Source organism: Gopherus flavomarginatus, chromosome 1 (genome assembly GCF_025201925.1).
Source record: "Gopherus flavomarginatus isolate rGopFla2 chromosome 1, rGopFla2.mat.asm, whole genome shotgun sequence".
In the NCBI taxonomy this organism is placed as follows: domain Eukaryota; kingdom Metazoa; phylum Chordata; order Testudines; family Testudinidae; genus Gopherus; species Gopherus flavomarginatus.
This window is the reverse complement of record NC_066617.1, coordinates 173,663,307-173,807,485: the sequence shown is the minus strand read 5'-3', so window position 1 is coordinate 173,807,485 and position 144,179 is coordinate 173,663,307. Positions and strand designations below refer to the sequence as shown.

General features: G+C 44.1%; 1 protein-coding gene across 3 annotated transcripts; it reads right to left on the bottom strand.

Annotated features, from left to right (window-relative positions):
• Window positions 1-58,398: 58,398 nt before the first annotated feature.
• On the bottom strand, window positions 58,399-113,794 carry LOC127055031 (OX-2 membrane glycoprotein-like). Of its 3 annotated transcripts, none has more exons than XR_007775386.1 (8): window positions 113,719-113,794; window positions 108,502-108,657; window positions 95,320-95,389; window positions 94,005-94,331; window positions 93,079-93,355; window positions 90,943-91,053; window positions 65,367-67,848; window positions 58,399-58,511 (listed from the first exon to the last, which is right to left on the bottom strand). XR_007775386.1 is itself a non-coding variant. In XM_050961595.1 (7 exons), exons 3-7 carry the CDS (start codon window positions 95,375-95,377, stop codon window positions 67,832-67,834), a joined length of 786 nt encoding a protein of 261 aa, XP_050817552.1. In that variant the 5' UTR covers window positions 95,378-95,389; window positions 108,502-108,657; window positions 113,719-113,794; the 3' UTR covers window positions 64,993-67,831. The 3 variants fall into 3 exon arrangements, 1 of the variants encoding a protein (XP_050817552.1); XR_007775385.1 differs by having other exon boundaries at window positions 93,083-93,355; XM_050961595.1 differs by lacking the exon at window positions 58,399-58,511 and having other exon boundaries at window positions 64,993-67,848; window positions 93,083-93,355.
• Window positions 113,795-144,179: the final 30,385 nt, after the last annotated feature.

The window sequence follows — 144,179 nt, the reverse complement described above, 5'->3', positions numbered from 1 at the left end:
ATTTTTTCCACTGTGAACGGAATAGATAAGGGAGAAGAAGGGATGGAGAACCGGGAACTGTGGAACAAGGCTGCGTAGTGGGTCTGTGCACAGTTAGCGCCATTGTGCTGCCCAGCTCCCCAGTTCTGCCCCCCAACAGTCCTGCCCACACTGATTCCATTAGTCAAATCTCCAGTCTCTGCCCCTCAGGATGTGGGGAGGGTGTGCAAGAGACTACAGTGGCAGTAAGACTTTAGGGGAGGGAAGAGGGAGTGAGCAGAAGGGGGTCACAGGGAAGATGCTTTGAAATGGGGATGCAAGAATGTAGAGGGCAGCAAGGTGGACCACCAGGCATGAGCAGAAACACAGGTGGGAAGAGTCACAGAATTCGGGCAGGGGCTTGCAGGTTGAAGACGTCCCTTAATTGATTTTTAAATAGCAGCAAAATTCCTCCACAAAAACACTACATTAATTTAGTGTTAAACTTGCTCAAGTGCGTTTCCTGCCAACACACTAAATAAACAAACCAACCAATCAAAAAAAAAATAAATCAAGGACAGTACTAATTAAGGCAACATTAACATCCCCACCAACTTGATTTCACGTTTCTTACCCCAACACCAGACCCTCAGCTTTATCAACTGCACAACAAACTCCCTTTCAGTTTCATCACACAGCCAGCCACAATGCACACTCCCAGTTCCTCACAACTGCACGCAAAGGCAAAACCTGAACTCTGACCTCATACTTTTCCCATCAACAAACATGTCACTGGAGAGGCATACAGGGGATCTCTCTAACTGAGACTGGCATTCTGGCTGCACATTTGAGTGTGATTGCAAAGAAGTGGATGCATGCACTGTGGGTAGTTATATGTTAACATTAAAATAGTTTGTTGTAGAGTTGAGTGTCTGGGTACTCTGACATTTTACTTTAAGTCCTATTAGCTGAAGCTGGTATGCATGTTTACGTTGGCTTTAGTGGTGGTTTCCTTGATTTTTAGTAATTGCGTCAATAGAATTAAGTCTGATCAAGTGTATTTCCTAAGTTAATGGTGCAAGATATATGAAATAAAACTAGACTTAACTAAGATCTTTGAGCTCTGCTGTTAGATATTTCTCACCAACTCAGTGATAAACTTTGCTGCTTTTCACATTACCCTATATACGTATGGTGCTTCAGCTAGTTTTAAATCCATATGACAGTGTTCATAACTAAGCCAACAGGAATGATCCCTTCAAGTAAGATTGTGTGAGGTATGTATCAGGTCAACCCAGACACATATTTGTAGTCATTGTGTGGTTGCACATGACATTCTTTTAACCGAGCTCAAAACTTGTGCTGTTTTCTTTGCAGCAGCTTTTGCTTCCTTCTGCTGATTTTTTTCAGAAATATAAAACCTTACACCTGACAATGAATCACAGATAAATTTCCACACTACAGCTGTAAAAAAAAGAGAGAGAGAGACACCTTGAGGAAAACATTACTACAGAGCACATGCATCATTGGGATATGTAAAAGGAATATTATGATGCTGTGGTCAGGAGCTAATTGCAGCAGTAAATTGCAGTAAACACTCACTGATGCATCCCAGCTGTACACTGCTTAGAAAGGCTGTGGTCGAGTGGCCCAAGAACAAGAATAATTCTTAAATTCCAATCCATGCTGGACACCAAGTGTCCTTGTGGCCATCTGCAAGTTACTTAGGCCCAGATCCTCAAAGGTAGTTAGGTGCCTAACTCTCATTTATCTTAATGGGAACCCATTTATCTCAGGGTTCCCTCCCCACTCTAAACTCTAGGGTACAGATGTGGGGACCTGCATGAAAGATCCCCTAAGCATATTTTTACCAGCTTAGGTTAAAAACTTCCCCAAGGCACAAATTCTTCCCAGATCTTGGATGGTATGCTGCCACCACCAAGTGAGTTAGACAAAGATTCAGGAAAAGGACCACCTGGAGTTCCTGTTTCCCCATAATATTCCCCCAAGCCCCTATACCCCCTTTCCTGGAGAGGCTTGAAAATAATATCCTAACCAATTGGTTACAAAATCAGCCCAGATTAACCCTCCTGGGTCTTTAGGACACTGAAAAACAATCAGATTCTTAAAAGAAGTTTGTTTAAAAAAAGATAAAAGAATCACCTCTGTAAAATCAGGATGGAAGATAACTTTACAGGGTAACGAAAAGATTCAAAACACAGAGGATTTCCCCTCTAGGCAAAACTTTAAGGTTACAAAAACAGGGATAACCCTCCCTCTTAGCAGGGGGAAAATTCACAAGCTACAACAAAAGATAATCAAACGTATTTCCGTCCTATTGTTTACAATTTGTAATTTAAGAGGCCTTTAGTTCAGATATGGCTGGGGAAATGTATTTTTCCTGGCCTGATTCCTCACCGATGGGGAAAGAACACAAAGGAACACAAAACAAAAATCTTCCCCCACAGATTTGAAAGTATCTTCTCCCCTCATTGGCTCTTTTGTTCAGGTGCCAACCAGGTTACTTGAGCTTCTTAACCCTTTAAAGGTAAAGGAGGGATTTTATGCTACCCTTAGCTGTATGTTTATGACAGGAATCTAAATACTTTTGAGGATATGGGCCTTAGCCTCAGTTTTCTCATCTCAAAATGTGGATACTATTACTTGCTGTGCAGGACTTGCTTACTAGTGGGATAGTATTAGTTAATGCACACAGAGTACCTTGAAAATGCTAAGTCTTGTTGTTAGAACTCTCATAATTTATACAACATTTTGTCCACAAAGCCATCCCTATGGACATGTTTATTCTGATCCAAACCTGGGATTTTTGTCATTGTATTTTACAAAGTCTTTGAATGTTCAGTCACCATTCATTAAGGGCCAGATCCTCAGCTGACGTAAATGGGTGTAGCTCTACTGAAGTCAATGGAGCTAGTCTATTTCACATTAGCTGATGACATGACTCTAGATGTTTCAATTCTATTGAAAAATATTGTTTTAATATCATTTCCCATAGATTGGTACAGGCGAGTCTCATCTTACGTGCATTTAACATGCTCTAATTCAGCTTTCTGTGGTTGACAAAAAACAAAAACAAAAAAAAAAGAGAGAGAGAAAAATAACAATTTAAATACTGTACCTTTAGTGCGGGCAATTCCGCCCGCCATTACACTCAATGTAATTTTGACTATACGCGGTTTTCACTTTACATGCTGACAGAGGAATATAATCCCAGCGTAAGATGAGACTCGCCTGTATTTGTGGTCTCATAGTTCAAGTGGGCTCATTTCCTTCCTTTCTTGCAGGTCCCTTCTGGTGCTCTGCAACATTGTTTCTCTTGGTCTGATAAGTCAAGTCTTCACTGCAGAATTAGCTGAGGTGTTGCCCTAAACTGTCCCTTCCATCCACACAGAAAAACCACTAATGCAGGTTTGGAAGCGCTTTGAGTCTGTGTTAGCAGTCATGGCTGAGTTCAGGCTTTGCTTCAACCCAGGCTGGTGACCCACCTACTTTGCCATGAGAATGCAGGCTAATCAAGTCCAGGTGCTGTTAGTCCTACAAGACTGTGCCACAATTCCATCTGCATTGTAATTTCTTGTCTAGCTCCTCCCTTATCACCTACAGTGGCTCTCTACTTCTGCTGCACTTCCACAGCATTTCATCCAAGAAATCCTCCTCCTATGCTGCCAGTTGGCCAAACATTGACACCAGCCTTCTTGTAAAGCTGTGATGTGATATCAGTAAGACCCATAATTTGGGGAAATGAACCCTTAATGTCATTATTATGTTAAGTGGACATGAAAAAACAGAGAGTCCCAGCAGTCAGTCAGGTGCACTACAAATCATGCTGTGGTTTGCAGATTGAATTCCTTAACAACATTCTCATTTAAAGTTCCTGCTGCCAAATGTTGCGCTTTTGCCTTTGGAACTGTCTGTGTTTAATAAGGAGTAGCTCTACTTGGAAATTCATAGAATACCAGGGTTGGAAGGGACCTCAGGAGATCATCTAGTCTAACCCCCAGGCAGATTTTTACCCCACTTCCCTAAATGGCCCCCTCAAGGAGTGAGCTCATAACCTTGGGTTTAGCAGACTAATGCTCAGACCACCAAGCTATCCCTGCCCCACTTAGTCACATGGAGCATGGTTCTCCTGTCACTCTCACAGACAGCAGCTCCGTGCTAGGCAACAGACAGTGAGAGTACCCTGCTACTGAATTCCAGAGGAACCCAGTTTAGTGCACCACTACAGACCATGGACATCCCACCAGAAATCCATGCCAGCACAGGTTAGGACAGAACCATTGTGGATGCAGTTACACAGGTCTGGCGTGGCAAAGGCTTTTTAGTGGAGATGTGCTGCCCAGGCTAACTCTGTAGTGAAGACATCAGAGATGGGATTTATTGACCCTCAGAGTATGCTACAAGCCTTATCTATTTTCTAGGATTTTAAAAGGCTGGTTAAAGTAGTGTCATTTTTACTGTACTATTGCAATGTACAGCTTTTTTTCAATCTGCTCATGAATAAGCCAAGTCATTTGTACTGGGGTGTTACCCTTAGTAAAGATGTTTAAATAAGTCTGCTCTAGACCCTAAAGCCTTTTGAGACATACTTTCAATACAGGCGAATGTATTTTTAGTGCCTGCCTTGGTCATTGCTATCAGTGGTTGTTGTCTGGAAGAAGTGGTTGACTACAGCAGAACCATGAGTTTTCTTGAGGAAGCCAGACTTTTTAGGTTAACTGTAGTGACAACCTCGGTCATAAAAGGAAAGTAAAATGTGAAGTTACCTTATGTAACTGTGGTTATGGTGATGATATCTAGCCTCAGCCCACGGCCTTATGAAGGGCATGCAATTGTTTGTTATCTAATGCATGTGGCTGTAAAATCCTTGCTGTCACCTAGCAATTTCCTCTTCTCCACGGTCAAGAAGGGTTAGACTTTTACTAATGAAGTGACAGTGGTTCTTTATGCCTCCCCATCACCTCTCACCCCTAGCTCATCACACTTCTCTGCAAGGTTGGCTATGCCCACAGCTTCCCATTTTAACCATTAACCTTTTATTAACATTAGAGACCATGACAAGAGGGAGAGCTGTGAGGCTGCAAATGGGGGAAGGAAACAGTTGACAGATGGGAGGTTTAATTTTAGAAAGCCACTGGCACATGGTAGAAAGAAGGCTGAGCAGAATGGTTTCCACCTCTCCCTTCAGCCCCCTAGTCTCTCACCCACCAGCATGGTTTCCACTCTCTCCGCACAGCTCTATCTTTTAAATCTGAGCATAAAGGAAAGCTGAGTCACAAATGTTAAAATACTGCAGCTCCCCCATTTATGAGATAGAGATTGAGAGTGGAGAACCACACTCCACACCCTCAACCCCACAAACCCAGTGACACCAGGAGCCTGGCTGGCAAGATACTGACAACCACCTGCTGCTCTTTTTAATACCACATTGTGAGGAGCAGCAGCTATTGAGAGAAGCCTCTGCCAGAATGCAGAATACCACAAATCTGGATGACCTGATGAAGAGAGAGTGAGAGAGAAAATTTAAATTATTAAAATTATAGGCTGAGAAGGGACCTCAAGAGGTCATCTAGCCCCTGCTCCTTGTTCCCGGACCACCCCCATCCAACCCCCCCATCTCTGTCCCCTGACTGCCCCGACCACTATCCACACCCCTGTCCCCTGACAGCCCCCTCTCCAGGACTCACACCCCCTATCCAATCACCCTCTGTTCCTTGTGTCCGACCACCCACTTCCAGGACCCCCCCCGCTCCTAACTGCCTCCTGGAATCCCACTCCCTTATCCAGCGCCCCCTGCTCCCTGTCCCCTGACTGATCTCCCAACCCCTATCCATATCTCCAGCCCCTGACAAGCCCCTCCAGGACTCCAGCTCCCAACCCTCCCTGCTCCCCATCCCTTGACCATCCTGCCAGAACCTCCCCCCCATGCAACCACCCCCTCCTCTCTAACTGCCCCCCAGGACTCCTCGCTCCCTTACCCAACCCCCCTGGTGCCTGCCCCCTTACCAGCAGCAGGAGCTCACAGCTGTGACACCCAGCCAGAGCCAGCTGCACATCCCATGTTGCCAGTAGGAGCGGCGGGCTAGAGCTTGGCCCACGCAGGGGCGTGGCTGCAGAGGAGGGGTGACAGTGGGGGAGGGACTGGGAAGTAGGCTCCCCAGCTGGGAGCTCAAAGGCCAGGCAGGACGGTCCTGCAGGCACCGTAGTTTGCCCTCATCTGATCTAGACCATCCCTGACAGGTGTTTGTCCAACCTGCTCTTAAAAATCTCCAATGATGGAGATTCCACAACCTCCCTAGGCAATTTATTCCAGTGCTTAACCACCCTGACTGTTAGGAAGTTTTTCCCAATGTCCAACCTAATCCTTCTTTGCTACAATTTAAGTCCATTGTTCCTTGTCCTATCCTCAGAGGTTAAGAACAATTCTTCTCCCTCCTCCTTGTGTAACAACCTTCTGTGTACTTTTAAACTGTTATCATGTCCCCTTCAGTCTTCTCTTTTCCAGACTAAACAAACTCAGTTTTTTCAATCTTCCCTCCTAGGTCATGTTTTCTAGACCTTTAATCATTTTTGTTGATCTTCTCTGGACTTTCTCCAATTTGTCCACATCTTTCCTGAAATGTGGTACCCAGAACTGGACACAATACTCCAGTTGAGGCCTAATCAGTGCAGAGTAGAGTGGAAGAGTTACTCCTCAGGTCTTGCTTGCAACACTCCTGCTAATACATCCCAGAATGATGTTTTTGCATCAGTGTTACACTGTTGGCTCATATTTAGCTTATGGTCCACAATGACCCTCAGATTCCTTTTCGCAGTACTCCTTCCTAGGCAGTCATTTCCTATTTTGTATGTGTGCAACAGATTGCTCCTTCCTAAATGAAGCACTTTGCATTTGTCCTTGTTGAATTTCATCCTATTTGCTTCAGATCATTTCTCAAGTTTGTCCAGATCATTTTGAATTTTAATCCTATTCTCTAAAGCACTTGCAACTCCTTCCAGATTGCTGCTTATAAAGTTTGTGGATGATACCAAAGAGTCCTGTGGCACCTTCTAGACTAACAGACATATTGGAGCATGAGCTTTCGTGGGTGAATACCCACTTCATCAGTTGCATGTCATGAAACCAATGAAAGCTCATGCTCCAATACGTCTGTTAGTCTAGAAAGTGCCACAGGACTCTTTGCTGCTTTTACAGATCCAGACTAACTCGGCTACTCCTCTGATACTTGAAACTTTGTAAGTACTCTCTATGCCGTTATATAAATCATTGATGAAGATATAGAACAGAACCAGACCCAGAATTGATCCCTGTGGGACCCTACTCATTATACCCTTCCAGCATGACTGTGAACCACTGATAACTACTCTCTGGTTTTCCAACCAGTTTTGCACCCACCTTATAGTAGTTCCATCTAGGTTGCATTTCCCTAGTTTGTTTATGAGAAGGTCATGCAAGACATTATCAAAAACTTTATTAGAGTCAAGATATACCACGTCTACCACTTTCCCCATCCACAAGGTTTGTTACCCAGTCATAGAATCATAGAATCATAAAGCTATTGGGTTGGTTTGACACGATTTGTTCTTGACAAATCCATGCTGACTGTTACTTATCACCTTATTATCTTCTAGATGTTTGCAAATCGATTGCTTAATTATTTGCTCCATTATCTTTTTGGGTACAAAAGTTAAGCTGACTCGTCTGTAATTCCTGAGGTTGTCCTTATTTCCCTTTATATAGATGGGTACTATATTTGCCGTTTTCCAGTCCTCTGGAATCTCTCCTATCTTCCACGACTTTTTAAAGATAATCGCTAATGACTCAGATATCTCCTCAGTCAGCTCCTTGAGTATTCTAAGATGTATTTCGCCAGGCCTCGGTGACTTGAAGACAACTAACTTGTTTGAGTAATTTTTAACTTGTTCTTTTCCTCTTTTAGCCTCTGATCCTACCTCATTTTCATTGACATTCACCACATTAGACGTCCAATCACCACCAACCTTCTTGGTGAAAAGTAAAACACATAAATCATTAAGCATCTCTGCCATTTCCACATTTTCTGTTATTATTTCCCTTCCTGCATTGAGTAACAGGCCTGTCCTTGGTCTTCCTCTGGCTTCGAATGTATTTGTAGAATGTTTTCTTGTTACCCTTTATGTCTCTAGCTAGTTTGATCTCATTTTGTGCCTTGGTCTTTCTAATTCCCACCCACACACACACCATACTTGTGTTATTTGTTTATGGGGGATGAGGGGCTTGATTTAGTACTCTCTCTCAGATGGGTTTTTCTGCTGGGTCTTCATTCTGGAAGAGTATTCCTGTCACCAGGGCTACCAGTACTCCACCTTTCAATAGCACAAAATTCACTGAAATTTTCCCCAATACACTAAATTTTTTTTATTAATAAATAATAATATAAATATAGACATTATGAAATATATCATTACTCCAATGTTACAGATGAGGAACCTGAAGCACAGACCTTCTTTAAGAGCAAGTACATGGCAGGCATAGAACTCTGGTCTTCTGGCTCCCATTTCTGTGTGTTAATCACTAGACTGCAGTGCCTTCTTAAAAGCTGTACATGTCAGCTGTAAAGCCAAATATATGTAGTTTGCAGGTGTTTTGGTTTGGCCCATCTGTGCAATAAAAAACCCATTTACTGTGGCATTACAAGGTGTTAAGGGCATCATATCAAAAGAGCAGTTGTTCTATAAAACAGATGTTCACAGCTTGAAAATCTGTTCCTGAACTGGATACATTTATTCAAGCACCATATGCATCAGCCTTGGACCTGACTCAGCTGGTAACACCTGCTGTAAAGACTGTGGAAAGAAAAGAGGAACTGATACCACCCCCCAAAATCCCCTATTGCCATACAATGAGATGTGTAAACACTCTGTCAGTTCAGGAACAAGCTGTAAGTATATCAGTCCGTTGCCTTACTGCAGGGGATGTACAGACACAAATTACTGGTGTAATTTAATTCCTTGGTGTGTGATGGAGTGCTGCAGAACTGTGCATTTCAGTTTTCAGGAATTCCTGCAAACCTCAAACCTGAGTTCAGATCATGCAGCAGCTCTTGTTTCTGAGTTGCGCTAATACTGTGTTTGAACAAACTCAGAAACTCCATGGACACCGCCAAGTGGAAACAAATGATCCCAGCACTACTGGAAACTTGCCTACTTTCACTGTAGCCTCTGAACCTTCTTGCAAATCTGACCCTATGAAACATGATAGCCCAACTCAAATGCATAGCTACTGTCAGGCTACTGTGTCAACAAGTGGGACTTTGAGCTACACGGACAGACAAGCCACCACGCAGGTTGGGTTTCAGCTTAATTTCCTTGATATACTAGAAAGCATATTTACTCTATACAACACACAGGCATCTAGTGGCTGAATAATATACCTCAAGTGCACTTATCATTGCAGACAAGTGCTCACTTACCCTTTCTCCCCACAACTGCTAAAGCTACCCACTGAACTGGTTGAAGGCATGATCAGAGGGAAACAGGCCCTGTTTTCTGCTGAGACCACTAGAGAAAGAGGAACTCATCATCTTCACAAGAGGACTCATATGGGATGTTATCCTGCCTAAGCATCCCTGCAGAGAATGAGAGGCAACAGGGAGGACAGCATCTAACCTATCAGAACAACTTGCTGCCAGCCAGCGAACCCCATTTCCAGTCACTGCATACCACTTCCCATCTATGTATTGGATAGCAATAGACTTTCCTGTTATTTTAGTTAGAGGTAGTTAGGTTGACAGCTAGTGGATATTACAGCAACATCTCCACTCTAAACAGAAAGACCCTATGCAAGTCAGATTACTCATTATGTGCTGCATCAGCACAATGTAGAGACTAAGGCCCCCAAATGAGAAGTTATTACTATTTAAAAACTGCCCAAGTATCAAGGCTTTTTGGATAGATAGAACAGAGGGCTAAGAGAATAAAAACCCAGTGTCTGACGGTTAGATTTCTTCAACAGTCTGAGAAAAACTCAGTTACTACAGACTTTTACAAGAGTGTGCTTCTTGTACAGCTAAAGAGACTTCCGCTTTTTCCCTTTCTGTGAATGACTTAAATTTTTAAAAAATATTTTAAATTGATATCAAGCATGGATATTATGTGATGTACCCCATATAGTAGTAAAACTGGGAAATTGATTGAATCTAATATTTTAAATAAAATGTGCATAAAGTGAAGTCAGCTATAAAGGATATAGCTTTGCGCAAAATATTGTAAACTTTAACAACAAGATTTATCTCGTGGACAATCCTGTTAGAAAAGAAAGAGGGTGCATTCATATTGATTTATTTCAGGTTAAATGAAGAAGTAAGGATAATGTGCTGTGTTGAAAGAGGCAGTAAATAGAAGGAACTGAAACCAAGTACTGTGTTTATAAGGACACTTGACCAATGAGTGGAATAAAAAGAAATGTAACTATTCGGTTAATAAGTCAGAGACCAAGCTCAGCTATACATACTAAGGTCCCACCATTATTGTTAAAGCCAGGGGAATAGAAATGGAAGGTTTAAACAGCTGCCTGGGTCTGCTAGAGAACAACAGTGCTTGAAGTGACTTTGCATTCTACAATGGACCATTAAAAAGAAGTTTAAAGAGAACCAAAGAATATGGAGGGGCTTGCTGTAAATTATATGAACTTTAAATCGGACATTTCAGCAGCAAGCAGAGTTGATGGAGAAACTGCAACTTGAGCAGGCACAGCTGTAAGGATGGCCAAGAGATGCACCGCAAAGGGGCTCAGGCACAGTGACGTGCAGAGGTAATTTGCTAACCACAGCAAAGCAGCCTGTGTTAAAGGTATGTCTCAAGATGGTTGGGCCTAACTTGCCTAACACAAACTGGTGTGACAAGATGTGTTACACAAAGAGACTGGAAAATTCCAGTCCCAGCCACAAGAACTCCAAATCTGATGTCTCATTCCCTGATTGAATGGTGAGAAAGCACGACTGGATGGATATTTAGCAACGCTGGAAGAGATAACTAATTGGCACAAGTGAGGCCCTGTTCTGAGGGACTCAGTCAAAACTCTAAATAAAATCACCTTCCCAAGATAGAAAATGAGCACAAGTGTTATTTTCTATTGTGGTTACGTGATTTGATTCTGAAAACCTGAATGGCTAAATTGTCCAGTTTTCTAATTTATGTTAGTCAAATAATACTCCAATGCTTTTCTGGGGGCTTTCAGATTAGTTGCTGCTGTTAAGGATATTTAATAAAACTAAATTCAGCTCCTCAGTCCATTTCTTTAGTTAAGTCATCAAAGTTAAAAGAACCCTAAGAAATGTGCTACAGGTAATCATTTACGTAGTTGCTTAACTAAGGTTTTATACCCCATGTCTCTCAGTGTTAGATATCACTTGTCATTTTGCTCCAGGCACTGGTATCTTTTGACAGGCAGTTTGGGGAGTTCCCATTGCCACGCATGTACGGTCCCCTCTAATTACCTGCTGCTATTGCTGGTCACTTTGGTTCACATTAAACTTATTCAGAAAAGTGACATTCTCAGGTTTGATTACAAAGCACAGCTAATTCAGTGTCCATCATGGCTAAGGTAAGGAGTGCCAGAATTGTAGACCAGGCTCTTTTATTTCATTTTCCTCAAGCTCAGCACTTTTGAGTAAGTGTCTAGCAGTGGGCTCTCAAGCCATTTTATTCATTTAGGAATGGTCCTCACAGTGTGAGGGGTAAACAATGATGTGTAACATTTCCAATATTTCTCCAGTATAGACAAAGCCAAAATAAGTTGCCTGGAGACTGACCGAGCTGAAGATGCTACAAGTGGAGCCATGAATCATTGTCTGATAAGCCTAGCAGCTTGGGTGACAGCAGAGAGGCAAGCAGACATTCAGGTGTAGGAGTTCTAACCTTACTCAGTTAAGAAACAGTAAGTTGCAGCATTTATCCTAACCAGTATTTTTCATAGCATATTTAATTCTTGTTGAATTCTGTTTCCTATGTCATATAACTCTTGCTTTATTTAAGTCCAGTGGTACTGGTGGTAGTTACTAGAGGACAATCACTTGGGGCATTCCTGAGAAAAAAGCTAAAGCAACATTAGAAGGGGTTAAGTGGGGAGAAAAGTACCAGCTTCAGTACTTTAAGACAAGAGCCAGTAAGGGGGGGGCATCACATATAGCAGACCTCAGGTAACAATAAGCAAGGGAATATTATTTTCTCACCTGACCACAGCCTTTAAATATGACTGAGGCATGCAACAGAAATTACATGTTTTGTGTAATGGGTTTTGCCCAGCTCTAGAATCAGTGAAAGGTTGGCTTTTCTGCTGCACCCACCAGGTGGCAGGAAAGAGCATACATTCAGAGCTCAGGGACAAGCTCTAGTTTCTACACTAAGGCCATGGCTACACTTACAGTTCTGCAGCGCTGGTAGTTACAGCTGTGTTTGTACAGCTGTGTAGGGCCAGCGCTGCAGTGTGGCCACACTGACAGCTACCAGCGCTGCAGTGTGGCCACATTTGCAGCATTTGCAGCGCTGTTGGGAGTGGTGCATTGTGGGCAGCTATCCCAGCATTCAAGTGGCTGCAACGTGCTTTTCAAAAGAGGGGGGTGGGGTGGAATGTGACAGGGAACGTGAGGGAGACAGATTTTTGGAGCTGACACTGTTCTCAGCTCCCTGCCTTGCAAGTTCTACCTTCAATCATTTTAAAAGTTCTGACCCCTTCCCCCACCCCTCTCTCATTCACTAAATGCAAATTATGCACTCCTAAATAGCCATCAGACCAAATAAGCATCTGCTCAACATGGACTTCCCCCTCCCCCTCTGCCGTGTGAGCGTGCTGTTTCTCTCTTCAAGCAAACAGCTGTGAACATTCCAAAGTAATTCCCCTGCCTGCCTCCGCTCGCTCAGCAAACAGGAGCTGTGTTTGTTTTTTAAATAAGCAGTTTGGCTGAACTCCGAGCTCTCCCTTTCTTCCGGTTTGCTGTGGACAGGAATTCTGGGATACCTCCTTATACCCCGGAGGTCAATAAAAGCTCTGCTGGGGTCCACACTTGCTGACCAGCGCTGAATCACCAGTGCTGGAATCGCTACACTCGAGGCTCGACCGGGTGTACAGCCAGCGCTGCAACCAGGGAGTTGCAGCGCTGGCCGTGCTTTGCAAGTGTGGCCACATCCTAAGTTGCAGCGCTGTAACCCCCTCACCAGTGCTGCAACTCTCTAGTGTAGCCATGGCCTAAGGGCCCTGCTCCAGCAGAGGAATTCACAGTCAGACCCTTACACCTGAACAGAGGTTTGGTGAATTCAGTGAGACTCTGCAAAGGCATAGTGGGGAACCTGCCTGGACCTGTTTGCAGCAGTAGGATCTAAAATTAAATCCAAGTCATAATGACCCCTAAGGCTTATTTAATGAAAACAAGTTCCCCTTTCTGTGATAAGATTTTTTACTACTGTTATTTTAAAAAATATTTAACCTATTAATGTGTTATTGCACTGTAGGGCAATGCCTTTGAGTGCACAGATGCAAAATGCAACTGACAAATGGTTTCCTTTCTGAGAAACATAGACGTTTTTCAGCAGTTCTTTAGAAAAAGAAAAGGATGTGCTGCATTTGGCCATGTGATCAGCTGGAAGCCCCTTTAGTATGTGTTCCAGTTACAGGGAGTTGACTGTTTCTGAGTTGCGGCGGGAGGGAGGGGAACAAATAAGAGCTCAGATACTAGGAATCTTTTTTTTTTAGGGCTGTCAAGCGATTAAAAAAAGTACTTGCAATTAATCACATGATTAATCACAGTGTTAAACAATAATAGAATACTAGATACATTTTTGTGGATGTTTTCTACATTTTCAAATATATTGATTTCAGTGACAACAAAGAATACAAAGTGAACAGTGCTCATTTTATATTTATTTCTTATTACAAATATTTGCACTGTAAAAACAAAAGAAATAGTATTTTTCAATTCCCACATTACAAGTACTGTAGTGCAATCTCTTTATCATGAATGTTGAACTTACAAATGTATAATTATGTACAAAAATAGCTGCATTCAAAAACAAAACAATGTAAAACTTTAGAGCCTATATGTCCACTCAGTCCTACTTCTTGTTCAGCCAATCGCTCAGACAAACAAGTGTATTCACATTTGCAGGAGATAATGTTGCCCACTTCCTGTTTACAATGTCACCTGAAAGTCAGAACAGGCGTTCACATGGCATTGTTGTAGCCAGCATCGCAAGATATTTACGTGCCAAATGCGCTAAAGATTCATATATCCCTTCATACTTCAACCATCATTCCAGATGACATGCATCCATGCTGATGATGGGTTCTGCTCGATAACAGTCCAAAGCAGTGCAGACCAGTCACATGTTCATTTTCATCATCTGAGTCAGATGACACCAGCAGATGGTTGATTTTCTTTTTTGGTGGTTTGGGTTCTGCCGTTTCTGAATTGGAGCGTTGGTCTTTTCAGACTTCTGAAAGCATGCTCCACACCTCATTCCCATCAGATTTTGGACGGCACTTCAGATTCTTAAACCTTGGGTCAAGTGCTGTATCTTTAGAAATTTCACATTGGTAACTTCTTTGTGTTTTGTGAAATCTGCAGTGAAAGTGTTCTTAAAATGAAGAACATGTGCTAAGGGTATGTCTACACTATGGGATTATTCCGATTTTACAGAAACCATTTTTTTAAAACAGATTGTATAAAGTTGAGTGCACACGGCCACACTAAACACATTAATTCGGCAGTGCACGTCCATGTACCGACAGTAGTGTCGATTTCCGGAGCGTTGCACTGTGGGTAGCTATCCCGTAGCTATCCCATAGTTCCCACAGTCTCCCCCACCCCTTGGAATTCTGGGTTGAGATCCCAGTGCCTGATGGGGCAAAAAACATTGTCGCGGGTGGTTCTGAGTACAGCCTCACCCCTCCCACCTTGAAAGCAGCAGACAACCATTTTGCGCCTTTCTTCCTGGGTGAACTGTGGAAACGCCATAGCACAGAAAGCATGGACCCTGCTCAGCTCAAGACCGCAATCGTGGTATTGTAAACACCCCGTGCATTCTCGTGCAGTCTATGCTGAACCGGAACCTGCAAAGCCAGGCGAGGAGGAGGCGGCTACAGCAGAGCGGCAACGAGAGTGATGAGGACAAGGACACAGAATTCTCTCAAACTGCGGGCCCCTGCGCTTTGGAGATCCTGCTGGTAATGGGGCAGGTTCTAGCCATTGAACGCCGATTTTGGGCCCGGGAAACAAGCACAGACTGGTGGGACCGCATAGTTTTGCAGGTTTGGAACGATTCCCAGTGGCTGCGAAACTTTCACATGCGTAAGGGCACTTTCATGGAAATTTGTGACTTGCTTTCCCCTGCCCTGAAACGCCAGAATACCAAGATGAGAGCAACCCTCACAACTGAGAAGCGAGTGGCAATAGCCCTCTGGAAGCTTGCAACGCCAGACCACTACCAGTCAGTCAGGAATCAATTTGGAGTGGGCAAATCTACTGTGGGGGCTGCTATGATGCAAGTAGCCAAAGCAATCATTAAGCTGCTGCTACGAAAGGTAGTGACTCTGGGAAATGTGCAGGTTATAGTGGATGGCTTTGCTGCAATTAGGATTCCCTAACTGTGTGGGGGCGATAGATGGAACCCATTTCCCTATCTTGGCACCGGAGCACCAGGGCACCCAGTACATAAACTGCAAGACGTACTTTTCAATGGTGCTGCAAGCACTGGTGGATCACAAGGGACGTTTCACCAACATCCACATGGGATGGCCGGGAAGGGTTCATGACACTTGCGTCTTCAGGAACACTACTCTGTTTAAATGGCTCCAGCAAGGGAATTACTTCCCAGACCAGAAAATAACAGTTGGGGATGTGGAAATGCCTGTAGTTATCCTGGGGGGACCCAGCCTACTCCTTGATGCCATGGCTCATGAAGCCATACACAGGCAGCCTGGACAGTAGTCAGGAGTTGTTCGACTACAGGCTGAGCAAGTGCAGAATGGTGGTAGAATGTGCATTTGCCATTTAAAGGCGCTCTGGTGCACATTACTGACTCGTTCTGACCTCAGCCACATCAATGTCCCCATTGTTATTGCTGCTTGCTGTGTGCTCCACAATCTCTGTGAGATAAGGGGGAGATCTTTATGGCGGGGTGGGAGGCTGAGACAAATCACCTGGCTGCTGATTATGCGCAGCCAGACCCAAGGGCAATTAGAAGAGCACACCAGGAAGTGGTGCGCATCAGAGAAGTTTTGAAAATGAGTTTCATCAAGGGCCAGAGTACGGTCTGACTGCTGTGTTTGTTTTCCCTTGATGAACTCCCCCCCTTGATTGACTCATTCCCTGTAAGCAACCCACCTTCCCACTTCGATTCCAGCTTGCTTTCTAAGGAAATAAAGTCACTATCGTTTAAAAATCATGTATTCTTTATTAATTCATTATAAAAAGAGGGAGAGAACTGACAAGGTAGCCCGGGTGTGGTTTGGGAGGAGGATAGGAGGGAAGGAAAAGACCACTAAAAAAATTTCAGAGTAATGACAGCCTTTTGGTTGGGCTGTCCACAGGGGTGGAGTGAGCGGGTGCACGAAGCCTTCCCCAACGCGTTCTTACACATCTGGGTGAGGAAGATATGGAACATGGTCAGGGGTGAGGGTGGTTACACAGGGGCTGCAGCGGCACTCTGTGATCCTGCTTCTGTTCCTGATGCTCCACCAGACGTCGGAGGATGTCAGTTTGATCATGCAGCAGCCCCAGAGTTGCATCCCGCCACCGCTGATCTTCCTGCCTACATCTCTGATCTTCCTGCCGTCACCTCTCATTTCAAGTGTCCCTCCTCTCCTCACATTGGTCCCTTCTGTCCTCACGTTCACTGGCATCTTTCCTGTAATTTGATACCACGTCCTTCCACTCATTCAGATGAGCTCTTTCATTGCGGGTCACTTCCATGATTTCCGAGAACATTTCGTCTCGCATTTTTTTTTCCGCCGCCTTATCTGAGATAGCCTTTGAGACAGAGTAAGGAGGCTTGAAAAATTTGCAGCTGCATGAGGGAGGGAAAAAAGGGAGAGAAGTATTTAAAAAGATGCATTTTGCAGAACAATGCTTATACTCTTTCACGGTAAACAACACTATTCACCTTACATAGCACATGTGATTTCACTACAAGGTTGCATTTTGCATCTTAATATTGAGTGCCTGCAGCTCTGGTGTTACAGATCTCACAGATGCAGGTCCGGGCATCAGAATTCAGCTTGCATACATCCATGGTAAGGCATTGTCTTTTCGCTTCTGCAGCCTTCATATACAGAGTGCCCTCCTTTCCCAAATACCAAGCAGATCCCGTTCAGTGCTGCTTCTTTCCTGTTAACATGCAGCAGCAGAAACCACCCGCCATCCAATTCTCTGGGATGATCGCTTTACCCCTCCCCCCACCATGTGGCTGGTATCATGGAAGATCCTTGCTAGTCAAACGCGAAAAAGCTCAGCACCAATCCCCACTCCCTCCCCCTGCTTGGCTACCTGCAAGGAAGGATTTCTTTTAAGCAACAGGCAAACAGCCCAGTAGGAATGGCCATGTCTGTCCCCTTAGTTAAATTCCTGAATTTCAACCAGATTACCATGAATGATATCACTCTCCTGAGGATAACACAGTGAGATAAAGAATGGATGTTGCTTGAATGCCAGCAATCACCGGGACCATACACAGCTAGGCTTTGTCATGCAATAATACCAGATTACTTGCTGCTTGCATGGCGTGGTCAAGTGTCCTACCATGGAGGATGGAGTAAGGCTGCCCTTCCCAGAAACCTTCTGCAAAGGCTTTTGGAGTACCTCCAGGAGAGCTTCATGGAGATGTCCCTGGAGGATTTCTGCTCCATCCCCAGACATGTGAACAGACTTTTCCAATAACTGTACTGGCCGCGAATTCATCCAAAGTCCTCAGGGCAAATTAATCTTTAAAAAACGCTTGCTTTTAAACCATGTTTTATATTTACAAAGGTGCACTCACCAGAGGTCCTTTCCATGGCTTCACTGTCTGGGCTAGTGGTTTGGGAGGCCTGGGAGGGTAATTCCATTTGGGTGAGAAAAAGCTCCTGGCTGTTGGGGCTAACGGAGTGCTGTGTGCTCTCTGCAAGCTCGTCCTCCTCTTCCTCCTCCTCATCTTCCCCATTCGTAGAATCCTCAGCCATGACTGAGATTACCACTCCCACCTCGGAATCCACAGACAGGGGTGGGGTAGTGGTGGCGCAGCTCCCTAAAATTGCATGCAGCTCAGCGTAGAAGTGGAATGTTTTCGGCCCTGCCCCGGACCTTCCGTTTGCTTCTTTGGTTTTCTGGTAGGCTTGTCTGAGCTCCTTAACTTTCTGGTAGGCTTGTCTGAGCTCCTTAATTGTTACACGGCACTGTACTTTGTCCCTGGTGTGGCCTCTCTGCATCATGGCCTTGGAAATTTTTTCAAATGTTTTTTCATTTCATCTTTTGCAACGGAGTTCTGTTAGCACGGAATCCTCTCCTCATATAGAGATCAGATCCAATACCTTCCGTGCGGTCCATGCTGGAGCTCTTTTTCGATTCTCAGGGGACTGCATTGTTACCTGTGCTGATGAGCTCTGCGTGGTCACCTGTGCTGGTGAGCTCTCCACGCTGGCCAAACAGAGAATGAAATTCAAAAGTTCGTGGGGCTTTTCCTGTCTACTTGGCCAGTGCATCCGAGTTCAGATGGCTTTCCAGAGCGGTCACAATGGTGCACTGTGGGATACCGCCTGGAGGCCAATACCGTCGATTTGCGGCCACACTAACTCTAATCCGACATGGCAATACCGATTTCAGCGCTACTCCTCTCGCCGGGGAGGAGTACAGAAACCGGTTTAAAGAGCCCTTTATATCGATATCGTTGTGTGGATGGGTGCAGGGTTAAATCGGTTTAACGCTGCTAAAATTGGTTTAAACGAGTAGTGTAGACCAGGCCTTAGTCATCATCCAAGACTGCTATAACATAAAATATATGTCAGAATGTGGGTAGAACAGAGCAGGGGATACACAATTCTCCCCCAAGGAGTTCAGTCACAAATTTAACTAACTTGTTTTTTTTAACGAGCATCATCAGCATGGAAGAATGACCTCTGGAATGGTGGCTGAAGCATGAAGGAGCATACGAATATTTAGCATATGTGACACATAAATACCTTGAAATGCCAGCTACAACAGTGCCATGTGAACACCTGCTCTCAGTTTCAGATGACATTGTAAATAAGAAGCAGGCAGCATTATCTCCCTTAAATATAAACAAACTTGCTTGTCTTAGCAGTTGGCTAAATGAGAAGTAGGACTGAGTGGACTTGTAGGCTCTAAAGATTTACATTTGTTTTAGCAGCAAAGAGTCCTGTGGCACCTTATAGACTAACAGACTTTTTGGAGTGTGAGCTTTTGTGGGTGAATACCCACTTCGTCGGATGCATGTAGTGGAAATTTCCCGGGGCAGGTATATATTTGCAAGCAAGAAGCAGGCTAGAGATAATGAGGTTAGTTCAATCAGGGAGGATGAGGCCCTCTTCTAGCAGCTTAGGTGTGAAAACCAAGGGAGGAGAAACTGGTTTTATAGTTGGCAAGCCATTCTCAGTCTTTGTTTAATCCTGAGCTGATGGTGTCAAATTTACAGCTGAACTGAAGCTCAGCAGTTTCTCTTTGAAGTCTGGTCCTGAAGTTTTTTTGCTGCAGCATGGCCACCTTAATATTTGTTATGGTGTGGCCAGGGAGGTTGAAGTGTTCTCCTACAGGTTTTTGTATATTGCTATTCCTAATATCTGATTTTTGTCCATTTATCTTTTTCCGTAGAGACTGTCCAGTTTGGCCGATGTACGTAGCAGAGGGACATTGTTGGCATATGATGGCATACATTACATTGGTGGACGTGCAGGTGAATGAACCAATAATGGTGGTATATATTGGTGTAAACCAATATGGTGTAGATCCTGGTGTAAACCAGATGGTGGCTGATCTGGTTAGGTCCTGTGATGGTGTCGCTGGTGTAGATATGTGGGCAGAGTTGGCATTGAGGTTTGTTGCATGGATTGGTTCCTCAGTTAGAGTTACTATGGTGCGGTGTGAAATGACTGGTGAGAATATGCTTCAGGTTGGTAGGTTGTCTGTGGGTGAGGACTGGCCTGCCACCCAAGGCCTGTGAAAGTGTGGGATCATTGTCCAGGATGGGTTGTAGATCCCTGATGATGCGTTGGAGAGGTTTTAGCTGAGGACTGTATGTAATGGCCAGTGGAGTCCTGTTGGTTTCTTTCTTGGGTTTCTCTTTCAGTAGGAGGCTTCTGGGTACACGTCTGGCTCTGTTGATCCGTTTCCTTATTTCCTCATGCGGGTATTGTATTTTTGAGAATGCTTGGTGGAGATTTTGTAGATGTTGGTCTCTGTCTGAGGGGTTAGAGCAGATGCGGTTGTACCTCGGTGCTTGGCTGTAGACAATAGATCGTCTGGTGTGCCCGGGATGGAAGCTTGAGGCATGAAGGTAGGCATAGTGGTCAGTAGGTTTTCGGTATAGGGTGGTATTAATGTGACCATCACTTATTTGCACCGTGGTGTCTAGGAAGTGGACCTCCCGTGTAGATTGGTCTAGGCTGAGGTTGATGGTGGGGTGGAAGCTGTTGAAATTGTGGTGGAATTTTTCCAAGTCTCCTTCCCATGGGTCCAGATGATGAAGATGTCATCAATGTAGCGTAGGTAGAGAAGGGGCGTGAGTGGACGAGAGCTGAGGAAGCATTGTTCCAAGTCAACCATAAAAATGTTGGCATATTGTGGGGCCATGCTGGTGCCCATAGTAGTGCCACAGGTCTGGAGGTATATTTTGTCCTCAAATTTGAAATAGTTGTGTGTGAAGATAAAGGCACAGAGCTCAGCAACCAGTTGTGCTGTGGATCATCATGGATACTGTTCCAGACAGGTTGTATTCCATCTGTGTGTGGGATGTTTGTGTAGAGAGCCTCTACATCCATGGTGGTGAGGATGGTGTTTTCTGGAAGGTCACCAATGCATTGTAGTTTTCTCAAGAAATCAGTGGTGTCACGGAGATAGCTGGGAGTGCTGGTGGCATACGGTCTGAGCAAAGAGTCCACATATCCAGACAGTCCTTCAGTGAGAGTGCCAATGCCTGAGATGATAGAAAAGATCCAATTTGTATTATTTTAGATAGCCAAGAAGTTCTTAGGACCCAGCCTGGTTTCCTTTTACCTTCCAGAGAGTGATTGCTTTAGCCTTTTCTCAAAGCCCCATCTTTCTTCTGTATGCCAATTATCATATTATTCCTTGGTTGTTACTGTTTTTTGTTACAGGTCATAGGTATAAACCCTTCCTTTGCCTGAGACTGGCTTTTCGAAGTTGGCCAGCCTCAGACCCTGCTCAGACCCTATGCCACCAGCACTCCCAGCTATCTCCATGACACCACTGATTTCCTGAGGAAACTACAATGCATTGGTGACCAATGCCCCTCTGCTATGTAAATCGGCCAAACTGGACAGTCTCTAAGGAAAAGGATAAATGGACAAAAATCAGATATTAGGAATGGCAATATACAAAAACCTGTAGGAGAACACTTCAACCTCCCTGGCCACACCATAGCAGATCTTAAAGTGGCCATGCTGCAGCAAAAAAACTTCAGGACCAGACTTCAAAGAGAAACTGCTGAGCTTCAGTTCATCTCCAAATTTGACACCATCAGCTCAGGATTAAACAAAGACTGTGAATGACCTGCCAACTATAAAACCAGTTTCTCCTCCCTTGGTTTTCACACCTAAGCTGCTAGAAGAGGGCCTCATCCTCCCTGATTGAACTAACCTTGTTATCGCTAGCCTGCTTCTTGCTTGCAAATATATACCTGCCCCTGAAAATTTCCATCACGTGCATCCGACAAAGTGGGTATTCACCCACGAAAGCTCATGCTCCAAAATGTCTGTTAGTCTATAAGGTGCCACAGGACTCTTTGCTGCTTTTACAGATCCAGACTAACACGGCTACCCCTCTGATACATTTGTTTTATTTTGTTTTAGATTGCAGTTATGTAAGAAAAAAAAATCTACATTTGTAAGTTGCACTTTCATGATAAAGAGAATCACTACAGTACTTACATGAGGTGAATTGAAAAATACTATTTCTTTTATCATTTTTATAGTGCAAACATTTGCAATGAAAAATATAAAATGGGCACTGTACACTTTGTATTCTGTGCTGTAGTTGAAATCAATATATTTGAAAATGTAGAAAAACATCCAAAAATATTTAATACATTTCAATTAGTATTCTGTTTAACAGTGCGATTAAAGTAGTGATTAATTTTTTAATCACAATTAATTTTTGAGTTAACCGCATGAGTTAACTGCAATTATTCAACAGTCTATTTTTTTTTTAAAATGGTGCTTAAAGAACTGCTTTCCTTCAGTTATATGAAAAGTCACACTCGCTCACCTCCCTCACTGCTTTGTCCTTCAGGGCTGTGTTTCCAGAGATATGTGCTCCAGAGAGAAGCAAATGTGTAAGAATCCAGGTTATTTGGATCCTTTTAACAAGCAGTTTTCAAATGTTGCAAAGACATTTTTAAAGCCTGCAATTTTCACTTGGGGTTTTATTGGTTTACACAGGAATCCCCACACATAGCACACTTGGTTAATTCTGCCAAGTGCGTTCGGTTTAGAAATCTTCTCTCATTTTCTGAATTTTGAAGTGATTTTAGGGTTAGTGGAAGGTGCCAGCCTAGCAGACTGAATAGCCTTTGTTTTAGCCAAGGAAGAGATACAGCATAGGCAGAAGCACTGGGAATCCCCTTACGCTGCTCCCCTCCCCACATGCCTCATTCCTCACTTAGGGGGACTCCCTTCAAAGCTCCATTCTACAGCATGTTCTATCCTTGCCCTCGCTGCTGAGAGCAAGTTACGCTGTGGACCCTGCATCCCTAAGAACCAATTACCAACCTGAGGTAATGGATATATTTTGGTTAGGTCATTCAATAGCTCTCAGACGATGACAGCTTTCAGTCACTACTGTCTACTGATATGGCCATATTCAAAACACATTATTTCTATACTCAAGACTTTACTTTCAGTTAACTGATTGTCAGTTAACTTGAGGTAATTAATGTTTTTGTAAAGGCTAGTCTGGACACTCGTGAAATGGTGGTAGTTTATCAGCTAGGGTAAACTGCAGATAGCTGTAGCCCTGCAAAAGCATTTAGGCTATTCCCTGCCAAAAATCGTGTTTTTTTTCCCCTATTCATGCACATAACTATTTCAGGTTAGTTATCTTACTGTATAACCCTAGTGCAGATGAGGCATGGGTAATTTTTTACTGCTGTAGCTAGGTGAAGTTGATGCTATAACCCCTATCCATGGTTGAGCTTGCCTAGCTACACCATGAAGGTGACTACAGTGACTTATATTCACTAAGATTTTACGGCGAGATTGCCCATATGCATGAGTTATGTTGCTATAAAAATACCCTTTTTTGGGCAGTGAACGCGCAGCCTTAGGACTAGTCTACACTTGAAAAGTTTATTAGGATTAAGGTTTGGTACTGTAGCAACCTGCATGGAACCTGGAGGGAGAAGCACAGGTTGCAAGAGGGAAGAGTAAGGAGAAAGCATCAGGAAGCCAGATGGTGTGCACAGGGCTTAATAAAGTTGCAGAATCTCTGTAAATAGTTCTGTTAATAAAGAGCCAATTGAATTTTACAACCATGCAGTGGGAGCTCCAATTCTTGTGCTTTCTAGCTGCAGAGCATCCACCACGCTGGTGGGTAGGGCTGGGGAGTGGCACTTAAAGGTGGTTCAACCTGGGAATGCTGAAGCTAGGACCAGGCAGGTGCCAGAGCCATCAGAAGCCCGAGCTGGGGAGAGGGGCAGTCCTCACAGCGGACCCCCTAGCAGGGAGGAGATGGAACAGCGGACATACAGTGGGCAAAAGGAAGACCCTCATGGGCCTGATCTGGCTTTCAGGGGACTCTTTTGCTGCCTCAGAGCCCCCTGCAATTGTTTGGGTTATAGGTGCCTAACGCCGCCACTACAAGCATGGAGTCCTTGCATGTTATTACTCAGCATGCAGTACATGAAACAGATGTATACATTTAAAGCATAATAGTTACGCTTGAATAATTCCAAGTTTGAACACTTTTATGCTGGAATAGGAGTGCCTCATCCTGTTCAACTTGAACCAAAGAACTAAACAGGAACCAGGCACTCCTATTCCAGAATAAGAGTGTTCACATTTGGAATTATTCAGGAATATCTGTTCCTCAACAGCTATTCCTAAATAGCTCCATATGTTAACAAGTCCTTAGAGAGTGTCCAGACTAGCCTATACAAATATCAGCTATTTCAAAGTAACTTGTCATTAATTATCTTGAGATTAAAAAAGAACTGTGAAGATGAAAGACCATTCACAATTCCTAGCTACTCCATCCTAACATGTTCAAGTTTCCAATGAAAAACACATGAAGACTTTTTAAAAGCAAATGTTTGTGATTTGAAAGAAAGTGCAAATTCTGTCCCAAAGATCCTCTCAATAAGTCACCTGCTAGGGAAAGTCTATTGACTACTTTGTCTCTTTGCTGTCTGTGCCTCTCCTCCTCATCCTCTGTGGACACTTTATTTTTGATTCCTTTCTAAACTTGGACAGTTTTAACTGTAGATTTTCTCATGAGATAAGTAGAACTGTGTGTCTTTCTCCTATCAGGATTCAGACTTCTCTGATCCAGAATAACTTGTAAGAAACAAAGCCAAGTATTTCAGCACTGATGTCTCTTTCCTCCAAGTTTCTGTTTTGTTTAATTTATTTTTAACCTAAGGACAGAAGTGGGAGAATATCAAATTCTTAAAAAAAAAGTCAACCATCCAGAACTCAATCCCTTGCATATGGGCATAACCAAAGAAGGTAAAGACATAACATGGATACAGCAATAACATTCTTAATTATACCAGTAAAAAGTCCAGATTGTTTAACTCTCATATTTATTGCATTTTACAAACTACCACTAAAGTGAACGTATAATAATGGGTGCCCTGGTGATACCTGAGACCAACTCTAAGGGTATGTCTACGCTACGGGATTAGTCCGATTTTACATAAACTGGTTTTGTAAAACAGATTGTATAAAGTCGAGTGCACGTGGCCACACTAAGCAGATTAATTCGGTAGTGTGCATCCATGGTCCGAGGCTAGCGTCGATTTCTGGAGCGTAGCACTGTGGGTAGCTATTCCGTAGCTATCCCATAGTTCCTGCAGTCTCCTCCGCCCCTTGGAATTCTGGGTTGAGATCCCAGTGCCTGATGGGGCTAAAATAATTGTTGCGGGTGATTCTGGGTAAATGTCATCACTCATTCCTTCCTCCGGCAAAACAACGGCAGACAATCATTTCGAGCCGTTTTTCCCTGGATTGCCCTGGCAGACGCCATAGCATGGCAACCATGGAGACCGTTAAGCTTTTTTTTTACTGTCACTGTATGTGTACTGGATGCCGCTGACAGAGACGTTACTGCAGCGCTACTCAGCGGCATTCGTTTGCTTTTGCATAATAGCAGAGATGGTTATCAGTTGTTCTGTACCGTCTGCTGCCATTGTAAATTGGCACTAAGATGATGATTATCTGTCGTTCTGTACTATCTGCTACTATCATGAGTGCCCCTGGCTGAGGTTGGCCGGGGGCGCAAAGGCAAAAATGGGAATGACTCCCTGAGTCAATCCCTCCTTTATAGTATCTAAAAATAGAGTCAGTCCTGCCTAGAATATGGGGCAAGTGTACTAGAGAACCAGTGTATCAGAGAGCACAGCTGCTCCATGTCAGATCCCTCAGAAATGACGAGCTGCATGCCGTTCACGGGGGATACCCCTGCAACAACTCCACCCGTTGCTTCTCTCCTCCCCAACCATCCTGGGCTACTGTGGCAGTGTCCACCCCATTTGTGTCATGAAGTTATAAAGAATGCAGGAATAAGAAACAGTGACTTGTTAGTGAGATAAAATGAGGGGGAGGCAGCCTCCCCGTGCTATGACAGTCCAGGCAGGACATTAAGCGGTGCGGAGGAGAGGAGCCCAGCATCCCGCTGCTATGATAGTCCAGGCAGTACAGAATCTTTTCTTTACACAGGAAAGGGAGGGGGCTGATGGAGCTCAGCCCCCAGTTGCTATGATGAGGACAGTTACCAACCGTTCTGTCCCATCTACTGGGAATGACCAGGAATCATTCCTATTTTTACTCAGGTACCTGCGGCCAGCCTCACCTGAGGCCAGCCAAGAGCACTCACGGGCTGATGGTGACGACAGATAGCAGTCATATTGTACCATCTGCCACTGGGAAGGGGAGAAGAGCGGATACTGCTCTTCACTGCCGCAGCATCGCGTCTACCACCAGCATTCAGTAGACATAGGGTGACATTGAAAAAAGTCAAGAAATGATTTCTTTCCCTTTTCTTTCACGTGGTGGGGGGAGGGAGTAAATTGATGAGCTATACCCTGAACCATGCTGGACAATGTGTCTGAACCTACAGGTACGGGGACCTCAGCCAAGAATGCAAATACTTTTCGGAGACTGCTGTGGACTGTGGGATAGCTGGAGTTCTCAGTACCCCCTCCCTCCCTCCATAAGCGTCCATTTGATTCTTTGGCTTTCCGTTACACTTGTCATGCAGCACTGTGTAGCCTGAAGACTTTTTTCAAACGCTTTGGCATTTCGTCTTCTGTAATGGAGCTCTGATAGAACAGATTTGTCTCCCCATACAGCGATCAGATCCAGTATCTCCTGTACGGTCCATGCTGGAGCTCTTTTTGGATTTGGGACTGCATCGCCACCCGTGCTGGTCAGAGCTCCACGCTGGGCAAACAGGAAATGAAATTCAAAAGTTCGCAGAGCTTTTCCTGTTTACCTGGCCACTGCATCCGAGTTGAGATTGCTGTCCAGAGCGGTCACAGTGGTGCACTGTGGGATACCGCCCGGAGGCCAATACTGTCGATTTGTGGCCACACTAACCCTAATTCGACATGGTAATACCAATTTTAGCGCTACTCCTCTCTTTGGGGAGGAGTACAGAAACCTATTTAAAGAGCCCTTTATATCGATATAAAGTGCATCGTACTGTGGACAGGTGCGCAGTTAAATCGTTTTAACGCTGCTAAAATCAGTTTAAACGCGTAGTGTAGACCAGGAGCCTTTCCCTGAGAGTAAGCTATGCTCTAGCTGCTGGGTTGCTCAGCCCCTTTTCCCAATGTGTCCCTCCTTGAGCATCTGTCTTAGTTCAATCTGGTCAACCTTTTTATAAAAGTGTAAATCACTTCTCTACATGTTTTTGAGCCTTGATGCTCTTTTTATGGTGTTTCATTCTCCTTCTAGGTCTAGAATTGCATTCTATCTGTTTGTGTAGTACTCTAAAAATCTTAGAGATGGTGAGAAAGTAGTGGGGTTCCCTTGATCCCAAACCATCTGCTGCAGCCCTCGGCTATAGCTGATCTCTCACAGGCACATCCAAGTCTTCTACTATCTCATTCCTGAAAGATCTACACCTCCATCTTCATTCTCCCTGGGATCAATATTTTTCTCCCTGAAGGCCTGGGGAACAATACCCTAACAGCTGCAATCTGGATGCCTCAAGCTTATTGTCCCCACATGACATTTCAGCATCTCCTTTTTCTAGGATCACTCTTGCCCCTTCAAACAGTTATGACCCACTCTCCCATTTTCCATATTACTACTGCAATTTCCACAGCTCTTACTGCCCTCTATGGCCTCAGTGCCCCATCTGATTTAATAAGTGAAAGTCTTTCCTTTACAAATCTCTAGGAAAAGCTTTCCTCAAATAGCTTGAGTCCTGGTGCAGACTTGCTTCTACCCTAGGAAGTGGCAGAGGCTGCAGCACCCTTCCTGTTCCTGAGGCTGCAGTATTCTTGCCTCCCTGTCTCACTCTATAGTGGGAGCAGGAACAGAAAAGTTCTCTTCAGCAGAGCATAGAATAGCCTCCCATGGGAAAGCATGGAAAGTAAGAGTAAGCAGAAGAAAGGGAAGAGGAAAAAGGAGGCAGGAAAGAGTGAGTCTTTTTTTTTTAAGTGGGAGGAGAAAATGAAATGGTCGGGCCATTATAACTAACTTAAGTAGAGCCTTGCCAGTAAGAAATCCTGCCCTATTCCTATGACATCCAGACTTCCAGTGCTCAGATGGTTCATAGCAAGGTTACTAGTGGTTTAACCAAGGAGAAGCATGCTTTTGCCTCAACTAGTATGCCTGCTTTTTAGGGACCACCAAAGTCCCAGTCCAGCTATAGTAATATGTCAGGCGCACATACACCTGGCTAAATTCAGGCAGGCATCAGAGAGTGATGCAATGCTGGTGTTTGTTGACCTGAACCTGCTTTACACAGGTCTGAATTTGGTCCAGTGAGTCCAGACTCAGAGTGGAAGACCTCTCTAACTGGTTAAGTCATTCTAGTTTGTGGCCATCAGTTCACAGATGCTCTGCAGTTAATTGGTTTACAGTAACACTACCCATGGTAGTCTAACAAGGGAATGGAAAAACTTGTATTATAAATCCCTCTTAAGAAGTCAGAGACATTCCCTCTTGTGATTTACAAAGGAAGAGGGTTATTGTAGGGGTGAAGGGACAGGCAATTATGATGTATGAGTAACATGGTCTTTATTTTCAAAGAGGCAGCAAGAGTGGAGGAAGGGGGAGGATCAGGGCAAAATTTAAGATGCATCATGCAAAACAATATTTCTTGACTCCAGCCCTTAGCCCCCACCCCCAGAACATTTTTAGGAGAGATTGTGCAACCTGACTAGACATGGGAAATTCCTTGGTAACACAACACTGGTAATTGTCTGATACAATAGCTTGCACAGCAGGTCAGAGCTTGCAAGGAAGCACAGTTGCAGAAAGACGTTAAATTGCAGTCTTATCTCTGACAGTCAGAAAGAGTAAAACAAAATATAAGTAATTAAATAAAACCATAACAGTACATATCAGTACATCCTTTAAAAAGGGACTTTCCAAACATTTCTCTTTCTACTTCCCCAATATTTGAGATAACAACCTGCTGTAAAAGCTGCCAGACTTACGGGGGCCAAGGAATTGGAGCTGGGGAGTCAAAAAGCCAAAATAAAATCATATTTGTTGTCAGTTTTAAAAAAGTAAGTTCCCCCCCCCCAAAAAAAATAATCACAGTACACTCCAGGGAATTGCTGGCACTTGCTCTCTGTCTGAAAGCAGCAGATGATGTTTCTCTTCAGACTGCTAGGGCTCCAATCAACTTAATTCTGATCGTAAGAAAGAAAAAGTTACCTCCTGACTGGGTCACGAGGGAGTTTACACCCTAAGGGCCAAACTCTGCCATGATTTACAGTCAGTACAAGCCTATCACAGTAATTGGGGTTGCACATGAGAATCTCTGGCAGAATTTGGCCCAATTAGTGTAAGGAATAAAAGTGAGTGTAAGGAGTATGGTAACTAAGAGTCTTCTTCCCAGCTCTACATGCCTCTCCTAATTAAAGAAAGAGTCAGTGGAAGAACCCCTGTGAGGGAATACTACTACTTAGCTCTTATAGAGCACTTTTCATCAAGAGACCGCAAAGTGCTTTATAAAGGCGGTCAGTATCATTCTCCCCATTTTACATATGGGAAAACTGAGGTCTAGAGAATAGCCATACTGGGTCAAGCCAAAAGGTCATCTTGCCCAATATTCTGTCTTCTTACAGTGGCCAACACCAGGTACTTCAGAGGGAATGAACAGGGACATTCAGAGGGAATGTTAATTCTGCCATTAGGTGAATTAGATTAGGCCTGCTTATTTAAAAATGTTTTTCTAAGCCCACCTAGCCTTCTTTTTCCATGGATCCTCAGCAGCATAATCCATTTAAACCAAGAGAGCGAGATTGGCCAAGCTGGCATAAATTGGTGCAGCTCCACTGAAGACAAAAGGAGTGATGCTAATTTACATCAGCTAGGGAACTTGGTTAAGAGTCTATGGTCTGTAAACCCAGAAACCCTGAAGGAAAGAAGAAACCAGATAGGATGGGGAAAGCTTGAATCAGAACTCATCGAAATGACAGCTATTGCAATGAAAGCCTTCTCTTAGCCTAGTCTTTGAGGTGCCTCATTCTCAAGTTGTTTGGCTCTCCGATTTCTTCCTTCCTGTGGTGATTTTTGTGTGTGCCAGTTTTCCAGCTGGCATGCCTTTATGAGTCAGCACCACCATTTCTAGCATCAGATTTCCCATGTTTAGTAATCAGTCTTGGCTGGATGGAAGACGTTCACCTACAAAACCAGAGGATGCTAGAAATAGTGGTGTTGACTCACAAAGGCAGGCTTTTGCCTCTCATACAGTGTGAAACGATGGCCTCTCATGGTATAAAGGCAGTGGTTTTCATACTTGCTCATAGCATGCAGCACATTTTAATGCCTTTAGGATTGAGGATGCCTTGACTGACCCAGAGTCCTTCCCTCTCATTCATGATCATGTAACATCCTTGTGGTAATTACAGCAACTGCTTACATGGAAAGCATTTAATCTTTTAGTACAGTTTAGCACCATGTGAATAAGCCTGCTCCCCGAGGACCAAGGATTAGAGTTTGGGAACACAGATGGTCCAAAAATTTCTATTCCACAATACATTCCTATTTTAACATTTGTTTTCCATCTCAAATTGGGATGAAAAGCTGAACTATTGACATTTTTTGCAGGATGGAGAATTAAAAAAAAATGTTGATTTGGAAATGTTGATACACAACAGTTTGGGTTGGTTCAACATTTATCTATGTTTGCTTGCAATGCTGTGGGTGCTCCCCCCCATCTCCCATTTTCCTCTATTGGCACAAGGAAGCCAAATTAAGATTGCACAGGCATGCTTAATTCTGCCATTTCCTAACTTCAGAGTGCTTGACTTTGCAATCTTAATAATGTTCTTCTAATGTAGTTTTTGTGTATGTGATACATGCTAAACAAATCATTGATTTATTTTTTAATACCTCCTTCTGTTTTCCCTCTCTGCAGTCACCACATGTTCTTGATGCTCTTGATCTTATGGCAAGAGCACAGAGAAAAGCACCACAGTCAAAATGAGGCATAGACTCCATACAGGATCAGGTGATTCAGAGGAACACTACAGTAGGCAGACATGGGATAATCTGACACCATTAAGGTCTCATCCTAAACTACAATAGAGATTGGTTTTAACCCTGAAGCAGGGCCGGCTCCAGGCACCAGCATTCCAAGCTAGTGCTTGGGGCGGCATTCTGCAAGGGGTGGCAGCCCCTGTTGTTTTGCCCCCAGGCAGCGCTCCGAATTGCCACCCCAGGTGGCGGGGGCAGTCCGTGTGCCGTTAGGACGGCACAAGCGTTTCCGCGGTGGCGGCAATTCGGCAGCAGCTTCTATGTTTAGCTGTCCGCGGTGGCTTCAGCTAAACATAGAAGCTGCCGCTGAATTGCAGCTGCCGCGGAAACGTGCCTGCTGCCCTAAGGGCACACGGACTGCCCCCGCCGCCTGGGGCAGCAATTCGGTGCGCTGCTTGGGGTGGAGAAAACTGTAGAGCCGGCCCTGCCCTGAAGCATGAAGTTTTTTCTCCATTCCACAATTATTTGTTAGCATGCACTATAACAGCTCTGGCTATTGTCATTATCTATATAAATGTCATATTCCTCTTTCAGTCTTACTGCATTCTTGGTCTCAATATTATCATGTTGCAATGTGTTCCACAGTCAAATTATGTGTTGTCTGAAAAAGTCTCTCTCGATCAGTTTTGAATTTATCACACTTTATTTTCATGTAACATCCCTTGGCTAATAATACACAGATAATAGAATCTACTATTTACCTTCGTTAGACCATTTATTAATTTATATATATTTTATCATGCCCCCTCTTCGGTGAACAATCCCAATCTTTTCAATCTCTCTTCATATCAGAGTCTTTTCATACCTCTAATTATTTTCAATTCCCTTCAATTCTGCAATGTCCTTTTTGAGATGGGGTGACCAGTGCTGCACATGAGGCAATACCATTGATTCCCATTCCTTGCATCTCCTAACACCTTGGGGTTTTTTTGTTTGTTTGTTTGTTTTTTACTTCAGTTGCACATTGACCAGAGGTCTTTATTGAGTTGATACAGTTAATGTAGTACACTGCAATATGTACGAGTAGTTTAAATTTTTTCTTCCAATCTGCATTATTTGACATTTATCAACATTGAACTTCATCTATCATATTGTCCATTCATGTGAGTCCCTCTGAAGTTCTTCACAATCTTCTCTGCACTGAATCTAAATAATTTTGTGTCTACATTGTCTATTATAAACTCTACCTTCAGACAGTATCAGAGGGGTAGCCGTGTTAGTCTGGATCTGTAAAAGCAGCAAAGAGTCCTGTGGCACCTTATAGACTAACAGACATATTGGAGCATGAGCTTTCGTGGGTGAATACCCACTTCGTCGGATGCATGTAGTTGAAATTTCCTGGGGCAGGTATATATGCAAGCAAGAAGCTAGCCTAAGGTGCCACAGGACTTTTTGCTACCTTCAGATATAAGGTCTCCAACTCCCTGTTATATGGTTTGTTAAATATGCCAGCCCAGAAGTCTCAAGACCTGGATGTCTAAATTTAGGGTCCTGAATCTGTATTTAGACACCTAAATGAAGGTGGCCTGATTGTCAAAGGTACTTAGCATCTGCAAATTCCACTGAAGTCAATGAGAACTCAAAATTCTCTGTAACTGAAAACCAAGGCCTAAATTTAGATGCCTAAAAACAGATTTGGATGCCTAAATTTAGGCACTACAGTTTAGATATTTTGGGTAAAAATTTCAAAAGCATCTCAGTGACATGGGATCCTAAGTCCTATTTTCAAAAGCACCTCAGTTGCTTTTGAAAGTATTACCTTTAATCCTTAAGCTATAAGAAAGTTGGATCCTGGAATGCATAGAGAAGAAATAGTACAAAGGCTAGAGGGCTGTTAAAAACTGTGTACCAAAGTGCTGTGAAATGCATTTGTGTTACTACAATATTTAAGAAAGTCATAATATAAAGAATACTCTAATATCTCCTTTCTCCCACCTTTTGTTGGTTTGGTCTACTGAGGATGTAAGTTCTTCAGGGCAAGGATTTTCTCTTCCTATGTGCTTGTACAGCACCTAGGTGCTACTGTTAGACAAATAAAATAGTAATCTGCATGGTACCGAACTGAATCTAAGATCTTGGCTATCAACATGACCATATGAGAACCGGAATTTTACTCTTTTCATAAAGACCTTATGCTAACATCATATGCAAGGTATTTTAATACAGTAAGTGTCCTATTTATGGAGAGATTTATAGCGAACAAGTAGGAAAATTCTTATTCTTTATTATCACTTTAATTGAGCAAGACATACAATAGATACATCTTTTTTGCTTATGATTTTGCATTCATGCATACTTATCTGAATGTGGAAACATGCTTCATTTGACCTCTGTACCCTGATAAACAATTTTTCCCCTTGTAATTTTTAATATGTTTTTACTCTAAAATAATCTCTGCAGATTCCCGTGACTGCTAGCCAAATCTTGCCTAACCCATTGGATGAGAAGCCTGTTTTATGGGAAAAAGTGACTTAGTCCAAATCTTTGAAGGGTTACTTTTTAAAATAAATTCTTTGTAACAGGCCCCATGACTTCTATTCTTAGTGTCAAAATTAATCACTATTTTTGGTACTTTGTTACAGTTAGAGAGAATCCACATTTAGAAAAAAACATTTAAACAACTTTCAGTTTGAGCAGCAAAACATAACATACAGTAAAGAAAAATTGAGTGCAATAATTTTTGCCTGGATACTAAATGGAAAGGAGCCAAATAAGTACCACAGAGTCAAACCCTTTTGAACTTTGTGGGATGTTTAACCTTCAGAATCTGTATGCAAGCCTTCCCACTACAGTTTTGGTTGTGACTGTATCGATTTTTTGGTGACAACTCATCTGACAGAGATCTCAAACAGCTGTTCCATCAAGATTTCAGCTAAATTAAAACCTATTCACCTGAATGTATCTCAGGGGTTTTTGCCATTCAGGATCAAAATTAAATTACAGCACCTTCCAATCCAGGTCAAACCTGAACCGTAACCCACCCCACTACAGCCAAATTAAAATATTCCCCTGAGCAAAGCATTCCTCTGTCAACCACTGAACCCGTCAGTGTGTGACACAAGCACTTGAAATGTGTGAAAATGAGACGTGGAACATCTGTGAGTGTTCTGTATGCCCCTCTATTTACAGATTATATTTACCTATAAAACCTGTTTTCAATTATATTTTCTTACTGTGTGAATTAAATAAACTAGTTCTATAATGTGCAGCCATAAGCCCCACCCCAACATGGGTCATCAACAAGGTCATAGACCTTAAACACAGGCCTGTACACTTGAGCTAAGGATTAATTTATCTTCTCTGGACACTGGGCGTGAGAGGGGGATGATACACACACTTTGCTTGTGGGTTACACAGCTATTTGTTAAACATCAGTAGAACATTGGGGGTTAGGAGCCCACAAGCCTGAGTCAGCTAATGTGTGTAATGTCCTGCAAAATTCACTAGATTTGAGAGATCTGGATCCTGGCTATGAGAACAGGCTGATGAGCTCCTGCTGACAAAGTTCAATGAAGTATAGCGAGAAAAATTACTGTACCTTGAGTAAACCACAAGGACTTCTGTAAGGTTCTGTGAAAATAAAGCAGCAACAGGAAGTCACAGGGGCTCCTCTGGAAATAAAATACAATAGCATAAGCAACGTTAACATTAAATAGGCTAACAGCTATCGTACTGGGGGGTGGGGGGGCAAGGTGGCAGTTCTTGGGAGTGAGAAGACACAATCTAGTGAAGACATTTACCTCTCTCTACAATATAGTTCATTAGAAGTAGCCAGCACTCTGAATAGCCCCATGCCACTTGCTTCCCTTCTGGACTTGTGGCACCATAGCACCATGCTGTTTAGAGTACTCCCCACTCAGAAGATGCTCTGGCTCCCAGAGCTAGCTCCACAGAGAAGTGGTGTGTGTGTGTGTAGGAGGGAAGGAGTAGGACTTAAGGGATATGAGAAAACATCTGCCTTAAAAAGGGCTGGATTTCCAGTTAAGCACATAGGCACGTGCTTAGGGGCACCAGCATTCTAGGGGTGCCTAAAAGTTAAAAGGGGATTAAAAGTTTAATTTTTTACAGAATACATGAAGGTCAGCTGTAGGCGGGGGGTGGTGGAGGGGAGGCAGTAGGGTGTGTAGGATTTCTCAGACCCTAAGGACAGTTCGTGGCATCACAGTCGACGGTACTCCAAGTGCCACAGGTATAAACAGCACAACTGTAGAAGTTATAATAAAAAAAACAGAGTAAGAATAGAAAGCTGGTTCCTGTCCAGTGTGGCAATAGGCTATGGATTTACTAAGACCCCCTGTTTCTCATAAAGCAGATCAGTTTTATATTATGGAAGATTTATATGAATATATCTTCCCTAAAATGGCAGAAAGGAAGCTGAGGAAGAGGAGGCATTCACCCCAAAGGAAAAGCTCAGGCTTTTCAGTCTCTCTTTTGAAGTAGATTTTTATGACCGCAAATGCCTCTCCGTTGCTACTGCTCTGAAGACTCCAGCCAGAGGGACCCTCAGAACAGTACTCATAGCCTCTGCCCCAAAAGCAGGGAGTGGAGGCTGAAGATGGGATTTGTTTCATTTTTTTTCTTTAAAAAAATGAAAGTCTGCATTACTTTATTAAACAAGGATTTCACATGTAGGATTCCACAAACTCACCATTGCTTGTTTATTCTAGATGAGTAGTGCAACAGCTAATTTATTTCTAGTGGGGCTCTTTGCTTAAGCAATCTCTTAGGTTTTCACAGCTCCTTTCCATCCAGGCACATCCTGAAATATCTTACAAACTATCACAGGACATGCTCACTTTCTTTCTCTCTCTCCCTCCAATGGTACAATGAATCCAATCCTAAATAAGGCACCTAGTTGTCCTCCTTGCAAGATATAGAAGTCCAAACCAAAGTTTTCCCTTTTATGGGCAAATAGATCCCATGATAAAAACCAGCATGCTTTATGGTCCAAGCACAATGTGGTGACAAAGACCTGTCTTCCTTTGATTCTAATCTTTCCCCAAGAACTAGCCACTTCCTTCCTCTTTCTCCTTTTATGCATGTCACCTGGGCCTCAGAAGAAAATGAGTTCCAGCTGCATTTTCCCCAAGCTACTTAACCTCACCTGATTCCAGGCCTGATAGAATTAAAGGTGTTTTGGTCTTGCCTCCAGCTATGGGACCACTGTTCAAGACCAAGAGCAGTGGGTGCTGTCCAGGATTCTCTGCTCAGTGTCCCCTTCAGGTTTCCTTGTTTTGACCCTTTGACCATCACACCTGCCTTTGTTATATTTCTGTTGTCCCTCATAATCATAGACTGGGGGAGGGTCCTTTAGCTATGGGCCAGCTTGTGCCTGTCCACCTCCCCGGAACCCAGTAGGACCAAGATGGGTGGTAAAACCTATCACACAAACTACAGGACAAATCCTCTATCAATACCAATGACTTCAATAGAGTTGTACTGTTGTAACTGAGAGGAGAATTTGGTAGTTGATACTCTGTCCTCAGGAAACATATCACTACTACCGCATCTTTATGAGAATTAACGGATCTTTTTCTAACATGGCTTTTTTTTTTTAAAGAGAGAAAATACATGAAATGTTTTTGATTAGATCATACTGAAAGTGAATTTTCTCACAGAACTTTCCTCTACTAATCTCACATCAGTTGGATCTCTCTCTCTGTTAGGAAAAGATATATGTGTCTACATATATCATATCATATCAAAAACACACTGGAAAAATGGAGCTGTCTCAGCAGGAAAAAAACAGCTATTAAGCTGAAAACTCATTTGTATATTTTATAACAAAAAAGAATTTCCCCGGTTCTTTTAATTACTCTTTCCACAGTTGTTATCTAGTAAGAGTTACCCTGTTTTTCTTGGCGACAGAATATGAGTCACTCAGATAAGACTTACTAGTGAAATGTCACTGATGGCGCATTCTTCAACCATTTCCTTTGTAGCCATCTTTTGATCATGTTTAGGGCACGGCTCCCTGAAAAATGCTTTCACTGCTTTCTGTACACGTCCCTTCTGGTTTCAAAAAAAATCAATATTTTTACCTAATTTATGTAAACCTCACCTGAAGGATCTGTTGGCCACCTAAACACATATGCACTTCAAGGTCCATCCCTTTGCACCAGGTTTGTCCTCTGCTGACCATGACCTGTATGATGACTCCCCTGTGGGCATTCTCCCCACTCCTAGCAAGTGTTCCCATAGATAAATACATCCACATGAAAGTCAGATCCCATACATTTCTGTGAATGGTGACGAGTCCCATGGCAGCTCTGTTGCATTGCCATTAGATATGCAGTAAGCTGGTAAACCCAACCTGGGCTAGCATCTGTGAGCACTGAATTGTGGTGGGATACAGGGGCTGAGGGAAGTGGAGAGACAAAGGACAGACAGAATATGAGAGAAAAGAGCGACTATGCGTGGGGAGAGTGAACAGGGAGATAAGAATGGGAAGCCAAGGCGATAAGAAGATATGCGGAGAAGACTAAAATCTGGAGGAATTAAAGAAATGAACAAAAAATAAAGTGAGATAAAGGAAAAAGAGATAGAAGCACAGAAATATAAAGAAGGAGTGGGGACTCTTTTTCCCCCTTCCCCACATCTATCAAAATCCTTCTATGCTCATCTCCCTGCCCTTACCCAGCACCGTTCAATACAATCTCCCCTCACCCTCACTAGCAAAAGTGTCCTGTTTTTTCACTAATCATGTTTTCTGATCTAAAATCCCAACCTGATGTTATTGTTCCTTCTTGGTGATCCTCACACACACCCTGACCTGAGAGGTAATGGGCCACATAATGAGAACAACTCTATGCCTAGTATGGGCACACTCCAAACCCCCTCCCCACAAAGACCTGTCTTCAGGAAATTAAATCACACCATAAAGGAAACCAGCTCACAGCGGTGCTCTAACACATACAGCATGGAGTATTTCCACCATTGTCTTGAACCTAGTTGGCTGGATCACATGGTCAAAAAAAAAAAGAATAGCTCACCGGGAGCAACAAGACTGTAGTCTAGTGTCTGACCTCTTCCTGTGTGATAATTTGGGAAGGAATGAGCTAGAGCGTGGAGAGAGAACAGCATAGACTTTCTCATAGGCTTTATTGGGGTATGACTAAAAGGGCAGTGGTTGATTGGAGTACTTCCTTCAGGGTTAAGGAACAGAAGGAAATCAGGATTCCTGACTTGAACACAATTGGAAATGTTCCACTAAGTTGTGTTTGTTGGCAATGGTTATGGAGGCTATTCTTTGCTTGTCCACTACACTAAACATAAGATTCTATATATGCATGCCAAAGAGAGAGGTGAAGCAAGGTCTCCATGTTATCCACCCTTCCAGGATATCTGGCCAAGTTGAGGGAGTTTGCTTGCCATCTCATCATTCTGTACAAGTACATCCTTCGCAACTTGTCTCCCTCTTCTTAGTCGGAGCCCCCTCTCCCTCTGTAATTAGGGGAGTGGCAGTACCTTTGGATTTTTACCATCTGCAGGCTGAAATCCATACTACATCTGGGATGTGCTACTGAGAGATGGGGTAGTGGTGGGGAGTAAGGAGACTTTTTATGGCAGTGATGCTGGTTCCTTTGTTCCTGGAAGACAATGCTGTGCCAGTGTTGTACACGTAGATCTTGATGTGGTCTGTCAGTTAGATGTCAGCATGTTTATATATATATATAATAAATGGGACGTGCAGATGAGAAATAGTTTGTGTGTTAGTTAAAAAAATGGTGATATGATGGAGTTCATCAAGATAATATTCAGATAATCAACAAATGTGCAAAACCACACTGGTTGTAGTACAGAACATTAGTGTACCCATTGATAACCTTTTGCCAGGCTGAAAATGTACCACTCATTCCTACTCTTAATTTTCCTATTTCTTAGCCAGTTTTTGATCCACTCTTGCACTCTCTTATCCTATTGTTACCAAATTTCTTTAATAGTCCCTTGTAGGGGACTTTGTCAACAGCTTTTTGAAAGGCCACATTGGTTGTCAGACATGTTCTCTTTTTTCTCTGTTCTACTGAGATGTTTAAAGAATTCTAATAGGTTAGAGAAGTATGATTTTTCTTTATCCCTATCGGTTCCTGTTCATCTAGTTCTATTTAATTATCATTTCTACCACATTACCTGGTATGAAATTAAAATTTACTTGTCAGTAATACCCAGGAAGATCACCACGAACTCATTTAGTAAAGATAGGAACAACTTCTGCCATTCTCTCGTGCAGTAATTGATTTTACTGATAAAAATGCATATTTTTGTCAGCAACTCACCTATTTCTGTCTTGAATTCTTTCAGAATTCTTGGATGTACATCATCTGGCTGAAGTAATACATTGCTCTTTAATGTGTCACTTTCTTCTAGCATCTTTTGACATAGAAGCACAGAGGTGTAGGACTGGAAGGGACCTCAAAAAGTTTTCTAAGCCAGTCCCTTGCACTCAAGGCAGGACTAAAAATTATCTAGACCATCCCTGACAGGTGTTTGTCTAATGTACTCTCAGTCTCTAACAGTATCTTAATCTGTATCACCCAAAAAGGAGTAGGTAATCTAAGAGCGATACAAAGATATCATTCAGCATCTCTGCAATAACCTTAGTTTCCTTTATTGCTCTTTTATTTGCTTTAATAGTCTCACCAACAAACTGATTCTCTCACAGGTTTTCTTCTTTTGATATACTGAAATAATTTATTGTTTGTGTTTATATTGCAACCAGCCAACATGCTATGGGTCGCATGTTAATTCCATCGCTGTATAATACAGAAAAAGAGACATTTTTGCATAATAGATGCAACTACATTAACTATGTGAGAATTATATGGAAACAATCCCCATAACATGATAACCAGTGTGGGTGATTCTCAAGAGGTTGAGTTTAGGTATTCAGCAGCCAGAAACTTTTTTGGAAGTTAAGCATCCAGATGCTGATCTGAACCTGCCAGAGTCTGCAAAATTAGGCTAGAAATTTCACAACATGCAATATTACTGCTTCCAGTCAGGCTGGAACAACAAACAAACAAACTGAGCACTTCTGTCATGGTATTTCAGCATTTCCATTTCTGGCGGGAATCAAGAGACAGCAGGCATCCTTATGAGAGCAACAAAATCAATGATAGAAGCTTGAAAAAGCAGCAAAAAAGTACTGCACTATTCTCAGGTTTGCAAAATAGCCACACCACAAAGTGGACAAACATTATATGCCTTCTTTATATGCACCACTGGCACAGTCCCTGGGTCACCTGGAAGAGCAGCATGGAGCTCTTATCCGTATGCCAAGAAGAGAACCTAGAACACTTCAGTTAGGTCAGTATTAGCTCCCATAAACATTGCACACATTTCTTCCCTCAACCCCTACCATACTTGGATACAGTGCTTGCTTCTCACTGCCTTATTTTATATTCACACACACATCTGCCTAAGCCACAGAATCTGGGTCTTGATGTAAACTTCTTCAAAGTTCAGGGGTGTTCAGATCACGGAGCTAGCTCAGGCTCAGTTCTAGACAAAGTGATGCTATATCTTTTGTGAGCTAGAGATTTTATTTACATTTTCATATAAAACCCCTTTCAGAATATTGATAAGAAAGGACCCATAGCACCTATGAGAAATACTAGCTGTTCTCTCAGGGTACAAGAGCTAGCCTGGCTCAGGGTTGTGAAAAGAAACAGTATCTTTCACAGACCTGTAATAATACATGTTAATGAATTGAAGAAGAGCTCCATGTGAGCTCCAAAGTTTGTCTCTCTCACCAACAGAACTTGGTCCAATAAAAATTTTTACTCCACCCACCTTGTCTCTTTAAAACTGACAGGCATTTATATGACCCCTTCAGTCCACAGATTCCAAAGTGCTCTGTAACCTGTTTTACCAGTTATACATAGAGGTGGGATTTGTTCCATCTTTATTAAAAATGCTAGTGTTCTACAGTAGAAGTGTTACTACGGGATTTTAGACTATCTTCAATCTGCATTGCGTGTTGGCCATAGAACAGATATCCTGTTCTTTCTGATGGGTTTCAGAGTGGTAGTCATGTTAGTCTGTATCAGCAAAACCAACAAGGAATCCTTGTGGCACCTCATAGACTAATACATTTATCTGAGTATTAAATAAATTTGTTAGTCTCTAAGGTGCCACAAGGACTCCTTGTTGTTTTACCTCTTCTTTCTGCTGTTGAAAATGAGGAAGGAGAAAGAGTTCCTTGATCTCAGTATAGCTTTCAATACAATGGATGACTCAGTCCTGTAGGCCCATCTCCACAGACATATAGGCATGTCTAGTTCCCTTCTATTTTCTGCTCCTGTTTATGAAGCTGTATTTTCTTTCACTCTGGCCCTTGGATTCTGCCTCTCCTTCTCTGCATTTCTAACTCCCATAAAGTTTCCTTCCCCGTCCTTGCTATTTCTCTCCTCTTTTCTTGAGGAAAACAAGTACAGAAGGAGTGTGGGGGAGGGGAGAGGTAGGGACAGAGAGAAGGAGAAACCTTCTAATGAATAAGAATACAGTGTGCACACTGTGAACATGTCTGTGTCAGTTTAGCGTCTGACCTTTTTTGTTCTATTGTCAGAACACAGGACAGTCTTCTGTTTAGCTAGACAAAGTTTTGTTTTGTTTTGTTTTTTTTAAAGAATCACTTATTTTCAGAGAAAACCATCAATGATTTCAGTGACAGGTAAAAAATTTGTGAACTCAAGCCACCATGTAGTTTCAGGCTGGGTTGTTCCCACGCTTAATTTAATCTCTTCGCTTCAGTTAACTTACAGAGTTGCCAAGTTGGAACCAAAATATGTCAAGATTTGTGTGTGTGTGTGTTTTTAAAGACACCCACTTTTTAACTGGTAACCCTTTGACCACAAAATAAAAGGTAAAATAAAACATTACAGAACAGTTTTAGGTGGTTTTATATCATAATTGGGTCTGATATTAGTGATTTTATGTCAAATGATATAACAGGCAGATCACAAAACAATCCAAACAATCTAGTTTTTCTTTTTCCAATTCAGTAAATGGGAGAAAGCTAGGTGGTTTAGCTATATGCCCAGTGTCATGGTATAATTCCCCACTCTGAACCTTAGCATCCAAAAGATGGGGTACCACCATGAATTCCTCTAAGCTTAATTACCAGCTTAGAACCTGTAGCGCTGCCACCAACCAGGAATTCCAGTGCCTGGTACACTCTGGTCCCCCCAAAACCTTGCCCAGGGACCCCCAAGACCCAGTCCCTCTGGATCTTAACACAAGGAAAGTAAACCCTTTCCCTCACCGTTGCCTCTCCCAGGCTTCCCCTCCCTGGGTTACCCTGGAAGATCACTGTGATTCAAACTCCATGAATCTAAAAACAGAGACGAAAATTCACCTTCCCCCTTCCTTCTCTCTCCCCCTCCCAGACTCTCCCTGAGAGAGAAAGTAATCCTAACACAGAGAGAAATTAACCTTTCTCTCCCCCTTCCCTCCTTTTTCCCCACCAATTCCCTGGTGAATCCAGACCCCGTCCCCTGGGGTCTCACCAGAATAAAAAAACAATCAGGTTCTTAAACAAGAAAAGCTTTTAATTAAAGAAAGAAAAAACAGTAAAAATTATCTTTGTAAATTTAAGATGGAATATGTTACAGGGTCTTTCAGCTATAGACACTGGGAATACCCTCCCAGCCTAAGTATACAAGTACAAATTAAAATCCTTTCAGCAAAATACAAATTTGAACTCCTTCCAGCCAAATACACATTTGCAAATAAAGAAAACAAACATAAGCCTAACTCTTTTTATCTACCTAGTACTTACTATTCTGAACTTATAAGAGCCTGTATCTTGGATTGGAGAGAAACCTGGTTGCACGTCTGGTCCCTCTGAGCCCCCAGAGTGAACAACAACCAAAACCTAACAGCACACACAAAAACTTCCCTCCCTCAAGATTTGAAAGTATCCTGTCCCCTGATTGGTCCTCTGGTCAGGTGACAGCTAGGTTCACTGAACTTAACCCTTTACAGAAAAAAGAGACATGAAGTACTTCTGTTCTATTAACCCTTGACTATCTGTTTATGACACCCAGTTTCAGCTATCTGAAAGGTACAGACAGCCAATAGATGGTGCCTCCTATGACATGAATGTTTAACTTTTTTTGTGACCTACAGTGACTGCCTCTGTGACAAGATGGATAACCTGGTTTTCCTCATTTTTTAAAATAAAGAATTTTGTATCTATTTATGGACAATTAGCAACCCTGTCTACTGGCAGTGCATCAGTGAGACTTTCCACTATATGTTATCTAATCGCTGAATATCAGCTTTCTGGAAACAGGCAAGATCAACAATTCTGTTTTTGTCTAATGGCTGTCCTCCTCCCTATGAGATCATCCAAAGATAAATAGCCTTCACAAAGCCTTTGAAAGCAGTGCTACAGCTGCAGCAGCTCTTTGCTGAAAGCCAGGAACCATGCCTCCTAGTAAGACTAACCTTTCCTTCTTACCTGATTCTGTACCTGTCATATCACCTGTCATTCTATTTATCTGATGAGCTGTTTTAAACGTTAACATTTGCAAAGGTACCTAGGGGATTTGACACATCTTGCACTAATTTCAATGGAAGATATACAGCTAAATCTCCTAGACAGCTTTGCAAATCTCAACCAAATATTCTGGCACTGGAGGAAGAGATTAAAATTTCAGACCTCATGCCATTTAGCACATATAAACAATGGCTCGAGGGGAGTGGTCATACAACAAAAAATCTGCTATGCCCTAAGTGAACTTTTATGTCCAAAATGGTTGTAACAACTGTGCATTTTATCGACTAGTATGCGAGCAAACAAAGGAAACCAAGGCAGTAAAATTTGCCTCTCTCCACCTTAAGTAGAGGAGGAAAATCTGAGGAGTCAGGGTTAGGTCAGCTTTAAGAAATCTACATCTCTTGTCAGTATTCGTTGCCTCACTTTAAAATGATAAAGAGAGAACTAACAATATCCAGACCCAGAATTTGTGCAAATGTATCAGTTAGGCATAACCAAAAAAAAAAATCTTCATTTACATTTCCTAAACTAATCTACTGAGCTTTCAGCCAACAGAGACAAGAAATTCCAGCCCACAAGAAGACAATAGCTAGTCCATGTTAAACATAGTGAGATATATATTTGGGCCAAATCCTTGTATGGTATAATTGGAGCACTGCTGAAGTCAATGAAGCTCAGGTGATTTGCATGAGCTGAGACAGCCCTTGCAGGACAGCACTCATGCAGTTTTACATTTATTAAGACATAAAACAATATTCAGGCCATCTCCTAAGCTAGTGTAAATATTGTCCTGCAGCTTAATTGAAGGCAGCATCACTATGGACTTGTCCTGGTGAAGCTTCAGAGGGTCCTTCAAAAAAATAAATATAGAACTAGATCTCCCTGTTCCCCCCACAGAAAAACAGTGACTGTGGTTTGATTAGAAATTTGACTGTAGAGATGCCGTTAAGCAGGGATTCACATATACAGGGGATTGGGGATGGTTTCCAGCCATAGGTCATTAGGTTAGGACTTTGGAAAGTGTACTTGACCCATGCCAAAATGACCTTCTCCTGAGCATGAACTGGCATGTGGGTCACGGTGTGAACACAGAAAGTGCTAATCTGCCTACAGGAAGTGAATGCTGGTGGCTACTTGGGAGAAACTGTGATTCACCTCTCTGTCTTTTGTCATTAGAAGCTCCCAATGGCCTTTTGGAGACTGATGTGGTTACATCAGCAGTGGACTATTTTTCTGCTAACTGTAAAACTAAGCAACTGACCGCTCCCGGTCAGTAAAGATCCTGCTTGTTTTTGACAAGAATAGCTATACAAACCCTGCTGTCCTGGCTAAACGCCAACTTAGGTAATTAAATTCTGCCTGTCTTTAAAAATACACATCCTGTTGTAGTTTTTAAAGTTAACTCCTCACTTACTTGTCTTCATCTTATTGTGTAGTGAAGCTGCTGTGTCCCATTCAAACCCTGACTCGATTTCAGTGGGTAGGTAAAGGGGGTGGGTCAGTCAGAGGAGCAAATGGCAGTAACATGGAATGTCCAGACAAGGGCAAGTGAGGACAGGAGAGCAGAGAAAGTCAACGAGATGGGGAAAAGACCATTTGGGAGCTGATGGAAAGGGTATTGTGCGGTTATGCAGGGGCCGAGAGGAGGGATAGAAACGGCCCATGCTTGTTTTTTCTCTGAAGCTGAAAGAGATGCTGATTTATGCCTCATGAGAGGGTATGACAACATGAAAGCATCACATTTACAAAAAGAAAAATGGGTCTTTGTTTTGAGCTGGTGATATGGTTGTTTTTTTTCCCTGCAAATTTAGCTTTGCCCTTGCCTGCTGAAGTTTCTCTGACAACCCTCTTTAATCACCAGTGGCATATGTGGAAATGGAAATTGTTATCTCCAGCCTTGACCTCATCTTCCTGCCTTTATTGTGCCACTGAAACGGAAGTGAATTCTCAAACCTCAGAGTAAAAGCAACCCTGAATTGGTGTCAGTCATAAAGACTGAAGAACTGAGAGGGGAAATATTGTGGGCAGACACCAATTGCTCTGAACAGTACATTTACTGTAATTAAAATAAGTCACTGAGGGGAAAACAGACAAGGAACAGACTGAGCTAATGCTTCTGAGCAGTAAACATATTGTCACCCACAAAGGAGGGGTGGAGCAGTGTCTTAAAGGAGACTGGGGAAGCAGATGGGCGATGAGGATGCTCTGACTGGATATGTTCTTGTAAAGTATAAGGAAAGGAAGGGTGGTGAAGCAAACTTCCCCCAGGTCACTTGTGCTTGCTATTCAGTTATCAAGCAGCAGTACCTCTTGCTGTTTCATTTCTACCCTCCTCTGCCAGTGCAACTCATCATAGGATAGATGTTGTTCTGAATCTGAGCCTTACGCAGCTCTGCCATATACACTTCAACTTTAATCCTTATCACCCTCTGCTCTTCTAAACTAGAGAAGAAAACTAAAAAAAACTCCTGTAATAACAGAAGACAACGGAAAGAAAAAATATGAGTCACAAGACTAAAAGGGACCAGTAGGGTCATCTCATCTAACACCCTGCCAAGACAGATGGCTCCATCCTCTAGTGAAGGACCTTCCACAACTTCCCTAGGTGTCTGTTCCATTATCCTACTGTTCTTACAGTTAGCAAGTTTTTCCTGAGATTTAATCTGGATCTGCTATGCTGAAGTTTGAACCCATTTCCTCTTGTTCCTCCTTGCTGTGGCAAGAGAGAATAACTTTTCTCCATCTTTTTTATGACAGACATTCAAGTATTTGAAGACCACTATCATGTCCTTCTTTAATATCTTATTTTCCAAACTAAACATACTCTGGTTCTTCAGCCTTGCTTGTATGGCTTGCATTCCATTCCTTTGATCATCTTTGTCATTCGCCTCTGGATCCTTTCCAGTTTTTTTACATCCTTTCTATACATGGTGACCAAAATTGGACACCATACTCCAGCTGAGGTCTAACCAACACCGAATAGAGCAGTTCTATCACCTCCTGTGACTTACATGTTATGCCTCTGTTAATGCAACCTAAAATTCCGTTTGCTTTTTTTGCAACAGCATCACATTGCTGACTCAAGTTGTGGTTGTGATCCACCACTACTCCCAGATCCTCCTCCACAGTGCTGCTGCCACGGCAGTTATCCCCCATTGTGTATTTGTGCATTGGGGTTTTATTCCCTAAGTGTAGCACCTTACATTTGTCTTTGCTGAATTTCATTTTGTTGTCTATAATCAAGTTCTCCAATTTATCAAGATCCCACTGAATTTTAGTTCTATCCTCCAAAGTGTTGGTAACCCCCACTAGCGTTGTGTCATCTGCAAATTTGACCAGTATACTCTCTACTCCTACATCCAGGTCATTAATAAAGATGTTGAATAACACCGGACCCAGAGCAGATCCCTGTGGAACTTCACATGAGACCTTCCACTAATCTGAAATCATTCCATTGATAGTTACTTCTTGTTTGTGATTGTTTAACCAATTATGCATCCTCTTAATGGTAGTTCCACCAAGCCCATATTTCTCCAGCTTACTTATCAGTATGTCATGTGGGACTGCATCAAAAGCCTTGCTGAAGTCCAGGTATATTATGTCAACTGCATTCCCCCATCCACAAAACCAGTTACCCTGCCAAAGAAGGAAATCAAGCTGGTTTGGCAATATGATTTGTTCTTGGTAAATCCATGCTGGCTGCTAGTGATTACTTCCTCATCAGCCAGGTATTCACAAATTGAATGTTTTCTACATTGATCTAGTAACTTCCCAGGTATTAAAGTCCGGCTGACTGATCTATAGTTCCAGGACACCTCCTTTTTCCCCTTTTGAAAGATGGGCACTACATTAGCCCTCTGCCAGTGTTCCAGGACCACTCCTGTCATCCATTGAGGTTGCAAGTATTATTGCACACAAGGAAGATGTTGTGCCAGTCTACTACATTCATTTGAGCACATAAGTGAAACCTCATAGGCCTCAAAGTAATAAATTACTTCAGCTTATTCATGTGGGGAAGAGGATTTTAGCTTTTCCATACAGCCTAATGGGACTCTCAGAGTGCCTGTAGTGGCTTTCAACTGAGAACGCCAGACTCAGGACAGAAAATAGGGCACTTACTCCAAACTGGTGGTATACGCTATCATTAGATTTCATCAAACCAGCAATAAAAATGTACTTCTATACTATACTAGATTTTCCCTGGAATATAGACAGTCCCCTTCGCATTCCAGCCTCTTATTACCATCCAGCCAAACCAGCCAATGTGACTGAACTTTATGATAAAAGGTTATTAAAACCAAAATTCACCACACATTAGGTTCTTCCAGTCCCAAAGGACTAGTCACTTACCCCAGGTCGAAATATGCTCCAGATCTCCCCAAATACAATGCTGGTAGCCAGTTTCTTTATTATCTAAAACTAAAATTTATTAGCTAAGAGAAGGAATTAGTTGTTAAAAGGTCAAAGGAGATAAAATACCATACTGTTGAATCAGAATACATGAGTCCAGTTGTTAGCAGAGCTATAATGTCTGCTACTTCTCCATAAGTCTCTTAGAATTTTTCAGAGTGTCGCAAAATGGTATTTTGGGAGATCTCAGTACAATGGGTCAAACTTCCCCTGTTTAGAGTTCAGCAAATAAGAGGTGGCAGGATTGTGCCCAAAGTCCAATTTTATAGCTCTTTCACATAAAGAACAAGCTGATAGGTGTCCAGACAGAAAAAAACAGTCACAGTTTATGTGTCCCTCTGATGAATAATAGGTGACCAAGTCTGTGAATGTCCCATTGTTAACCAATGACCCTTGTTTTGAAGTCAACCACATTTCCTTCAAAAGATTTAAGACTTCACTCTGGTTGCCAGGCCATTCAAAGATAATGCATTTAGTAACTGCCCTTCAACCTAATATGATGGTCTACAGCAGTGGTTCTCATGGCCCAGTGTGACATCCTCAGGGCCATACAGGTAGTATTGGATGTGGCCCACAATGGTAAATAGGCTGAGAACCACTGGTCTGCAGGTAGTTTACATTATAAGTTAACAAGTTTCAGATCAACTTAGACCTTAAGCAGTTTTGGTGGCAAAAGGCACCTTTTGTTGACAAAACAGTGGAGGTGTATACACTACCATGCTACTCTGGTGACAAAACTGTCCTGGTTTTGCCAACAAAATAAAACCACTTCGACAAGAGGCATGGAGCTTTTTTGTGGAAAAATTAGAGCAACAAAGCATCAGTGTAAACACTGCATTCGTTGCATCACCATAACTGGCCTCTACTCACTGTTCTGCTCTGCTCACTATTTTGAACTCTGCTGCCCTGCACTCAGCTACACAGGCATGCACTCCTCTCCTTTCAAGTCCCCAGGAACTATAGCAATTCCTCAGGGTGCAGAGCTCACCTAGCTACTGCCCTGCTGAGCATGACAGCAGCAAATGCACTGCTACCTGGACTACAAGGATCATCTTGGTCTGCTCTGAGGGGAGGCTTTGGGGGAACTCGGAGGGAATCACAGAATCATTAGTGTGGACTCCTGCTCTCTCCGGCACTAAGAACACAGCCGCAAGCAGGTTGGGCGGGTTGCTGCTGGGAGATGGGGGAAGAGACTTTGCTGTGCAGTACAGAGCCAGCGAGGGAGGCCAGGGCTGATGGCCGGTGAGGAGGGTGTTTCCCTCCCCCACGATTGGTTGATTCAGTCTCCTGTCTGAACTTAAAGAGACATAGGGTTGCCAACTGTCTAATCACACAAACCCAAACACCCTTGCTCTGCCTCTTCTCCGAGGCCCTGTCACTTCCACAAGGCCCCCACTTACTCCACCCCCCTTCCCTCCTTCGCTCACTTTCCCCCACCCTCACTCAGTTTCACTGAGATGGGGCAAGGGGTTGGGGTGTGGGAGGGGGTGTGGGATGCACACTCCAGGAGGGGACTCAGGGCTGAGCCTGGGACAGGGGTGCAGGAGGAGGTGCAGGCTCTGAAAGGGAGTTTGGGTGCAGGAGGGAGCTCAAGGATGGGTCAGAGAGTTTGGGGTGCGCGCTCTGTCCGGGTAGTGCTTACCTTGGGTGGCTCCCAGTCGGCGGTACAGCAGGCTAAGGCAGGCTGCCTGCCTGCCCTGGTCCTGCGCCACTCCCAGAAGTGGCCTTCGGGTCTCTGCAGCCCCTAGGCACTTGGGCAGCCAGGGAGACTCGAACGCTGACTCCGCAGCTTCCATTGGCTAGGAACTGTGGCCAGTGGGAGTTGCAGGGGTGGAGACTGCCTTAGCCATGCTGTGCTGCCCACTGGGAGCCAGCCGAGGTAAGTGGAGCCAGGGGGCTCTGTGAGCTGCTCCCAGAAGCGGCCAGCACATCCTTGTGGCCTTGAAGGGGCTGCAGGGGGCCCTGCACAGTGTCCTTGCCTGCAGGGCTCACCCCTGCAGCTTCCATTGGCCACAGTTCCCTATCAATGGTTGCTGTGGCATTGGTGCTCGGGGTGCAGGAAGCGTGTGGAGACCACTGCCACCCCCACCCACACCCATCCAGGGGCCGCAGGGACATGGCAGTTGCTTCTGGCAGGAGCACAGGGGCAGACAAGGAGCCTACTTTAGCCCTGCTGCATCCCGGAAAGTACCTAAAATCTCCTCGGTTGGCTTCAGTAGCCTCTGGGAGATTGGGGGACTCCTGGAAAAACCAGGAGGGTTGGCAACTCTAAAGGGACAGCATCTTGGCACATTCACTTTCTTCCAACGCACACTCTCTCTCACATATACACTCCCCCTATACACACACACTACTCCCCTTACACCCCCCCCCCACTTCCATTAAAAAGCAGCGGGCAATCTGGTAGGATGCCCATGGAATGATGGGATTGAGAAACCTGCATTATGTGATGCTGTACGTGCCCCATGAGGCATTGCAAACCATTCCCAAAGCACTCTGCAGCCAGTTGGAAAGTGGGATAGTTACCCACAGTGCACTGCTCTATATGTTGATGCAAGAGCTGCTAGTGTGGATGCGCTCTGCTGATACAAGAAGCATAGTGTAGACACGCAACAGCAGTTTAATTAAAGTGATGGCTGTATGTTAGCATAATTTATGGTGACAAAACTCTGTAGTGTAGACAAGACCTAAGACAATGCCATTATCCTTTTGAGTATCAGAGGGGTAGCTGTGTTAGTCAGTATCCACAAAAACAATGAGGAGTCCAGTGGCACCTTAAAGACGAACAGATTTATTTGGGTATAAGCTTCCGTGGGTAAAACCCCCTCAGAAGTGGGGTTTTTTTTTTACCCACGAAAGCTTATGCCTAATAAATCTGTCTTTAAGTGCCACCAGACTCCTCATTGCCCTTCTAGCAAACTTCATCTAAATGTCAGCCTTTTGATGTAATGACAATTGAGTATAGTTGCATACATAACGCAAAAGTAATATGGAGTTACAAGACATAAAAAGGATTTAGCAACTACAGGTTAATTTGGTCACTCTGATATACATTTAACAGAATGTAGGTAAATACAATTACAATCTATTCTTGATTTTTATCAACACAAGTGAATGGGCACGTGGGTTGGGGTACTGTAAGCTCAGAATTCTCCAGGAGTCACCAGCCATCCCTCTCTACTAACTCTCCATACTCTGTCAGCATAGGGCTCAGACAAGGAAACAATTTTCCCCCTTTCATTAATATTTTCGGATAGAGCACAGGACAAAATTCTACCATGTCCACATAGTTTTTTAAATGGAAAAATGACAGTATTCTACCCCGTATTCGAATTTTCACCATCAAAGAAACATCTTCTCAGAGTTGGATTTTTCCCTCTTCCCAAACTACCTTCTATCCTTTTGACCTAGGGGTACGTCTACACTACGGGATAATTTTAATTTTACATAAACCGGTTTTATAAAACAGATTGTATAAAGTCGAGTGCACGCGGCCACACTAAGCACATTAATTCGGCGGTGTGCGTCCATGGTCCGAGGCTAGCATTGATTTCCGGAGCGTTGCACTGTGGGTAGCTATCCCGTAGCTATTCCATAGTTCTCGCAGTCTCCCCCGCCCCTTAGAATTCTGGGTTGAGAGCCCAGTGCCCGATGGGGCAAAAATCATTGTCGCGGGTGGTTCTAGGTAAATTTTGTCAGTCATTCCTTCCTCCGGGAAAGCAATGGCAGACAATCATTTTGCACCCTTTTTCCCTGGATTGCCCTAGCAGACGCCATAGCATGGCAACCATGGAGCCCATTCAGCTTTTTTTTTTTAAAGTCACTGTATGTGTACTGGATGCCGCGGACAGAGGCGATAGTCCAGCGCTACACAGTAGCATTCATTTGCTTTTGCATGATAGCAGAGATGGTTACCAGTCGTTCTGTACTGTCTACTGCCAGTGTAAATTAGCAATGAGATGATGGTTATCTGTCCTTCTGTGCTGTCTGCTGCTATCATGGGTGCCCCTGGCTGAGATCGGCCGGGGGCGCAAAAACAAAACTGGGAATGACTCCCCGAGTCAATTCCTCCTTTATGGTTTCTAAAAAAAGAGTCAGTCCTGCTTAGAATATGGGGTAAATGTGCTAGAGAACCAGTGTATCAGAGAGCACAGCTACTCTGTGTCAGATCCCGCAGAAATGATGAGCTACATGCCATTCACGGGGGGTGCCCCTGCAACAACCCCACCCATTGCTTCCCTCCTCCCCCAACCTTCCTGGGCTACTGTGGCAGTGTCCCCCCGATTTGTGTCATGAAGTTATAAAGAATGCAGGAATAAGAAACAGTGACTTGTTAGTGAGATAAAATGAGGGGGAGGCAACCTCCCCGTGCTAGGACAGTCCAGGCAGGACATTAAGCGGTGCGGGGGAGAGGAGCCCAGCATGCCGCTGCTATTATAGTCCAGGCAGGACAGAATCTTTTCTTTACACAGGAAAAGGAGGGGGCTGATGGAGCTCAGCCCCCAGTAGCTATGATGAAGACGGTTACCAGCCATTCTGTCCCGTCTGCTGGGAATGTCCAGGAATCATTCCTATTTTCACCCAGGCGCCCCTGAATCCAGCCAGGGGTATTCAGCAGTTATCAAGCATGTACCATCTGCCACCGGGGAGGGAAGAGAAGCGGATACTGCTCTTTACTGCCGCAGCATCGCGTCTACCAGCAGCATTCAGTAGACATAGGGTGACATTAAAAAAGTCAAGAAAGGATTTTTTTTCCCTTTTCTTTCACGTGGTAGGGGGGAGGGGGTACATTGACGAGCTATTCCCTGAACCAAGCCGGCCAATGTGTTTGAACCTACAGGCATTGGGAGCTCAGCCAAGAATGCAAATACTTTTTGGAGCCTGCTGGGGACTGTGGGATAGCTGGAGTCCTCAGTACCCCGTCCCTCCCTCCATGAGCGTCCATTTGAGTCTCTGGCTTCCCGTTACGTTTGTCACGCAGCACTGTGTAGCCTGTAGATTTTTTTTTCAAATGCTTTGACATTTCGTCTTCTGTAACGGAGCTCTGATAGAACAGATTTGTTTCCCCATACAGCGATCAGATCCAGTATCTCCCGTACGGTCCATGCTGGAGCTCTTTTTGGATTTGGGACTGCATTGCCACCCGTGCTGATCAGAGCTCCACGCTGGGCAAACAGGAAATGAAAATCAAAATTTCGCGGGGCTTTTCCTGTTTACCTGGCCACTGCATCCGAGTTGAGATTGCTGTCCAGAGTGGTCACAGTGGTGCACTGTGGGATACCGCCTGGAGGCCAATACCATCGATTTGCGGCCACACTAACCCTAATCCGATATGGTAATACTGATTTTAGCGCTACTCCTCTCATCGGGAAGGAGTACAGAAACCGATTTAAAGAGCCCTTTATATCGATATAAAGGGCCTCGTAGTGTGGACAGGTACAGCGTTAAATCGTTTTAATGCTGCTAAAATCGGTTTAAACGCGTAGTGTAGACCAGGCCTAGGAGTTGAATGGGGGTCAGTTAACAGCAGTTTGGTGTATTAGCACGTTTATGTGGCGGGTGCCAGAATCTAAACTTAATCTCTGTTTAAATGAAAGTCTGTAGCCATTATGGCTGTACAAATGACCATAGTTTTACAATTCATCCAAAAGACTGCACCTCGAGCTACACCTTAAAACCATGCTGGGGCTTTGGGTCATTTCTAACTTACGGAAAAGTACCACCTACTGAGTCATTAACACAGCTCCCTACAGCAGCTTTGTGTCTCTCTCGGTCAGGTACCAACTTGCTTGGCTTGATTCTGCTTTCTCAGATGGAGGAAATGGGATCATGGTATCAAGTGATGTGCAGGCTACTCAGAGAACAAATGCATAGAGCCTTTAATTTTCAGAATAGCTTTATTTGGTTTTTTTTCAGCATAGCTAGAACACAATGATGAATAATAGAGTCAATATATTAGTAAGAGAGGTAGCGTCAGATAAGAGAATCATTAAGCAGCAATAACAAAGTCCCTACCACAACAGTAACTGTCAGCAATTAACACATAGATGACTACACATTAATACACATACAAATGCTTGAATCACACTGGGGTATTGAAACAGCTGCAGCTCTAGGAAATTGAAGAGATCTGTCTTTCCTCATACGAATGGATTTGAACTTTGAATCTGAAATAGTTACTTTAGTCTCAAGAAACTCAGCTGCTAAATGTTCCCTGTTGCCTTAATAACTATGCATACAGCATTTACATAAAACTGTAACCCAGCATTTCTTACAAAAAGTTAAATAACATGGAACATGACTGATGCAAGAACAAAAGCTAATGGACTAGAATAGCCAAATGCCTCACAGGAAGGTATTATCAGTGCTCTAGATGGGATACAAGGCTTAAACTTTATATCCATTGGAGATTTAGATGTCTTAGGGTATATCTACACTATGGGATTATTCTGATTTTACAGAAAATGAATTTTGAAAACAGACTGTATAAAGTTGAGTGCACGTGGCAACACTAAGCACATTAATTCAGCGGTGTGCGTCCATGTACCGAGGCTAGCATCGACTTCCGGAGTGTTGCATTGTGGGTAGCTATCCCATAGCTATCCCATAATTCCTGCAGTTTCCCCCGCCCATTGGAATTCTGGGTTGAGATATCAATGCATGATGGAGCCAAAAATTTGTCACGGGTGGTTATGGGTAAATGTTATCAGTCAATCTTCCCTCTGTGAAAGCAACGGCAGACAATCATTTTGCACCCTTTTCCCTGGATTGCCTGGGCAGACGCTATAGCATGGCAACTATTGAGCCCATTCAGCCTTTCTTCACTGTCACCATATGTCTACTGGATGTTGTTGACAGACGCAGTACTGCAGTACTACACAGCAGCATCCCATTGCCTTTTGCAAGTTAGCAAAGTTGGTTACCAGCCCTCCTGTACCGTCTGCTGATTTGCAAGTTGACAAAGATGGTTACCAGTCATACTGTACCGTCTGCTGCTGTCATGGGTGCTTCTGGCTGGCCTCAGTGAGGTCAGTTGGGGGCACCTGGACAAAAATGGGAATGACTCCCCACATCATTCTCTTCTTTAAGTTTTGTCTAATGGAGAGTCAGTCCTGCCTAGAATATCAGGCAAGCCTACTAAAGAACTAGAGAGGCAAACGGCCACTCCGGGTCAGAGCCCCAGACATCCCGCAGAAATGAAGAGCTGCATGGAAGGGGAGGGCGGTTGGCTTACAGTGAAGTAGAGTGAACCACTATTCTGCACTTGCTCAGCCTATAGCTGAAAATGGGAATCTGGGACAAGCGTTAGGGATAGAAGCACAGGCAGGACTGAACCTCCATTTGTGTGTGGGCCTTTGGTTGACACTGGCAAAATACAAAATGTCCCAGGATATGTATGTTGGGGGACAGTTCTAAACGGCAGCTTCATTTATTTAATTTGCAGCAAAATGCGAAGGTCTAAGTATCTGATTGTGAGCCGTGGTAGCAAGGGGTAGGCGCGACCATATGGTGCTGCTGACTGGGAGAGCAGCCTGAGGCAGAAGCCTCCAGCTGCCATGATATGCCAGGCAGAAGTGAATCTCCATTAGACAAAACTTAATGAAGAGAATGACCTGGAGTCATTCCCATTTTTGCCCAGACGCCCCCGGCCAACCTCACCGAGGCCAGCCAGGAGTACCCACGCAATGACAATGACGGATATCAGTCATACTGTACCGTCTGCAAGGCAAGGCAAGAAAAGGCAAAGCAAGAGGACGCTGCTGTGTAGCGCTGCAGCACTGCATCTGCCAGCAGCATCCAGTAGACATACGGTGACATTGGAAAAAGGCAAGAAACAATTTTTTCCCTTTGTTTTCACAGAGCGGGGAGACTGGGGCTGATGACATATACCCTGAACCACCCGCGACAATGTTTTTGACTCTTCAGACTTTGGGAGCTCAGCCCAGAATTCAAATGGTTTTCGGAGACTGCGGGACCTGTGGGATAGCTACAGTCATCAGTCGCCCCTCCCTCTGTGAGCGTCCATTTGATTCTTTGGCTTTCTGGTACACTTGTCTCAACTCCTTAAGTTTCACGCAGCACTGTGTTGTGTCTCTGTTGTGGCCTCTGTCCATCATGGCCTTGGAGATTTTTTCAAATGTTTTGACATTTCGTCTTTTGAAACGGAGCTCTGATAGAACAGATTCATCTCCCCCATACAGAGATCAGTTTCAGTATCTCCCGTGCGGTCCATGCTGGAGCTCTTTTTTGATTCCGGGACTGCATACTGGGTGTCAAGGTTCCTTCCCCACTCTGAACTTTAGGGCACAGATGTGGGGACCTGCATGGACACTTCTAAGCTTAATTACCAGCTTAGATCTGGTATCACTGCCACCACCCCCAAGCACTACTTTTCGTCCCTGGGTAGCCTTGAGAGACTTCACCAATTTCCTGGTGAGCACAGATCCAAACCCATTGGGTCTTAAAACAAGGAGAAATTAACCATCCCCCATCCTTTCTCCCACCAACTCCTGGTGGATCCAGATCCAACCCCCTTGGATCTAAAAACAAGGAAAAAATCAATCAGGTATTTAAAAAGAAGGCTTTTAATTAAATAAAAGAAAGGTAAAAGAAAACCCTCTGGGAGAGATTAGCATACCAGCTACTCTCACGGACAACAGATTCCAAACACAGAGGATGTTCCCCTGGGCAAAAATCTTAATACACACAAGAATACCCAAATTTGATAATTCCCTTAATGGTATCAAGACAAGTTGAGAGGAGGTTGTGAAGGCTGGGACTATAACAATGTTTAAAAGGGAACTGGATACATTTATGGTGGTTAAGTCCATAAATGGCTATTAGCCAGGAAGGGTAAAGAATGGTGTCCCTAGCCTCCTGTTCATCAGAGGATGGAGATGGATGGCAGGAGAGAGATCACTTGATCATTGCCTGTTAGCTTCACTCCCTCTGGGGCACCTGGCATTGGCCACTGTTGGTAGACAGATACTGGGCTAGCTGGACCTTTGGTCTGACCCGGTATGGGCCGTTCTTAAGTTACAAAGAAAATAAACATAAATCTATTTATTCCTTTCTAAAACTTACTACTCTGATAAGAGGCTGGTTCCTTGATCTTTTTTACTCAGGCTGAAACTGAAACTCACTAAACAAAGGAAACTTCCCTCCTTCCTTTTGAAACATCTTGTTCCCCCATTGGTTCCTCTGGTCAGGTGTCAGCTAGGCTAGGTGAACTTCTTAACCCTTTACAGGTAAAAGAGGCATTAGCCCTTAAGTATCTGTTTATGACACTGGGCAAACAGGAAATAAAATTCAAAAGCTCACGGGGCTTTTCCTGTCTACCTGACCAGTGCATCCGAGTTCAGATTGCTGTCCAGAGCGGTCACAATGGTGCACTGTGGGATAGCTCCCGGGGGCCAATACCATTGAATTGTGGCCACACTAACCCTAATGTGAAATGGCAGTGTTGATTTCAGCGCTACTCCCTTCATCAGGGAGGTACAGATATCGATATTAAGAGCCCTTTATATCGAAGTAAAGGGCTTCGTTATGTGGATGGGTGCAGGGTCAATTCGATTTAATGCTGCTAAATTCGAGATAAACTCATAGTGTAGACCAGGCCTTAGAAATGACAGAACAGAAGTAGCAGCTGCAATATTCATTCATAGAGAAACATGCATAGGAGTGACAGTAAACAGAGGGTCGGCTCAGCCACTTAATTCCCCTACTAATGCATGAGAACTGGCCACGGAGTTAGAGGAGCCCAGCTGCAGGGTAACAGATTAGAAAGTGTACACAGTGCTAGCAGATGCATTAGTGATACCTATTATGTTGTTATAATCATGTTGGGACAGGATATTAGAGACACAAGGTGGGTGAGGTAATACCTTTTATTGGACCGACTTCTGTGGGTCGGGTGAGAGAGAAGCTTTCACACATATACAAAGATCTTCAGGATTTAAAGAAGAGTTCGAAAGCTTGTCTCTTTCACCAACAGAAGGTGGTTCAATAAAAGATATTACCTCACCCACCTTGTCTGTCTAACATCCCCTCAATAGACTACAAAGAGCTACTGTTTCTATAGGAACAGGAAGCCATGTCTGTCATGGGTGAGAGCTGTCGTTGGCCTGTGATTATTGCTGTAGGTCAGGGAACAACTGTAAAAAATAGATAAGAAAGAAAAATAGAGGTAGACTGGGGCCAGAGCATGGAAAATGGGAAAATCATCAGTCTCAAAAAATAGGTCTGGATGCAGCAATGTATTTACCTTTAAGCACATAAGTAGTCCCAGTGAGTCCAGTGGGATTATTTGCATGCTTAAAATTAAGCACATGCTTAAGAATTTTGATGGATTAGGGTCACCCTGTGCACATACATGCACAAAACCCAAAGCAAGAACTACAAAAAAGCACCACAGATAATTTTCAGATCAAACATTTTGAGCTGTTCACTTTCTCCAGATCTTGGCCTATTCTTCTGTCATAACTCTAGTCCCAGATTTGGACCTTAGCGTCCAAAATATGGGGGTTAGCATGAAAACCTCCAAGCTTAGTTACCAGCTTGGACCTGGTACTTGCTGCCACCACCCAAAAAATTAGAGTGTTTTGGGGCACTCCGGTCCCGCCGAAACCCTTCCCTGGGGACCCCAAGACTCAAACCCTTGAGTCTCACAACAAAGGGGAATAAATCTTTTCCCTTCCCCCTTCCAGGTGCTCCTGGAGAGATACACAGACACAAGCTCTGTGAATCTAAACAGAGGGAGTCCACCCTCTGTAATTCCAATCCTGGAAACAAAAGCACTTTCCTCTTCACCCAGAGGGAATGCAAAATCAGATTAGTAAATCTAACACACACAGATCTCTCTCTGACTTCTTCCTCCCACCAATTCCCTGGTGAGTACAGACTCAATTTCCCTGAAGTTTCCCAGTAAAGAAAACTTCAACAGGTCTTAAAAGAAAGCTTTATATAAGAAAGAAAGAAAAATACATACAAATAGTCTCTCTGCATTAAGGTGACAAATACAGGGTCAATTGCTTAAAAGAATATTGAATAAACAGCCTTATTCAAAAAGAATACAAATCAAAGCACTCCAGCAACTATAGACACGTAAATACAAAAACAACAAAACCATGTTTGGTACTCACACTTGGAAACAGAAGATTAGAAAACAGAAATACTTCTCCAAAGCTCAGAGAAAGCAGGCAGACAGCAAACAAAGACTCAGACACAAACTTCCCTCCACCCAGAGTTGAAAAAATCCGGTTTCCTGATTGGTCCTCTGGTCAGGTGTTTCAGGTGAAAGAGACATTAACCCTTAGCTATCTGTTTATGACACGCCCCCCAAATTGCAGACAGTGGGGAAGCTCACTGGCGGCGATTTTCGTTTAGAACTTGAAAATAAACAGATTACTACAACACATGCACCTTTACATATACCACTAAGTATATAACTAACAGACTTTTACATTTTAAGAACACTTTTTAACTACTGAATTCTGGGAAACTCTCACGGGAGAGTGCATCAGCTACTTTGTTAGAAGCTCCTGTGATGTGCTGAATTTTAAAATCAAAATTTTGGAGAGCTAAACTCCAATGAAGAAGTTTCTTGTTGTTTCCCTTGGCAGTATGAAGCCACTTTAGTGCAGCATGGTCAGTTTGTAGTTGGAACCGCCGTCCCCAAACATATGGGCGTAGCTTTTCCAGGGCGTACACAATGGCATAGCATTCCTTTTTACTGACTGACCAGTGACTTTCCCTCTTAGACAGTTTCTTGCTGAGAAACACGACAGGATGGAAGTTGTGATCTGTTGCTTCCTGCATGAGCACTGCTCCTATACCACGCTCAGATGCATCCGTGGTTACTAGGAATGGCTTGTCAAAGTCCGGGGCCCTGAGTACAGGGTCAGACATGAGCGTTGCCTTAAGTTGGGTAAAGGCCTTTTGACACTCATTAGTCCACTTAACTGCATTTGGCTGGGTCTTTTTGGTCAGGTCGATCAGTGGGGCAGCGATTTGGCTGTAGTGTGGTACAAATCGCCTGTAGTATCCGGCCAAGCCTAAGAAGGATTGGACCTGTTTTTTTGACCTTGGGACAGGCCACTTTTGGATAGCATCCACCTTGGCCTGTAGGGGGTTTATGGTTCCTCGACCCACCTGTTGCCCCAGGTAAGTTACTTTGTTTTGGCCTATTTGACACTTTTTGGCCTTAACAGTTAGTCCAGCCTGCCTGATGCGCTCAAAGACCTTTTTCAGGTGTAGTAGGTGTTCGGGCCAGGAGTCTGAAAAAATGGCCACATCATCGAGGTAGGCAACTGCAAATTCTTCCAGTCCAGCTAGTAGACCATCTACCAGCCTCTGGAAGGTGGCGGGTGCATTTCGAAGGCCGAAAGGAAGGACATTGAATTCATACACCCCCGCATGGGTGACGAATGCTGACCTCTTCTTGGCAGGTTTATTTAGCGGTATTTGCCAGTACCCCTTGGTTAAGTTTATTGTAGAGATGAACTGGGCACGTCCCAACTTTTTCAATAGCTCATCGGTGCGTGGCATTGGATAGTTGTCCGGACGAGTTACCGCATTTAGCTTACGGTAGTCCATGCAAAAGCGTATTTCCCCATCTGGTTTGGGTACCAGAACCACTGGAGCTGCCCATGCACTGGTAGATGAGTGGATTATACCCATCTGTAGCATGTTCTGGATCTCCCGTTCTATAGCATCTTGGGCATGAGGAGACACCCAGTAGGGTGGGGTTCTGATTAGGTGAGCATTACCTGTGTCAATGGAGTGGTATGCCTGTTCAGTCCGTCCTGGGGTGGCTGAGAACAATGGGGTGAAGCTAGTGCACAGCTCCTTGATTTGTCATCGCTGCAGACGTTCCAGGGTGGTTGAGAGGTTCACCTCTTCCACGCCACCGTCTTTTTTCCCGTAGTAGGAAACACCGTCAGGCCACTCAGCATCATCTCCCTGGACTGTAAACTGACAAGCCTGTAAGTCTCCGGAATAGAAAGGCTTGAGAGAATTAACATGGTACACTCTAGGCTTTAGTGAGGAATTGGGAAATGCTATGAGGTAGTTCACAGTTCCCAGGCGCTCTTGGACCATGAATGGCCCTTCCCATGATGCTTCCATTTTATGGGCCTGTTGCACCTTCAAGACCATAACCTGGTCTCCTACGTTGAAGGAACGTTCTCTGGCATGTCTGTCATACCAGGCCTTTTGCTCTTCCTGAGCATCCTTTAGGTTCTCTCTAGCAAGGGCTAAAGAGTGTCGGAGGGTGCTTTGTAGGTTGCTTACAAAGTCCAGAATGTTAGTTCCTGAAGAAGGCGTAAACCCCTCCCATTGCTGCTTCACCAACTGTAATGGTCCCTTAACCTCGTGACCATACACAAGTTCAAACGGTGAAAACCCTAAACTGGGATGTGGTACAGCCCTGTAGGCAAACAGCAACTGCTGCAACACTAGGTCCCAATTATTGGAGAATTCGTTGATGAATTTACGTATCATGGCCCCCAAAGTTCCATTGAACCTTTCCACCAGGCCATTGGTTTGATGGTGGTACGGGGTGGCAACCAAGTGATTCACCCCATGAGTTTCCCACAGTTTTTCCATGGTCCCTGCCAGGAAATTAGACCCTGAATCTGTAAGGATGTCGGAGGGCCAACCTACCCTGGCAAAGATGTCTGTTAGGGCCAGGCACACAGTGTTAGCCCTGGTGTTGCCTAGAGCTACTGCTTCCGGCCATCGGGTAGCAAAGTCCACTAAAGTCAGTACGTACTGCTTTCCTCTGGGTGTCTTTTTTGGGAAAGGACCCAGAATATCCACAGCTACTCGCTGAAATGGGACCTCAATTATGGGGAGTGGCTGGAGAGGGGCCTTGACCTGGTCTTGAGGCTTACCCACTCTTTGGCATACCTCACAAGACCGGACATACTTGGCAACATCCTTGCCCATCCCCTCCCAGTGGAAGGACTTCCCCAACCGGTCCTTGGTTCTGTTCACCCCAGCATGGCCACTGGGATGATCATGGGCTAAGCTTAAGAGCTTCCCCCGGTACTTAGTTGGAACCACCAACTGTTTTTGCGGCTGCCATTCTTCCCGGTGTCCACCAGAAAGAATTTCCTTGTATAAAAGTCCTTGGTCTATAACAAACCGGGATCGATTAGAAGAGCTGAGAGGCGGTGGGGTGCTCCGTGCCGCCGCCCAAGCTTTCTGAAGGCTGTCATCTGCTTCCTGCTCAGTCTGGAACTGTTCCCTTGAGGCTGGGGTCACCAGTTCTTCCTCAGACTGTGGACTTGGGCTTGGTCCCTCTGGAAGCGATGTGGATTATGGGGTTGTTTCCGTTGCTGGTGAACCGCTCTCCGCTGGTGCACCTGAGGTTATTTCAGGCTCTGGCTGAGCCTTTTGGGTATGGCTGTCTGTTGCTTCTGCCAGTTTTGGCTCGCTGGCGCCCTCTGGCTTTGAGTTTGAAGATGTGGTTGCACTTGCTGGTGCTGGTTGCTGTTCCAGTTCTGGGCCTGGGACTGGAGGTGCTGTGGCTGTTTCAGTGGTTGGCATGGAATCTGGGTCCACTACCTCTGTCTGGGTCTCTGGTAACACAGACGGGGCGTCTGTGGACGGTTCAGGAACAGGAATAGGTCTGGAAGCTTGCCTGGTTTGGCTACGTGTAACCATTCCCACTCGCTTGGCCCGCTTCACCTGGTTGGCCAAGTCTTCCCCCAGTAGCATGGGGATAGGATAATTGTCATAGACTGCAAAAGTCCACATTCCTGACCAGCCTTTGTACTGGGCAGGCAGTTCAGCTGTAGGCAAGTCTACAGCTTGTGACATGAAGGGGTAAATTGTAACTTTGGCCTTTGGGTTGATGAATTTGGGGTCTACGAAGGATTGGTGGATAGCTGACACTTGTGCCCACGTGTCTCTTCACGCAGTAACCTCCTTTTTGCCCACTCTCAAATTTTCCCTTCGCTCCAAGGGTATTTGAGAGGTATCTGGGCCTGGGGATCTGTGGTGTGATGGTGGTGTAATGAATTGCACTCGCATGGCGTTCTTTGGACAGTTGGCCTTGATATGTCCCAGTTCATTACACTTAAAGCATCTTCCATCTGATGGGTCACTGGGCCGAGGTGAGTTACTGGAGACTGGTGAGGTGGAAGAATAGGGCGTTTGTGGCTTTACTTGGGTTGTATGTGGGGTCTTTGGCTGTCCTCGGTTGTAGGGTTTATGGTCGGTGTGCCCCCTGGGGTATTTGTTTCCCTTGACCGTAGCTTTCTTGCTTTTTGCCACTTCCAACCATTTGGTTCCAATTTTCCCCGCCTTAGCGAGATTTTGGGGTTTTTTATTTTGTATGTACCGTGTGATGTTCTTAGGAACACCATTCAAGAACTGCTTTATTTCTATGAGGAGGTGCAGTTTTTTTAAGGTTTTAACATTGTGTTTTGATATTTAGGCCTTATAATTTTTTTCAACGTAGTAGGCGTGTTTGGGAAATGACACATTTGGTTTTTACTTTTGGGTTTTGAAATGCCGACGGGCATGATTCGAGGTTATTTCCATTTTGTATTTGGCCTTGGTTTGAAAAAGTTTATAGTTGTTTATGTTTTTTTTAGGCATTTTAGCTGCCACCTTTGCTAAAGGTCCACTGAGCTGTGGCCTTAATTTTACCATGTACTGGTTTTTAGGGATGCTGTACCCAAGACAGGCTCTTTCAAAATTTTCCAAGAAGGCCTCGGTGTCATCACCTGCCTTGTACGTGGGAAATTTCCTGTGCTGTGGAACGATAATTGGCGCAGGGTTGTTAGGGTTGGCTGTGTTTTGCTTAGCCTTTTCTAATTCCATGGCCTGTCGGTGGGCTTTCCTTTGGAGGTCCATCTCTTTTTGTTGTTTTTTCATGTCTCGGCGGTGGGCTACCTCTTCTTCTTGTAGTTTTCTGTGGTGGGCTGCATTTTTGGCTTCTTCTTGTTTTTGTAGCCTTTCCATCTCTTGTTTGTGAGTTGCCTCATCTCTGGCCATCTGTGTTCTGAGCAGTTCTATCTGTTTTTCCATTGCCTCGAGCTGTACTGCCTCTGGTTTTCGTGACATCGTGTTTTCTTGTGTTGGGGTGCCCTCCGGTGTTTATTGTCTGAACTGCAGGCTCTCTGTTGCCTCCTGAAGTCTGCCTAGCAACAGTGCTTATTTCCCTTTCTTCCTCTAGCGTAAACTAGAAAAACCACTTTATTTGCATGTATATAGTGCTGGTATTTGCCTCCTAATGGGAGTGCTATTGTGTCACAAAAGACTCTTTTGTCACAGCTTAATGGCTCCTTGCTTAATATGCAAGCCAGAAACTTGCCAGAGAGAGCAGAAAAAATTTTTTTCTCTGGTTCCCTTTTAAAACAAAACTGTTTCTCTCTGCTAAAAAGCCCCTAGCAGAGAAAAGAAAAATAAAATATTTCTACTGGCTTCTGGATTTTGTCTATCCCACCGCTACCACCATGTCATAACTCTAGTCCCAGATTTGGACCTTAGCGTCCAAAATATGGGGGTTAGCATGAAAACCTCCAAGCTTAGTTACCAGCTTGGACCTGGTACTTGCTGCCACCACCCAAAAAATTAGAGTGTTTTGGGGCACTCTGGTCCCCCCGAAACCCTTCCCTGGGGACCCCAAGACCCAAACCCTTGAGTCTCACAACAAAGGGGAATAAATCTTTTCCCTTCCCCCTTCCAGGTGCTCCTGGAGAGATACACAGACACAAGCTCTGTGAATCTAAACAGAGGAAGTCCACCCTCTGTAATTCCAATCCTGGAAACAAAAGCACTTTCCTCTTCACCCAGAGGGAATGCAAAATCAGATTAGTAAATCTAACACACACAGATCTCTCTCTGACTTCTTCCTCCCACCAATTCCCTGGTGAGTACAGACTCAATTTCCCTGAAGTTTCCCAGTAAAGAAAACTTCAACAGGTCTTAAAAGAAAGTTTTATATAAGAAAGAAAGAAAAATACATACAAATAGTCTCTCTGCATTAAGGTGACAAATACAGGGTCAATTGCTTAAAAGAATATTGAATAAACAGCCTTATTCAAAAAGAATACAAATCAAAGCACTCCAGCAACTATAGACATGTAAATACAAAAACAACAAAACCATGTTTGGTACTCACACTTGGAAACAGAAGATTAGAAAACAGAAATACTTCTCCAAAGCTCAGAGAAAGCAGGCAGACAGCAAACAAAGACTCAGACACAAACTTCCCTCCACCCAGAGTTGAAAAAATCCGGTTTCCTGATTGGTCCTCTGGTCAGGTGTTTCAGGTGAAAGAGACATTAACCCTTAGCTATCTGTTTATGACATCTTTAACTTGACCTCTTTAGAGAAAAAAGCTTAGGATGTGCTGGTTTTCTTTAACCAAGACCCTGCTAAACCCAGCCATCCTTAACCAAATTAAAGTGACCAGTCTGGAACATGCTGAACCAGGATAACCTTAAAAAAAAATCCCAAAATGCATTGAAGTCAGAAAAATCCTAAGGTTGATGCTGCATGAGGTGGTCAATTTTGAACAGCCATAACTTTAGATGAAGTCAATTTTTCTTCCAGCGTGGCTTAAATTTTTAATACTCAGCTAGGTTTACAAAACAAGCCACATTCATGGTTTCTAGCTTCAGCTGTGTGAGTTAGCCTCAGCACAAAATTTCTGATAAGAAATTATGAGCAGAAGTATATTTTTCTCATTTGTACAACTCAAAAATGACAAAAGTGACTGTTTGAACTAAGAAGAAACAAAGATTGGGCTGAGACCACCACTAGAAACTTTAAGATCATAAGGAATGTGAGAAAAATTGACAATTGAAAAAAAAAGGGTATTGGAATGAATGCTTGATCTCAGCTTGTAGTGATGGTGTGTGTGCTGCCCTTGTATAAGAACATGACATGGTGTCAAAGCTGATTCCCCACTCTGGCACTTCCAGTGCAGAAGGTGGGGACCCGCAAGGATTCTAAAAATTAATACTGGCCACTCCACGCTTGTGTTAAACTCCCAAGATTACAGCTTTTCTCTGACCTTGGATTGGTAGATGCTGCTACCACCCAGGTGCAGAAGTCCTTTGAGAGCCCAGGTGCACTTGGGAATTCCTTCCTGTGGGAATTTCTTCCATGTTACCTCCATGGCAAGCCCTTTCACACACACACACCTCCCCCCCCACTCCAGGGAAGAGCTGAGGAAAGAAAAAAAAAAGGAAATCAGCTGTTGCCACCAGCTAATTAAACAATCTGTGCACTAACCTCTTAGGACAAATTCGATTCTGTTCTTATAAAAGGTAGATTTAAAAAAAAAGGGGCAGGGGGAAGAAAATACATCTGGGAAATCAGGCTATTGCTAGAATTTAAAAGAGAAACTACAAGGATTAAGCACCAAGAACAGTTTTCTTGAGGGCCAGCTTCAGGGTTACAGGCAAAACAAAAGCACTTGGGGTTAGCACAGAGGAATCCACAAGCCATAAAGAAAGAAAATGGATAAACCTAACTGCATCTTCCCAGACATTTCCTGATCTACTTTCATATCTGGGGTTTTAAATGATTAGTTCCTAAGTATGATACTGATGATTTTTTCACACCTGGCCCAAGCTTTTTACATCATAGCTCTGCTCTGTTTGCCTCTCCCCAGGAGAACAACAACAGATAGACAAAAGGGGAGTCGTTTTTCAATTTTAAAAAGTTCTAGCCTCTCCATTGGCTCTTTTGGCCAGGTGCCCACTCACTTCTTTTTACTTATGCATAGCAGTGAGACTTTTTAACCCTTTACACATAAAGCAATTAGAGGACAGCTACTAAGAGGGATTTTATAGCTACTGGCTGGATGGGTGTCCATAAAAGGGAGCTCTCCTCTGTATTTATCACACATGGGTAAATCTATTTTATGCAAACGTTTATATAAATGCTCCTGAAGTCACAGAAAGCACAGCCATTAGGCAAGTCAGAGTGTGCCATCTGATGTAACATTGAGAAGTAGGATGTTATCTCTAGGTGGAGGATAATTGCTGCCCTGTGCAAAAGCGTTTGGTTATTCTGTATAAATAAGTTACCAAATGCAAACTAGAGCAAGCTAGTCCAATAGCGTAAACACCCAGGGAGGGCATTGTGAGGACTAGTCCAAACATTCTGGTAACTCAGCAGGGAGTAAGCTGAGGCACTAGCTGGAATTTGCTACTTCAGAAAACACAAGAGGTATGATGGGTGAAAATGGAATGAAAAAGGAGCAATGAGGAATGTCAGTAGTCCTATTTTTGGATTTTATTTTAACTCCTTCTTTCTGCTCCTCATTTTCAACCTTTGAAAATAACTTATTCTGGCTTTTTTAATCCTTAAATGATTAGCTTTTATTCATTAGCTTTGCTACTACTGCTCTGTCTGGTTAACAGCCTGTCTTGAAATTCTATAGCTCTTTCACCAGTAGTGCAGGGTAAATGAAGTGTGGCTGGAGCCATGAACAGCAAAAGGAGGAATGTAAGGAAGGGAAACAACAAGTCTCGTGAATGAATTCCATGGACAGATGATCCAGATCCATCAGTCATTCACTGCTGAAGAAGAACCTGATCAGCTAGATAGGAGGAAAGAAGCAGGTGGATAGTTGCTGTCCAGTGGGACTGAGACAGACGACATTAGGTCTGTCCCTGATATGTCTGAATCTGGTGTCAATGTTTTAATTCCTGTATTTCAGCTACAGAGTCTAAATTGAATCACACTTCCCTTTTGTTGATGTTACTTTCAGGCCATGCCAGGTCACTGCTCCTAATGCTGAATCAGGTTTGCCAAGGAATGATCCAGTAGATGAGTTAAGATGCTCTAAATTCTAGAAAACAAAACAAAAAAGAAAATGGAAGAAAATCTTGTTGATTGTTGAAAGCAAGAAATGGGGACTGACCGACTGCTTAAAATACAGCAGCACCTGTAACTAAAAGTTCTCCTAGTCACGTTACATTGAGTGTTGGATTTCTTATACACAGACAGGCTACCATGTAGCTTGAGTTCCACCTTTATTTCCCTTGCCTACCTGGAAGCATACCTCGTCTGGAAATCTCTGTAGCACAGAGAGACATCTAGTGAATGAATAACACAACTGCCAGTAAATATATAATCATGTAACATGTGATCTTTGGGGTTTTAACCCAGGATCTATTGATCTAACAACAGGAGCTACGGTCTGTTAGCTCAAAGGCTATACATATTTAAACCTCTATGAGGTCCAGCCACTAAAGGAAGACAGAGCACCTTAAGGAGTTACAACTACATCAACTCATGCTGGGCAGCTAGGTCCCTATGCAGCAGTTGCTTATTTGTTATCAGGTTCCTCTGTTTGAGCTTCAGTATACTTCTGACATCAGTCCCCTCAATATTAGGTTTACTATTTCCCCCAAGGAAGAGGATTCTTAAAGTGAAAGCCTTTTGGAGGCTTTGTTTTGTTTTTTGTTTTCCTACTAGAGAATGTGCCTTGAGAATCTGTTTCTGAATGAAGCTCAAAAGAGATTATTCAAAAGTTAGTGACTAGAGCATACTTTGTGCCAGTTATTTCTCTTTTGGCACAAGCTGTCCCGATGGAACACGGTCCTTTCCTGGAGATTCATAACGGTGGTGATGGTGGGGTTGCTGGTTTAACTTGAAGGAGCATTTCACTTGTACACTAGATTAGTGAATCAAAGCCACCTCAGATCAGTAGTGAGTAGTTACCAGTGGGACTTACCAACTGATGGCTCTCCAGGAGCATAAATAAAAATTAGAATAAAAATAAAACAAAACAAAACAAAAAACAGATTTTTAAAATTTAAATCAGAGTTTTCTTTTTGAAAAACAAATATGTTTAAAATTAAATTTGAATTTATGACAGGCTATGTTAAGGCCTGTAACAAGGCCAGCTGCCTCCTGAGTGCCCCCTCCTGGCTGGAGGTCATTCTGCAGCACCCCACTACTGTTTCTCCTCTCTTTGAGGCCCCTTAAGAACAGCACATGGGCTTATCTGAGTTACCACCAATCATGTCTGCTTTAATTGAAACAGTTCACAAAAATCCTCAGAGTCCCCAAATGACATTCATCACCACAACAGAAAAATTTATACTTAGCTGTGGCATGTTCTATCACCAGAGCTCTTCTTCTGTCCCAGTCCAAGCCCAGACCCAATCAGGGTTTCCCACAGAAGGCTCCAGACTCCCCTGATGTCAGGCATTTCCTGCAGACCCTTTCACTTCCTGCAGTTTCCTGATCCCCCCACCCACAACAGCTTTTCATGGGGAAATCACATGATTTCTCAGCTGTAGCTCAGTCAGTATTCAGAGTGTGCTCACTCCAGGCCCTCCAGCCCATAACAGGCAAGCCACACCTTAAAAGGCTGAAACATACTAGAATCTACTAAAATAATTTTTTTTTTAATTATGTGCTGAACCAATGAGTCCTGCTGATATACTGTGAGGACCAAGTCCAAGATTTTGTTTTATAGACAGGATCAATTTAGGGGGCAAGACATCTTTAACAAACTTTTGAATTCCAGCTGTATAAATATGGCACAACATGCCATGTACTGCATTAAGTTTTTATATTATTTTCAGTCTTTAGAACAGAGTGAACTCTGGTAATTTACTTACTTCCAGTTGTTAGTAGTTTCAAGCTGTTGTGCACAAAAGATCTGCAGAAACACTTTTAGTTTCACTTTTTTTCTTATGTAATCTACACATTTAAAGTAGTTTTATTTAACTAATTAAAACAATTTTTAAATGCTGACTGATTTGTGCATTTTTTAATTCAACTCCAATTTCCATCCAAAAGCAGCTTGATAGAAATCATGGGTAAAAAGTTACCTGATAAACAAGAAACACATTTTCTAACAATGAAAAAAAATGGAGTAAAATAAAATATAGACAGAATATTCAGATTCTTAATTTCTGAAGGATGGCTACATAGATGGTTAAATCAACGTGCAGGCACCTTACTAAATTTTGCCCTGCCATAATCCAGCAGAGTCTCTCCCCTCTGCTCACCATTCTCACAGGAGGGGAGAGGATGCAAAGAGCCCATCAGCTCAGCAAGGCTCCACTCCCTCCTCTCTCCTGTAAGCAACACAGACAGAACTGTGCCTCTGCTCCTTGCTCTCCCCCTGCCGCCTCCAGCCTGGGAAGAGGTAGAGGTGGGTGAAGAGCCACTCGAGCTGCAGCCCTCACTCTAGAAAGGGGAGAGGGAACCCCTCTGCTGTTGGCCTACATCTGGAAGAAGTAGGGTCAAGAAACCCAGGTGGGACAGAAGTGAGGCTGGGCTGAACAGATGGGTAATGTGGGCTGGGTGCAGACTGAACTTTTGGAGGGGCTGGGGGACAGGATTAATTGCTGGGCAGGTGAAGGGTTAAAATTCATGTGCTGTTTATATAACAATCTGGTATATGAATTGTGTCAGCTCTTTTACAGGCCCCAAAAGTCCAGAGTTTGGTCACGAGACCAGAGGCCTAGCAAATAGCGATTAGCTAAGAGAAAGCAGAACAAACAAAAGATAATCTTACTTTTGCTAAAATAAGCCTGATCAGCAAAATTGCCAGATGTTGGAGGAATAACTGTGTCTTATTCAAAGTTGCAAACAGAACAAAGAAGCCCTGTTTCTGTTGTGCTCATTTCTTCCGTGGGGAGATGTTCTTCCCACACGCCAACCTTAAGTTTATGAAAGGTTCAAGCATGTCAGTATAGTATATGGCCTCCTCCCACCTCCCTTTCCCAGGGACCAATGCCTGCCTTAAAATGAATAACTTGAAAACAATCCTTATTGCTATATACTTTCACTGTTTCTTTGCTTTAACCCCTAGGTATGTACCTGTTGGACAATCAGAGGAGCCCACTTCATTCCAATGAATCCCAAATCAGAATTCAACATGTATACATATTTTATAATAATACATTTTATTAAAGTATTAATTAAATGTTAACTTGTTAACCTAAAACCATGGGTGGAGACATTCTGTAACCTTTGACTATTGGCTACTGTGCTATCTTGTCTTGCTGCTAGACCTCTCCGGGGGTTTGGGACTACCTACGCCATCACTTTCCCCTGCTCATGGAAAATCCACAGAATCCACTGTAATCAATTGATTGACAGTGTGTCTCTGAGCCTAAAAAGCAAGGTGACACTCCATCAGTGCTGTATATAATAAACTCCTATGCTTGACTTCTACATAGTGTAGATTTATGTTCCATCAGCAGAGGACAGGCCAATGTGGAGGTGAGAGCTCCTGCAGCAGGGGCCAAAATCACCTTACCTAATACATTCGGGAGAGTGAGCAATGGTAATTGTCACACTGGAGATGGGCAGTAGGAGTTCAAAATCAAAAGACGGAAAAAATAATGTAATGTTTTAAAATCTCATTAGTTTGGGGAGGTCTAATTCATGGGTTTTGATCTCAACAGTGAAATACACACAACAAAAAGACACTTGACAAAAGTAACTATAGTGGGAACAGCTTACAACTACATCTGGTGTGTCATCCACAATTTATTCAGAGGGAGACCCACCTTTCAATAAGAAACTACATAAAATCTGACAGGTCAAATAAGCTGATCTACAAATCCTATTGTCTAATGAGTTTTCACAATTTATGTAGATAAAAGAGACTGAAATGGCACGGTTACCCTCCTTACATGACAGAACCAGCATTAGCATTTCAAAGATCACGTGCAAATAATTTCTGTGAGGAATTAAATGGGGATTTGTAACAGTGAAACTGTTCATATGTTAAGGTCATGTTAATTTTTGCCTCCATATCAGTAAAATAAAGCTTTCAATGGCCAGCGATTTTGAACATGGTAAATGATTTGAATGAACAGCAGAAAGGAGCTATCAGAAATCATTTTACACTGTGAAATGACACAAATGAGGTGTGTGGGGGCAATTACGTTAAATCGCTTACAGTGAAATTCCCCCTGTGAAGAGGGCCAATACAAGGCTCATTTTGAAGGCTGTATACTGGCCCTTTGCACACAGGAGAATTTCTCCCTTGGTTACTGAGTACCATGTAGCTGGAAGTGCAACAAAGACTCTTTTCTGTAACAAATAAAATCTGAAATGTTTCATGTGTCAACACAACTTCACATGCAGTCAACAGAAATAGTTTTAGTTGTACTTGGTACTCCTTGAAACGAATGCATTTGCACGTGTTTTTGGTCACACAAGTATAAATCTGGAGAACCACGACGGACTGAAACTGAGGAGCTCTACATTTAGAGAGGTAAAAGAAACAAAGAGTTCTGTGGCACCTTATAGACTAACAGACATTTTGGAGCATGAGCTTTCGTGGGTGAATACCCACTTCGTCAGATGCATGTAGTGGAAATTTCCAGGGGCAGGTATATATATGCAAGTAAGTAGTAGTCTAGAGATAATGAGGTTAGTTCAATCAGGGAGGATGAGGCCCTGTTCTAGCAGTTGAGGTGTGAAAACCAAGGGAGGAGAAACTGGTTTTGTAGTTGGCAAGCCATTCACAATCTTTGTTTAATCCTGAGCTGATGGTGTCAAATTTGCAGATGAACTGAAGCTCAGCAGTTTCTCTTTGAAGTCTGGTCCTGAAGTTTGTTTTTCTTTGCTGCAGTATGGCCACCTTAAGATCTGCTATGGTGTGGCCAAGGAGGTTGAAGTGTTCTTCTACAGGTTTTTGTATATTGCTATTCCTAATATCTGATTTGTGTCCATTTACCCTTTTCCATAGAGACTGTCCAGTTTGGCCAATGTACATAGCAGAGGGGCATTGCTGGCATATGATGGCGTATATTATATTGGTGGACGTGCAGGTGAATGAACCAGTGATGGTGTGGCTGATCTGGTTAGGTCCTGTGATGGTGTCGCTGGTGTAGGTATGTGGGGAGAGTTGGCATCGAGGTTTGTTGCATGAATTGGTTCCTGAGTTAGAGTTACTGTGGTGCGGTGTGCAATTACTGCTGAGAATATGCTTCAGGTTGGCAGGTTGCCTATGGGCGAGGACTGGCCTGCCACCCAAAGCCTGTGAAAGTGTGGGATCATTGTCCAGGATGGGATGTAGATCCCTGATTATGCGTTGGAGGGGTTTTAGCTGGGGGCTGTATGTGATGGCCAGTGGAGTCCTGTTGGTTTCTTTCTTGGGTTTCTCTTTCAGTAGAAGGCTTCTGGGTACACGTCTGGCTCTGTTGATCCATTTCCTTATTTCTTCGTGCGGTTATTGTAGTTTTGAGAATGCTTGATGGAGATTTTGTAGGTGTTGGTCTCCGTCTGAGGGGTTAGAGCAGATGCGGTTGTACCTCAGTGCTTGGCTGTAGACAATGGATCGTGTGGTGTGCCCGAGATGGAAGCTGGAGGCATGAAGGTAGGCATAGCGGTTGGTAGGTTTTCAGTATAGGGTGGTGTTAATGTGACCATCACTTATTTGCACCGTGGTGTCTAGGAAGTGGACCTCACGTGTAGATTGGTCCAGGCTGAGGTTGATGGTGGAAGCTGTTGAAATCGTGGTGGAATTTTTCCAGAGTCTCCTTCCCATGGGTCCAGATGATAAAGATGTCATCAATGTAGCGTAGGTAGAGAAGGGGCGTGAGTGGATGAGAGCTGAGGAAGCGTTGTTCCAGGTCAGCTATAAAAATGTTGGCAAATTGTGGGGCCATGCGGGTGCCCATAGCGGTGCCACTGATCTGGAGATATATATTGTCATCAAATTTGAAATAGTTGTGTGTGAGGATAAAGGCACAGAGCTCAGCAACCAGTTGTGCTGTGGCATCATCAGGGGTACTGTTCCTGACAGCTTGTATTCCATCTGTGTGTGGGATGTTTGTGTAGAGAGCCTCTACATCCATGGTGGCTAGGATGGTGTTTTCTGGAAGGTCACCAATGCCTTGTAGTTTCCTCAGGAAACTTAGAGAGGTGTAACTCACAGAAGAATTGGACCCTTATGTCCCTAAATGCCTGCTTATAATATATGCTGAAAACCCAGTTTGCTTTAATTAACAGTTTATTAGCTCATTTCCATATCTAGAGCAGGCCTTCCTGGGCTTCTCAGCATGTTATGGAAAAGAGATAGAGCCAGATCGCTTCTTTCCTAGGCCAGTTGCTTCACCTAGCGAAAATGTGCCTTGGTCACCTGACCCTCTGGGATACCCCAACAAACCTGGATTTTCCACATTACTGTTGCTCTCCTGGCTAGAGCTGGATGAATTTTTTTTCCATGCAAAACCTTTTTTTAGACCGACTGAAACAATTCATTAATTTGGGTTGATTTTGGCAATTTATCTGTTTCAGAATTTCTCTTATTTTCAAAGCATTTAAAAGATTTTTTTTAAATCCTTGAAAAATTGAAACATTTTGTTTCAGATTGACCTGAAGCTAATTATTTTTTGAAGCTTTTGGACCTGCACCCAAACTGAATATTCAGTTCTTCACACAGCCCTGTCTCCTGCCTCCCACACTGCTTCTGCTACTTTCCTTCCCACTCCCACTTTCCAGAAGCCCCACAGCACAGCTCACACTACTCACATGCTCTCCCCTTGAAGGTATAATCTCAGCAGCTACTAGTTCTCTGGAGTACCTATCAGTGCTGAAAGGAAAACGAAAACAGGAATGAAGAGCTAGTGCTATGCAGGACAGAGGTGTTATACCATGAAAAACTGAGGGAACAGAGGGAACAATTCCATGGGAGAGAAGCCAGATAAGATTATGAATGAATGCACTGAAAGAATGGCTGCAAACCTTTCCTTCTATGATGCAGACAGACAAACAGAGGGCTACTAGCTGATACTGGCAGATGCATGAGTAATCCTGCATTCACAATTCTTCTTTTAAAAATAATTCTAAGTACAAGTAGAAAGCAGCATGGTATATTATTAAACCAAGAACAGTTCATAAATACTCTTGCTTTTGTGCTGTGCAATGTTTATCCTTGGATAGGGCAGGTGGGGATTTAACTAACTGAATTACCTCAAAATTACCCCTTAATTATATCATACGTCACTGTGAGGATTGTTGTCATGGCTTTCTTTGTTGTTTGTAAGATTATTTTCCACATGGAGCCAAAACAACTGACTGTGGCAAAATATATTTCTGGAATTGCAGAATATTCATCTGTCCACAACCAAAATACTCTCCCCTTTACAAGAAAGCCACACCAGACTAAACAACGGAAATTCTAAAACAAGACTCCAGGGTAAGGCTCTAGTGGCAATGAGACATTCTGACTGGGATATTCTTGGAAAATACAGTAGAACTTCAGAGTTGTGAACACCTCGGGAATGGATGTTGTTTCTAACTCTGAAATATTCATAACTCTGAATAAAACATTATCACTGTATTTCAAAAGTTTACAACTGAACATTGACTTAATACAGTGGGTTTTCCTTTCAGGTGAATTTTCAGTGTCAGATCAGACATGCTGGGTCATTCTCAAACCAGAAACCCAGGCTAAACCTTCCAGTTGGGGCAATTACTACGTACCAGCAGTAGTGTCACATCAGACAGTTCTGCATAGATTTCACAATCCATTTCTGCCTTGAACGCTAAATCCTCACCACTTTTAATCACAGTGCTGCAAAATAGCATTGAGACAACAGAGGAGTAATTCTGAAAATAAATACTAGACATTTACATGAGTAAGAAGTTAATCAAGACAGTGTGTTCCATTCAGTGAGGTTTAAATGATTAACTAGACACACAAAATAAAAGTAATCACATCACTACCTGCTACTTTAGAACCAAGCCTAGCTATACAATAATCTCAGGAGGGTTGGTGGAAAATTGTGTTTTCAACTAAATGAATTTTTTTGCAAAAAAGTGTCTTTTTTCTCCTGAAAATTTTGGGGATTTTTTAGTAGAAAAATTGAATGTCTAAAATCTGAAAAAAAAATCAGCTCTGAAATGCCAGTGTGATGCATTATATGAGTTGCAGTTTGGTTCCCTCCTGCTTCTGTTCTCTTGGACGGGCCAGGCTTCCCAATTGGCCTTCATCTCCCATGATGCATTGGAGCCACGCAACTGCATGAAGCTCTGCCTCCCGTTACTAAGTGGAGAGACTGTGGTGCCTAATGGGAAATGTAGTCCAGTCAGGAACCAAGCCTGTGGAGAGAATGGGAGCATGAAACACCTGAACTACAATTTCTTTGAGATTGAGGTTGGCAAAATAAATACTTTGTTTTTTGGCCAGAACATTTCAGTTTTGAATTTTTACTGAAAACTCTAAATTTTCCATTGAAAAAAACCCTCCGTTTTCTGACCATCTGTATGTCTCAGTAACTTGCTCTTGATTTTTGTCTGTACATGAGAGAGAATATGTATGAGCACTGAATACCGTTCAAAAGCTGCAGTTCTCAAATTGTAGTGCCTTGGCTGTGGGACCACAGAATTCAACTTTTTGATAAATACACACTTGTGGTATTAGAAGAGGAATGATCTGGGGCATGAGAGAGTTGGAAAACCTCGGGCTATGTTACTTATGACAATTTGAAACATCTTGCTCAATTTCTCTCTCTGTGAGTAGCACAGATAGGATAAAAATTACAAGGGGTAGAAAGTCTCAGGTCATTTCAGGCCATAAACTGATCAGCAGCTGGGATCAAGAGGATATTTCCCCTCCCCCCACCATGTTACAGTATGGATTTTTAACACCTGTCTCTGGAGAATCCAGCATTGACCACTCTCAGAGATAGGATAGTACAAAAGTTGACTGAAAACTTGTCAATGGAACAGTTTTCTGATGGAAAAGGTCAAATCATATAGCTAGTAAATGCAGCTCAGAAATTTAGAGACAAGATAATGGTAAGTGATCACTTCCCTATGTTTATTGAGTGCCAAGGCTGAGAAAATGTTGAAATCACCAAAGAGTACTAGCTGGAATTTTCTAAAAGCTGACCAGGACCTTTCCTAGATTAAATGTGATAAATATTTATGTAGCAACACTAAAAGTGACAACCTAGGATAATTCTATAACAATGTAATAAAAGGAATTACAGCAGCAGCTGATCTGGCCATCTACAAAACATCAAATTGCCCTAGACCTGGGGTAGTCAATAGGCAGACTGGAGGCCAAATCCGGACCACCAGACACTTTTGAATGGATCATGAAATCTTTTAATTTCCTTTTTATCATTGTTGTTATTTCTATATTATTTTCTCCGGAGTCTGGACCAAGAAATTTGGATGTTGATAAAAAAATTAATTGATTACCCCTGCCCTAGACTCAGGGCTGGCTCCAGGGTTTTTGCCGCCCCAAGTAGCCAAAAAAAAAAAAAAAAAGCTGTGATCGCAATCTGCGGCAATTCAGTGGGAGGTCCTTTGCTCTGACTGGGAGTGAGGGACCCTCCGCTGAATTGCCACTGAATAGCTGGCCGTGCCGCTCCTCTCTGGAGTGGCCGCCCCAAACACCTGCTTCCTAAGCTGGTGCCTGGAGCCGGCCCTGACTAGACTTAGAAATCTGGTTCCCTGATGGAATGAGGATTGCAAATTATCAATCAAGGAAAGACATAAGGCATGCAAGCAAGCAAAACACACAATGAATAGTGAAGACATAATGAATACAGAAGATATAAGGTGGTGGCAGAAAGGATTATCAAAAAGACAAAAAAAGAAAGTTGGAGAAATTTCTGTGGGAAATGGAATAAAGATTCAAAGCTTTCAGAAATTCTATGAATGAATGGGTTTTGAAGTAAAAGTAAATGTATACTTGGTCTTATCGTAAACAATGAAACTGAGGTCTCCAGCCTAGGAAAGGCAGACATTTTAGCAAAAGAATTCCAAAAGGTCAGCAGTGACATGAATCAAAGCAATAAGAAAAAAAAGGAGGAAAACTGTGAACAATTAAATGGCTGTAGAGAATATACCGATGATGTGTTAAACAAAAATGTTAGTATGCAGTATTGCAGCGATTAGAAAAAGGAGAAAATAAAGCTCCCGGTAGAGATAATATGAAGTAATGAAATGCTCCAACACTTGTCAGAAGGGAGTCTAAAGATTCTATTGCATTCTATAATAATATTTGGAAAAATAATTGCTGCCAATAGAATGGAAACAAGCATTGGTAATACCAATTAGGAAACCAGGCAAGGTATATAGGAGACCTGAGGTTTATAAGGCCTATTGCCCTCACATCGTGTGTGGGGAAAATCACGGGGGGGGGGGAATTATACATGTAAGACGAGTGGTATACTTGGAGAAAAATGATATTATAACTGAGGTACAAAGAGGTTTCAGTCAAGGAAAATGTGCAGTTGACCATACAGTAAGATTAGAAATGAAGGACAAAAATAAGCATAAGGACTAAGAACTTTAGGATAACAGTCTTCTTGGACACTGAAAAAGCATATAACATGCTATGGATAAAAGGCCTCCTATAAACTAGCCAACATTGAAATAAAAAGAGAAAAATGTGGGTGAATACGGGCCTTTTTAAGTGAGAGAACTATACAAGTCAAAGTGGAGACAGCTTTATAAAAAATCTACAAGCTTCCAAATGGAACTCTACAGGAGACTATTTTATTAACTCTACTGTTTTCCATTATGATAAATGACCTCCCAGAAAGTGTGCAGATGGAAATAGGTATTTCCCTTTTTGCAGATGTCTATGTTTTATGCTTAGTTCCTATAAGACAAAGTAACCAAGGAAAAGAGGAACTTCAGGGAAATGATTGGGGATGTAAATTCACTGGCAAAAACTAAGGACATGCCTTTAACCAGGAAGAAAATTAATGAAGACTGGAACTTATTTCTTTATGGTGAAAAAATTCAGATAGTTCAAAAGTTTGTTTCTAGGAAGACAGTTTAATAATAAATTAAGTTGTAAAGGTCACATAGATAATATACAAAAGTGTAAAAGTAGGATGAACTTACTTAAAAATGTAGCTGGAAACAAATGGGGTGCAGATAAGATGGTACTGATGATGATGTATAGAGCAAGATCAGTTTTACACTACAAAAGCCAACCTTTTGGTTCAGCCTCAAAAACAACTCTTAGAAACTTGGAACTGCTCCGGGCCCAAGCTCTGCAATTGTCATGTTGTGCAATGAGACCACCACCACTGTAGATACCCACTGGAGACGCACCTGTAAATCTAAGGATGGAACTGTTAGCTCTAAGCTTTTGGGCAAAGGTAAAAGGGAACCATGAAAACACAAGTGCACAACAGGTTTATGAGAATTGCTGGGAGCTTAGTAGACAAAATTATATGGATTGCCACTGATTTCCTCAGACTATCAGGAGGTACGTAAAAAAGAAAAATTTTTAGTCATGGGAAATCAAATTACAGCTGGAAAGTTAACTCTCCCTCCCCCCCATTAGTGGTTTTGGAATTGTATGAAAAAATTGAGGGAAGAAAAACCCTCACACATTATGGACAATGAAATTTCTGAATTTATTTATGAAACATGCGGCCAGCTTTGCCAAATCCATACAGGTGGATCAAAAGATGACAGAACAGAGAGTGGGAGCAGCCTTCTATGTTCCCAGTCTTGAAATCCAGAAATCTAAAAGGTTATCAAATTATGTTACCATTCTGACGGTGAACTGATGGGAATAATGTTGGCACTAATCTGCATAAGAGATGTGCAACCAGCTGCAGGTTTAATTTTATCTTATTCCTTGTCAGGCATTATGGCAATCAGAACAGGGACTTCGGAAAGCAGACATGACATAATAAGTGAAATAATGTTCCTAACATCAGAAATAATGCAATGAAGTACTGGTGTAACAGTTGCATGGATTCTGGCACATATTGGAATATCTGGATTTGAGAGGGCTGACAGAGCAGCAAAACAAGCTCGAAAAATGAGGAGGTGGATATTAAGATACCATTAAGTAGACAAGAATGTACAAGAACAGTCATGAAGGAGCTTGCAAAGGAATGGCAAGAACTATGGACTAAGGAAACAAAAGGATGAAGAATGATGTACGCTCAAAAATCAAAGACAATACTATACTCCACATTCATCATAGAAACAGCAAAGTAGTCATTTTTAGAGTGTTAGCAGGTCTTTGTGCCTTAAATGATACATTAAACTTATTAAAAAGACAAAGATGGGTTAGATAAAGCATGCAAAACCAGTGAAACTGTTGATCATCTTCTATGGCATTGTGGACAATATTCTATGGTGTCATAAACAGATAAGAAAAGTTAATAGCACAGAAGTATTTTATATCTTTTTGACTGTAAAGGGTTAACAAGTTCAGTAAGCCTGGCTGTCGCCTGACCAGAGGACCAATCAGAGGACAGGATACTTTCAAATCTTGAGGGAGGGAAGTTTTCGTGCTGTGCTGTTAGTTTTGGTTGTTGTTCACTCTGGGGGCTCAGAGGGAGCAGATGTGCAACCAGGTTTCTCTCCATTCTCCCTGATACAGTTTCTTATAGATCCAGAATAGTGAGTATGAGGTAGATAAAGCGAGTTAGGCTTATGTTTGTTTTCTTCATTTGCAAATGTGTATTTGGCTGAAAGGAGTTCAAATTGGTATTTTGCTGAAAAGATTCTAATTTGTACTTGTATACTTAGACTGGGAGGGTATTCCCTGTGTCTATAGCTGAAAGACCCTGTACCTATTCCATTTTTTTAAATTTACAAAGATAATTTTTACTGTTTTTTCTTTCTTTAATTAAAAGCTTTTCTTGTTTAAGAACCTGATTGTTTTTTTTTATTCTGGTGAGACCCCAGGGGACTGGGTCTGGATTCACCAGGGAATTGGTGGGGGGAAAGGGGGATAGAGGCTAATTTCTCCCTGTGTCAGGCTAACTTTCTTTCTCAGGAAGAGTCTGGGAGGGGGAAAGAGAAGGAGGGAGGAAGGTGAATTGTCCTCTCTGTTTTGTGATTCAAGGAGTTTGAATCACAGTGATCTTCCAGAGTAACCCAGGGAGGGGAAGTCTGGGAGAGGTAACGGTGGGGGAAAAGGTTTGCTTTCCTTGTGTTAAGATCCAGAGGGACTGGGTCTTGGGGGTCCCCAGGCAAGGTTTTGGGGGGACCAGAGTGTACCAGGCACTGGAATTCCTGGTTGGTGGCAGCGCTACAGGTTCTAAGCTGGTAATTGAGCTTAGAGGAATTCATGCTGGTACCCCATCTTTTGGATGCTAAGGTTCAGAGTGGGGAAATGTACCATGACATATGGAAAAAAAAGGTTCTTTATAATAATAGAACTGGCTTGGAATCAAATCTTTTTCTCTAAAGAGACTAGGGAGAATGTCAGGTAAATGGAACAATAAACACAAAAGCAGCCTTGCTGTGTTTCCTTAAGGATATTGGACTGAGTGAAAGGATGTTTAAAAAAAATGGCTAAAAGTTCATTTTTAGCCATTTTTTTTAAATATCCTTTCACTCAGTCCAATATCCTTAAGGAAACACAGCAAGGCTGCTTTTGTGTTTATTGTTCCATAACCTCACATGATGAGGCTGCTGCGCCAAAACACAAGACAAAGTTAGGGGGAGGAGAGCAGTTGAGCTGGGTTGTGGCTGGAGAGCTGATCCCCAGGAGTGGCACTAACTCCTGTGTGGAGCCTCTGGAATGAGGGAGGCAGTCCTGGGAGCTGAAGAGGAGCCCAAGAGGGATGGAAAGCCTGGAGAGATATGAAAGATACTACTGTAGTGTTTCCTTTTGTTTGTAGTTCTGAGCTCTACTGAAAGGCCCAAGGATAAGTTCTGGGATCTGCTGTTCTGCAGAAGACAAGTGTGATTATGTTAAGTTCTGTTTGATTTTAGAAGGACTTCGCTGAGGACCCAAGCAAAGCTAAGTAAAGGGACTTTGTAGAGGTCAGCCAGCTTACAGCATGACTTAGATATCCTGAAAGGGGATTGAACTTTAAGGGTGGCCTGTGCAGACGGTCTGCAGAACCAGGTTGTCTGACAAACAGAGCACTAAAGCGGGAAGAGTCCCTACAATGCTGCCTGCATCCTGACCCAAGGGGGAGTTCTGGTGGAGAGCATGCCTCCCGACAATGCTGTTTCAATGAAGCTGAAACATTTTGCAGAGACACATCTGGTTCAATGAAGTTTTGCTGGGAAGACATTTTGAGAGAGATGCACACAACCTCTTTGACACTCTGCAGCCTGGAAACTAGGGCACTGGCCTGGGAGGTGGTAGACCTCACTTTAAGTCCCGGCTCTGCCTGGTTCAGAGTGAACTACAATGAAAAATTCTCATCTGAATGAGACAAAGTAACTTGAACGTGGTTCTCCTGCATCCCAGGCCAGTACCCTGTCCTCCAGAACAAATGGAAAGACACTTAGGGAGCTCAGGTTTCAATCCTAGAAAGGTAAATAGGTAGGTAGAGAGAAAATTCAGTTTTCACAAAAACATTTGAAATGATTTGTCCATGTGAAACAAAAACGGGGGTAGTAGGGTGCCGGGAGGGCCTCCCGCAGCAAGTAAGGGTGTGTGTGCAAGGGAACCACTCTCCGCCCCAGCTCACCTCTGCTCTGCCTTCTCCCCTGAACATGCCGCCCCCGCTATAATTCTCCTCCCCTCCCAGACTTGCCGCGCCAAACAGCTGATTGGCACGGCAAGCCTGGGAGGCGAGAGAAGTGGAGCGGTGCCGGCATGCTCAGGGGAGAAGGCGGAGCAGAGGTGAGCTGGGGCGGGGAGCTGCCGCCGGGGGGGCTGCCCAGGCGGAGCGTGGGCAGGGAGCTGCTGTGGGGGGGGTACTGCAGGACTGGGAGCTGTGGAAGGGGGGGCAGGGAGCTGCTGCAGGGGGGCTCCCCGGCTCCACCCCAACCCCGCCTCTTCCTGCCCTCGCTCTGCTCCAGCCCTGCCCCACTCCCCTGAAGACTGCAGCCAGGCCTGACCCTGCACTCACCGCATAGTAAATGGAGCAACTTAACCCCAGCCTGCTCCACTCCCCTGGCTCCCAGCCGCGCTGTCAGCAAGTGCTGAGGGGTGGTTTCCCCCTCCCTCCAAGCCTAGGAGCCAGGGAAGCAGGGCAGGCTGGGGCCCCAGGCCTCCGCGGGGCAGAGGGGGCGGGCCCTAGGCCTCCATGGGGGACAGGGGAAGGGGGGGCTGGCTACTTCCTGTGGGAAGTAGAGTGACCCGGCCCCAGCCTGCTCCCCTCCCCTGGCTCCAAGGCTTGGGGGGGAGGGGGAAACCACCCCCACACACTCACCAGCAGCACTGTTGAGAGCCAGGGGAGCGGAGCAGGCTGGGGCCGGGTCACTCCACTCCCACAGGAAGTAGCCAGCCCCCAACCCCCACGGAGGCCTGGGGCCAGCCCCCCCCTCCTGTGGAGGCCTTGGGCGGGGCCCCACACAGCCCTCCCATGGAGTCCTGGGCCTCCATACACCACCCCCATCCCGTGGGGGGGGGGGCTGCATAGGGCACCAAAATAGCTAGGGACAGCCCTGGCTCCCCGGGCTGGAGTGGGGGGCGTAAGGTGGAAGTTTTGCCTTGGGCGTGAAATATCCTTGCACTGGCCCGATATAGTCTGAACATAAAAGATTACTGTGGGTAGTTCCATAGTTCTTCCTGACATTATATGAGCTCAAACTTGCTCTGTTAACTAAACAGAGCAATTATTCCCCCACCACCCACCCTCCCAAATGGCCTATGCTGCAAACAGCCTGAGATTTCAAAAAAATCTACCAGTGTCATTTCTGCCTGTCCCACCGTCAGCAGCAATACAGATTCTGCAATCAGGACTTAGCTAACACGTCTCTTGATGATAGAAGAGGCTAAAGAGAATCCTGCTCATGCTGTCTCTGCAGTATTGGCTCCGCAGGGCTCATGGCAGTGCAAACTGCTTTGCGCCAATTGAGTTAGTAGATGTGACTTCATGACACTCCCCTGAGTGTCAGCTGGCCTGGTGAGTGACAATATGCTGTTATTAACTATTTTTCTGATTATGTCTGCATTTTAATCAATTTGGGGTAAGCAAAAAGCAACCAATACAGTGCAGACTTTTAGTACACCATCTTAAATGACTGACCCTCCAACTCAAATGGGAATTAATTTAAGAAAATTGTCTACCAAATAACTCTCGGGGGAGCGGGAGGAAATCATACACAAGACAGAGTCTCTCAGCAGTTATCAGTAAATAGATAAAAACAATTAGAAAACCAGATGCTGGAAAGTGAAAAAGAGAGATTAGAGTGAGCAAGTTTTGGAGAGTATTTTACAGCATAACATAAACAGTGAGGCCTTCAACAAATCTGATGTGTATTAAAAGGATGAGAAACACGTTTCCTCAGTTTTTCCCTCACAGCAAGGAATAGTACAGGATGATTACAGTGACTTTAGACAAAGTACTGCTGTGCAGAGGACTTTACTCTAAGTTTTCCGGACTAACAAAAGTACAACTAAACGTGTTCTATAAAATTATTTGTATGTAAGGAAAAGTGGGAAATTAATAGACTGGTCCAGACTGGACTGAGTAAGTTAAAAGAACTGAGGTAAAGGGCCCTTCCAGACTTCTGGGAGGGTCTCATACTGGCATAACAATGAGCTGACAGATTTTAGAAATGGGAGGAAATATGTACATCTGAAACCATCAAAATGTACTTTGGTTAATGTTACTGGGATTAAGTTACTGACAAACGCTGGAGTATGGGACTCTATGCTTCTCTGCCTTCCACTCTTTCACCCCAAACTCCAACAGTGAACTTCTGGCACACACAAGCCTCTTCTGGGCTAGTAGCATAAAAATATTCTGTGTTATTTCTGTCAGGACACAAGATCCAAACACAGCAGTACAAACATGGTGAGTGTGTAAAGGGAGGTCTGTCAAACCAAATTTGCACTGAGTTGAGCAAACATTTAGGTGAAGAGAGTGATATTCACCTCAGGAGCACTAAGCTCCAACTGCTGATAACAATTTCAGAAGCCATATGTGCAAAGCTCACTTGCAGGCCTTTGCATTTCAAGCAGTGTCTCCAGAGTGTAGCAGGGTGATAACCCGCTCCAACCTGGAAGGGGTTGGAAAAGCCGTGCAGAGGACAAGGTAAAACCCTGGCTGACAGAGGGAAGCGGCTGCAGCTGGGGCCATGCCCCAAACTGAGGAACAGGGCCTTATAAGAAGGCCAGGGAAGCCAGGAGCAAACACTCTCCCTCTGCCTGTAGAGGGAGAAAGGCCTGGCTGCTTAAACGCTAGAGACAAGGTACCTAGAGTGGAGCAGGGCTGGGGAAAGGCAGAGGAGCTGGGGAGCCCCAGGCTGCAGCCTTGATAAAGGCCAGGACAGGTACTAGGTCTATAGAGGGGTAGCCAAGGGTAGGCAAAGGAAGCAGGTCCAAACCCCTCTTTGCCAGTGATGAGTGGCGTGCACCCTGCAGTCTGCCCCAGGGAGCGGGGACTAGGTGGAGACTGGGCAGTAGTCAAAACTGAGGCAAAGTGGGGGTAGTGGGTTAGGGGTTTCCCAGGGAGAGGATACCCAGATTGGTGGGGTACTAGCAGGGGGCAGCACCCCAGTTAAAGGGGCACTGGGGTCCAGGGAGGGACACAGGGGCTAGAAGACAGGTGGATCATGGGCCAGTAGGGGGCGGTCCTGGCTGGCAGTAAGCTAATTCCTGAGGACAACCAGCAGGAGGCACCGCAGGGTTGAGTCCCGCACCCCTACAAGAGACAAGTGCAAGTTGTCCATATACCCAAATCTCAGACTATTCAAAGGCAATTGCATTCTGCTCTCAGCCTCTCTCTGGGTGTGTTTTTCACCATCCATTTCACCACTGTTGTAAGAGGACACAACTCAGCTAGTTTCAGTGGAGTTGCACTAATTTATCAACTGGGATATTTTGACCAAAGATTAATTCTGATATATTTTTATTGGAAAAAATATAATCTTGTTTGTTTCATCAAATCTTTTCTCAAGAAGGAAAAATATTTTGGCTGCTTAGTGTTGTTTGTGTGGAGGAAGAGATTTCTCTCTCCTTGCCAAGCAGATTTTTTTTTTTCCCTGGGAAAAAGTCAACTTCCCAATTCTACAGCTTGTGCCCATCAAATCTTTTCAGAAACTATATCTTCTCTTCTATTTGTTTATAAATTAATTTATATTAATTATACACTTTTGCTCTGATTCAGATGTTGTTAGAATTAGCTGCATTACAAGCTAGGGCTGGGCTCTTACATTTTAAGGCAACATAAGGAATGCATACCTTTTTGTAATTTTAAATATTCAGGAGCTAATAAAAATGCACAAATATAAGGTATGGGTTGATAGGAGCAAGTGTATGTAGGAGGGGATGGAAACAAAGAAACCATGAAATCAGGCAGCTTTACTAAGTATTAGGCCTGGGAAATTAGGTGAGGCAGTGGGGTTGCGAACAGCTGTTCAGTGGGGAGGCCTGGTCTCCCAGTGCTGGAGCCTACCTCTTCTCCTGCCAACCACTGCCCCTCCTGCACACTTGAAAAGGGGAGAAAAGCAGGACTAAATAGGATCTGTTCTCTGACAAACTGGGTGCTCTGCCTTAGTGTAAGGTTTCAGAGTAGCAGCCGTGTTAGTCTGTATCCACAAAAAGAACAGGAGTACTTGTGGCACCTTAGAGACTTAACAAATTTATTTGAGCATAAGCTTTCGTGGGCTACAGCCCACTTCATCAGATGCATAAAATGGAACATGTAGTAAGAAGATATATATACATACAGAGAACATGAAAAGGTGGAAGTTGCCATACCAACTCTAAGAGGCTGATTAATTAAGATGAGCTATTATCAGCAGGAGAAAAAAAAGTTTGTAGTGATAATCAAGATGGCCCATTTCGGACAGTTGACAAGAAGGTATGAGGATACTAAACACAGGGAAATAGATTCAATTTGTGTAATGACCCAGCCACTCCCAGTCTCTACTCAAGCCCAAGTTAATGGTATCTAGTTTGCAAATTAATTCCAGTTCAGCAGTTTCTCGTTGGAGTCTAGTATCAGAGGGGTAGCCGTGTTAGTCTGGATCTGCAAAAGCAGTAAAGAATCCTGTGGCACCTTATAGACTAACAGATGTTTTGGAGCATGAGCTTTCGTGGGTGAATACCCACTTCATCGAGAGTGGGGGATCGTCTTTCAGGATAGGTTGTAGATCTTTGACGATCATTGGAAAGGTTTTAGTTGGGAGCTGAAGGTGACAGCTAGTGGCATTCTGTTATTTTCTTTTTTGGGCCTGTCCTGTAGCAAGTTACTTTTGGGTACTCTTCTGGCTCTGTCAATCTGTTTTTTTCACTTCAGCAGGTGGGTACTGTAGTTTTAAGAATGCTTGATAGAGATCTTGTAGATGTTTGTCTCTGTCTGAGGGATTGGAGCAAATGTGGTTGTATCTTAGACCTTGGCTGTAGACAATGGATCATGTGGTGTGTCCTGGATGGAAACTGGAGGCATGTAGGTAAGTATAGTAGTCAGTAGGTTTCCAGTATAGGATGGTGTTTATGTGACCCATCACTTATTAGCACAGTAGTATCCAGGAAATGGAGAGCTTGTGTGGATTTGTCCAGGCTGAGGTTGATAGTAAGATGGAAAGTGTTGAAATCATGGTGGAATGCTTCAAGGGCTTCTTTTTCATGGGTCCAGATGATGATGATGATGTCATCAATGTAGCGCAAGTAGAGTAGGAGTGTTAGGGGACGAGAGCTAAGGAAGTGTTGTTCTAAAGTCAGCCATAAAAATGTTGGCATACTGTGGAGACATGCGGGTACCCATAGCAGTGATGCTGACTTGAAGGTATATATTGTCCCCAAATGTGAAATAGTTGTGGATGAGGACAAAGTTACAAAGTTCAGCCACCAGGTTTGTCATGACATTATTGGGGATATGGTTCCTGATGGCTTGTAGTCCATCTTTGTGTGGAATGTTGGTGTAGAGGGCTTTTACATCCATAGTGGCCAGGATGGTGTTTTCTGGAAGATTACTGATGGACTGTAGTTTCCTCAGGAAGTCAGTGGTGTCTCAAAGATAGCTGAGAGTGCTGGTAGCGTAGGGCCTGAGGAGAGAGTCCACATAGCCAGACATCCTGTTGTTAGGGTGCCAATGCCTGGGATGATGAGGCATCCAGGATATCCAGGTTTATGGATCTTGGGTAGCAAATAGAATACCCCTGGTCGGGGTTCTAGGCATGTGACTGTACAGATCTGTTCCTGTGCTTTTTCAGGGAGTTTCTCGAGCAGATGGTGTAGTTTCTTTTGGTAATTCTCAGTGGGATCAGAGGATAATTGCCTGTAGAATGTGGAGTTAAGAGAGCTGCCTAACAGCCTCCTGTTCATTTTCCAACTTATTCATGATGATGACAGCACCTCCTTTGTCGACCTTTTTGATTATGATGTCAAAGTTGTTCCTGAAGCTGTTGATGGCATTGTGTTCAGCACGGCTGAGGTTATGGGGCAAGTGATGCTGGTTTTCCACAATTTCAGCCCATGCACATTGATGGAAGCAATCTATGTAGAAGTCCAGTCTGTCGTTTTGACCTTCAGGAGGAGTCCACGCTGAATCCTTCTTTTTGTAGTGCTGGTAGGAAGGATTCTGTGGGTTAGTGTCAGGAGGGGAGGGCAAGTGGGGAAATTTGCCCCAGGCCTTGAGCCCTGCAGGGGCTCCCACAAGAGTTTTTCAGAGGCCCTGGAGCGGGGTCCTTCATTTGCTCTGGGGGCCCCGGAAAACTCTCGTGGGGCCCGGGCCACCAGAGCTTCTTCCACTCCGGGTCTTTGGCAGCAATTCAGCGACAGGAGGTCCTTCTGCTCCAGGACCCGCCGCTGAAGTGGCCCGAAGACCTGCGGCGGGGGCCCCTGCCGCTGAATTGCTGCCAAAGACCCATCACTTCGGCGGCAGGTCCCGGGACAGAAGGACCCCCCGCCGCCGAATTACTGCCGAAGCAGGAGCCCCCCGCCAAAGTCCCCAGGCCCCCTGAGTCCTCTGGGCGGCCTTGGTTAGTATTTTGTTCAGAGATATGTTGGAAATATTCTTTGAGTCGGAGATGTCAAAAGTAGTTTAAGTCTTCTCTGATGAGCATGGGATTCATCGGAGCACAGGTCCTCTCTGGCCCTCCTTCTCCACATCACAATCTCCCTAACCTCTTGTCTGCCACACACAGCATCACATCCCCCCTCCATTCCCTGTAACACCTAGAAGTGGTAAAGCTTCTGTGTTACCCAAGGAAGATGGAAATGGTCTGTCTGGCCCTGGTCTGGAGTGGGAGAGTAACGTGAGCAGAGCAGCCAGAAACTTGACAGTTCTCCTGGCTTTTCTTTGCAGATTTAAATTAGGTTATGACTTACAGTGGAATAACTCCTGTGTATAATCTGAAAAATGTCTTATTTCTGACATATTGTGATAACGTCTGGGCATGAGAAGTTGTGTTGACTATGGGTCTTTAGCCAGTGAGATTCCAAGAAAGTGAGAATTTCAACAAAAGTTTTACAAAGAAGCGTTTTAAAATGTTTCCCCTGGCAAAGTCTGTCCATGTTTTACTGGCGGAGGGGGAGAAGGAAAATTGAATTTTCCTTTGAAGAATTATTGTGTTTATTTGAGAGATTAAGTTCATTTATTAGAGTGTGAAGTAGAGGAAATTTAACCTTAGGAGGGAATGCCCATAACCACCACAACATAGCACTTGCCTGCACTTATCAAACAGAAATAGATTTTGCTTGTGAATTCTTTGCACAAGAGCTAATGTACAAAACCTGCACAGAACAATGGAGCCAGAATCAGCTCTCACCAAGACTTCCACTTGTCCATCTTATTGCAAAGTGCTGAGAGTTAGAGAATGATACAATTTAAATTGGGTAGAGGGGCTTGTTTATTTTTCATTCTTTATGGGACCATAACAAGATTGTGAGTGCTCTGCATCAGTTAAAAGATGCCAAGGACTATGTTAGGGAATCTGATAGTAGTTAAAATGCAACTGGTTTCATTTTTGGAAACTTTCTCCTCAGTGAAGTACTCACCCAGATGGTTGTGCTTTATGCAGCCAATGTACCGGCAGCAATTATAGAATCACTCAGAAGTAAATATTATAGAGTCTTGGTTCTGGACAGAGAATAGAAAAGTTCCAGGAAAGTTCTTCATGATGGTAAGTCAAAATATCAGTGCAAAACAAGCCTCTGAATATTCAGCATGTGTATTTGGTTTGAAGGCATGCGGAAGTTTGGAAGTGCATTAACAGATTAAAGTCAGAAACATAATTATCATCAACTAGTCTGACATCTTCTACAACACAGTCCTAAGAATTTCTCCCCATGATTCCTAGAGCTCAGTGTGATGCTCTCTCCATGCACAGCTCTCTCCCTTAACAGGTTCTACCTCTTCCCTCCCCACCCTCCCTGCCTCTTCTGTGCTATTTGCTTATCTAGACTAGAGTTAATTAAGGCCTGTTGACCTGCTACCGATCCTTTGTCAGGTTATCACATGCATGAGGTGACTGGGATGGTCCATTTCTCTCTGTATTATCTTTAGGGAGCAGCCTTATAGGCCAGTTCCTCCTTAATCCAACTACAAAGACACTCAGTAACTCTTCCATCCTATCCTACTGCTTTCTCTTTAAAATGCAAAAGAGCACTGTGATCAGGTAAGATCCCTTCTTCTGATGGGGTCTGGGAGTGGAGTCATTGTTTATAAATGGGTGAAGAAGTCAGCTGTTTCCTTCCTGAAAATCCTCTCTGAGGAGACTTTGATTGGACTCCTGTGTGAAACCCTGTAAAGCCAATAGAGATGGGAAGGGTACCTGATCTGCACAGTCATAACTCTGAAAGTGAGATTCAGACATTATGCTTTGCTGTGACTTTAACCTAACTCCGCTAAACTGGAGTTAACTGAAATGATATGCAGTAGTGTATTATCCTTTCCAAAAGAGTATTAGACAAATAGCATCCAAAATTATAAGGAACTGAAGCAACCTCTAATAAACTTGGAAATGTACTTGTCTCGTTTGGTACCACCACATATACCTCAGCAGGCAGAATTTCTCCTATGCAACTGCCATTTTACAAGTGCTTAATACCACCTGTATGGAATCCACAATCAGCTACTGGCTTCCACTTGAAAGAGTGACTCACCGCTTTGCTTTTTCCTGCGCCTTCTCCAGCACACCACAGTCAGAACCAACACAACGAACACTATGAGTAGGACCACTGAGGCCAGCAACCAAGGAACTGAAAACCACCGCCCTGTGGGAAATAAAATAAAACAAAGGAACTTCAGATACATGGGAGAGTGTAGAGGGCAAATGGGGAACTGGGCGAAGGTGGGCTCTTTCCAAGTTCTATTTAGGTCATCACTAGAGTTGTTCAGAGCAGAAATTGGCTGAGTAAATTTATCTTTGACAACACACATGTCAAAATACCTGTGGTGCCCGTCTTCACCATTTATTTCCCCCCTATTCTGTTTCCAGATCCTTTGGGAAATCAGAAAACATTTTGTCAAGCTAACAAGGTGTAACCAGAATCATTCCCAGCAAAGAAAACCTACTGTCTCTCCATCTCTGTCATGATGATTGGTAGATAAATAAGCAGGGCCTTGAGTATTCAGAAGCCACACTATTTTTTGAAGAATCCTACCCAACAAGTCCCCCATACCGCAAACTGTATTCCAGAGTCCAAGTTTTCATTCATAAAAGAAACATGCTTTTCTTCTGATTTAACATTTCTATTGTAGTTGCAAAGGTTAAATTAACCTTCAAAATATGAACTGAGTGCATGTAATGATCCCTGCAAGCAGGCTTAAACAATAGTTCAAAGACATATAAACTGCTTTCCTTCATCTCAAGGTGGAATTAGCACCGGAACCCCAATGACGAAAATTTAAGGGCTTGATCCAATTCTCATCTAAGTTAATGGAAAGACTCTCACTGACTTCAATGAGAATTGGATCAAGCCGAAAATGTCCATAGCGTCAATAAGAGCTGGTTGAATTTTTTCATCTGAAATTGTTTTTCTTTGAAAAATTGCAGGTTTGTCCAAATTGACACATTTTGCGAAAACAGTTTGATTTCAAGTACCTTTTTGATTTTTCAACAAAAACAATTAAAAATCAAACTAACAATGTTTTCTTTTCAAAACTGAAATTTTCACCTTTTTTCAAAAACCTAAACCAAGGGTTCAATTCCAGATGAAATTAAAATTTTCATTTTGAATTTTTTCAATAAAAATATTAAAAATCCAATTTTCAGTGGAAAATTTTGACCAGTCCTGGTTGTCAACCATTTGCGCTAAAAAGATCATTAAAAAATCATACAGCCTAATGGATTCAATCCACAGTCCCAAACTGCCTTGCACGCCTTCCCAGGTGCTATAAAATTGGAAGGATTGTCTTACAGTCAAGGCACCAAATCTACTGTAATTCAGGCCACGTGGGTTTCATTACCATTTCTGTCACAGGCTTCTTGTGTGACCGTGGACAAGTAACTGAAGACTGAATGCTCAAAAGGAATCAGGCTCCTAATTTCTATTTAAATCAGCCGAAATTAATCAATGGAAGAAACCTAACTCCTTTTGAGTATTCAGCCCTTAATTTTTTTAATGTTTCCTTTTTCGCTCTATAACAACTGGGCTAATAATACTTCTCTACCTCACCAGGATGCTGGCAGGACAAATTAATTAGCACGGTCATGTGCTCAAATACTATAGTGATGAATCTAAAAATACCTATAAAAATTGATCCTCAAATGTCTCCCTCCCAGCTACCCAAAACACAAGTCTCCACTGACAACTTTTACATCGTTGTATTGGCAGTAAAAAAAAGTTGGTGTCACACTCAAAGTTTAGGCGTAGAGAGCACTTCACTGAATTCATTACTAAAATAAACAACAAGTGATACTGTACTGACTGAATTATTCATTCTCATATTTAAGTCAATAAAAACCCTATATAGAATTTTCAGCCTGAGGCATGAGTTTGTCACAGAAACCATGGGGCCTTGTTCCAGAAAGCATACAGAGCTCTCTAATTCCCCACCCCCCGCCTCTAGAGCACATAGTGAAAGACTACTGTCCCCTGCACCAAACCCCAATGCAGTGCTGAACTCAGAGTAGGATCCTCTCTCTTTCTCCCTTCCCACCACACAAATGTTTGCCTCAACTCTTTCTTGGAAGTCTGTTTCCCGTTATTTCCCCCATCCAAAAATGAGGCTGAAGATATGTAGTACAAAATCTTGCAGCCAAGAAAAAATTACCATTGGTCATGTATATCACTCACTGACCGTCTTTCACTTTCACACTGTAATCTCTGTCTCTCTCCATGTGCTGTACTCTGCAGATCAGCAATTGCCCAGCCAGGCTTGTAGAACTGTTGACATAGAGTTTGCTGATGACAGACACTGTTCCATTGGGGTGCGTGACCACCTCTTCAGTCTGTTCACTCTCAGCTTTTGGCACAATCCAGGAGATCACAGGACGAGGCCAGGCAGTAGCAGAACAAGTGGCTGTCAAGTTACCTTCAGAGACGACATAATGGAGAGATCCTCTCAGCTGCTCTGAAACACACAAACACAAGGAGCTTTTGACCAAATGGAATAGCATCAAAACCAATATACTGCACTGCATTCTGAGGCAGCCCCATAGGGAAGGAATACAAACAAGTCCCCCACCCCAGACCCTTGCTATGATTCATTCCCTATTCCCTTGTTCCCCTATACTGAAGGGAAGGATCATGGAGGCGTTAACTTATTTTGAGACCCCAGATCTGAGGGTTTCTACCAAGAGATAAATCATGTGGCCACTTGACAATGTTCTAGCTGCTACCAATAGTGCTGTGAAGTGAGGAGGGTCACACGGCCCAAGTCCTAGCTATGACTGGGAAGACCCTGCAGGGAGGAAGTTCCCCCTTCATGGGTTTTAGCCTGCACTCAGAGGACATTAAAGTAAGGACGCTCACAGTGAGAGTCTCCACATACAGTAACATGGGCCTGCAGTGAGGCAGCTCACATTGCTGAGTCCCTCTAGCAGTGAGAGACAGGGTATTCTTCTAATGCAGTTCCAGCTAATACAGACATGGTACTGCTGTGGGGAAGCTCCCAGTGCTGGAGTCCTTGATGCAACTGACCAGTGAATGTTGCGAGCAAATGCTGCCGATAGAAAACACCTCCCCTTCCCTTTAGAGATTTTCCCCACAGAGAACCTCACCATAGACTGTCAAGCAGGTGTGTTGTGGGATGGCTCCGTCGGGAAAAGTATTAAAGAGGCATGTGTAACATCCGTCATCCTGGATTCTAGCTCTCCAGAGGGTAATGGCCGTATCATTTAGTGACAGGCGCGTGAAATTTAATCGACCTCGATATGTTTCAACAATATTTACTCCTTTAGATAAACTGTATGTGGCCAAATTTTCATTCACTCCAGTATTTTTCTTCTGCCATGTAACTTGCAGAATTTCATATGATCCCATCAGGAGGCAGCTCAAGGTCACGTTGCCACCCACCTCCACCACTTTTTTCTGTGTCACTATCTCCGCTGTAGTGATATAAAACAATACATGAAGTAGACAAATATCACCTTTGCTCATGCATAGAAATCTCTTGCTGACTTTCTGGGCCAGATAACTAGAAGGTGTCAAATGAGGCTGTTCCATTGATCTCACTGGAGCATTGTTGATTTACACCAGCTGAGGTCCTTGGCCTCCATCTTTATTAGACCATCAAAAAGGGAAAGCCACTTACTGCACCTCCTTACCGACCCCTCTATACATCTACCTCCACTTGATTAAATCTACATACGGCTTCCGGTCCTCCCAACAGATTTTTTTTTTCTAATAAGAGTTTAGAGGAAGACTGGAGAGCAAGAGAGACCCAAAGTCATTCCCACAGAGTCAGATGGAGAAAGAATCCATTAAATTATCTATGCACACAGGGAAAGAGGGAGACCGAGATTAACTGGTTTCTGAAAGCCGTGGTTCACAAAGTTATTTGCTCATGTCCCCCTTCTTTGTGTTTGTAGTAGTTTACGCCCAACCCCTGCCACACAAGTACGCATATCAATAAAAAAAATCAACATGCAACTCTCACTAAATAGTAAAAACATTAAGGCATTGATTCAAACAGAGCCATTTAAGTATATAGTAATGTAAATTTTAAGTGAGATACTGCTTACTGGCATCACACTGTTGTTACTGGTGTGATGGATGCACCTGTTGTTTTTTTTGGAGAAGAGCAATTCCATCTTGGGTTGGTAATACCATGCCATGGTATGCTTACTTCTGTGCTGTTAGCAGTGGCGTTGCTGCCTTCAGAGCTGGGTGCCTGGCCAGCAGCCGCTGTCCTACAGCAGCCCAGCTCTGAAGGCAGCCAGCTCCCAGAATACATTCCGTGTCCCCCAGTTTAAGAATCTCTGACTTAGAGGACCTAGTGAGCTGTCATTTCACTTCACTGATGGAGACTCAGGAATCAGAGACCAGCCTCCACACTCCTTGTAGAAATCTGAGAGGAAATTTCATTGGTCTCACCTTCTGTCCTACAGAGCATGATAAAGACCACACTCAAAATCAGACCTTGGTAAGTCATCGGAGAACTGATCTGTTCCTTTACCTGGAGATGCAAGAGAGATTTGTTACATGAAGTTATGGGCTTAACAGTAGATCTATTTCCAGTGATAATGCTCCCATTTATGGAGCCATCACAAGACTGCTTTTGGGTGTGACAGGAACACATTTGCAAACTGCAGAGAAAGTCCATTCTAAAGGCTCCATTACCCTACCAAATGTGATTGAGGTGTAGGAGCGGGAAAGTTACCTCAAGTTAAATCTCTTTCCTCCCGTCCACCCTCCAAGTTCCACATTTAGAGCTAGAATTTCAAACAGCCTCTAAGGATGTGTAACCCACACACCTTCTGGGTGTGATGTTCCGTTCCATCTAGTGACACTGAGACCACTTAAAGAGAGAGCAATTAATAAGTCTGCTCTACAGCCTTAGCTAACAGCTCATGCGGGAGAGGCTCATGCACCAAGCTCCAGAGATCCCTGGTTCAATTCTACCTGCCAGTTGCACCCCAAAAGTTTTTGTACATGTAAAATAGGCATTTTCTCATGTAAATCATGTTTGTGCACCTAGCACCTGTATGCATGGAAAATCGGTGTGCCCAGTTTTAATATTGGCATTTGGAGGCTTAGAAACATGAATAGAAATACCAAGGATGGAGACAAATGGATTCAGGAGACTTAGGACGTTGCCGGCATGTTTAGTTGTTTTCTTATGATAATTTTATCTACTAGGATACAATTATTGTCCATGAGTTACTCACTCTGCTGCTCAGAGCCTAAACTGACCACCAGCTGTGGATGCTGGGTACAGAAAGAAATGTCTCCTCTACGTACAGCACAATTAGATGAATGGCCTCTGTCACAAATATTTCTAAGACATTTGTACCTTAATGCTATAAAATCTAAGAGCTATAGGGGTATTTATACTAGAGCTGGTTGATGACCAGGACACATTTTTTCATTAAATTTTCACAAAAAAGTTCATTCAGCTCTGGTTTATACCCTATGCCTGACATTGGCCACACTGGAGACAAGATACCAGACATGATGGATGAGTCTTCCTTATGCTTTCCCCCTTCAAAGACAGGGAGAAAGTAAGAGGCATACAAACACATGCACATTTTCAACAGCATTTATAGCAAAGCATCCATATATAGTATTGTAATCCCCCTTTCTTCCCTGGGTTACTCGGGAGCAGGCAACACTCACTTGTGTGCCTGATGATGTTGACATTAAAGGAGATCCTGAGTATCCCAGTGGTGATGTTGGATAAATGGGAATCCTCTATCCACCCCTCTGCTGCAGTCCCTTTGCTCCTAAAGGAAGTTAAAATTGGCAGTGCCTCCACTTGGTTGGCCACTGAACACACCTCCAGGAGTAAACCCCTTCAAATAGTAGTAATAATAACAATAACCACCTGTGGCATGGGTCTAACTCAGATACCAATTATAAATAATATACATCCAATATAGTTAAATTAGAGCTAATGTAATGCTGACAGACCCTGGTTGTTGGGATTGAACTAGGGCCTCTGGAGCTCTCTTTCTCTCTCCATGAAAAACACTTGAACTCATCCTTAGAGGACACATATTTGGGTTTGGATTCCAAAGATGTTTTAAAATCTTTCAGCACAACCACCCCACAATGTACCGTGGGGATGGACACCTCACTGCTGACTCCAACCACATCATATGTTAACCACTGAGGGGGCCTGACTTGTTGCTGGGACCTCTTTAAGGGTTGTACCATCCCTTCTTTGCCCTTTATAGGACTTGTTAATAAAGGTCCAACAGATTTGGCATCTACCACAGAATTACCCATTGTAGAAGGAACAACATCTGCAGCAACCTCTTTCCCTACACTTGAAGACCCCGGGGGATTGTTGCATACATCTACGCCCTCCCTAAGGACTTCTCCCATAGGAAAGAATGGAAGAGCTTCAGGATTTAAAGTGGGTGTGCTAATTGCACTTTCAGGTTGATCTGGCTCAAGTAGCAGTACAACAGGTCCAGCAGACATATATGAGGATTCATGATACTTAGATATATAGTCAGGGTAAACCTCCTCAGAATCAGTCTCTGATGGGGGACCAATTATATCCATCATGGTAGAAAGGATTGGCACAGGATTAGCTCCACCTATGGAGTTGGAGGAGGAACTCTCGGATGTTGAGTCTTTCATGTCAGGTTTTTCCACTAGAGTATTCAGCTGGAGTAGCTGATTATCTTGCTCAGTTAGTCAGGGCAGGCCCTTCTTTAGGTCAGCTGTTTCATCATTAGGAATCACAGAGGTAAGAGTGCATACAGAAACTTAGTGATGAGCTGCTAAAATCTTAACAATTGGTTCCCTATAAAAAGTTCTGATATAAGGGATGTGCCGCAGTATGTATTTTTTGTACCAATAGGGTTTCTATACGTCCGTATTTTCCCGGGAGGAATTTTTAAATTTTAAACTTAAGCGATTTAAGAACCTAAAAGCCTGACATCTCTGGGAAAATACAGATGTATGTTAACCTTACCTAAAGTTTTTTTTTAAAAAGATGGGCCTGAATTAGAAATGAACTCTGTTTCACATGTGTGGGTCCCAGTCACTCCCTTGGGGTGTGCTGGGGTGACCAGATGTCCCAATTTTATAGGGACAGTCTCAATTTTTGGATCTTTTTCTTATATAGGCTCCTATTACCCCTCACCCCCGTCCCGATTTTTCACACTTGCTGTCTGGTCACCCTAGGGTGTGCACATGTGTGGGTCCCAGCTGCTCCCTGCCCCCCCTCATTGAAGCAGGTGTGCAGGACTGCAGGGCACCAGTGGACATGGGGCTGGCTGCAGACAGGGTCCTGGGGCAGGGCTAGCTGGAGGCAGGGAGTGTGTCACAGGCTGGCTGCAACAGGGGCTGGCTACGGGCAGGTGGTGCAGACAGGGGCTGGCTGCAGGCAGAGGCTGTGGCAGGGGGCAGCTGTGGGCACGGGGGCAGGTACTCACATGGGGAGAGCAGCTGGGAGCAGCCTGAGCAACAGGATGCAGCTGGGAACATGCCAGGCAGCAGCGGGAGCCCCACAGCCAGAGGTCCAAGGAGCAGCAGCAGCAGCAACAGGGCCAGGACGCAAGGCTTCTGCAGCGCAGCACCCCCCGGCGGCCGAGAGGAGGGATTACATGTTTCCCTGCCGGAGCCCATCAAAGCTTCCCTCGCAGGGAAGCCAGTTAACAAGTGGTTCTAAAACTGCTTCTAAATTTAACAACCAGTTCGTGCCAACTGGTGCAAACTGGCTCCAGCTCACCCCTGCAGAAGCTGCAGATATGCGACCGGCTTCCTGAGCATCCAATTGATCCTCCTCTTCCCTGATATCCTGTACCAATCTGGAGAAGGAGGGGGGATTCCAAAGTGAATCCGAAAGCTGCAGCTTCAGGATTATTAGATTGCCAGGACAAGCACCCTTCAGTACTTTCTCCATCGTCACCTGACCATTCCCTTCTTTACCAGTACCTTATGTAGTAGTTTCTCCAGACGGCAAACGTACTGTGAAAGTTTTTCACCTTCTTCTTGATATGTGGACCTGCTATGCCACAACCAAGCTCCCAAGAAAAGGAATTCAACATAAAAAGGAGACATTTTATTATGACATTCCATCTCTGAATCCCAACAAAATACTACTGTGTCCTGGGCCTTTCATCTTGTGCGCACAGCTTCTAATTCATTTACCGTCACTGTGGCCACGTCCAGACTACCCACCGTATCGGCGGGTTAAAATCGATTGCTCGGAGATCGATATATCGCGTCTAATCTAGACGTGATATATCGATCCCCGAGCGCGCTTATATCGATTCCAGAACTCCATCAACCCCAACGGAATTCCGGAATCGACATGGAGAGCCGCGAACATCGATCCCGCGCGGTGTGGACGGGTGAGTAATCCGATCTTAGATATTCGACTTCAGCTACGTTATTCACGTAGCTGTAGTTGCGTATCTAAGATCGATTTCCCCTCCCTACTGTGGACCAGCCTTGTGACAGCTATCTCCTCTCAGCCTCCTTGTCTCACAAAAGGACATTAAATTAACATAGGGTGTGGAACACTTGGAAACAATAAAGAAATACACTTATCTGGAGAGTGACCTCCTCGCCCAGGGCAAGGGTCTGCGTTTCAGGAGCAGAGAAGGAAACAGATGTGACAAGAACGATAAGCAGTGGAGCCTTACTCCAAAAAAAAAAAAAATTCTTGCATTGGAAACACAAGAAACAGTAAAAATAAGAAGTGCCCTTGTGAAAGTAGAATGAATTAAATTGTAAAAATAAGAATGGATTAAAGAAATATTGTAGGTATCTTTAAGCGGAAATAAGAAATGTTGAAATACAGGTGCCAGGAAAAGAAACATTAGGCACAAACAAGGATGCTAATGGCGAAACATTAACAGAGGATCGGTAATAGTTAGTAAGGAAATAAGATATGCATGCCTAGCCCAGGTAAACTTATCAGATTCTGCTTCCCTTGTTATCTTGTTAAGTGCTCGCCCTTTTATCTGTATAAATAAGATAGTTTGTGCCTTGCATGGTGCTCACATTATCTGGGTGTTATTGGCGGAGCGCTGCGCTAACAAAACAGAGTGGTCTGACAAATTGTGAGTCCTGATTCTAACTTTGACAATTTGGAGGTCCCACCGAGATGGCAACTGTCTTCACTAGGGCTGTGTGATTCCTCACCGTTTTTGTAGGATGACCGTGGCAGCTGGCACCTGGGCATTTGGCCCAAGCAGTCCTCCACTAGAGCGGAAAGGTGCACAGCCACAGTGAGGTCTACACCATCGAACCTGTTGGTTCCCACTCTGTTCTGGTAGGGATCCCAGGATCTGACATCAGGAATCTGGTCAGGTAATTATTTCTGTGTTTTGTCCGGACTGAGGACTGTCCTGTCTCTGTGTCTATCCATCCTCTTGTGGAGTGTTTGAGTCTGGGTGCCGTCTCCGTCCGGGGATAGGCCGACCAAGGGGTTCCTGTCCCCGCGGTCTGAGTGAGTGGAATCTGCACAATTGCAGCAGCACCGCACTTTGGGTAAAACCCCTGGTGTGAAAGCAAGGGCGATTGAGGCAGTAGCCTGTGGGCTCCTTTTGTGTGTTGCACTGGGCATCGCTCTGACGAACCCGAATTTCCTTCTTGTGTGATTGGTGTGTGAAGTCCTCCTGTACTGGTAACCAGACGTCTAAGTTGGGACCGTTCCCTAAATGAACGCAGGCTCATTTTATGTATTTAGGATGGGTACGGACTCCTGTAAAAAGGGTCCAGACTCCCGTAAATTTCTGGAAAGATGGTCTAGGCTAACTCAGGGGGATCCCAAAACTCAGTGGCTACTGTTAAAATCTTGAAACAAAGACTGAGTGGACGTCTTAAAGGACGGACTCAGCCAACCTAAAACTAAATTGGCTAAAGGAGAGGTTAACTGTTTCATGCAGTGGTGGCAAGAGGCAAATCATAGGTGGACAAAATCAAAACTCACTTCTCTCAAATATTCAAATAATAAGTTAAAAGCTTTATTAAAAGCCTCCTCTCCCACCACCAGACTGAGCGCTCCCCTTTACCCCGTTCTCCAAACCCCAGATCGATCCAACCCCCTTCATACTCCCATCTCATTGTAAAAAGGACAAAAAGCCCCTTGTTCTGTTCCCCTTTGTTGTCTGCCTCAAAAACTGATTCTTTAGTGTTCCACTACCAATTCGGCAAGGAGGGTGGGCTCCTCAACTAGCCCCTACCCTTCCTGGTCCTTTCCTTGAACATTTCTTTCAAAACTGTGAAATGACCACAATATCACTCACAAACGGTTCATTGGAAAAAAAAGCAGGATCGGGCCCAGACAAGCAGGCAAGCAACAGATAAACAAACTGAAAAACAGGTTGAAAGCGCTAAAGGAATAATGTCAGGAATAAGAAAAGCAGTAAGTGCAGGCATGAACCCCTGGAACAATACTTAAAATGGTGAAATCTGAGGTGATAAAGGTGTCATTTTGGGACATAAACAAGTGATTTAAGAAAAGAGAGTGAAAAGTTAACACTACAGAGGCTGAAGAGAATTAAGCAGTTAAACTTTGTGGAAAATGTTAAAAAGGACCATGTTAAAGACAAAGAATTCTTGTTTTCTTTGCAGCCATTCTGAAGGGAAAATGGGCCCATTTCCAGAAGAGTGCCTGTAAATAATCCATATATATATAAAGCTATGCAAAAACAAAGCAGTGTAAAAAAAATGTTAAGGAAAAGAAAATGTGTATGTATCTATTTGTCTGTGAAAATATGTAAAGTTCTAAGACTCTAAACCAGCACATCTGGTTTGTAAAACTCCTGTTTTGTAGGTGTAAGATAAATTGATTTTGTTTTTGTTTTTAATGCCACTAAAAATTCATTTGACTCTTTAATTCAAAGTTGCAAAACTGACAGACCTTTTTGCAAGACACAAGTAATTAGTGCTGTTTGGCTTTGGGATTTAGCATTTAACCCGTAAGGGGTAACTTCATTCTTTACAAAAAATAAAATGTTTTTAAATAAAGACCAAGTCATGGCTGCAATAGGGCAGTCAAAATCAAGAGAACAGGTAGAGATTCTGGAGTCTATTTGTTTGTTTAGTTTGTTTTTTTTGTAGCAATAGCAGATAAGAGCTGTAATGAAAGAATAAGAAATTAACAGTGACCCTCTGAAGCAACAGCAGAGGTGAGGTGCACAAAACAAAAAGAAGCAATGTTAAAAACACTGAGCCTTAAAATGGCTCTGTGTAAACAGACGGTCACTTTGATAGGAGTACATGAAAACTCTGTAAGAACAAAAGAAACAGTTACACCTTATGTAAAAATTAATATGGCTAATGTTTTTAAAAAGTTATAGTATAGAAAGAATGTGCATTTTCCCTAGGACATGTGCAGTGTATATTGTAGAAAGGGGTAAAAAAAAATGCAAAAGAAACGTGCTGCTGAATTAAAATCCTATTAGGGCTCCAAAAAGAGCCACAATAGGCTGTGTTTTCTTTTTCAGATCCCTGTGTGTTAAGACAGAGTCTCTGAGCTCTGCTGATGGCTTTGAATCCAAAAGCCAAGCCTGTGTTGATGCAAATTACCTAACTGATAAAGAAAGGTGAGAACTGCCAGCACAAAAGAAGCTGCAAATAAAGAACATACCTGGTCAGCAAACAAACTGCCTACATAAAAGGCATGGTATAACAAGATACCTTTAATAGATTTGATGCTAATGTTACTGTTAATATTAAACATTAAAATAACTTTAATGTTTGTAAGTACCCCTGTAACAACTTGTAGTGTGTATGATTTTTGGAAAAATCCTTTAAAGTAATATGGTAATGATGCTTCTCAGCTATTACCTGTGAATAAACTTACAGCTTAACACAGCAGGAAAAACATTACAAACTTAGTCTGCTATATAAGAGGAAAAACTTGAGGTACACCACCTCATGAATTTAATAACTAAACAGTGGAATAATTTCTGCATAACCTTTACAAAGTAGAACCCATTAAAACCTGGCCTGCCTATAGAACAAAAAAACACAGGAAAATATGGGGTAATTCCTCTGTTTTGCCTGCAATCAGGAAGGGTATTTGTAAAAGAATGGAATCTTTAAGCAATCATCAATGCCACCCCAAAAGGGGTAGAAAAATGTTCTTTTTGTCTTTCAGATAATCCAAAGTACTGTATAATAGGCTATGTGTATGTGTTAATTCTTGGGGAAAAGTGTTTAAAAAGTGTTAGCAACCCACCAGAAGACAAATGTAAATGTAATGTAAGTACTGTGTTTACCAATACTCACATTTACTATTTGCCACAACAACAACAACAACAACAACAACAGAGTCTTAGCTTACTGTAAGCACTGATTTAGCTGAGTTCTCTATCAATCTTGACATTGAATGGCAAACAGTTACCAATCATCTGTTAAAAGGTAAAATGGTAACATAGTTCCTAAAAAAAAATAATGTGGAAAACTGTACTATTCATATTATACACGCAAATGGGGACATGCTAAGAATTGCCACTACAGAAAAACATCATAGCTTACCATTGGTATAACATTTTCTGGATGGTCTCCCACAACTACTGGCATACTAATGTTACTACCCCTAATTATTTTTGGTTTTAAATTGTATGTGTTTAATTGAAATGTTTAAAATGTGCTGGTGGATAAAACGAATGTATGTAAAGCTAAAGCCACAGGCCCAAATCACCTCCCAGTATTTTCTATTACATGCACTAAATAAGAAGTGACACTGGTGATTAATAATCTTAGTGTCAAAAGGGGAATATGTAGGAGCAGGATTTTATAATGTCCCATAAGAATTAAAGTATAATTTGATTTCATCCTGCTAGCCACTTTTTTTAAATAGCAGAAAGAAATGACCCCCTGGGACTATAAGATTCTGTTTTCCCATATGCATTACAAATTGGGCCCTCTCTTAACTTTTTAAGATTTAGTTAGTAAGAGACAGGATTCTATATTGTGTCTATCTTAAGTAAATTAGAGAAACATTGAAGGCCTGGGTCTCAATGTAAATTGTCTTGGTTATCAATTGTAAAACTTAGCAAGGTTTAATTTGCAATGCTTTTTTTTTTTGCTCGATATAAAATACTACTGTTTGTATTCTCAATCTATTTGTGTGAATGAGGAATGTATGCATCAGGAAAAGATAAGGTGTGAAGGCCATTGTTATAGCCAGAGTCAAGGAAGAAGTAGTAAAGAGACTTAAAGAACATCAAAGAATCACCGGGCAGTGCTTACTACCCAGACGGCTGTTAAACTGTCTGGCATCTCAGAGTGGATACATGCTTCGCAGTGTAAGAATGCACCACCCCCAGTGAACCAATCATCACTTCAGGACCACGCAGAGTCAACTTTGACTCCAGAAGAAGACGTAGAGGAACAGCCTGCAATACCTTACAATCTACGCTCTCGTAAGGGTTGCCGGAAGCAGATGACTACAAGAGGAAGCAGTAGTGAGCATAGCGCCTGCTGTCCGGTGGATATAAAACTGTGACTGCAGTTCCCTCAGTTGAGGTTGTCAGAACCAGAAGGGCCCTGCCTCCAACATGCGCCTCTGGTGGTGCCTGTTCCTTGGCTGTTTGTGTCTTAAGGTCTGGGCAGTCCACAATGACAATTCTTTTATCCAGCAGCAAGTGCGAATAGCTCAGACCCTTATTATTTCTAAATGCTGGGTCTGCAGCCACATCCCAGCCCACTCTCAAACTGGTGTTCCTGTCCTGGCTATCCCACTCAATTCCCCAGACCTCACTGGAGGACCTTGTCCGTTTAACACAATATGGAAAGTAATGACACCTAGGCAGAGGCTATTGGCAGTTTCTTTATCCCACTTGGGGGAGCAATACACCAGGCAAAAAGGCTCCTAAGGTTAAAATCAGTAGTTAAAATAATGGCAAATAAAACCAGAGAAAGTTTAAGAGCCCTGGCCAAAGAAACAGGGGCGATCGGACAGGTGGCCCTCCAGAACCGTCAGGCATTGGACATAGTGCTGGCGGCCAAAGGAGGGACCTGTGCTCTCATTGGAAAACAATGTTGTGTGTTTATACCTGACAATACCAATGAGGTAATAGATCGCTATAGTCAATTAGAACAAATCGCATATCTCCCCATGTACAGCCAAGTTCTTTATGGAAGTGGCTAAATAACCTGTTCAATTTCTCTGGCATAGGAAACTGGTTTTTTCACGGAGCCCTAACTATCCTGTTTGGAATCTTAGTGATTTTTGTATGTCTTCAGTTAATCTCCTGTTGCATCCAAAATGGTGTAAGACATGCCACACAGATAGCTGCCCCAGACCAGAGTGCTAATATGATGATTTTAAATATCACTGATGAAGAAATAAAGAATGATTGATTTGTGGAACGAGTAAAATTTTGGTCATGGCGTGAGCTTGACCAAAAGGAGGGATTGTGAAAGTAGAATGAATTAAATTGTAAAAATAAGAATGGATTAAAGAAATGTTGTATGTACCTTTAAGCAGAAATAAGAAATGTTGAAATACAGGTGCCAGGAAAAGAAACATTAGGCATAAACAAGGGTGCTAATGGCGAAACATTAGCAGAGGATCGGTAATAGTTAGTAAGGAAATAAGATATGCATGCCTAGCCCAGGTAAACTTATCAGATTCTGCTTCCTTTGTTATCTTGTTAAGTGCTCGCCCTTTTATCTGTATAAATAAGATAGTTTGTGCCTTGCATGGTGCTCACATTATCTGGGTGTTATTGGCGGAGTGCTGCGTTAACAAAACAGAGTGGTCTGACAAATTGTGAGTCCTGATTCTAACTTTGACACCCTCCAGTGAGATAGTAGGAAAAAGATAAAGACCGACAGATAGACAGAGAATGAGAAGAAAGGTACCTCAGAAAGTAGCTATTTCCCAGGACTCCTGATCATTGGAAAAAATCTCTCCTTGAACCCAATCAGCCCTTAAGGCTTAACAAAAAAACTCATAAGCCACTATTTATTATTGTTAATAATTAATAATAATACCACCCCATCAGGGTACTCTCCATACACATGCATTCTATTTAATAAATCATTTAATGCATATAGTCAATGTTGCATTTGTAAGGAGATTATGTAAAACATATAGTTCCTGATTAACATCTAGTTCCTGCTGCACTGCCAAGTCACTTAGTAATAACATTCCTCAGTATGGTGGCATTTGATCAGTTCTCAGTAACGTCAGTCTGCATGTAGATTTTAAATCTTCTAAGGCAGTTTAGGATTTCCTGGGTGCAAAGAGGACCATGGCCCTATATCAGGCATTTATTGGTTCAACTGAGACAGCTGATCACACTTTGAACCTGATTTTTGGTTCAAACCAAAATAGGGGATTGGAGGCTAGATAACATCACGTAAACCCATTTCACAGATCAACCATTAACCCCTGCAGTTTGAGGTTGGGGATCAACTTTCCTTTTGGGGCAAAGGACCTGTTTTGATGGTCTGCCCTCAGAAATTAATATAGCCAGAAATATTCCAGAACGCTCTGAGTGAGAATTTTATTCCACAGGCAGACCACTGCTTGGATGGTTTAGTAGAACATTAAGGGTTTGTCTACACTGCAATAAAACACCCGTGGCTGGCCTGTGTCAGCTGACTCAGACTCACAGGGCTAGAGTTGTGGGGCTATAAAATTGCAGTGTAGAGGTCTGGGCTTGGGCTGGAGTTCAGGCTGTAGGACTCCTTATTAGAGTATTGACATACCCTATAATAATTTTTATTCTCCATTCCTTGGCACACTCTTCACTGTCTTGTTTCTCACAGATCATCTTTGGTTGACAGATGATCTGCCACATTCAGAAGAGAAAGAAAACAAAATCCTCTGTATTTTCCTCCACCATAGCATCTTCAAAATCTCAGACAGCACATTTGTCTTGGATGACTGAGTGTCTGATAAATCCTAATGGTCTCATCCTAGGAGCTAATCGGTTCCTCTTACTGTGAGAAAACTATTTGTTATTGTATGGACAAAATTGATCAACTTAGACATGGGCTCTCTGTTTCCGTGGTGACCAAGCAAGGTCTTGAGGGAACAAGGTCCTAGTCTTGTTTGCCAAATCTTCAGCTGGTAATACTCACTGAGTGTGACACTCTGTATCTCGGGGGAACACCCTTCACCCCCACATTCATGTTTATAATATGATTGTGTGGTATCCAATGCAAAGTTTGTCACGTCAGGTGTCTTTGGAAGTCTCATGATGCACTGAGTATTATTGTTATAGTAATGTTAGAGGTTGTAATTTCATGCATATAGTTATGAGGCTGAAAATGTGTCCTCGTGGCTTAAAACAAGCCCAGGCAAAACTCTCCAGGAACAAAGGGGCAGTTCACACTTCATCAGGGCATGTATGGGACAAACCCAGCTCCGTCTCACAGCAACAAAGAACACTGGCCTAGGCAGCAACAAAGGATCTGTTGGACTCTCGAGTGAGTCACTCCCCTTCCCTGGGTCAGTCAGGTACTACGATGAGGTAATGTTCACCTGACCTGGAAGGATGGGGGCAAAGCCAAGGGGGAGGAAAGGACATGATAAAAGGGAGAGACATTTGCGATGCTCTTCCTCTCTCTTCCACCTCCATCTACAGACACTACCACCAAGAAACTTAAACACTGATCAAAGGGGAGAGCCTGGCTGAAGGGCAACTAGCCAGTCTGTGGTGAGAAGCATCCAAGTTTTTAAGGGCACTGGAAGTGTTAAGATCAGTTTAGAATGCGTTTTGCTTTTATTTCGTTTAAGCAAATCTGACTTGTAGTGCTTTGACTTATAATCACTTAAAATCTATCTTTTGTAATTAATAAATTTGTTTGTCCTTCTTGAAGCAGTGCGTTTGGTTTGAAGCGTGTCAGAGACTCCCCTTGGGATAACAAGCCTGGTACATATCAATTTCTTTGTTAAACTGATAAACTCATATAAGCTTTCAACATCCAGCGGGCATAACTGGACACTGCAAGATGGAGGTTCCTAGGGTTGTGTCTGGCACTGGAGATATTGGCTAGTGTCATTCAGTTGCACAATCCAAGCTGCTTACATGCCAGACACTCTGCGTGAACAGCCCAGGAGTGAGGGTTCTCACAGCAGAGTAGGGTAAAGCTGGCTCCCAGAGTCGAGGATTGGAGTGACCTACCAGATCACCGGTCCAAATAACACTGGGGAAAGTAACACTGAGGTATTTACTGAAATGTTGAAAGAGCTTTATCCCACAACGTGTGTTTTAGATCCATGTGCTTCCTGGCTGGTGAAGACCAATGGAGAAACACTGAATATGTTGCTTGTGGAGATTGTCGATGCCTCTCAGAGAGAGGGGACAGGGTGTTGATTGCTTTGAAGGAAACATAAGTGCAACCTTTGCTCAAGAAGTCATAATTTGATGTTGACTATCTTGCCAATCATCTATCGGTATCATATTACCTCTTTTTGGGTAGATTGTGGAGAAGGTTGTGGAAAAACAACACACAGTATCTAGATGTCCTAGATCTCTCTGAGTCTTGTCAGTCTGGTGTGGACCTGGCTTTGATACAGAGACTGTGCTGGTGGATGATCTCTTCCTAGCAATGGATGAAGATCAGGTGTCCACACTAGTATTATTAGATATTTCAGCTGCCTGATTGATCACAAGTGTTGACAACTCACCTAGCGACCCCAGCAGGAGTGGAAGGGGTTGCTCTTCAGTATCTTTGTTCCTTTCTCTCAGAGTTCACAATGGATAGTCATGGGCAATCATTCCTCTTCTCAGAGTCCTCAAGCACGAGGTGTCGCATAGTGCCATTCCATCATCCTCCCTGTTCAAAATGTATAGGGGGTATTTAGGAGGTCGGCAAGAAGGCATGGAGTGCAGTGTTTTCAGTACACTGAAATCACCCAGCTCTATGACTCCACCTTGTCAGACTCAGATGATGCAACTCGGCACTTCAGCCAGTATCTAAATGAGACTAGGGTATATATGAGAGTGAACTGGCTGAAGCTCAACCCAGACAAGACTGAAGTGCGGATGGTCGGTTAGGGGAATCAGAGGCGATGGTGGAGGTAATAGCAGCCCAGTTAGCTGCTAGGAATAACTGGTATTAGTTACCAGAAGACTTGGTGAGAAAAAAGCTTCCCCTTCCCCCTCCCATCACTCCTTGGGAAAAATGTCAACATTCTGGCAAAATACTAAAAAATGAAGTATTTCAGCTGAAACAAAAACATTTCTATTGAAAAAATGGCATTGTGGTTCCTTATAGGAATTGTAGTTTGGGTTACTTATGCTCCTGTTCTCTTCTAGGGGCTGGCCTCTGTGGTTGGACAACATTTTCCATGATGCACTATTTGCTACCTCTTGGTGAAGGGAGAGGGTACAACATAGTTGATCAAGGTGCATCATAATAGCCCTGGCAATAGAAAAGAGAGAAGCATAAAGCACTCAAATAAGCACTTCCATAAAGCATGGTGGTGCCACTTTAAATTGGAACATTTCTATGTGTTCAGGTTTTTTTGATGAAAAAGTGAAGTTTTTCACAGAAAACAACCACTTTTTGTGAAACAATTTTATTTAGTCAAAATCCAAATTTTCCAGTGAAAATCACTGTTGCTATAACAGTTTTGAGCAGCCCTAGCTAGTCGGATTCACAACTTGGGGGTGATTTTAGACCCTTCCAACTTCTGTATTATGATTATATTACAGTAATAATTTAGTCACATTTTTATCATCTGCATCTGGCTAGGCAGTTGCAACCTTTCCCAATGGATGTGGGCTGTACCACTGTTTCCCATGCTTTTGTTACCTCAAGATTAGACTGGTGCTGAGCACTTTGTGGGGCTATGCCTTAAAACCATTCAGATGTTGAAGCTGGTGCAGAATGTAGCTGCTTTTTTATCAAGGCAGGTATTTCACTGTGAACATATGTCACCAGGTCTCTGGGATCTGCACTGGCTGCCTTTTGGTTTCTGGGTGGAATTTAAGGTGTTGGTTATGACCACTAAAGACCTAAATGGCCTGGACCTGGACTAGCTGAAGGATCACCTCTTGCACCCTGAATCATACTGCCACATCCATTGTCTCGCAGGGCATAGGTGCCAACACCATGGGTGCTCTGGGGCTGAAGCACCTACGGAAAAAAAAATAGTGGGTGCTCAGCACCCACCAACCACAGATGTTCAGTAGCACTGCACCAGCATCACAGACCAGCTGTTTGGTGGGGCTGCCAATCAGCTGTTTGGTGCCTGGGGGAGGGCCTTGAGGGAGCGCAGAGAGCAGCAAGTGAGGGGTAGAAGGGGGACAGGAAAAGATGGAGTGAGGGTGGGGGCAGAGTGGGGATGGGGCCTCAGGGCAGTGGAGAAAAAAAAGAAGTCAGCTCCTATGCCGCAGCGGCACTCAAACTGGATTCTCTTCACTAAAAAATGGAGGTGCCAGCTAGCAGAACATTCTCTGTGAGGGTGCTAGGACTCTGGCACTTGCTTCATCCCTCTGTCTAAAATAGATTGAAATTTGGTAACCTTCCAAGCATGCTACAAAAGATATTTGTTTCCCCAGACTTGAAGAGGGCTTCCTAGAATGATGAAGGGGCAGAAAAGAAGTTTTGTGTGTGTGTGGCTAGTAGGCTGGCTGGCTTCTTGTGCAACTAATTATTTTAGTGCTGCTGAGACTTAATTGTATGAAATGGTATGTTATGGTGCCTAGAGCCCTGGTTAGGTGTCTTTTAGTTAAACTGAAATCAAGAGTAACCAACCTGCCTTTTCAACATTCCTAATGTGCAACAAGGATTACCAACATCAGCCAAACTGTTTCTGAGAACAATTTCTGTGAAGAAAGTAAATACTCAGAGTTATGAGCTTTCAGCAAGATTCAAGGAAAGCACTGGAAAACAGTTAATTGCAAGCTATTTCCTGTGTCCTGTTATCACTTCTGTTCTTAGGGGGGAACCTGCAATTTAAAAACAGAACTTCTTTCCATTTCCCAAATGAATGTTTAGAGGAAATGGTAGCGCACAGCCACACACAGTAATGAACAATCTATCAGTAACTAGTTTATTAATATAGCCTTTTAGCCATAACTCACAATATAAAATAAACACAAGTTTTAAAATAAATACAGCTAAGTCAGATGGATACAGATTTGAACAATCTGTCTTTATGCTTCAAATGGGCTAAATTCATCCCTGATGTAACTCTATAGAGAAGAACAATTATACCAGAATTGAGCTTAGACCAAGGTTTTCCATCACTTGGAATAAAACCGTAAAACTAGAATCTACCACCAATGACACAACTGAATAAGGAATTTGCCAAACAGCAAATACCAGCCACATTCAGCTGGTGGATCATAATCCAGCCATAATCAACGGATGGATATTTGAAAGAGTGCACATTCAACCGTGTTGAGGGTAAAGGCTAGAGGAAGAACTGCACATTGTCTGAGTATTTCTGTACCACAGAGATAAGTGCCTTAGATATATGTTGTCACATAGGCACGTAAGCATGCCAATAAAGTTGTGAACAGAATAAAGTACTAGAGATTGTGTTTTAATGTCATGCCCTCTCTTTTCTGTGGCTGGCAATGTTACTAATGCTGTTAATCATGGTGATTGCAGGGGTTGCAGTTGTGACAGGCCTCTGCTTCTCTGCAAGAGGAGTAGGGAAGTGAGGGGTAAAGAAATTTCTAGCATTTTCTCCCGCTTGTGTATTTTCACAGGAACTAGTCACTATGTGCCATTTGATACAGAGAGGAAATTCACAGGGTTAGTGATGGTGACTACAGTTCACTCAGGAATCAAAGGTTTTGCTGATGTCAGCAGGCAGCTGAGATGAGTGAAGCAAAATTCCTGTTCCTCCCAACCGATTGGAAGTGGGGGTGCTTTTAGAGGACACCCTGGGAAGATGTCATCCCTAGAGCTCTTGCTCCATGCAGCTGGGGGATGGTGCTGTGGTCCTAGTACTCCAATCTCTAAATCTTCCATGTCCCATGCCTGGTACATCCTGTCTTTGAACCACCTTGGGACTCCTGCTAATAGTTTATGATCTCTCTACTTCAGTGGTTTTCAACCTGTGGTCGGTCAAGGGACCCTGGCAGGTCCACAGACTGTTTCTAATGGGTCTGTGAAAGAATGTCCTTAGCATAGAACAGCGGTTTTCAAGCTGGTGGTCCGTGGACCCCTGGAGCTTTACAGACTATGTCTAAGATTTCCAAAGGAGTCTGCACCTCCATTCAAAAGCTTTTGGGGATCTGCAAATGAAAAAAAGGTAGCAAACCACTGTTCTACATAGTTTGGGTCCTCGTTTAATAGAGGATTTGAAAAGTGTAAAAATTTGATTTATCTTTGTTTGATATATAAAATTGACAGTGGTGGTTTCCTATTCTTCTCAAAAACAAGTTTGGGTGGCTTTTTCCCTGCTGTATGGCTTTCTATATTAGAAACTTCAGGTCTTGCTTCCTAGAAGACGCTATGGCAACTGAGAAATTGGCATAGTTATGACTTCACATGTACAGAGAGGGAGAAATCTGATCATAAACATTTCTATTAAATCATTCAGTAGGTTTAAAATTCCTGTTTGTTTTTTCTTGAAAACATCCATTTAACTTGAAGAACTGAGAAACACTTCTCTGAAAAGACTTATTTGTTCTAGACTGATTACCTCCCACTGAAATGATTCTGAGACCTCTGACAAGTCTTGCAGCAAAGCCAGACTATATTCCTTATACTTCCAAAGTTAAAAAATAAAGCAAACAGAAGCTCAGCTTCCCCTATCCCACATCCACTCTCTCATTCGCTCTCTCTTTCTCCATGTCTTCTTTACACCAAAAAGTAGCAAATGCTTTTCCCTTCCCCCTTTAGGTCACCATTAAATAAAAGATCATTATACAAATATATACTTGCTAGATGTAGATACATATATTGGCTTACAACAGCTTCTTCCCATCCCCCTACCTCTTCTATTAACAAATTCTGATGGACAGATAGAATTATCACAACATGTACAAATTACAGTTGTAACTGATTTCAATCCCACCGACTTTCAGAAGCGTGCAAATTGGTGTGTCATTAACTGAAATTAAAATAAAATCTATTCTTTGAAAGATCACTATTAAAAAACCGCACAGCCAGTTGTGTTATTTTTGAGGTTTTTTATTTGTTTTTCTTTTTTTGAATAATTAATTATAGATTTAAAGCATTTAAGGCAGAAGGGACCATCACATCATTCTAGTCCAGGGGGAGGCAACCTTTCAGAAGTGGTATGCCGAGTCTTCATTTATACACTCTAATTTAAGGTTTTGAATGCCAGTAATACATTTTAATGTTTTTAGATGGTCTCTTTCTAGAAGTCTATAATATACAACTAAACTATTGTTGTATGTAAAGTAAATAAGGTTTTAAAAATGTTTAAGAAGCTTCATTTAAAATTAAATTAAAATGCAGCATCCTCCAGACCAGTGGCCAGGACCCGGCAGTGTGAGTGCCACTGAAAAAATTAGCTTGCGTGCTGTCTTCGGCATGCATGGCATAGGTTGCTTACCCCTGTTCTAGTATGACCACCTGTATATCACAGGCTATTACATTTCTGCAAGTTACCCCTTTATTGAAACCAATAACTTATGTTTGGCTCAAACTTATTTTTAGTAAACCATCCGGTCTTGATTTGAAGACATCCACCACTTCCCTTGGTAGTTTGTTCCAGTGGTTAAAAACCTGGTTTAAAACCTGTGCTTTATTTGAATGTGTCTGGCTTCAGCATCCAGCCTTTGGTTCTTGTTATTGCTTTCTCCCTTAGGCTAAGTACCCCTAGTATTTTCTCTTTGTGAACTAAATAAGATGCAATCAAATGGACCACCTCTAACCAACCCCCGAGGGAAAAAAAATGGGATAGACCTGCAGCTGGTATAAGTGGATGTAACACGCTTGACTTCAGTAGAGTAAATGTCAAAATATATCCGATGAGGAGCTGACCTTCTGTTAATTAAGAAAAAAATCTATACTAGTATTACCATGCTGTTCTCATAATTGTATGTACATAATTGTTTTATACACTGTGTTACATTTACAACAAATCAAGAGCGAAGAGAGCTGTTTTCAAGGACTATCTAGGTTGCTGTTCTAAGAGTGCCAGGTAGATTGCTCAAATGAATAATTTGAAGGATGCTAACAACTCACCAGACCTTACCCTGCAAGAATCAGATACTTCCATTTAATCTCTGATACAAATAAAGTTACACAGATACTTTATATCTCTAAAACCATATGAGTTGCTCCATTTCATATCTATATCCTGCCAGCTAGACTGGTTTTCATCCAGGATGTTAAGACTACCTTAGGTTGTTTTTAAACAGTTGTCAAACACCTTTTTAACCTTATGTTTTTCATACACATCAGTCACTGGCTTCCCCTCCCCTCTCCACCCAAGCCACAGATTCAAAAGGACATGTGCAGACTATAGTATTATTAGTGCTCTTTGAGGAGATTCCAGGTGCAGATTAGCCCTTCTCCGAGGAGAATCTATGCTTGTTATTTCAGCCTCCCTACCCTTACTGCTCCTTGGTTTTCCTCCTCGACTTCTCCTTGGGAAGAACAGGGCTTTGGAAACAGAACTTCCAGGCGCCGCGTAACCAAGTCCACAGCGTGAGTCTCTGCCAGCCGAGAGTGAAAGCAGGAAAAAGAACTGCTGCTCTGCGGTCTCACAGGAGAAACCCGGAGGCTGACAGGGCTGTCCCTACTGAGCTGGATCAACAGATGTCCCCGAGACTCCGCCCTCTTCTTCTAGGGTCCAGGCTGTGGGAAATGTAAGTTTTCCAGCAGTGTGGGCTGCTGCTCCGTGGCTGGGAGAGGGAGAGCTGTCTGCAGAGCGAGTCTAGTGAGGGTCCCAGATGCCCCCATCAGCTGGGCAGCTGAGAGCCTGTGCCCCATTAGAAACCCCACTGCCAGCCTTCCCAGCCAGTAGCAGCGCTAGCTACCTGGGGAACCAGTGGCGGATTTAGAGTTAGTATCAGAGGGGTAGCCGTGTTAGTCTGGATCTGTAAAAGCAGCAAAGAATCCTGTGGCACCTTTAGAGTTAGTGGGGCCCTGTGCTCAGCTTCATTTTGGGGGCCCCTCCTTGAGACTCAGCCAAGAAAAAGAATGTTCTCTCATCTACCACCACCCCCCTTTTTCTTTCTTTTTTTCTTTCATTCTCCTCCTATAAATAATAGGAAGTAAATGAAAATAAAGTGAGGTACCTTGATTGTTTTTGTAGTCTAACTTACTTTTCCACAGACTACTTGAAAATCGCTGAGAGTCTCGGCGGACCACTTAATGATCTTTCCAATTATTGTTTGTACCATTAGCTAATTATTGGAAAAGAGCACTTTATAAAAAAACAAAACTTTGGGGTGTGGGGTCTGGCCAGGACTTAGGGTACAGGAGGGGCTCGGGATTGGGGCAGAAGGTTGGGATGTGGAGCACTTACCTGGAGCAGCTCCCATTTCGTGCGAAGGGTGCGGGTGGGAATGTGGGAGGGGGATTGCAGGAGCTCTCTTTTGGTGCTCAGGGTAGGGATGTGGGGTGTGTGCACAGGAGTCAGGGCGTGGGGTATGGGGAGATGGGTATGTGTAGGGGGTACAGGAGTCAGGGCAGGGGGTATGGGCTGGGATCGTGAGGGTGCTCCCTGCCCCACCCCAGCCCCCTGCCCTAAGAGGCTCACAGCAGGGGGCTACGTGTAGGAGGAGTGCGGGGGCCCCACCTTTGCTCCACCCTACCTCGAATCCACCCGCTTTCTCAAGGCCCTGCCCTCACCTCTTCTCCACCTCCTCCCCTGAGCGTGCTGTGGCCCCACTCCTCCTCCCGTCCTGGAGCAACTTAAGTGCCAGCAAATAGCTGTTCAGCAGCAGGGGCAGTGGTGCAAGAAGCGGGAGGGGCAGGAATGCGGCACGCTTGGGGGAAAAGCCGGGGGAGAGGGGAGCTTGGATATCGGTGGGGGTGGAGCCTGCAGCAGAAGCCTCAGGAGTCAGCAGGACCAAGCTTCTTCCCCCGCAGCTGCCCAGCCATGGGCCCCCCTGTCATTGGGGGGGCCCCCCATGCCAGGGAACCCTGTGTTTTACTGTAAATTCACCTCCGCAGAGAACAGAGGTGCACTCAAAGCACTCCATGTGAGTAAATAACTCCTCCTTACCCAGCTGACAGGTTGAGAGCAGTTTCTGGCTAGCCTTCATGGAGAGAAGAAACCTGAGGACTGCTGATCTCCTTAAGTTTCTCTCGCAAGGCTGATCAGTTTTGTTTTCAGTGTAAAGGTCAGTGCTTCCCTTATACATTTCAGTTGCTCCTGATGGAAATCAGAGGAATTTACTGTACATATCTTTGCTTCTCAATCAGAAAATAAACATGTTTTCTTTCTTGATCTAGTCTACGTACCCCTGGCCTGGGCCTTTTTAAAAAAAAAACAAGCGCATAATTCCTGGAGTACTCTTCATCCTACCAGGTTGTTACAGCCTTAGAACAGGTCTCTTTACTAACTTCCTTAATATTTGAGACTAACAAATTTATTTGGGCATAAGCTTTTGTGAGCAAAAACCTACTTCATCCATTGCATGGAGTGGAAAATACAGTAGTTAAGTGTATATATACACAGTACGTGAAAAGATGGGAGTTGCCTTACCAAGCTGGGGGTCAGTGCTAATGAGACAATTCAATTAAAGTGGAAGTGGGCTATTCTCAACAGTAGAATACCAAGGGAGGAAAAAATCACTTTTGTAGTGGTAACGAGGCCAATGTAATCAGGGTGGCCCATTTCAAACAGTTGACAAGAAGGTGTGAGTAACAGTAGGGGGGAAATTAGTATTTGTAGTAACTCAACACATTTTTCCTCCCTTGGTATTCTACTGTTGAGAATAGCCCACTTCCACTTTAATTGAATTGAAGAGGAGGGGAACGCAGATGAGGAGATCAACAAGAAGTGGGACAAAGTAACAGCAATTTATAAACAGAGCAGTGAAGCCTATTTAAACTACAGGCAGAAGAAAAGGAAGGAGTGGATTACACCCAGCACATGGAACGCCATAGAAACCAGACAAGTCCAGAAGAAAAACATTTTAGACACAAAATCCCAGGAGCTAAAGGACAAATATCACAAGAAGTTACACCAGGAGGTCAAACACATTGTGAGAGTAGACAAACAGCATTATATTGATAATCTAGCAACATAAGCAGAGGATGCAGCTTCTCGTGGTGAACAAGGAATGGTCTACAAAATGACGTGGCTTATCAGTGGTAAATGGCAGACACCAATAAACAAGAACACTAGGACCAAAGAAGGCCATCTACTAACAACCAAAAAAGAACAAGAAATGTGCTGGACAGAGCATTTCAAAGAATTGCTGAACAGGGAGCCACCTAAAGAGGAAGCAAATATCCAGGAGATGATCTTGATATCAACACAGACACCCCAACTAAGGAAGAGATTATTCAAACCATCAAATCAGTAAAAAATGGGAAAGCTCCTGGCAAGGATAACTTGAATGCAGAATTGTTCAAGGTAATTCCCAAATTAGCAGCATCTGTTCTGGCCCCTCTATTTACACCAGTCTGGGAAAGGGAAAAAGTGCCAGATGAGTGGACCAATGGGGTCATAAGCACCAACTCTGTGGGTGCTCTGGGGTTGGAGCACTCACGGGGAAAAATTAGTGGGTGCTCTGCACCCTCTGGCAGTCAAGCTCCCTGCCCCACCCTCACCTCACCTCCTCCCCTGAGTGCGCCACATCCCAGCTCCTCTATCTACCTCGCAGCACTTGCCGCCAAACAAGCTCTGGGAGAGTGGAGAGGAGCGGGAATGTGGCATGCTCAGGGGAGGAGGCGGGGAAGAGGCGGGGCCAGGGCAGGGATTTGGGAAAGGAGTCGAATAGGGTCAGAGAGGGAGGTAAATAGGGTGAGGGAGGGAATGGAGACTTTGGGGAAGGGGTTGGAATGGGGGCTGGAGGAGGTGAGGCAGGGAGGGACAGGCAGTAGAAACAAAAATGAAACCGTTCAAGCAGCATTTTCCAGAAGTCTTGAGGTCTTTCTGAGTGTAGCCTTCATTGATTTGAGATCTATCTCACCATTCTCTCACTAGAAGGGAAAACCTATAATGGCAGCAGGCCGTAAAAGAGACCCAGTTTGGGAATAAGAACCACTCAACAAATATATGCTTGCTGATGATGTTTTAAAGAAAGTCACATCAGTGAACTGATGGAAGTCACTTAAGCACTTGGATTAGAGACTGCTAAAGTGATAATCTCACTTTTAATAGCCGTAGCTTCTTCTGCCAATGTGGAAAGCATATTTTCTTCCTTTGGACTAATTCATTCCAAATTGAGAAACAGTTTGGAACCTGAAAAAGATGGAAAGCTTGTTTTTCTTTTCCAGATTATGTACAAACAGGAAAATGAAGGTGAAGATGACTGAGTTAGCTGCAGAAGCCAATATTTTAAATTTCTTGTGTTGACCTGGCTGACATAAATTAATATAAAGAAAATTGACTAACTATTTTATTTAAAAACAATGTTAACAAAAACAAACCTGATTTTAAAAAACTTAAATGTTTAACTAAATAAAAAAAATATATGCTTGTTTTGTTAAAATATTTTTGTTTGCTGTTGAAGAAAAAATCCAGAATACATAGCATTGTTGTTTTAGTTAAATAAAACAATTTAAATGTCTGCCTTGTGATGTTATCCTCCTAAGACAGCATGGCAAGGAAATCCTCCAAATATTAATGATTAACCTGGTGAATTGAAGATAGTTCACCTTCCACTGACTTCATAAATATCTGCTTCAATTACTTTTGGTAAATGAAATAACCAAACAATCATTCATTTTCTGATATAGCTGTAAAACTAATCTGAAAAGTTTTCAAAATAAATCACTTTACAAATGTATAGTGTGTACCTTCTAAAATGAAACCTATATCTAGCTCTGAATTGTGAAGAATATGTTTTAAGGTTATAACAACCAAACAAGAATGCACTTTAATGTAGAAATCAATGATTAAATTGAGTATTCCTGACTAGTGATTTAAATCAAATCCATTCTTCCAGAAAACTACAGGAGCAGTTTTTGGCAAAGGAGACCCTGTCAGCAAGGCTGCAGTAGAACCATTTCAACAAGTAGCAGAGGGCCTGAAGGTAGCAGGAAGGCACAGGGTCTCCATGGGTGGGCAAACCCTGTTTCCCCAGAAAATTAATTTGTGGGAACTCCAATAAGGGAAACGGCACCAACCTTTGTTCCCCATCATGGCCTCTTACAATTTTTTCCACATGAGAGGGTAGAATATGTCATTAACATCAGCATAGCTAAATTTTGTACCTAGCATAATTGTAAGTCACACCTACTTTAAGAACCTTGCCAAGTGAAGGTTGATTGGATTGGGTGGACGAAAGGAAAGACGCAACAAGCAGACATGTATCTTGATCAAATTTCTATTTTATTTCCTTGCTGGCCCCAGATATATTCTTCATACATACTCAATATTTTCAAGTTTCTTTACATATTCTCAATGTTCTATATTTTGACAAAATGGGATGGGTTTCTTAATAGGCACCACTGTCAACTATTTCGGTGACAGCCCACATCTAAAGTGAGTATTTGTCTAAAAGATTGTTTCAAATATTTATTTCTTAGCTTACAAGCTCTTTGGGGCTTTTATACAATTCCTAGCACAACACAGATCTAGGCCTCTTTGGAACCTCTGAGGCATTACCACAATGTGAATTAATAGCAGTAATTTCCCATATAAGCTATTCACAGTAACGGAGCTCTCAAGTGTCTGGTTTCTTCTACCAGAAGACACTGTACCATATGTTGGTATACTCCTTGGGGCACAATGAGGTCCTGGTCCATGACTAGGGTTTCTAGGCACTTCAGTAATACAAATAAATAAAATAATAATAATAATAATACAAGGAAGGTTTAAAACTTACTTTGTACAGAAATGCATATTTCTTTTTCCAACGTATTATGAAGAAAGGAATGGATGAGGCCCTGTTGTACTGCCTCATTTTCCCATATCATCCCACGGAGAGCAATGGATGATGCATTCAACCTTGTGTCACTGAAATGCACTTTCTCCTGAGGGGTTCCAGGATTTTGATTCCATATAACTTGCTGTAGGTGGCTATGCTGTGTATTAAAAGATCCTTTGACCTTTTGACAGGTTACCTGTAAAACTTCAAAAGGAAGCATATAGTTACATTTCAGGGTCACATCTTCACCTAGGTGTGACATTACACCCTATATTATTCACAGAAATATGGCTATGATATCAATGTGGCCTAAGATACATTTTATGCAGGATGGGTCTTGTAAGGTATCATTGGAAAGGTTACTGAATGAGATTATCCAATTTGTATGCATGTATTATTGCTGTATCTAAAGTTAGGAATACAGACAATTACAACTGTGTGTGAGACACACACCAGACAACTGGCCATCACAGCCTTGATGGGCCAGTGGGAAGAAACAATAAGACTGTGAAGATACTAATCTCTCTCCTTCCTCAGGTAGCTGTGACACTGCTAAATCAGGCGATAAAATCATCTGATACAAAATACCACTTTGGACACTGATGGTACCTTTCCTCTGTAGGGGGATGGGGAATCAAATAAATGTTTCTCACCTTAGGTAAATTCTTTTCAAGGCTGGGGAGGGGATTAATCTGGGCTCTCCTCCATTGCCTACCCAAGAAGAAAGACTGCTGAAAGTACCTGAAGGGACAAAGGAACCAACCTGAGGGGAAAGGCAGGGTTGAGTCCAGACTGAGACAGAGGTCCAGTCTGTAAGAAAAAATAACTGGAACTCTAAGCTACAGAAACTCTGCAACTTGCCTGAAATAACATGTAGGGTGAGAAATTACTTCTTGAAGCCAGTCTCTTAAAGATCTTAGCTTAGTATAAGTGTTTTGTTTTATTTGGTCAGCAATCTGCTTTGTTCTGTTTGCTATCCTTTATGATCACTTAAAATCTGCCTTTTTAGTCAATAAAATTTATTTTGTTTATTATTAAACTCAGTTTGTGCAATTTTTAACTTGGTGGGGGGGCAAGAAGTTTTGCATCCCTCTCTTCATATTGAGGAGAAGGCAAATTTTTATGAGCTTGCGCTGGGCAAATCTTTCTATTCAGTGCAAGACAGTATAATTTTGGGTTTATTCCCCAAAGGGGCTGTGCACACCAGTGCTGGGTGAATCCTCTCACACAGAGCTGACTTCAATCTGTGTCTGCAGCTGGGTGTGGCCCTACCTGTTTGTGTGTGCTTCAAGAGGCCGGAAAGCCTAATTCAGCAAAACAGGGAGAGGGAATCCAGGCTTGTGGAACAGGAGGGGCTCAGTGAAACCCCAGTACATCAGGTGGCATCCAAAAAGCAGGGTCCAACCCATCACACTAGGAGCGCTGAAACCTGGAACCAAACAAAGGAGAAGGATCACATTGAGAGAGAATGAAATGTCCAGGCAGGAAACCTCTACAAAAGCTCTGGAATGCCAGGCCATAATTGTGTGTTTTTTACACAATCCCAGGACCAAGAACTCCATAGTGTGAATGTGTTGCACAGCATGGACATCTCTAGGTGCCTAGGCCATGCATGTGTTACACCATGAACTGTCTTACACAGTTCCTGTTGGTGTGGTGAATGGGTAATGGGGGGAGGAGGGGAAGAGAAATATTAATACAGCCCAAGGTCACAAGGTTGCACCCATAGGTTCCTGACAATGCTATGTCAGATCCTTGATTTATGCAAGTAATAGACGGAGATGAAGCTGGTAAATAGTCTTCTAGAACTCACAGCTTTTCAGTATGTTCCTTGTCTTGTTTTCTGTCAGTGTTCCAGACATCCGCACTTGCCAATGAGAAAGGAGTAAGCTGCAAAAACTCTATATAGACACTGGGTGGTAACAGATATCACAGAGAAGTTCACAGAGGAGCACTCTAGCTAGAAATAAGCCCAGTGGCTTATGAAATGAAAATTCTTAACTGAAATCCCCTCTTGCATGAAATAATTACATAGAGGCAAGGTCAGGCCAACTTCTTTGCCAAATGGAAGCAGCCTCATGAACTTTTGCCTCCGAATTAAAGTTATTGGGGGCCCTAAGTGCAGCCATGACATAGGGTCAATGGTGGTTCCACTATAGCCTTGCCCCACGCACGTACCCACAGTATGAGGGACCCCTCTCCTCCCACAGAGGTAGCGACAGCAGCATAGGGCCCCAAGTTCCACATCAAGAAGCAGCAGCAGAAACCCCCTCTCCACAGAGAGAATCAGGGGTGGCAGCAGGGGAGTCCCAGTCCCATCTGGGGTGCATCTGCTTGGCTGAGCCACGTCTGCTGTACAGAGTCCATGACTGGTATGGTGTTAAGGAAGTGTCCCAGTGCAGTGTGTCTTGGAGTTGACACCTCATAGGGAATTATGGGTCAGTTCACAGGTCTTGGAGTTCTCATTTCCAGTTTTCTGTAAACTCAGATTTATATCCCTGATTCTTCTTTGGCTAAACAGTAGTGATCCATGTGACAGTTTAGGGAATATGGCCACAGCCAGTTATGAAATCCATTTGGTTTTATGAACTGTTTGTACTGATAACCATCAGCATGGATTAGAACCCCATTTTGTAGTAGGAATGACTGTGTCTGGGCAACTGAAACAGGGCCATCAAAAGTGCACTGTTTTACCCCCATTGCAGCTGACAGACTCATTGACTTTTAATGACTCTTTTCCCACTAATCCCACAGGGGGGTTGGAGCATGGAAAACCCTCAGTGGAAGCAGAGACACAGAAAAAGTGTCAGAGGGAGCCTGCTTTTAAAAATAAACTCTGTGAGCAAGCAAGACTGCTAGTCCACCATAAGAAACAGAAGACACATCTGAAGGAATGGAGGGGCTCTGCTTCCCCCCCTAAAGACACTGACCAACCCTCCCAATGACTGTTGGAAATGTCAAGAGGGCAGGGAAGGTGTAAAATCATGTGCAGGCATTTATTGTTTTGCCTTGATCTACAACTCTGTGCTGTTGACGAGTATAGTTCCTTTTCAGAGCTTATGTTCTTTATTTTACCTGCCATGTATTCCAGTCACTACTTCTTGGTTGGTCTCTGGAGGGGGCTCAGCTGCTCCTGACTGACCCTCCTTAGTTTGTTCTCAGTCAGCCCAGTTCCTGAACTTTCCCCTACAATTAAACCAGTTAGTCCTTCACTTTATGGGCTTTCAATCTCCTGTCTGGTTTCTTGGAGGCAGCCTGGTGCAGAGCTGCCATACCCCTTTGCTATCTCCAGCTTTTCTGCCTCCCTTTCCTTCTCTGTACTCTTCCCTTTCTAGCAGGCCTTGGTTCCTCTATTGGCTGCAGCTGTGGGTGCCTGCCTCCATAACTGGCAGCTGCATGGGGCTGTGATCAAGCTGCTTGCTTGTAAACAGGAAAAACTCTCCTCTCCCTCTGTCTATGCTCAGTATAGCATTTGTAAGCCCCATTACTGTCCCCAAAGAATTAAACTGTAAATCAGAGCACCCAGAGGGGTGGAGTGTGGGAGAGTGAACAAAATGACTAAGGAGATTTGGGAGGATCATCACTGGTTTCAGGGATTAAGGCCACATCCCAAGGAAGGGGGCCAGGTAGCGAGTTCTGCACCCAGGAGCAGACTTTGGAAATGCAGAGGTAGAACCACTGACTGGATGCTGCCCAGAGTCAGTTGGCTTGATAGCACATGGGATCCAAAGGATGGTGACAACTAATGCAGTCTAGTGGCCTCCCAGCAGTAGACTCAGTCAGGGCTGTGAAAATACCTAATGGAGAAACTATGCTGACTGTTCCTTGTTTCCTTTTGCTTGCATGTGGCCAAGATTGCCTTCTCTTTAAAAGAAGAACAACAAATGACCCTAGTTACTTTTAAAAACAGATGAAACAAGAAAGAGACAGCAGCACGTCACAACACCAATGGCCAGGGATGCGTGGATCAGAGAGTGAGAACCGCTGGGTTAGAACGTTCAGACCGTGATACAACAGCGATGGTTCTGCAGCCAAACAAGCTGTAGGGAGACTGGTGTGTGGCTGTTCCCAGTGCAGAATTGATGTTTGCAGCTCCCCGAAGCTCCCTCCTTCTGTCAATCTCTCTCCCACTTCCCCTCCTCCAAAGGAAGGAATGCTGCTAATGAAAGAAGCTGAGAGAGGCACAGAGCAGTGAAGGAAGCAGAGAGAGGAACTGAATGATTATGTGTGTCCATTTACTCCGACCACAGTTATGAAAGAAATCTCAAATGTCAACTTTCTTCCTTACCCTACCTTAGTTAATGTTATTTTAAACAAAACCTCAAAGAAGTCACAGACCCAAAGAACAATTCAAGTAAGTTCAGTTTCCCAAAAGAGCACTTAGTCTAGGGGTCAGTAACCTATGGCACATGAGCCAATTTAATGGCATGCTGCTGCCTGCTGGAGCAGCATGCCATTCAAAATCCTGCCCAGCCTGGCCTAGCCCAGCCCAGCCCACTCTTCCCCTCCCCCTCCCCCGCGGGGGCCAGGGGCCAGAAGCATAAGTGTGTGCACGGGGTATGCCCAGGCACACCCTGCCAAATGGCCTCATTCTTCCAGCACGGGGTCTGCGCTCCTGGAGTGTCTGGCCACGTGCAGCAAGCCGCTGGCCCCTCCCCTGCCTGCCACCACATGCGCAGCGCTCTGGAGGCTGGAGCTGCTTGCTCCTGCAGGGCAGCATGTCTGGCTCTGAACGAATCAGAACATGCTGCTAGGAGCCTCATGGTAAGAAGTCCAGGGTTAAGGGGGGTTGGATAAAGGTTGGGGGCAGTCAGAGGACAGGGAGAAGGGTGGGTTGGATGGCGGATGGGATCCCGGGCTGGGTGGTTAGGAGTGAGGGTCTCTGTAGGGTGCAGTCAGGGAGCAGGGGAGGTTGGATGGGGCGTGGGAGTCTGCAGAGAAGCAGTAGGGGCAGGGCCTTGGGGAAGATGGAATAGGGGCACACACCCCCAGCCCTCTGCCCTGAGCCCCACACACCCCCAGGCCCTTGCCCTGAGCCCTGTACCCCCCCATACACACCCAGCCATCTGCTTGACTCCTTCACCCCACCACATGACCCCAGCCCTGGCTCTGGCACCCCCACACATACCCAGTCCCCCTCGCCCTGACATCTGAACCCCCCTCACATGCCTCCAGCGCTCTGCCTTGACTCTTGCACCCCCCTACATGCCCAGTCCCCACCCCCCGCCACATGGCCAGCTCCACAAATGGGAGCTCCTGCACCACATCCCCCCCCACATTCCCACCTGCATGCCTCACACCAAATGGGAGCTGCCCAGGTAAGTGCCCCCACCCAAACCTTCTGCCCTAACCCTGAGCCTCCTCCCTCATTCTAGCTCCTGGCCAGACCCTTCACCCCCTGCCCTGTGCTCAGTGCACTCCCACCCTCAGCTCCACTGCCGGTCTGGAGTTCCATCCGCCAGCTCCTGCCAGCCGGGATCCCGGCTACTGGACATGCTCACCCCGCTGCCAGTCTGGGGTCCTGGCCCTGCCCACACACAGTGAGTACCTACCTTCTCCTTGGTTCTGGCCCATTCTCTCCCTCTCTCTTCACTGAGCTGAGGGTGGCAGGACTCCAGGGGAGGGTGGAAGGTGAGGGAGGGTCTAGCAGCTTTGAAAAAGATTAAATGTCATATTTTGGCTCAAGTAATCATTCAATCCCAGAATCTGCTGAGGAAGAGGAAGAGAATGGGCCAGAACCAGGGAGAAGGTAGGTACCCACTGTATGTGGGCAGGGCTGGGACCCCAGACCGGCAGCAGGCTGAGCATGTCCAGCAGCTGGGATCCTGGTTGGCAGGAGCCGGTGGATGGAACCCCTGAGTGGCTGTGGGCTGAGCCGCTCAGCCCACTGCCAGTCAGGGATTATGGCTGTCGGCCTTGCACAGCCCGCTGCCAGTCTGGGGTCCCAGCTGCCGGCCCTGCACAGCCTTCTGCCCGTCTGGGGTTCTGGCTGCTGGACCCTTGCCAGCCGGGGTCCCAGCCGCAGGCCCTGTTCAGCCCGGTGCCGGCCTAGGTGAACAGAATCCCAGACCAGCAGTGGGCTGACCAGGCCGATGGCATAAATTCAACATTTTAACTTAATTTTAAATGAAGCTTCTTAAACATTTTGAAAATACATTTTACAATACAACAGTAGTTTAGTTATATAATATACAGACTTGTAGAGAGAGACCTTCTAAAAACATTAAAACTGTATTACCACCAGGTGAAACCTTAAATTAAAGTGAAATAATGAAGACTTGGCACACCACTTCTGAAAAGTTGCTGACCCCTGACTTAGACCCAGCTGGGTCTGAATCACTCAGCAAAATGGATCCTGCATCTGGACTACTGCATAGGAGGAAAAGGGCATCTTCAGTCTCCTATCAATGGAGCCTGGAAATGGAGTCAAGAGGAGAAGCCAGCAAAGTCCAGAGCAGACCTGCTTTAGGCTCCAAAATTAAGTCAAGTGTCTTGAAGGAGATCTCTTTGGATTGAGTCCTTATGAACCCAATATTGATCCCTTGGTGCCTATTTTCCCAGACAACTAGCCACTAACCAGGGAGGAGAGCAGGGCCACCCAGAAGATTCAGGGGGCCTGGGGTCTTTGACGGCAGGGGGCACCTGCCGCCGAATTGCTGCCGAAGACCCGGCACTTCTGCGGTGGGTCCTGGGGCGGAAGGACCCCTCTCCACCGAATTGCCGCCAAAGTCCTGGCACTTTGTGGGTCCCAGGGTGGAAGGACCGCCCGACGCGGGTCTTCAGGGCACTTCGGCAGTGGGTCCTGCAGCAGAAGGACTCCCCGCCGTTGAATTGCAGCTGAAGACTTGGAGCTGAAGAAGCTCCTGGGGCCCGGGCCCCACGAGAGCTTTCCGGGGCCCCCGAAGTGAGTGAAGGACCCCGCTCCAGAGCCCCCGAAAAACTCTCATGGGGGCCCCTGCGGGGCCTGGGGCAAATTACCCCACTTGCCCCCCTCCTTTGGGTAGCCCTGGAGGACAGTAGATTTTATTTTTTCCACTATTTTCCAGCCCTTTGCTCTCTATGACAATCTCACTGCATCTACCCTAGAGCTACACAGTACATGACCCTGTCATCCCTAATGAGGGACTGGAATGAGATCCCGAGTCATTAGTTAAAAGTTTTTTTAAAAAAACAAAACAACACTATAAAGTGGAGCAGTTTTCAATAATCAAGATCATTTTCCTTATTTTTTGCCATTTGTTTTTTGTATTTCTCTCAGCTTGGACATGAGAATAGACTGGTCTGTTTCACATCTAATTATTTTGACTTTCTGGAGCTCATCCCCTAACCAAAGGCTACAATATTTGAGTTAATATGTTGGGGCTGCAAACACAGCAGGGAACTGTTCATGTATTGAAAAAACATATAATTAGGTACATAGAGATTTCCAGATTGGATCAGACCTGAGGGTCCATGTATACCGTCTCTGACAGTGACTAGCAGGGCCAGCTTTAGGAAGTGCGGGGCCCAATTCGAACAGTTTCGATGGGGCCCCGGCAGGGATGACTAAAACAAAAAAACACTTAAAAAAAAACCCTTTCATTTCTTCCATGTATTATTTACTTTCTATGACTATATAAATAATAACAAAATTATATATTACATACATTGCATCATATATTAATTAGCTGATTTGCACTTTCATATTAGGAAAATAATTTGTTTTGATAGTTGTACAACTGATTTTCTTCACTAAAGATTATTTTATTAAAATTTATAAAATATTTCCTTATTAATATAAAATTGCCCCCTCCTTCCCACCCCAGTGCCGCCCGGCCCCGTTAGAAACAAACTCTCCTTCCCCAGCTCCGCCGCGTCGAAACAAGGTTGGGGGGGTGGCGTGAAGAAACTGCACACATGGGGTGACCAGATCACAGCAGTAAAATAGGACCTACTCCCTCCCTGCTCAGCCCCACCATCACACCCCTCTTCATCCCTTAGCCCCCCGCTGGCTTGCTGCATCCCTCCTAGTTAGTCCCCCACCCACCACTCACCTCCTTTCACCTTCTCCCTCCCCTGCCAGAAAACCCCATGCCCGCCCCTAGAACTCCTGCTAGCTCACTGCTTGCCTCTTTGCCCACTCGCCACTTGCCCCCTCACCTTCACCCCTCCCAAGTATAAAGCCTCATTCAAAGACCCAGGGGGTCACTATATTACTGCACACAGCAGTCAATCAGTGCAGCTGTAGATAAATCTCCGCATTATGCATTTTTGTATAACTTTTATATGACTTTGTATTGAACCTTGGTAATATGTTATAGCAGGCCTCAAAGGTAGTGTAATTAAGGTAAAAGAAAAATGTCTTTTTGCTAGGAGTAGAATAAGATCTTCCCCCCACTTTGTAATCAATTGCTCTGTTGAATGAATGAGGTGTGAATTAGGAAGGTGTAGAAGGCAGCACCTCCAGACAACTGCAACCCTTGAAGAGGGTCTGGGAGCCAGACCAAGGAGAGTTTTGCCCAGGCTGAGTGGGACAGAGTTTGGGTGCTGGGTGCAGGCTTCGGGCTGGGGCACGGGGTGGGGTGCAGGAAGGGTGGAGGGGTGCAGGCTCTGGGACAGAGTTTGGGGGCCGGACAGGGGGTGGTGGGTGCTTGGGAGGGGAGGGGACTGCCATCACATGTGGCTTCCTTCCTCCTTTGCTGTCCCTCACCATAGCCTCAGTGGGGAATGGGGCTGCCCCTTGCTTAGTGTTTGCAGGAGTGGTGGCTGGGGGGAAACCCAGTCAAACTCTGGTTTTACTCTTTCATTGATGGGTCACTTTAACCCCTTACACACCCTTTCCCGCCTCTCTCACCCCCCTTTTCTACTGGGCTTGTTTGATCTTTTCGGTGGAGCCAGATGAAAACCACAAACTCCAGTGAGAGCAACAGGCTGGAGGACTAGACTGAACCCACCACCCAGCCTAGTCCATCCCAGAGCCCAGGACTGAGGGCAAATGTTCCCACACCCCCAGGCCACCTGTTTCCACTCCTGGTCACACAATAGCAGGTGTACTCCTACCTCTCTGGCCACACAATAGCAGATCTTAAGGTGGCTATACTGCAGCAAAAAAAAAAAAAAAAAAAAAAAAAAAAAAAAAGCTTCAGGACCAGACTGCAAAGAGAAACTGCTGAGCTTCAGTTCATCTGCAAATTTGACACCATCAGCTCAGGATTAAACAAAGACTGTGAATGGCTTGCCAACTACAAACCAGTTTCTTCTCCCTTGGTTTTCACACCTCAACTGCTAGTACAAGGCCTCATCCTCCCTGATTGAACTAACCTCGTTATCTCTAGCTTGCTGGGTATTCACCCACGAAAGCTCATGCTCCAAAACATCTGTTAGTCTATAAGGTGCCACAGGATTCTTTGCTGCTTTTACAGATCCAGACTAACATGGCTACCCCTCTGATATTTGTAACCTCAGTTAGAGTTGGCTTATGCCTGGAAGCAGGAGAGTTTATATCCATTTCACACTTTACAAAGGTACCAAACTGAAGTGTCTAACGATTTTCTCATTATCCATATAAATGTCCTGCTCTTCTGTAACCCCACCAAACACTTGAACTCAGTGACATTTTGTGACACTGTATCCCACAAGTTGATTTTTCACTATGTGAAAAACGGTTTCCTTTTATCAGTGTTCAAACTGCAGCGTTTCATTTTTATTGACTGTCTCTTTGTTTTTGAATTAGGAGGGGACAAAAAAATAGCACTGGATTGCTGTACTATTCACTATTCCCTACACCACTGATCATCTCTTGTATTTGTCTCATCTCCAAGTGAAAAGTCCCAGTCTTTTCACTCTCCAGATATGGAAGGTTTTTCTATTTTCTCATTAATCATTTTCTTAGTATCTAAACCTCCTCTCTTTCTGCAGTAAATATTTTTTAAAAATCATGGAAATATTTGTATTTCTCTTCAACTGTGCAAAAGCTGCCCCCCCTCACCCTTTTTAAAGTGAGTGAGTAATGGCAAGGCTTTTTTCTTACAGTTACTCAGGCAGAACATGCAGAGTTCAAGGACACAAATGTTTGGGAAGGAGTTAACTATTGACCCCAGTTGTATTTGTATCTCAGAGGACACATATTTCCTGCCAGAACTCTCTAGTATCATCTCATTAGCTAAACACATCAGGAAATCTGAACTGTAAGTGCTGGGAAATTTAAAATGCATTTACTTATTCTTATTAAAAAGTGAGAATATAGACAATTAGCAGCAGCTAAGATGAAAAATCAAGAATTCTGAACTGTGAGCCCTCTATCTCCACCTCATTACCCCTTCCTCTCTTCTTGTCTGACAGGACTCTCCATGTCCATTCTCTCCTCCCCACTCCCCTTGTTTTATGTCCCTTATTCTCAGCTCTTGCTCGGGCTGAATCACCCTCATGCATCTGGTAACAAGTGTGAGGATACCAAGAAAATCCTACACACCTGTGACTAGAGCTCCAAGGAAGGAGAATCCCCAGAGCTGACATAGTCAAAATTCAGGCCACCAAACTCTCTGCAAACACATCATGGAGAAGGTTTATTCCTTTCTTAACCTGTAGGCAAAGTTTCTCTTTTCATGAGAAAAATTTGAGCTTTAGCATCTTTTTCACATTCCTTAGTGACCAATCAGAAGACATTTAACACTAACACTGACCTCCAGTTCCACTCCTACAAGATTACCAGTGTTTATCCAGTCAGAGACATACTCCCCCCCCCCCCATCATCGCTTACTTTGATCTGCTGTAATTGTAGCCAATAGCTGTTAGCAGGCTCTGTCACTAAAGAAGGAATGGAATGGAATTATCAATCATTAATCAGCTGCACCAGCTTGGGACCTTCACCAGAAAAAACTATCTACAAAATGTCAGTCACCCCGCTCACCACCACCTGTTTCCAAAGACATCTATAGACACTTGTTCTGCCAACACCCCTCTGGCCCTCCCACGAGTAGATTCAGCCCTTCCCTACACTTCTTTGAGGTGATTTGATCCCCAGATGGCCCAGTGCAATGCAATCTATTATTTACTGGGATTTCACACTTGTTTATAGTGTGGATCACTTCATGAAATGATTGTCTTTTGGATACCTTCTCCCCACCAACATGAATGCCTTCACCATTGCAGACATTCCTGTGGCAACTATGCCTAATGGCCAAATTTTGCACTGTTTCAGCTGTGGCATTTGGTGTAAAATGGTTTGAGCTGGCCAGGAATTTTCCAGCAAAATGACTTCAGTGGAAAATGCAGTTTCTGTAAAATTAGAATTTTTTCCATGGGAAAATGTAAGTGTTCTCATAAATACTGATTTTCCATCAGGAAAAACAAAATATTTCAGTTTCATGCACTTACCTGAAACATTTTCTTTCAAATCAGTTCAGTATTAAACAGTCTCCTGCTGTTTCTCCTCTGCTCACCTGATCCTTCCCCACTGTAATCTAACAGTGAGGCAGTAAGAAGGGCAGCAGAGAAGAAACATAATTGCTTAGCTAAGCATAGAGCTGTCCCCACAGAGACCTCTTGCAGTTAGTCAGCTGTCTGTTACAGCTATCCCCCTATTCCATTTTGTTTCTTACAGCTGTTTCCATACTCCATTTTGTTTTTGTTCTCCTCCTGTGGCCGCCCTCCCTGGCTGTTAAGTTGTTTACCAGGGCCACTGCCCTTCTCAAAGGGAGGGCCCCTTAAGTTGTTAACAAGAGCCATTGCCTTTCTCAAAGGGATGGCCACTTGTGCTGCATGCTAAGTGGGATCACTGCCCTGTTCAAAGGGTTGGTCCTGTTATTACCTTGTTAAACCTGGGCTTGGTGTAGGGTAGGCAATGTCCAGAGCTGCAAGACCTAATGTGTTTTTAAGATCCTGGGCATGAGTCATAGGCCTCATGTGCTTTTGAGTCCTGAGGTGTGAACTCACACCTATTGTTCAGGACTCTGCCCAGGCACATCTCTGTGCTCACCTGCAGTTTTTCCCCGTGTCTCCTCCCCTGTGACAGAGGGAGCCTATCAGGATTACTGGCGGGAAACTGCCTGAGTCTGCCTTTAAAAACAGGCATTTTTAAAACAAACATCAGAAAGGTTCCTGCATTGCTGCCTGGTCTGATCAGCTAGGGGTTCTGGGGGGTCCTTTCTCAGCTCTCGTTTTATTTTTGAGCATACCCCCGTTTTTTAAACCCCCCACCCCCACGAAGAACGAATTGCTGCCTGAAAGATCTCCTGATTATCGAGACTGTACCAAGCCCTCCTTGCTTCTTCTGATGTTGTTGCTGCTTCTGCCTTTGCTGCTGCCGTGGGGACTGGTAAGAATCCCTCTGTGAAACTTTCTATACATTTATTTTATTATTTTAGCTGCTGGCTCTGTTTCCCTTGCACACAGACTCAAGCTAAACCTTGGTCTGTGTCTTAAAACCTCTCTTAAACTCAACAGTGCTTTGCCGCTAAAAATAAGTTTGTGCCGCCGCTAAGCTCTGCTCCTGTGGGCTTTGCTTCGGGGCTCACTGCTTTCAGCCATATCCACTGCTGCAGCCACCATCTCTTGGCTTCCTTGAGGGGCTGCCTTGGGAGCTGTATCCTGGGCACATACTACTCTGCGCTCTATGACTTCCCCATAGCATAAGGTGCACCATAGGTTTTGCTTTTTAGTTTAATAAGTCATAGTTTGCTAAGATTGTAGTGCTTGTAAGTTTCACCTGCCTTGCTATAGTTGCTGTTTTGTTGCTCGGTATAGTTGCTTGTTATAGTTTGCTTAGAATTGTGATATTTGTTGTTTTGCCTATTAGTTGGTTAAGATAGATTTAAAAAAGCCATTGCCTGGTCATATTCTGTACCTGTTTTGTTACTTTGTATAAGCTGCTTGTCATTTTATATAAATTTGATTAAGTTAGACTATAGATAAAGTTTTTGCTGTTTGAATTCGTCTTCCCGCTGTCCCAATCTCTCCTTGAACTTTCCCGTGTCTGTTTTCCCCCGCTCCAATCTTCCCCTCTGTGTACTTCCCCGTGTCTCCCTGTTGTAACCCCTTGCTGCTTCTCCCCCTGTGTAACCTCCCAAACCCTTTGCCGCTTCTCTCCCTTTTTTTTTTTTGGGTGTCCCTCCAGCCCTTCCTTACACCTCTCTGCTGCCTCTCCCTGTATCCCCTGTGTTCGTGCTCCCGCTTCTACGCTGCCCCTCCCTTACCGAAGATTGCCATCACACTGCTCCGTTTGTCTTCACCCCGCTGCTCCGCAACTTCCCTGAAGTGCTCTCCGCTACTGCAACCTGCTTCTTCCCTCAGCCGTCTCCCCCATTCTCCACGTGCCTTCCCATCGCTTGCACGTTCAGCGCCCTCCCCTCTTGCTGCTCCCAGACTCCCCTTAAGTGCGCTCCAGCTGCTCTTGTCTCCCGTACGTCCAGCCCGCAGGCTCCTGAAGACTGCTCTGGGCTTCACCCCCAGGGCTTCAGAGTCTCTCGCTGCTTGCAGCTGCACTCTCCTCTCATCAGTTGCCACTGATCATTCACTCCTCTCCCCACTCCTGTTTCTTGACTCAGCCTTTAGGTACACTTTTGCAGATTATCTGCTATTTTCTTCTATTCTGTTACATTGCATAATTTCACTTATCACCCATATTGTATCATTGCACTGTGATTCACATCTTACTTGTGGTTATAACACTCCATTGGTCGCCTCCACTTTTCTGATATACTTTGTATTTGCATTGATGCCACTGTGTTACATTGTGTATATACAGCTATTAACCACTTAATACATTCTATCTGAGATTGTTGACCATTTCATATAGAAGCTACCATTTTACTTTGCATTTCTTTTTGGTACATTTTGCATTCCACACTCTATCTAGAGTTGTTCCTATATAAAGTTGAGTTGCTTATTGACTGTACTGTATCCCATTGTGCTGAACCCCACTTACTGTGCCCCACTGCTAGAACTCCCTACACTGTTCAATAAGACCCCCCCCATCATTGTCTATTGTAAACACCCTATACACCCCATCCCATCGTATTTCATTGTTAAATTCCCACCACTTCCCTTTTCCTTTAATAAACAAATTAATTGGCACCCCACCTGTGTGGTAATTGCTCCCCAAGATCCCATATACCTGCGGGCAGGGACATCAGCGTCAGCAGCAGCAGCAGCTCATTCCTGCAGTCCAGACTGAGTGCACGAGCATTGCAGGACTGTGTGAGCAGGTACGTGCCATTTGGCAACCCTAAATGCACGAACCCTTGTTCTACAAATCCATCTGTCAGCTTTCTCCACTCTAGCTCAGAAAACATGCAGTGCTGGAAATCCAGTCCTTCTATGAGGTTCCTGGAGCCTCCCTTCCGTGCTTCTCCACCATCCAGGGCCGGCGCTTCCATTGAGGCAAACTAGGCAATCACCTAGAGCACCAGGATTTTCAGGGGGCAGCATTTTGCTGGGTGGGGGCGGCAGGTGGCTTCGGTGGACCTGCCACAGTCATGCCTGCGGAGGGTCCGTTGGTCCCATGAGGCTCGGTGCACCTCCCGCAGGCACGGCTGCGGCAGCTCCACCGGAGCTGTGGACGAACGGACCATCCGCAGAAACGGCTGCAGCAGCTCCACCGGAACCGCGGGAGTGGCATGCGGAGAGGCGAAATGGCCTAGGGCGCGAAAAACTCTAGCGCCGGTCCTGCCACCATCCCATCTCTTAGGCCTTGTCTACACTACTGGGGTGAGTTGACCTAAGTTACGCAACTCCAGTTATGTGAATAATGTAGCTGGCGTTGAAGTAGCTTAGGTCGACTTACTGCAATGTCTACACTGCGCTGTATCGAAGGGAGACACTCCCCCATAGATTTACCTTACACTTTCTCGATCCTGTGGAGTACCAGAGTTGATGGGAGAGCGATCTGCGGTCGATTTAGCGAGTATTCACTAGACCTGCTAAAATCAACCTCCGGTATATTGATTGCTGCAGCGTCGAGCTCTGGTAAGTGTAGACATGGCCTTAGTATGGGCCTTACCTGGTGTTAGCTAACACTTAGGGCACGTTTACACTGGCAAAGTTACAGTGGCGGCAGTTATAGTGCCGCTCAGAAAGCGCTGAAGGGAAACCGCTGTTGTGTGTTTATATTGTCAGCTGCCTGCGCAATAGCGTGTTCACACTTGCGGCACTTGCAGCTGTATTTGGAGTGGTGCATTCTGAGCAGCTGTCCCACAGAGCATCTCTTTTTCTTCTGCTGCTAAGACTTGTGGGAAGGCAGAGTGGGTGGTGGGGCATCCTGGGTCCTGTCCCAATGATCCATGATGCATTGCTTCGCACCCCAGCAATTCCTGTGTTTCTGTCTGCATTTGACGCCATCTTTCAATGGTTTATGTACTGAGCGCCTTACGTCTTTGGGCTGCAGGAATGGATCCCAAACTGTAGACCAGTATGCTGCTCGTTCTGACCAACACATCATGAGTGGCAGCGGAGTTATTCCTTAAACTCCAAAGGCAAAAGGACTGTGATATTGATCTTGCCATGTGTAGTAGCTGCGACATGAGATTGCTTGTAGCATTCACGGAGGTGTTGACCAAGTGGAACACTACTTTTGGGTTCAGGAAACAAAGCACTGAATGGTGGGATCACATCGTCATGCCTGTCTGAGATGACGAGCTGCAGGGCTGACGGGTGACGGGGAAGCTGGTACAAATTACCGGGGCCCGCCAGTCCAGAAGGGGGCCCGGGGCCCGGCTTCCCTGGCTTTCCCCCACCCCTCGTCAGCCCTGTTTAGCTGGTCTGCCCTTGCTGGGGGCCCGAAAAAAATTTTTCACTGGGGCCCAAACCTGCTTTTGGATGATGAGCCGCGGCTACAGAACTTTCAGAAGAGGAAAGCCACTTTCATGGGACTATGTGATGAGCTTGTCCCAGCCCTACAGCGCAAGGACACGCGAATGTGAGCTGCCCTTTCATTGGAGAAGCGTGTGGTGATTGCACTGTGGAAGCTGACTACTCCAGACTGCTACTGATCGGTCGCTAACCAGTTCGGAGTTGGAAAGTTGACCATTGGACTCATGTTGATGGAAGTGTGCAGGGCCATTAATCACATCCTGCTCCGAAAGACCATGATTCTGGGCAACGTGTGACATTGTGGATGGCTTTGCACAAATAGGCTTCTCTAACTGCGGAGGGGTGATAGATGGCATGCATATTCCAATTCTGGCACCAGACCACATAGCCACTGAGTACATTAATCGCAAGGGGTATTTCTCAATGGATCACCATGGACATGTCACAGACATTAACACAGGCTGGTCCGGAAAGGTGCATGACACATGCATCTTTCGGAACACTGGCCTGTTCAAGAAGCTGCAAGCAGGGACTTTCTTCCCAGATCAGAAGATCACCACAGGGGAAGTTGAAATGCCCATTGTGCTCCTGGGAGACCCCCGCCTACCCCTTAATGCCTTGCTTATGAAGCCATACAACCGGCAACTTGACAGCAGCAAGGAGTGGTTCAACAACAGGCTGAGCAAGTGCAGAATGACTGTTAAGTGTGCTTTTGGCCCCTTAAAAGCCTGCTAGCGATGCCTCTATGGGAAGCTGGACCCGGCTGATGACAATAGTCCTATGCTTATAGCCATGTGCTGTATGCTCCATAATATTTGTGAAGGAAAGGGTGAAAGCTTCACTCAGCGCTGGACCGCAGAGGCTCAGTGCCTGGAGGCTGAGTTTGAACAGCCAGAGACCAGGGCTATTAGAGGGGCACAGTGTGGGGCCATAAGGGTCAGGGATGCCTTGAGGCAGCAATTTGAAGCTGAAAGCCACTAGTATTTGTTGTTATGCTCAGGACTGCAGTGCTTGTAATGCTAGGAGGTGATTGGTGCAAATAATGTAATAAGAGGATTTAACATAACTGTATGTTGCTTTGCAGGGCTCTTTTTGCTTTCAATTAATAGAATAAAGATTGCTTTCACACCAACACAATTCTCGTATTAAAAGACAACAACTGGAGGAGAGAGTCAAATACATCAGCAGGGAGGGGGCTGGGGGAAGGGAAGGTCCCAGGAGGAGGAGGGGTCCCGGGATGGTTAAAGATTTGTGTATGTCCTGGGATCATATCCAGCCTTATCCTTTGGAGTACAATGCAGCAGGTGCTGTACTTCAGCAGGGCCGAACTGCAGAGGGATGGATGTTGAGTGCAATAGGAGTCAGCAGTGCTGGACTGTGAGGAGGGAGGAGTGGAATGCTGCAGGTAGAGACTGGCGCCAGGAGGTTGATAAGAGTGGAGGGGAGGGCAGGAGTGGAGCTGCTCTGTTTGAAGAGTTAGTATCACCTGGATCATGTCTGCTTGGTGCTCCATAACATTTAAGAGCCGCTCCCTGGCTTCATTCTGGCGTGCCGCATTCTCCTTTCAGTCCCTCTTCTTGCTGTTCCGCCACTCCTTCAGTTCCTGTTTCTTGGTGACGAAGTGCATCATAACATCATGCAGAAAGTCCCCCTTAGTTCTTCTTGGCCACTTCCTAATTCTGTGCAGCCGTTCAGCTGCCGATAACAAAAGGGGAGGCTGGGCTCCCAGGATCATCTCCGTGAAGTTTAAATGCAACATTTTACAGAAGCAGTATTGTTTGCAACACAGAGAACACTGATTTAGTGATTTAACACACAGCCAGTACTCTCACACCTGTCACTAACTGGCTGACGCCAGGCAAGCACATAAGAGCTGAAAGACCCCCAAAATGGTAAGTAGCCACAGGGGCAGGGGAAATCACTCTTCCCAGACCCTGATGCACTTGGCTCTTGGGGAGATCCAGCACTGTAGGAAGGGGACCTGATAATCATTCCTGTCCCAGCACTTTCCACAGGATGGGATCATTATGGAAGATATCTTGCTGCTGAGGGTGAGCAAGGAATCAAGGGAGGGTCTTCTCCAAGCCTGCAGCTTCTTCCCTGGCCACTATACGGCTCGCCTGTGTGCAGCAATGGTCCCCCCTGCGTTGGCACAGTGGCGTGGGTAAGTTACCATTAATGGGGCAAGAAACAAAGCAGCTCTGCTGAAGAACCTGTGGCAGCGGATTGCCCAGTATCTCCATGAGAATTTCCTGGACATCTCGGAGGGAGATTCCTGCGAAGTGAGGGAGTCAATCCACTCAGACGAGCATGCAGTGGGAGACGAGCCTGCTTTCTGCAACTCTCCTGCTCCCAACAACTCACTTCAGCAATTCCAAAAATCAGACCCACTTACCAGGGGCCTCCTCTCCTGTTTGTGTTTCGCCAATCTCCGACAGCTGTGACTGCCTAGGCTCCTCTGGGATAGGGAAGAGCAGCTGGCTACATGCATCTCTGGCCTCTGAGTCATTCTCTGCCTCTGGGTCCCGGTCTCCCTCCCCTCCACATCCTCGTCCAAGATTTCCTTCTCCTGGCTCGCTCCACTCTCGATTGGCACGTGAGCCAAAAAAGTAACCACGGGGGCCTTTGCAGTGGAGGTGGGCTAGCCGCCAATTATTGTGTCCAGCTCTTTGTAGAACTGGCAGCACATGAGCACAGCACTGGAGTGGCAGTTTGCCTCTCACGCCTTGTGGTAGGTGTTCCGCAGCTCCTTCACTTTGACCCTGCACTAAAGGGTGTCCCGGTCATAGCCTCTTTCTGTCATGCATTGTGAAATCTGTTTGTAGGTCTCATAATTCCTATACTGGAGCGCAGCTGGGACTGACAGCCTCCTCTCTCCCAGTGCTGATGAGGTCCAGCAGCTCAGCATTGCTCCAAGCGGGGGATCACCCGGTGTATGGAGCAGGCATGGCCACCTGGAAAAATGCACTGAGACCACTGCACGCGTCACCGAGCAAACAGGAAGGGGACTTCCAAATTTCCAAAGTCACCTGAGGGCAGGGCAGTAGAGTTCAAATCGATGACCAGAGAGGCAAGAACAGGCATTGTGGGACACCCTCCCAGAGGCCAATCGCAGTGCTGTAATCGCCATGATCTCTATGCTGGCACCACAGCACTGTAGCCCTGGCACAGAAAGCGCTACGCCTCTAGTCGGGGTGTTTTTGTGTTATTTTAAAGTGCTACAACTGCACAGTTTCTGCGCACTAAGTGGCTTGTCAGCATGTACACCTCGAGAGTTACATTGAAAAGCTGCTTTACTACACAGAACCTTGCCAGTGTAGACAGTGCCTAACATGAGGTAAATTCAGGGCTGCCCAGAGGATTCAGGGGGCCTGGGGCAAAGCAGTTTTGGGGACCCCTTCCATAAAAAAAATTGCAATACTATATTCTCGTGGGGGCCCCTGCGGGGCCTGGGCAAATTGCCCCACTTGCTCCCCCTCACGGGCGGCCCTGGGAAAAATAAACCTTCCATATCTTGGCACAAACCCAGTTTTGAGAAAACTTCTTTACAAAGTATCACTGGTTCTCGGAATCAGCTAATTCTAAAAGGCACTAAAGCTCATTAAGAGGGTTGGACAAATATTTTCCATCAAAACTTTTTTTGGATCTAAAACTAGGGGTTTTTAAAAAGCAGAAAATAATCACAGATAATGTCTGATTTCCTTCAAAATGTGTTGTTTTTTTTAATTGAAAAGCTGAAATTATTCTGCCAAAACCTGACTATGGTTTGGGGTTTCAGAAGTGTGTGGCCAAATATTTGCTGCTTGCAGTGTTTGATTGTTTAAAGAAACACTAAAAAATTCTGCTTAAAAAAATCCAAAACTTTTAAACCATCTCAGCTTGTGACCAGACGCCTGAGCCCATCCAGTCAGAGATTTTTCCAGGTTTCTGATACTCTGCTGGCTTCCTTGACTCATATCTGTCTCCATAACTTTGGGGTCATCTAGCTTAGAACATAAGAACAGCCATACTGGCTAAAACCAAAGGTCCATCCAGCCCAATATCCTGTCTACCAACAATGGCCAATTCCAAGTGCCGCAGAGGGAGTAAACCTAACAGGTAATGATCAAGTGATCTCTCCCCTGCCATCCTTCTCCACCCTCTGATAAACAGAGGCTAGGGACACCATTTGTTACCAGGAGTTCTCAAACTGGGGGTCGGGACCCCTCAGGGGGTCACAAGGTTATTACTGGGGGTTGCAAACTGTCAACCTCCATCTCAAATCCCACTTTGCCTCCAGCATTTATAATAGTGTTACATATATAAAAAAGTGTTTTCAATGTATGGTGGGGGTCGCACTCAGAGGTTTGCTATGTGAAAGGGGTCATCGGGACAAAAATGTTTGAGAACCACTGAATTAACCCCTCTGAAGCCTCAGGGAACGCAGGAGGTGGGAGGGGTCTCCCTTGGTAGGGTCAGGAAGGAGGTAGGTGGTGTCGGATATTGCTCTTCTCATGTGATTCCTCCCTCAGTGGCTAATTTTAAATGAATCTACTCTCCCCTAACATGAATCTCCCTATGGCACTGAAATTAAATATAGACTATAATTTGGCATTTGAGAAGTGAAATGGATGGCAGCCCTAATGGAAAAGCTAACAGCTTGGCTCTTCAGCAAGCCTCAAACTGCTGAATGAGCTTTAGGGTAGGGAAGGCTGTGTCTCCCAAACAGCCTGGCCCTGCCCCCTATCTGACCCCCACCCACTTCCTGCCCCCCAATTGCTGCCCCCCTCAGAATCCCCAACCTATCCTGCTCCTTGTCCCCTCACCATCCCCAGGGACCCCACCTCCCACCACCACCCCAGGACCCCAGCCCTGTTCCCTGTCTCCTGACTGCCCCAACCTCTGTCGTCCCCCACTGAGTCCTGACAGACCCCAGAACACCCACAATCCAACCCCCCATTCCCTGTCTCCTGGTCACCCACCCACCTCTGCCCCCTCCCTATTCCCAGGACTTCCTGACCCTTATCTAACCCCTCCCCCCCAGCGCCCCGCTCACCCGGAGCCTCAGCGTGTCGTATCCAGCAGTGTCCCTGAACAGCTGCAGCGTGGCTCCGGCGGGCCTCTGAGCTCCGCCCCGCTCAGAGCCACGTGGTAAAGGGTGGGGCTAGGAGCTCAGGCCCCGCCGGAGCCACGCTGCAGCTGTTCAGGGACACTGCTGGATCCGCTGAGGCTCCAGGAGATGGGTGGAGGTGGGGTTCGGCTGGGGCGGGAGCCTCACCCATTTTCTTGGGGGCCCTTGCAGAGCCCGGGGCCTGGGGTAAATTGCCCCACTTGCCCCCCCTCTAGGCGGCCCTGTCAGCAGTCCATTATGCCACAACAATTGCCACAACAATTTTGCTCCTGCCTCTCACTGAAAATAGTTCCAGTCAGACCTTTTCTGCTGGTTGGTAGGGAGAGTGTCTGGGTGTCCTCAGGTGCCTGCGAAAGCCACCTCTATTCCTTTCAAGTTTCTCTACCCTTTTACCTTGTATCAGGGACACCATGCCCCTGCTCTCACTCATTTCCCAGATCTCTCTGAGCAGGGGATATCAGCTGGGCCCACTCCAAACTGTAGGCTTCTTTAGAAAACCTCCTCAAAGATTTTCATTGCCTCTAGTTTTCCCCTCTCTAATGGTGCAGGCTCCCTCTTAGAGGAAGTTCCACCCAATGCTACCATCAGATGCCTGCCCACTAGCCCAAACCAATAAGCTGGGCGGCAGATAACTAGTCACACCGTAGGCAGGTTGAACCCAGCTCCTATGCTGTGCTGCATTTCCCTGTCAGCAGTTCATTCCTGTTCTTGTTAAGATGTTTTCCCTTCAGCTAGTAAGTGCTTTTGCACATTTTCTTTTTAAGACAGACATTACCATACATTTCTTACATTATCTCTGCCTTCCTGAGGAGTGATTTGGAGTGTGTTCTTACTGGGTATGGAGCATGTTCAGCAACAGAGTTCTCTCAGCCTCTGAGAAGATATGATTTTGCTTTTTAAGTATAGATAGTTTATCTCCAGTTTATTTTTATACTGATTATATTCCATTTCTGGTTAAATATTATATTCGTGGCATTTGTGAAATTGTCCTTGTTTTTTCTATATAAACTTGACACTGTTCCAAATAAGACCAGTCTAGATAGTGAAATATATAATCAGACTGTTCCATACTTAAGAATGAAGCAGATTTTTCTCTTTTTTCTTTTTTCATATTTTTTCCCCATGTACACCTTGAATCGGTTACTTTTAAATGACGAATGAATGAATACTTTGCCATGGATACGTTGAGTGAATACTTTTACATGATGTCTCTGCTCAAAATGGCAGAATGTGAGTGGTGTTAACAATCATATGAACAGACAAAATAATTTCTTATTTGCCAAGCAAGAGTGTTGCTCTGACATGGTTACAAGAGACATCTCTCTGGTTAAAGGCACAGGGAACTGAAACACAGTTGGATCAGAGAAATTGATACTTCCTTTTCCTACTGACAGAACAATAGCAATACCAAATTTTAGTGCACAAATTAACTGTAAATTGTAAAAGGAACCACAAGATAAGGAGGGAAGGTACATAATTCCAGAGGGGTGAACTCAGCACCCACATAATACTGAACGTGTTTCCCCCAAATAAGGGAGCATTTCCCTTTGCAGAAAGAAATATTTGTTTTCTGCACCTATTTTGTGTTTTCATGTATAGTTGGAAAGTTTAATGCCGCTAGACAGAATCTGCTAAAGAATATCCTTTGACAAGGAGAATGAGGAAATCCCAAAGCTTAGGATGCTAGCTTGGGACTTTGGACACACGGGTTCAATAACCCACCCCTCCACAGACTTCCTGTGTGACGTCAGTCAAGGGCCTCTGTGTCTCAGTTCCCCATCAGTACAATGAGGATAACATCACTTCCCTACCTCATAGGGAGGATACATATACTGAAAATTGTGAGCTGACCAGTTACAACTGTAATGGGGTCCTATCAGGGGCCAAGGCACACCCACTGCCCCCATCTGGGGTTATGCCCTTTGCTCATTTCTTAATAATTACTTCATAGACTGCTTTCACCATTCAACCAATTCTGTGGTTGGGTATTTATTCATTTTATCAAGCTCATTCCACTGCACCACGATCTTCAGGCCTTTGATCATCTTTTCCTGGGTGCACATCTCAGTCCCTCCCTCTCACTTCCCAGTCTGCCCAAATTAATATCCTCCCCTTCTGGGATAATTATGGTCATTTAAAGTTCAGATAACTGCCCTGACTGGGCCCACCTTCTTTTCTGAAGGGATTTTAGGTAATCATCAATGTTCTTTACCCCGCCATTTCTTGGGGCTCACAACTAGTTTGAGTTCCTGTCTCTGCTCAGGCTGTCTTTTCCCAGAAAGGTTTTGCACAGCAATGCTGCATAGAAGGGCTTCTATGCAGCAATGCTGCATAGAAGCCCTTCTCCAACTTCCCTTTCCATCCTACTCTGAGCTGCATTGCTGTCACATCTCCCTCCTCTTTCTACAAGTCCCTCCTTAGTTTCAAAGTCAAGTGACACCCAGCCTCTCACCAGGCCCCCAGCTGGGTGCCCCTGCTTGTTCATTAAGAAGGCTGGACTCCCTTTCTTTGAAGGGGCCAGCCACCCTGTGACAGGGCCATATAAGTACCTAAGATATACAGATGCATACGATATTATGGATTAGGGGCTACTTGATGTCTAGAGAGAAAACAATACTACTAGCAATGGGTTCCCTTTTTCTCAGCCAAGCACTTCATATTCTAGGCTGGATTCCTTGATGCCTTTAGAGAGACAGCTACATTAACTAGTGTTTCTCCCTTAATCTCGCCCTGATAGATGTTGGTATCCAGCTGTAATACCTACAGAACACCACAGATTAATTCTCTCAGTGCATTAATGATTTGCTTATTCAGCAATTGTTGTGACAACAAACCATTCTGGATTCTTAGGAAGAAAGACTTTCTACTGAATAACAATACTGGTGAAATGAAACATCAGACCAATTTTTATGGGGTGCTGCTAAAGCCCTATTGCTTGTGAAGTTATTTTAAATTGCTTCTTAAGACAAAAAATGCTTAGATTGTAGAATTGGAAAGATGAGTGAGATCTTCACAGTTAAACCATATGAACTCTGGTGTTAATAAAACATTATTGATATTGACTAATCTAAGCAAGACACTCAATGTGATCCAAAATGAAAGAACACTATCACTTCAAACTCTGTAAGAGCAAATTTTTTATTCTCTGGTAGTAAAATGGATGCTGTTAGCTAAGTAACCCTGTAAACATGTACAAAGAAACATCACTGAAATTAAAGCAGAGGACAAAATTTACAAGGATTTGGGGAGAATTAAAAAACTGCATTTTACAATTTCTCTACATTGTATTCATCTGACATAATAAGTACTAAAATGATAACTCTGCTTTTCTATCCAATGTTAGTCCAATCTACCTAGAACTCCCGCTATTTGCTCCAAATGAAATCTTCTCTGCATTCGTCTCCACTCATCTAACAAGGGCTATCTCTTTTTCTTTTCTCTTAATCTGGCCACAGCTTCTCTACTTTGGGAAA

Bases quoted from the DNA above. Each gene is read 5' to 3' on its own strand.
- LOC127055031 (XM_050961595.1), bottom strand. From the start codon at position 95,377: ATGACTTACCAAGGTCTGATTTTGAGTGTGGTCTTTATCATGCTCTGT. The intron at 93,356-94,004 runs GTGAGGTTCTCT...TGTGTGTTTCAG, and splicing joins CACCTGCTTGACAGTCTATG to AGCAGCTGAGAGGATCTCTC. The intron at 91,054-93,082 runs GTCAGTGAGTGA...TATTTCCCACAG, and splicing joins CAGTGTGAAAGTGAAAGACG to GGCGGTGGTTTTCAGTTCCT.